Here is a 118453-nt window from a genome sequence, read left to right on the forward strand (position 1 = left end):
CGTTTTTTTATTGGTCGACTTTTTTTTAATTTTTTTTTTTAATAAAGGTTTAGTTAGATACCAACTAACGCATTTTACCTCATCACATTGCACACTCATGCACAAACACTAACTAGGTCACCTTGGAGTGGGCTCAGCTGGTACGTGCATTTACATGTGTTCGTGTGTACACCCACGAGAGTTGCATTTTGTCCTCTAATGTTCCCCCACTGCGTGCCTGTGGCTCCAGAGAGAGCAGAGTCATTAGGCGGCCTCGAAGTCACCTAGCCCAAACTCAATTATAGTCGACCACAAGTCAGAGATATTTACACTCATGTTTGCGTCTCCAGTCAGGATGCTGTAGCGGCCTCTGTGCAATGATGTCACTGAAATGGAGTTGCAGATGTATAAAACAAGTGCCATAAAAAAGTGCAACGATTGTGAACGCCCGTGAACCTTGTGAACAAACATGGTGGTCCTTGTAGTTGAAAATCCTTGATAAGATCATGGAGGTGCAAAACAAGGACACAGCATATTGCCATTTGTACTTTTTTTTTTTTGCCTCTGTCATCTCTTGCGGGCTAAACATGCAAGTCAAAGTTGAAGGTTTATTTCAACAATTAATGCATGGGAATGGCTGTAGAAGGACCTTTTAATTACTGCTGACAGCTTGAAAAGAGACCTATTGTGCTTTTTTTTTCACCATTTAAAACAGCTACCATAGGTCTCATGAGATAACTGAGAATGCTTTCATCAGAATACACCCTAAGATGAAGAATGATGGGTTCCCTCCCAATGTTACAGAATCACTATGTATTTATCTACATAAAGTACACCCCATATGTTACTGTTACACAAGCTATATTGTTTACTGTTTCCTCTGTAGCATCTATCCATCTTCCATTCTGCTGGAGCCAATCCATGACTTCGGTTGCCGTGCAAGGAACACCTTGGACTGGCCCCCAACCACATAGAAAAACGCCCAATTACAGTACAGGGAGTTTGAATGAACCCAAAATCCATGTTTTTGTAATCAGGGAGAAGCCAGAACCCAGGGATCATATGCAAACTCTTATCAAGAAGGTCGAGAATTTGAACCCGTTAATCAGAACTATTACGAGACGAACTTACTAACCATTATTCCATCTTGCACCCTATCCTCAAAGTATATAATTTATTATCCCACTTTCACTGATTATTGTTGAAAGGGTTGATCAGGGTATCACAAATTATAATTAATTGTCCTTTTTGCTCATTGGTATTCAGGTGGAGCACGTGTATTAAATTGATATTGTGCTGCGTGGGAGAACTTTCACGCATGTACTACGAGTAATGTAGTAGTTTTCACGTATAAAGCCCAGCCTCGCCGTGATTGAATGTGAGAGAGAAAAGGGGGTTGGGTGTCGGAAACGTGTGCACGTCGGCAGCAGGACGCGAGGCTGCGTGCCCCCCACGGTGGCGCGCTTGGAGCGGCCAACCGTCATGGTCGACTCCACGCAAAAGAAAAATGTGCGCGCTTTATGCATCTTTTCCTGCAAAATTTAAGCTTCGTCTGAGACAAACTTAATCAGCGGGAAGATGCCCACGCCTCACCTCAACTCTTCGCCACCCGACCTCAGCCACCGCTCGATGGACGACTCGGCGGTGACGGCGCAAGGGCGCATCCACCTGCTGCTCTTTACATTGTGCGTTACCATCGCCGCGGCCACTTTCGTCGGCGGCGTGTACTCGCTCCTGTCCCTGCTGCAGATGAGAAGGAAAACGTCCCTGAGCCTTATCGTGGCGTCCATGTCCGTGGACGACCTGCTCAGCGTGGTCCCGCTCTCCCTCTTCATCCTCCTGCAGTGGGAGCGGGACGGAGGCTCGCACAGCTTGTGCACCCTCGCCGGGCTACTCTACGTCTTCCAGGGGGTCTCGAGCAACATGAAGGCCTGTCTAATAGCGGGCTACACTTTTTACGTGACCAAGAGGTTCGGGGTTCTGCGTCCCGTCCGGCGGCCCCCCCGAGTGATGTGGGCCATCGCCGGCGTGTGGGCGGTCAGCCTCGCCGTCAGCGTGCTGCCTTTGTGCGGCTGGGGCAGTTTCGCGCAAGCTCCCCTCGGCTGCTTTCCGGAGAGTGAAAGCTTCTACACATTGCTGCTTTTCCTTTTGTATTCACTGTGCTTTTGCGGCTTGCTTTTCTTCTTCCTGCCACTCACCTACCAGCTGCTGTGTTCCGGAGAGCCACAGAGGAGCATGCAGTGCGCGGCATATCTGGACAACGTCCGCTCGCGCTCTCGGGACAGTATGGATAAAAGTTTCGGCGCCTACAACGAACTGAGCCCGAGTTTGTGCGGGACGACGTACGAGCTAAAGGATGGGATAGAGGCGGGCGAGAGGTGCCCGGTGGAAGTCTGCCGGGAGAAGTCGGCGGCTGTGGGGGACTCGCCGGTTGTGTTTGCGCAAAAGCGCTTCTCCATGGTGCTGGCGGTTGTCAGGGTTACTTTGTGGATGCCAATCATGATGAGTAACAACACACGCACCACACAATATGTTTAAACATATTTCAGTATGGTGAATTCAAATGTCCGTTGTGAATGTGCTTGCGTTGGGAAACAAGTGTCAACTGCTTGAACATCGTTGCCTTAAGATACGCGTTTAATGCGTTTCACGCTCGTGCATGTCTAAAATCGCCTTTTCCTTTGAGATGCCGTTAACCAGTTCCGTGCAGTATCAAAAACACACGCGCGCGCACACGCAAACGACCAGCGGAGCAAAATCTGATTGGTTGGACGTTGGCTGTATTGAGAAGGGCATCGATGGCTTCTCCTTGGGTACCCGGATGTTGTTTCGGAAAAATTTGCAGCTGATTTTCTTGCTACTGAAGCTTTTGCAAGAGATTTTTTTTACAGCTGACTTTTTATTTTGACTTATTTTTACATAAGATTTTTTTGGGGTTGAATATTTTTAGTTGATTTTTTTTTGCATATTGAATTTAAATGCTGAAAAAAATGTTAGTATGTTAGGAATTTTAATGCTAAAAAAAATCATCCATCCATGGGGTGGGGGGTGCTGTAACCTATCCCAGCTGTCTTCGGGGTACACTCAGGACTGGTTGGTGGCCAATCGCAGGGCACAAAAAGACGAACAACCATTCGCTCTCACACTCATATCTAGGGGCAATTTAGTGTGTCCAATCAACCTGCCAGCATGTTTTTAGAATGTGGGATGAAACCGGAGTACCCAGAGAAAACCCACGCAGGCACACGGAGAACATGTAAATTGCACACAGGAAAGCCGGAGCCAGAATTGAACCCCGTACCTCTACGCTGTGAGGCCATCGTGCTAACCAGTCGTCCAACGTGCTGCAACACACCTGATCCAAATGATCAGAAATCAGCAAGGTCTTTAGAAGGTAGATAACCATCCATTGAATCAGATGTGTTACAGCAGGGAGATGGAGAAGAGGCAAGACACCAGCCCTTGAAAAACAGGGTTGAAGACAGAATTGAAGATAAAAATGCTTCTCATTTTTTATGCAACCAGCTAATATTTTGCCTTCCTCTGGGAACCTCAATAGAAGAACACGCTCATTATGATGCATGTACTTGTTTCTGTGATACTTTTTGAACATATTTTTCGATTTCAAAGTATTGCCAATACAATGACATCAAAACCCAGGACACTGTTCTGATAAAGAACGTGAGTGTTTCCCTCCACGTTCCTCTGCTTCATCATACGCACGCAAGTTGAATCGGCATCGCCTCGGTTTCCTTAACGTTCATTTCTTCGTCTCTCTTCCTCACAGACTCTGATGTTGGTGCGCCATGCCGCCAATGCGCGCAGCTCGTCCCTAGAGACGCTCGGCTTCTTCCTCACGTTGCTCGCGCCTGCCGTCACGCCGCTCTTCGTGCTGTCAAAGCGCTGGATCCACATGCCGTGCGGCTGCTTCATTAACTGCAACCGTGAGCCCACGCCGGACCCTTCAGGTAGTCGTGAATCAGATCATACCGTATTGACTAATGACTCAAACGGAACAAGTATAAATATTAATAAGCCAACTATTGTATTTCATCCAATCATCGAGTTGATGTTTGCTCTGACTGGTGTGACGTACAACAAATAAGCCGCACACATCAAAAAGTCCTCCGTGAGTCTATTAGCTTAGCTCATTCGGTATTGCACCTGCTAGGAATGCATGAGCAGGAAGAATAGTTATAGTTATAGTTCACTGTTAGCTAATAACAATCTCTACGTTCACAGAACTTAATTCCTGACTGTTTTTTCCCATTACACATCAAGAGATACATTGACAGAGGAATGCTAGTTGGGCACATTTGACGATAACACTCACCAGGATCGATAGTCTTCAAAAAATAAACTCTCCAGGTTCCTTGACTAAAGAACGCCACAGTTTTCGAACTCCATTCTCTCACAGTTTTTAAGGACACAGTTTGGTCTAATCAGAGCCCTTTGTTCTTCAACTCGCATGGAAAAAGTGTCAAAAAGTTCTTTCTCTCGTTAAGATGGGGGACGTCATCTCGCGCTGCGGTGCGTTCTCGGTACATAGGAAATGGCAGTTGCACTAACAAAAATCTCATTAACAGAAAAAAATAACATAATAACAAAATAGTGTCGGGATCACTCCCTCAAATAATTCGTTCTTTTCTCAGTTCATTTGAGCCCTCGAGACCTAAATCAACGTTGCTCATTTTTCACATCTCCGCTATGGCCATGACGGCTGGTGCGCTACACTAAACAGACGGCGTGTATCAACTATCCGAAGGCCAACGTCGGATTGGTGTGCAGAGGCCTTTACACAAACTAACCCAAAACTAGACAAGACTGGTGAAATAATTTCCAAATCTTCTATTCGCAGCAATGAAAAGAAGATTCAAGTTCAACCTTTCCCTCCAAAAAGGCTGCGGGGTGTTCAAGCTGTCCCACGCTCCAACGTCTCATGACAATGCGCCCACCGAGAAGCGAGCCTACCTCAGCCTCTTCAACAGCGATTTCAAATCCAACCGTCTGGATGCGTTGGAGACTGGTGGGCTCTGCGGCTTGGGCCCAAATTTGGCTTTCAGTGAAACACAGCCCGTGGACGACCCCTTTCATTCAGACCTTTTGTTAGAAGATGATGGCATTAGCCGAGAGGCACTGGCTGATTGTCCTCCGCTGCCCCGCGAGAACCACGGAGGTGAGGAGGTCTTCCACGACGTTCCCTCCCGACCTCTTAATCGTCGAGAGAAGGAGCGCCATCTCACAGACACCTCGTCTGTGTTCGAGGGCTCGGAGAGGAGGCTGTCGCATGAAGAGTGCCGAAAAATTGAGCTGACAGATTGGGAGTGGTGCAGGAGCAAATCCGAGCGGACGCAACGACAGGTAAACCACTGCCCACATGCTCTGTTTGTAATTTTGACACCGCAGCACTTCATGAAGCAATTTGTAGCTGTCGTTTTTGCAGTTTATGGCCGGTGAGAATTGATCTCCCACCCCCGACCACTCAATTCTCCATTGCTTTTGTATGCTAGTCAAACAATTGCTGCAAGAGCATGCTATATATCGTCACTATAAAAACGATTGACTGGGAGCGATGAGAGACTCAGGACTGTAAAACTCTTGGCTTTTAAACTCCCCTCATGTGTTTACATTTGGTCTAAAGGGAAATTAAAGCGTTTTATGTCTGTTCACACTTGCCCCGATGTGATTAGCTACGCACATAGCGCACACACTTTTATAGACACAAATGGAGAAACTATCATAAAATCTTTATTTATTCTACTGGCAAGATTTTAAAGTAATGTTTAAGTAGTGGTGCACGGCCCTGAGCTAGGCACCATTCCGGCCTCCTTGTTTATAAAAATTGTCAGACCACGACCCCGTTCCGGGTTCGCAGGCAATTTTTGTCATTTGACCATTTCCAGGTCTGATTAATAAAGTGCAAGAAGAATTTTTCTTTCTTCTGAAACCGAAATGTTTTTCTTCCAGTATATACACAATTGCTTGTTCGCCGTACTATAAAAAAAATATTCTTTAAATATCGTGTTATCTTATCATGAATGAATGAACTTGATTGCACTCTTCCCACTTCTAACTTTTAACATTCTTACTCGACATACGAGAGCGCCACTAAGTTGAACTCACGAAACTAAAGTAAAAAAATAATTGATAATTGAGAGAAAACTGCAACTGAGATCACGTGGTGGCATTTTTAAGGTCTTTTGGTTGCGGAGTTGTGCTCATGTCCTTTACAATAATGGTTAAATTTACATTTTTTTCAAAAGTCCAATTTTCTAGAATAACTGAGAAACTAAGAGGTCTCGAAATGCATTTGTCTGCTTTAGTCTGATAAATAATTGAGCAGCAGTTCTGAGCTGCTTTGTCTATATACACGCCAATCAGAATTTACTTGCAAGATAACAATTGTTTTCTCAACTGCACAGCTGCTCGCCAAGGTCTGTTTGTCGTCGCTGTGTTGGGTGTTATTTTATTTTTTTCTAGTTATGCCTTTAACTGTTTCATCTCGACGTCTCTTAATCTGGGCTAAACCTCAAATTAATTGGTACCAGTCGGGCAATCGAGTGAGATGCTGTCAGCCATCCTTTAGGCAGAAAATGTCAGCCTGTCAGTCAAAAGCAAATCGTCATTGAATGCTGCTCCGCAGAGTTGAGCACAGTTGGGCTCGGATCTATTTATTGACTTCTTCGGGGGGGCTCGTTGGAGCCTGGGTTGTGCACACATGTCTATATTAATTGGATTGAGCCATTGGAGGCTGACGTGTTTTTGTAATTGCGGTTTGCCCGGTACAAGGACGTTGTGAAGGAAGTCAACAACTGGCCTCAGCATGACACCATTTTAACGGTAAAATTTCAGAGTCCAATTGAAATGAGAGTTGGACTCATTAAATGTTTTGAGGGGGTTAAAAAGAGTATTATGAATTCACACACACGGACACACACATTGTATCTCGGCTCCACTTAAATGTCTGAAACATTTTGTCTTAAAAATCATCAGAGGGTGTAAAATTCACGGAGCGTGTATCTGCAGTCTGGCTTTGGCTCACTCTCACTTTGCGTCTCGTTTAAATCGAAGACGCTCTCTGCCGCCTTGTGTGCATGTGACTGGTGCGCCCTAGTTTTTTCCTGTAATTAACTGTCTCTTACTACAAATGCCTGTGTAGACTTCCTCCGCTGATTTGGGCCAGGAGAAAAAAAAAAAAAATCAGATGCTGCATGTTTTTATGTTAAATATTATATTTTGTCCATTCGTGACCTCCTTTCCAATATTTGCCGCATACCCAAGTCGTCGCTGGGTGTATTGTCCACACCTCAAATAGATGCCTCATTTTTAGGTGGTGCCTTTTGGTGGCTGTACAGGGTTCTTCGGTTTACAACAGTCGCAAGGTTACAGACGACACGTGATGTTCGAAGATGTGGCACAAGACGGCTCACTCGGGTACCGGAGTATTTTGCTGTTTTTTTGGATCCGATCCAATCATGCGATTGGAAATCAGGGCCTTTCACGTGATTTTCAGCTGATCAGAATTGGCTGGAAAAGATCGGATTTTTCTAAAGTCAATAAAATTAATTTTTGGGTTATTTGATTTGAACCACAGCTGACTTGCAGCCATCATAAAAGTTACTATGTTGAGATATCTTTGTTGGAATAAATTTTGAAAAAAAATAAATTAAGATAACGCATGCGTTGACGAAATATCGGATTGCGATATGGTGTTGGGAGTTACTTAAAAACAAGTGACTCGCAGTCGTACTTGAATTAAAAAAATAAATCTTATTGGGATACCTAATGCAAACCAGTACGTTTTGCTTTAGATTTTTTTATATACATATATTACCTTGTCTGTATTTAGCACACTAACTCTAGAATATTTTGAAACCTGTGGAAAAAGAAAGAAAATCCTCTGCACTTGAAAGTTATGGCTCCGGAAAAAAAAAATATTTCACGTTTAAAATGGCTTACTTTAACCAGGATCCCACACCATACTGTGGCCAAAGGTTGGACCTGGGTTGGTTTTACACCAGTCGTTTGACTAACTCCTCATTGGCTGGAACCAGCTGCGTCCAATCTAGCTAGCTAGCTAGCTAATTGGGTAGGACCATTTAAAACTGACATCAGATATTGATACTGAGTCATTAGGCACAGAAAAAAAAATAAATATAATTCAAAACAGTACTATTTCATGTCATGGATTTGGAAAAAAATATCAAGGATGTCTGTGGTGTTTGCTGACATAATTCCCCCTAAGGAACTAACAGGTCAAGGAGTGTGTTGGGGGACCTGTTTTACTTTTGTCAACGGCGACATATGTAAAGTCCTTTGCGATAAAACTGCGTCTCCTTTCTTTCGGCATCACACCTGGCCTTTTAGATGCATGTCACTCGTTGCAGATGAGTAAACACGGCGTTGGTGGTATAGTGGTGAGCATAGCTGCCTTCCAAGCAGTTGACCCGGGTTCGATTCCCGGCCAACGCAAGCATTTTGGCTGCCAGGATGGCCGAGTGGTCTAAGGCGCCGCGTTCAGGACCCAGTCTCCCCAGGAGGCCTGGGTTCGAATCTCGAATTTCCCCATTGTGGGACTAATAAAGGCAATATTATTATTAAATAAACGCCCCCGTCAACTATATGGAAGAAATACAGTAAGGCTGCAAAAAAATGGCAAAATGAAAGCGCCTCCCACTCCCCATGGTGAATGCAAAGTAGCTTATTTATCCTGGCGTTCAAGCTGCAGACTCGCAAAGCTCTACATCACCAACAAAGTTTGTGATTCATGTTGTGCCCGGCTGTGTTTTGCTGCTCATTAGCAGGCGAGATGTCATTATCCATCGTCTCTTCTGTGAACTGTCAACCCCTCTGGCCTCCAGCCTCCACAGAGAGAGGCCGGACTTAAAGCTTAAAGACGTCTTTAGCCTCTCAGTGACTTCAGATTCCGTTGCCGACCACATTTGCCACGGCGCACCCTGGGAGGCTTTATTGTGTGTTCACGTGGAGCAAAACTGAAACTCTTTCTGCGAGCACATCCATTCATGTAAATAGATGTTGTTTTACGGTTACAGGATACACAATGAAACGGAAGGACATACTGAATGTGGCGAGACGCTACAAAACCGAAATCGATACACTGCAAACATCATAGAAAATGCTCACATCGATCAGGGCAGCCTCCAGAATGAGTCTCCCGGGTATTCATTTTAGGTAGTCCTTTTATACGCATGAAGGGTTATCTTTTACTTTGTCAGAGTCGTATTTCAGTGAAACGTGCATTTTGATATTTGGAAAGAAAGACGATGAATAATGGCTTCGGATTCGGATCAGGTTGTCTCACACTTGCTGTCATTAATCCAGGGATGTACGGGCATTCACCCGCATTGTGAGGAAGGAACAATACAATACAACTTTATATATACAACGCATTTCACAACAGCTGAAGCTGTAACAAAGCGATTTCCATATGACTTCTATATTGATTTTCTTTTTTAATCTAAAACTGAATTCAAATACTCAGATACTCCGAGATGATCGGGCCTTAGCTGATTTTGATCGCTCAAATTTGGCCAGATTGTCGATATATTTAAAAAAAATAAAATAAATCGATTAAGCTTGACTCCAAAAAATTAGATAGCGAGCTAAAAATTTGCAATTTTGAAGAATTACTTTCACAATATGTTAATCGTGGTGGTAGTTTGCACTCCGTTTGGTGGACCACTGCATTATTTTGTTTACTTTTTGTTCCCAAAGAGGAACAAAATGCTGCGTCTGTTGGCTTGATACACTTGCCTGCATCATATGACACCAACCCGACTTACATTCATTTATCGACAATGCTGGATCACCTTCATCCAAGGCTGCACCCTCAAACGTAATCATTCATGATTTGATCTCTGGCACATCCCTCCTAAATAGATTTATGCCTCGGCGATTCCATCTGTGTGCTCATCACGCTCATGGCGTCTAAGCATTATTTGATTGACTTGACAATGTGCCTTCAGCGTGCAAGTCTCCCTCCCTCGTTCCCCGCTTTTCCCCCACTCATTCACACTGATACAGCGACACTGACAAGGTAATGGAGCCAAGCATTGACATCCTCTTTTGTCTCGAATGTGCGCCATCTCCACAATCATTACAGCTGAGGCTGCGAATGCTTATAATGTAGAGGTTTTAAGACACCCACCACAGTCACCCCCCCCCCCCCCCCTCTGCTGTCTCGTTTGCAAACAGAGTAGCCACGGCTCAGTTATTTAGCCACGGCCTGGGCTGCAATTAAATAATGCCATTATTGGTGTGGTAACAAAGAAGATGGAGACCACGGATGTCGCGCTACAACGCAGGTTTGGTTCATTATGTCAAATCAGAACAGAAACTTAACAACTCGCCAACTGAGTGGATAAAATGGTTACTTTTGCAGCATTCTCACATATATCATTTCATCTTTTTAGAACTAATATTTCGGTTAGGGCAAGCTATTCATTTGAGTTCATTTGTCCGGATGATTATTTCTTTAGTATTTATTTTTATCATTTTTTTTTTCTCTCCATTTTTTTTTTTTTTTGGAAGAGCAGCTTTCCTATTCAATGATTTTCATTTGAGGAGCCTTTTTTGTGGGATGATCCCAGGGTTGTGAGGGTTTTTTTATTGAACATTAAAAACAGAGAGGGGCTTTCCATCCCATTGACGGAACAGTCCGTCCATCAGTCCCAGACAGACGCCCATTTTGGGGACGGAGGACGAGAAGTTTTTTTTTTTTTTTAAAAAAGGACGGGCCTAGCAAGGACGGAAGTGGGGTTTTGTCCATATTTGTAATCGGCTCAACCCGACGCTCATTTTACTGACGAATGACAGGAAAACGCTCAGTCTGCGTGTATAATCCGCAACATCAGACGGAATTTGAAATATCACAAAGCGGCGCTTCAATGCCATCATAGTGAAGCAACACACACACACACACAAAAATTGATCTTGTCTAAATCTGGTTCTCGAGGTCCAGTTGCCTGCATGTTTTGGATGTTTCCCTCCAAATCAGGTTTCTGCAGAGCTTGCTGATGAGCTGATCGTTTGGATCCGGTGTGTTGGAGGACTGAAACATCTAAAACATGTATATAGTGTATAAGTTACGAAGGATGACTAATACTGCACATTGAAATAAAATAATCTCGATGGACTCTTCTTTCAATGTAGAGGTCAACAGCTGGCCTGTCCATCCCACTGTGCGCCTTCCAGGGAACCGTGTCTCTACAAGCCCCCACCGGGAAGACCCTCTCACTGTCCACCTACGAGGTCAGCAGCGATGGACTGAAAATCTCCCCACAAAATTCTAGGAGGGTATGCAAAGGTCTCTTATTTCATAATATATTCAGAATCAGTCAATTCTGTATTCATTCAAGTCATATTTTGTTTCATGTATTTAATGTCTCCTGCTGGCCTACAGGTGGAGGTGTACCGCTCCAAATCAGTGGGCCATGAGCCCACTGCAGAAGAAAAAGCGTCAGGTGGCCAGACGGGCGATGCGAACATCACTGGTGTCAGTATGGGACTGGACATCGGAATGGGCATCGGAACCGCGGTCGGGGACACCAACGTCAAGATCCACCTGGAGGTCCTGGAGATCTGCGACAATGGGGAGGCCATGGACAGTGTCTCCATTGTGTCCAACATCAGCCAGTCGTCCACACACACCCGCTCGCCGTCACTGCGCTATTCGCGTCGGGAAAACCGTTTTGTTTCCTGTGACCTGGGTGAGACGGCCTCCTACTCCCTGCTCATCCCCACCACCGGCAACCCCGAGGCTGAGGCCATCAACATCACGATACCCGACACGGTGGAGGCCCATCGGCAGAACAGTCGCAAACAGACGCAAGGGAGCTCGGGATATCAAGAGGAAATACAACTGCTCAACGAGGCCTATAGAAAACAAGCCGGAGATGGGGAGGACTGAAACGTTCTTATGTCCCGAGACTAGAAAAACATCGGCAAAGGCCAACTGTTATGGTTATGTTATTGTTTTTATTTTATTGCTTCAATTTCCAGTTCGTGACACTTTCACAATTTCTCTGTTCTTAGAAAACGGCAACAATTTTTGCATCATTTATACGTCCAAGCCCTTTTTACAGACACCAGTAAAGCAGCATATTGTGGGTGCGATCAGCTTGAAAAAATGCCGGCTAAAAATCGACTGGCAAACAGTCAAGAATGTCGTCCGTTAGATTGGATTCCAACTCCTGTGCTAGCCTGGACAAGAGAGGCAGTAAAAGGAGTCTGCGGTTTCCGCCATTGTGTTCCGTTCCTATGGTAGCGATTTGTAAGTAGGCCACACTAAAGCGGTGGCGCAGTGATAACTAAAGTGAATGTTTGTATTTAAAACACAGTATATTGTAACTTAATATGTTTGATTGTCATAAAGGGAGAGTATCTGGTACAAATAAAGGAACAACTGGTGTGTAGTTGTTGACATGACTTTTACATTCATTCCTGGTCGCTGCCGAGTACCCATTCGCAATTAGCATTTTCAATTGCTTTTACACAATGGTGGGGTAAATTGGCTCATCAGGCATTTGTCTGTTAAGCAGTAGTGGGCGGTCAAGGCCTTCTCTGCTGGCCTAACATAATCAAGAAATCATGATCATATTCTTTACATTAATGTCATATTATATCCTATTGTTCTATTTTATGGTGAGAGTTTTTATCCAATCAGAATTCAGCAAGCTTGTGTTGCTAGGCAGATTTCACAATAGCAGTTGCACGCACTATTCGTCCGAGGCCTTCAGATACAATCGTGGGAGCGGTTTACAGTTCATAGACAGTTGCGATAGCCAATCAGATCACGAATTGGTTTCAGTGAGCCTTTTCGCTGGCGTTACGTTGAAAGTGATGAACGGGTTTTGTGATTGGATACTCATGAAGGGGCAGCGCTATGCGGAATCAACACACCCGGAAGTCGTAACTGGCGACCGTACGAAAATCTAAAATCTATTCTTGCTTTTTTAAAACCTCAAGGGGAAGAAGGGAAAAGTGTGGATTTAATTGCATTTCTTATTTTTCGTTCAACATGCTTTGCGACTTACATGCAAACGAATGGCATAGAACACAGAAACCTCCCGTCTGTGTTTTGTGCTTGCCAGAGGTCAGAGGTTGAGACAAAGTCGTTTTGATGACGACATTCACTAGATGCAGGCAGAGCTAAATTGAATTGAACATAAGGTCGACGATGTGGTCACGTCTGATCCCACAAACGACCGGGCCGCTGTGGGAGAGGTCAGCTGACCCCAACGTGTGACTCATCCCTGTTTTTTTATTTTTTTATTTCATGTTTCATTACAAAAAGTCGACGTGATCACACGAGCGCAGACCTGATGATTGTAATGTTTTTCGATGTGGCCGCCACAAGTGTCCATACTGCGTAATTGTGTTGCTCACTGCACCGTATTTGTTTTAATCACGCTGTGTTGATCCTTGCTCCTGCTCCACATCCATTATGAATCACACGCTCAGGGTTTTTGCTGTCAAATGAAGAGACGGCGAAACAAAATAAGAAGCGTCAAGGAGAGGTGAGAACTTGTGGAAGAGAGTATGATTTTGATGGTATGTAGCTGCTATTGGGTACGTCATCTTTGCGACAGCCATTTGCAGACTTTGTAATCATCCTTTGGCGATCGCGCCTCATCAGCTGCAACGTTACATCTCCCTGAAGAATGTTATGATTGAAGATTCATTATGAGGAAACTGCCAACGATTCGAATAAACAGAACATTTCGATATCCAGCAATGCCAGGCATGATGTGAGAGAATTACAGTTGAACCGCCGCAATTTTAATGAATGTAAAAGTTGAAAACATGAAGAATCACACCATACTAGTATGTCCTTCGGTCCCTTCTCAGGCGCGATTTGATATAAATCTACATTTATTGATATTATCATGATTAATCCATATTTGAAATTCCTCTCCTCATCCACTCCATGTTCTACGGGGCCAATGGGCATTTGTTTCCATGACGACCAGGGGGCAGAGCTGGGATGTTGTCTATGGTCTGAAGAGTTTTCAGGAAAGAGACACATCCTCATTTGCAGATTGCAGCACTCAATTACATTCGGCAACTGGTGTGCCGCTCTGCCCATGTGGCGCATGCAACGTACAAATCGCCAGACCCAAAATTGAACATGTTTCAGTGTAGTCTGGTGGTCGGACTCAGGCGGTCGCTTGAAAATGGCGGAGCTTCATCAAGTCCAGCTTTCATGTCATTGTGGTGTTATAAAAATTCGCCGCACTTTTACATCACAGTGAAATAAAATTCAGAAATTCTTGCTCACACAGCTCACAAAATATGGGCTTGATTGTTTCACTTCACATGCGCCGGGTGAGCAGGCACTCTAGAGACCAAACTATTTGCATAAAAGCAATCAAACACCTTTTTTTCCATATCTGCCCTCTGCAACTATATTTTAAAAGTGTGAGTGTGATGTGTAGTGCAAGGCGCAGTGCAATCAAAAATGTCGAAAAAGGGAATGCAGCACGGAAAATAAAATGCCCTGGCTTCGACCGGCTTTGTTTCATCCAAGGACTTCCACAACCTCACAGAATCGTCACAAAGAAACCTTCGCATGTTGCAATCTTTAGCCTTTAGCTCAACTGATTCATCCAATACATTGCTAAATATTTATTTTAAAAATTATATATATTTTTCAGCTGAGGCTTTTTATAATTCTGTGGGCCCACAGATCATTTGTATGCACTGCTGATCGCCCCGAGGCAAACAAAGCAAGGTGTGCAGAATCATCAACAGCGAGCAATGTAAAAAAATAAAATAAATAAATAATTCCCCTGCCTCATCACTCACAGTCTTCTCAATTCTCCCTTGTTACTTTTCTCCCACTTGATACCCCGCTCTCTCATTCTGCTTCAGCTCTTAACATATTCCCCCGCTCAGCAGTCAGGTTGGGTTAGTGAATCAGGACTTCCAAGTAACACTGCAAACACATTTGCTGGCTCATGGCAAACACAAATTAGGTTTGTTTTTCCTGAACACATCGCAATATAATGGATGTCCTCAAATAGCGACTTCTACTAGAATAGGTGTCGTGCCTCCAATTAATCAAGAGCTGCGCTGTCCACAAGTTAATAAATAGAGGCCACCTTTTTTTAGGGTTCCACTAATTGGCTGGGATTACTTTTACTCATTGACTGATACGACCATGAGCTCTTTTGATGTCTTTATCGCAACACAGACCAACCCTAGAGCTTACCCTAACCCCAAAACCTGACCCTGGCGACTTGTTTCAATGTCAGAGGCTCTCTTCTAGCGGAGTACTAATAGGTTAAATTAAGAGGTGATGAATGCGGTGCAAGCCATCAGGTTAGATCTTTTTAATTTGTTTACAACCTTAAGGCCAAGACAAAAGGTCATTCCCAGTGCAACAGTGAGCAGTTTGCCCTCCACTTTGCACTGGCAGCACAATCTGGCCGCTGGCTAGCGCTAACAACAATAGATAGCTAGAGGTCACCTTGCTCACTTTTCCCTTAGTACTGTGTCAAGTAGTTATTTTAGTTAATTATCTGTCAGGTGAATATTAGTTCTGTTTATATTTGTTATTTTAGTTAATTATTAATTAAATTATCTATCTATCTATCTATCTATCTATCTATCTATCTATCTATCTATCTATCTATCTATCTATCTATCTATCTATCTATCTATCTATCTATCTATCTATCCGTAAAGTATCATCCGCCCACCCCAACCAACCAACCAATCACAGCCCTTAACGTCATTTTCAAGCATCAGTGCCCGGTGACGTTCAAATGTGCGACACGCCGCATAGAATCAATCGCGTGAATAGCTGATGACAGCTCCTTTATTTCATTAATTGCAAACGACACATTAGGAAGAATAGCTCTATATTTTCTAAACGTCAATGGTGGTAGTTTTTCGTTTTTAATGTAAGTCTCCGTTGCTCGCGTCGAACCGCCTCGCGCCAAGCTAATGCTAATGCTGCTTGCTAACAGTTGTGTTGACAAGTTGTGTCATTTTGTGTTTCTCGCGGCGGTATGAGTTCTAAGTACGGCGGCGGTGGTCGGGGCAGAAGAGGGGGTAGTAGTAGGGGTGGCGGTAGAGGCTATCGTGATGGCAGCAGAGAAAGAGGCGGCCGGGGAGGTGGGAATAGTGGCAGCTTCGACCAAGACAACGCTGGTGGTCGCCATCCATCACATTTGAAGGGCCGAGACATTGGCTTGTGGTATGCAAAATACGGAGCCGTGAGGAAGAAACAGGCAGACCGGAGATCGGTATGTTTAACACACTGCATGCTGTGATTGTCTGGATTTGCGTTAACGTGTAGAACTTGAAACTCTGCTTTCACAAGCACTTTCTGCATTAATGCTCCTGTTTTTTTTTGCCTGTATGTGTGCAGCGGGCAGTAGTCCAGATGGATGAGGCCAGAGAGCAGCACATTATCAAGCTGCTCGACTCGGTCCAGAATGACCAGTCAGCTATGGAGAGACCAAACAGAGATGTGAGAGGCTCTGCTTCTGACAGCTGGCGTGCACCTGCCTTTAAAAGTCGTCACTGGTGAGAAGTTTTGGTGTGATGGCTTTTAGATCTCGTAGTCTCCTCGAAGAAAACGACAGAACACAAGATGCAAGATGTTGACTGTACAATACAAAGTTAAGCAATATATCGAAGGGTGGAATTAAAAAGACTGTGGAACTAGCAAACTAGGCTATAGATGTCTGTTTAAAAAGGTGCCTTGTTGACGCAGGTGCGACTGAACAAATGTGCTTTGTGTAGCTACTTTGATGGCGACATGACTGAAGAGGAAAAGCAGAAGATCAAATTTGAGGAGGAAGAGGAGGACATTGACACAACAAGCAAAAAACGGTAACCACTGCATTCCCTCAGGGGGGCTTTTATTTGCTCAACATTTGATTTAAATGTAGGTGAAGGTATTTAGTTATGTGGTTTCTTAGAATAACCACTCGGGGATCTAGGTAAAATGATGCATAGATAAAGTTAAAAAAAAACAAGACAAGGTTGCTCGATCCTCACTTCTCTTAACGCGATGTGCCATGCTGAAGCTTCCAACACTGCGGTTTTGTGTAGAGACCTCTGCAAGCGAAGATCATCACCCATTTTGCAGAATATTATTTGCAGTTGGCTTGAAAGTCTTGCCATTCTTAACTTAAAATATGTCCACATGGCTACTTCTTTACCTGTTAACAAGGTACTGTATACAGTTTGGAAAGTGGTATTGGTGTCATAGTCCACGACCATAATTTCGATTTTAATCAGTCATCCCTGTATTGTGTGAGTAGCTTGTCGCAGTGCCCTAACTTCATCATGGTCATATTGGCACCATGATTAGAGGAGAACACAATGGGCAGTGGCTTATTTGCATGACTTATGCGTCCCCTCAAAACAGGCGGAGTTCAGTGAGGCTAAAAAGAAAGAAGGTGCTGTAATTCCTCATCGTAGGGGTAATTTAATGAAAGAATGTCAAAGAAAGGGCAGCACAGTGGACTAATTGCCTCACAGTTCGATGATTCTGGGCTTCCTCCGTGTTCTCCCGCTACGCTTGCCTTGTCACAGACATTTTATAATACCTGGTAGTATTTTCAATTGGTGGGGAAAAATGCATAATAGTGATATATCTCTGTCGGTGGATGCTTAATTATACAATGCAATACAACTTAATTTATATAGCACATTTCATAACATAATTGAGGCATGGCGTGTGTATTGGAGCGCAGACTACTATTTACGGATGTGGCATTCAAGGAAAGCGGATGCCAACTGACTTGACTTCCTAATTAACAATGATTAATGACTATACAAGACTTTTTATTTTATTTTTGCCTTTTTTTCCATTAGTTCAATCTCTCAGGCAATTGTTAAAGATGAGATCCCTGACACTTGGGATGATGATGTTGATGATGACGACGGTGACAATGCCCACAACGACCACAATGAAGATGAAGTTAAAGTGGAGCAGCAGCACCTGGAAGGGGATGTAGACTGGGAGAAACTGAGGAGGAAAGACAAAGATCTGGAGTTCTTACTCCTGGAAACAGCCAGAGATGCTTCGCTGGATGAGTCGTTGAAGAGAGATCTGCAGAGTAAGAAATCACACCCAAAGTACAGAGAGATGCTGGTGAGTTTTACCGAGAGTTTGGTGTTTGTCTTAACGCTCTTCAATGCTTAATAATCTATCGTTGTCTTTTTCCCATAGATGTTCAGAGAGAAGTTGCCGTCGTACGGGAGGAAAGAGGTTTGTTTTATGCATTGAGTTGCAAGTTTAATTTGTTCCATGACCGTAGTACTCGTAGCTTAAACTCAAATCTACTTTCCCCGTTGTACTAATCGAAATGCCATTTGTCTGGTTTAGGCGCCACACATAAAAAACCCCCAAACAATTTATAGATAGAATTTTTTAAACACAATGATACATTACAACAAAAGATGATGACATTCAAAAATTCTCCCCTGTCCGAAAAAATCTTACCAAGAATCGTCCGTATTTTTTGGGGGGATTTTCTGTCGATTGTAAAGTTAACAAATACTGAAGGACAAAGTATTGTAAACGTCAAATATTCTGCCTGTAACTCATGTATTTATTGTTATACGCATTAAACGACCAAAACATGTTTTTTATTTTTTTAAATATTTTCTTTTAATTTGTGGAAGGATTAACCAGTTATTGGAATTGTATTCTGCCAACTATCAGAATTGGCTTTGGCCTAAAAAAAACCCATCCAAAAATACGTCAGGCCCTAAAGAATAATACTTCTACTGCTACTGTTAGTGGCTCAGTAAGATGCTGGAATATTAGTCTTTTTTTTTTATCGAGGATAAAGAACATATGCCTGTGAGAATTGTTATATTCAGTCTATGTGTTTCTCTCTTGTTTGTGTTCAGATAGTCATTGCCTCTACAAGCACAATAATGGTGTTTTGTATTTGCGCCATCAGGAATTGGTCCGGCTGATCAACTCCAACCAAGTGCTGGTGGTGAGCGGTGAAACGGGTTGCGGAAAAACCACCCAGGTGACCCAGTTCATCCTGGATGATCACATCAAGCGCGGCATGGGCTCGATGTGCCGCGTGGTTTGCACGCAGCCTCGTCGTATCAGCGCCATTTCGGTATGCCGCTTCCACATTTAGCTCACGTCGTCGCTCGGCTCCACCTTACGCCTAATTTGTCCGTTTGCGCCTCACACAGGTAGCAGAGCGAGTGGCTGCTGAGAGGGCGGAAAAGGTTGGCAGTGGAAATTCGTGTGGTTACCAAATTCGTTTGCAGAGGTAAGTGCATTATTCATTTATTTTTCATTTTCATTTGATTTATTATTCATTTATTTCCACTTTTCGTGTTTGGTGCACTTGAGATAACTAATACAAGAGGATAGAAAAACTCCGCACACAAATGCCAGATATTTATAATGTACAAAATGAGACCTATATGTCTTTTCAATACCTTTTCCGCTATTAATGTGGCGTGTAAGCGATGCAGCTCAGATGAAAAACAACCTGAAATATTTTAGAGAGGGGAACTAAAAAGAAACAACTGGGATAATATGGTTGATCAGCTTTTACTGTTTCTTAAGTTAATTTTGAGTTTTGTATGTAACTGTATTCATATACTCCATGACTCCAAGTATGACGATGTACCAGAATTGCTTCGGGTCGGTACAACTAGCAATGAATCCAAGTGTTCGAAACACGTCTCAGTGCGATGTGCTCATGTTTTGGATTTCATTAGTTTGCGCCGGTGTCACGAATGCTCTGACTGACTATTGGAATTGGATAAGTGTTTGAAATGAAAGCTCCATAAATTGGAGTTGTGCTAGAGACAGCTGATACGTGATATGAAAAGGAGAATGATTAGAGGAGATGAAAGTAACAAAGATGGTAAAGGATATTGAACACCAACTGTCAAAATAATGGAGAAATAATTGAATCAGTCCCCCGTCTCAGACTTTTCTACACATTTAAAGAACAAAATGCCAAACTTTCTTTTTGACTTGTTTGTCTGTCAAGTTTTATTAAAACCTAATTTGGAAAATGCTTTTTTTTTTTTGTCCTCCAGCCAGTTACCAAGGAGACAAGGTTCCATCCTGTACTGTACCACGGGCATTATTCTTCAGTGGCTTCGCTCTGACCCGTGAGTGCCCCTCCCTGCAGCGTTTCTTTTTCGACTATTTCAGTTCCCCGTTCTTCCCTCTATGTCACTTGACTTCATTGATTTGTGCTTGCTGTCAGTACCAGACACATTAATCCGGACTCCCATCCTCTTAGGCAGAGAAAACACACACAAACACGGTTGAGTCATCCACGCCCGCTCGTCCTCGCATCACGAGTCTTCTCGGTCAGAAGCGAGAGTGCCAACTTTTGTTAGCTCATTTGTGCTCGTCCCAAATCTGGCTCGACTTGACCCGTGTGAGTCATTTTAGGACTGTGGGCAGCCTGACAAAAGGCTGCAACTATCATGCCTCATGTTTGCACAGCAGTGCATCCAGATGTTGGCAGAGTAGATTTATACTTTTACTAAATGCAACATGCATAAACATTTTCAACCTGGAAAACCCAATAACTTGACCACAGATGAGCACCTACAGTACCCAACACAGATCGCATCAGTTTGAGTTTAAATCCAAATTTGTACAAGGTGCTGGTTCCAGGTGGTAAATTACGAAACGGTGTACATTTGAAAGCCTGACCTTAATCAGATGAATCCGTTATTTTCTTATCTTCTAAATTAATGCTCACCTGTAACTGTAGTCATCCTAGATGCCATCCTATTTCGACAGGACCGTTTTTGAGTCACCCTTTGACATACATACTCTCTCTTTCTCTTGTTTTCTCTCTCTCTCTCTCTCTCTCTCTCTCACTCTCTTTCTCTCTCTCTCTCTTTCTTTCTCTTGCTCTCTCTCACTCTCTTTCTCTCTCTCTCTCTTTCTTTCTCTTGCTCTCTCTCACTCTCTCTCTCTCTTTCTCTCTCTTTCGCTCTCTCTCTCACACTCTCTTTCTCGCTTGAACGGCATTACAAAATATCATTCCGCTCCTAGTGCAAATATTTGAATTCTATACAAGCGGCAATTGACTCGGTTTGGGACGATTAAAGGGACAGATGAAAACCCACTTCCGGTCTCAACCTCCCTCCGCCGTCCCAAAAATGGCCGTGACTAGCTATGACGGCAATAAGAAAAACTTGCAAAATAAAACTTGTGCATTGTTATTCTTGTCAGGCAGTTATCAAGTATCAGTCACTTGGTTCTGGATGAGATCCACGAGAGAAGCTTGCATTCAGACGTGTTGCTCACCATCGTCAAGGACCTACTCGATGTGCGACACGACCTCAAGGTCATCCTGATGAGCGCCACGCTCAATGCCGAGAAATTCTCCAAGTACTTTGGTATCTGCTTCCTAAATGACAAACCTCATCTTTCATTTTGTTTTGAACTTCTTAAATAATGACGCTCGTTCTGTGTCACGTCCTTTAGACAATTGCCCCATGATCCACATCCCGGGCTTGACGTTCCCAGTGGAGGAGTTCCTCCTTGAGGATGTTGTGGAGATGACGAGGTAGAATATGAAATTTACACGAAGCCGTTACACCTGACCGTTGAACCCGTGTTTTTTTTTTTTTTTTTTTTCACCAGATATAGTCCCAAGAGCCAGGATCGCCGACCCGCTGGGAAAAGAGGCTTCTGGCAGGCGCGCCACTCCAGACCCGAGAAGGAGGAGAAGGAGGCCGAGTACAAGGAGAGCTGGCCTTGTTATGCTCGCACACTCCAAGCCAAGTGGGTTGGCGAATGCTAAATTAGGACGCGTAGCTTTTGTTCCGTTGTTGTTTGGAGATTTGAAGGCAAAGTCAAGTTGACCGTTGCTATTTGCTATTCATTTATCTGTTCACCTTTTATTTTTTTTTTATATCTATTCTCAGCATCTTGAAAACTCATCTCTTCATGCTTTTTGCGTTCTTTCTATAATGCTGTAAGGCAGGGATGTCAAACTCATTTTTGTCACAGGCCACATCATAATTTTGGTTTCGCTTGTGGGACCATTTGAGGAGAGGACTGTGAACCTATTCAAATGTATGATTACTGTTCCGCATATTAAAAAGTCAAATGCGCAAGGCTCAGATTTCAACCTATATCTACCTCAGGGCTCACCTGTTTTCTGAAGCGGAGCTATGATGTGTCGTTATCTGAGCCCTGAGCAACTGTGATGTCATTTTCAGTCGACAAAAGTAACAAAATGGCCGCCCCCTGCGATGGAAAAAAATGTTGCCGCTTAACTCATATTCCACAAACGCAACAATCAGACTTCCATGTTTAGACAAGTGAAGGCACATAGAACATATTATTATAAATATTTTTTGGGGTTGACTTCCCCTTTAAGTCTTCAGTTCACCTAAAAAGAAGCTGAAAAAAAACAATGCCAATTCCACAAAGGAAGGTTGTCGCCAAATTTCCCGCCCTGAACATCAGAGCTGTGTTGTTAAGATTTGTAGTCATCTAACATGCATGTCACGTCCCCCCCCCCAGATACTCTGAGAGCACTATTACTGCTCTTGAGATGCTGGACTGCGATGACAAGATTGACTTGAACCTCATCTTGGCGCTCATCCGTCATATTGTGCTCAACGATGAGGTGAGTTTGCATTAATGCTCTTCCGTAGGTTCGCTTGCACCATATAATCAGGTCAGGCACAAGGAAATCCAAACTGAGCGTCATTATCTTTGCTGAACGCATGTGTGGAGGTTGAGCAGATGGGAGGAACAGCAGGGTTCGCATCCAAGCACACAGTGACAAGTTCAGAGAAAATGACACGACAACTGGGCAGCGGATCAGCGCTAATGAGCGATTGCACAGATGCTCTCCCACTGTATCTTCATTGCATATTATTTTTGTCAATCTCACGTTCCTCATTCTAACCTCCTTTGTTGCTGTCGTCGTGCATATGATTTGGGAGTCGTGCAAAGACTTTTATTTGTTTTGTTGCTTAAGATCTGGCAACCCTGAACAGGCAACCTGGCTGACATTCTGTTGAGGAGATGCAATTATTATTGTTGTTTATTATTTGATCAGTTCTTTGTTGAAGCAGTTCTCTTTCATTTTGTTACTGTCAAAGGGAAATAGTTGATCTGACCTTTTTATTAGAGCTTTCTTGGGCAGTGACGACAAAAGTAAATATTTCGCGTAAACAGCCAGAGGAAAAGGTCAAAACCATCAGCTGTGCAATATCGGAAGAAAAGAAAAGATGACGAGGGAAACCAAGAATTGATTATCATAAGCAATTGGATATCCCATGAGATTCAGTGGTATTGTTTTGACCGTGCAACTAAATTAATCGGCAGGGCTAAGAAGCACAAGTGAGTAACGCAGAGAGACGGAGTCATTATCCGCCCCATAAGAAGCCGTTATATCCGTCAGTCATGGCGACAAAAAGCCGACTGACCACGACGTATGATGGCCAAAAAGGAAAGTGACAGATAGACCGTAACAAAATCGGGAATAGAGGAAGTTGCTCACTGGGCTGAGTGAGTTGTTAATTATGACTGCGCTCCATAATTAGGCACTCGGGCCAATGACGTCCAACCAATAATGGACATTTGGGGGAAGTAGTAAGTCAACATGACAGAGATAACTGTTGTAATTCCTCTATGTGTTCATAAAAAACTCTGTAGACCAATACTAATAATTAGTTGTAATTTAAGCGCAGCGATGGTGGCGGCCAAGAATTTGCTTTTCGCGTTTGCTTCTTTTGAATTATTTTCAACCGGGTGCATTTCTTTCGCTCATCTAAAAGTGATGCTTTGAAATGATGAAAAAACATCAATCACAAAATAGAAATAGCCCCGCTCGAATTGTCTCCCAACACGCCGCTGCAATGAATTTGGCAGCAAATGCAATCTGTGTGATAAGAACCTGGGAGTAAATACGTGTTGTTTTTGACAAAGACCCAGCTGAAGTTCTTCACTTGATCCTAGTTTGGTTTCTATTACGTCATACATCATTGTTTCGTCCAATAGGAAGGAGCCATCTTGGTCTTCCTGCCAGGCTGGGACAACATCAGCAGCCTCAATGATTTGCTGATGGCGCAACAGATGTTCAGATCAGGTAGATGTGCATAGAACACATTCATGTTCGGCTCCAGCGGCTGTGATAGTGGCAAGTTCTTTCACCAAAAAGCGGTGTGCTCAGTAAATTATTTTTTGTTAAACTTAAAACTTGTTGTGGCATTACTGATGCGACGTCAGACTCCAGAAAATTTGCGGCTCAATTTTATTTTCCCATTTTGTATGAGAACCTTACAGCGATCCGCTGGACATAATTCTGATATGACCAGGGTTATTATAGTTTTGGAATTTTTATTATAGTTAGTTTTTATTTCGTTTTATTTTTCATTTATTTATTTAGTTTTAATTAATTTTCGTGGCGGCTTTGTTAGTCTTCATTAGATTTTTTTTTTTTTCAAAAACACTTAGTTGTAGTTAGTTTTAGTATTAGTTTTTGTTTTTCAAGAAACTGGTGTTTTGTGCGCCAGATTAGAAAAACACAAGGGTAACTATTCTATTGTAAAAATTCAACAAAAATTACATTTGAACATTTTGAGAATACAGAGTACAGTTTTACAGTCCACACACTTTGAAGTTCAATAAGTGCAGTGCATCATACCGCTTCTAAAGTTAGATGTATGCATCTCGAGTGGATCTGTGTGTTGAATTCTTGTTGAGTCAATTTAAACCCATTTGTACGGCACACTTTTTTTCATATATAAAACAAAAAAGGAAAGCACTTTTTACCGAGCATTGCATTTCGGGCTGAGTACTGGTGAGCTATTCGACTCAAAAGAGATGCAAACTCGTCTCCTGGGAGCGACGTCATCTGCTAGCTCTTATCTTATTGGCTGCTGCTTGATGACGTCACAGCTGTGTGACACGCATAAAGAGCACGGCAACTCCCGGACAATTGGCCGTGCGGTATTATCAAAATAAATACATTTGAATTCGGCTGCGTTTGTTCGATCGATATCAACACCCCTAGAATACTCGATGCGGCCACGACACACACAGCCGCTCTCTCATAAATGAACTTTGAGCCACCTGCTGTATCATGTAGTAACAGCTCGGCACAGCAGCAACTTGTTTTCTGCCAGTACCAACACTGCCTTGTTTGTGCTTCCTGTTGTTGCAGATCGTTTTGTTATCATCCCGCTGCACTCCCTCATGCCAACGGTTAATCAGACGCTGGTTAGTATTTGCCGCCTCCGTCTCTCTCGACCCCTCCAAAAAACCCCTTCTTGATTTTGCCGGAATCCAATCTCAAACTCATCCTCCTCCTCCCAGGTGTTCAAACGTCCTCCGCCTGGTGTGAGGAAGATTGTGATTGCTACCAATATAGCTGAGACGAGGTATGTGTAAAGTAGCTTACCAGGACAAAAGTTTATTTTTGCTCGAGACTTTTACCAATTTCACTTGTGTATCTGCAAAGCAGTGATTAATGATTACGGACTGTGAACGTGGCTTGAATGGGGCTGCTTAACTTGGAATTTATTCATGAAATTAATGAAGCTGCCCATGTTCTCCATCACTTCTCTAAAAATAGGTACTAAATTCCCCCTAAGGCTCAATTTTATTTTCTACTTGAGCATGATTCCGAGTCAAATCTAAGCATTTTGGAGCCGCTTGCTTTGAAGTAGTTTTCCGTCTGATTTCATTCCATTCCCGCTTTCACTCCCCGCGCCTTGCCTCCTCCCATCTCTCTCAGCATCACCATAGATGATGTGGTATTTGTGATCGATGGAGGCAAGATCAAAGAAACCAACTTCGACACCAACAACAACATCAGCACCATGACGGCCGAGTGGGTGAGCCTGGCCAACGCCAAACAGAGGAAAGGGCGCGCTGGCAGGTGCGTATGTATTTGCCTTTGTTTACTCACCAGGGCCATTTCATTGACGTTAGCGCCACTGTGATTACGCGCCATGCCAATTTTCCTTTTATCATCCCTGTTAGTGTTTCAAAAAGTCACAAATTGAGAATGTGGAACCAGGCCCAAATAAGCACGAGCTGCTTGCTGAGTGCAGTTTCATGCCATTGATTCCCATTTGAGCTTTTTCCTTCTTGCCTGTCGTGTAACTTATTTCCCCTCTCCACTTCGGTCTGCATGCAAATGCATAGAGTGTGTCCGGGAAAGTGCTATCATCTGTACAACGGTCTCCGAGCCAGCCTTCTGGATGCCTACCAATTACCAGAAATCATGAGGACTCCGCTGGAAGAGCTGTGCCTGCAGATCAAGGTCTGTTTGCTGGCAACGGGCGGTCCAATCACAGACGGACAGCTCAAAGCACAAATGTTCGAGGATGCGCTAAGTTGTTTGAAAGGCACATTTTTCAGCAGCGTGACACATTGAGGCCGTGTCCATGTTAACACATTGAAAATTCTATTTTTTTCCCCCTTCTGTGCTTTGGTTCTTATGCCCACAAGTGGACTTCATTTTAATTCGCTGGCCTGTTTCAAGCCACCTGTTGAAGTGCGAATTCGCCGCATGTCGTTTTAGAAGCCCCTTTCACACTGTTGCCCTATATCAGTCCTTCTCAAATAGTGGGGGTGCGCGGTGCGATCCTGAGCGGGTCGCGTGTGACCCTGGGGAACATGCTTTTTTTCCGCTGTACTACAACAAAGTGTAATTGCACATCCACTCCAGTAGTTGGCAGTGGCGCTCTCATTGCCCATTGTGCGCAGCGAGTATTAACTCTTCAGTGTAGGTTTGTTTTGCCACGAAAATGCTGTCATTTATAATTGCGGCGGGGAGTGGTTGGGGCTGGGGGGCTGTGCGAATTGTTTTCTTCTTGCCTCTTTTTTTTTTGCCAGGTGGCTGTTCTATATAAACGTCATGAATATTAAATGGGGTCGTTACGCAAATATAGCATCAGAATCCCATCCCATTTATCTGTCAAACCTGGTATTTTTCCATCTTTTCGCCCAACCTGCTGTGTTAACGTCACCAACATGTTTGACACAGTCGATACAATAATGTTGTTTTTGTGGCTTTTCCTTAATTAAGTCATCTAATCGGCTGAAACGGCCGTGCAGTTTTTGGAGAGCGATTTTCCTTTTACCTTTCTAAATGCACTCAGCACTTTGCAAGGACTTGCTGTTCTCACGGCGCCCTCTGGAGGAGGCGAGGCCATCACCTCTTCAACAATGGATTGCCTTTTATTTCTACCATCCTCTTCGTAAAGCCTCCCAATCCCCTCACTCTCTGCCTCAGCGCATACTAATGGAACACGGAGGCTAAGGTCGCTTCCGTCGAGTGTTTGAACCGGCGCATTTATTGAGTGTGTTTTTAACGTTGCTCCTGAGGTTCAGCTTTGAGGCATTTGAATTCATTTTCAATGTGATGCCAGAAGGTGAGAGCTGGACTTAATGCATCCGTTTACACGCAGAGCAAGAGAAATATAACCAGTGAGTGTTCTATTTATGTCTGCCAGATTTACCGGTGTGTGATGCGTTTTGTACTCTTGTCTAGATATTAAAGCTTGGGGGCATCGCTCACTTCCTGCAGAAAGCTCTGGATCCGCCCACTGAAAAGGCCGTCAATCTGGCAATAAAGAACCTCAAAGACCTGGTAAGAAAGAGCAAAGTCAGAAAGAAAGGGGGAGCTTTGAAACATCGGCAGGAAAAGTTATGTCTCTGGCATGGACGTTTACCAAGGCCAGAGTTGTAAAACACCGTCTTTCTAGCGGGAACTGTTGCAGCTGAAATGTTATCCTTGAACAATATCCTTTTTTTTATAGGGAGGGGAAAAAAGCTGACACTTAAGCTGAGGTTAAAAACACATTTTGGTAAATAAAAATAGTTGAAAACTTCTGCCAGTAAGCACAATTTAAGTAAGCTATTTGCATTTTGGTGGGCTCTATTGTTTTTTTGCGGTAAATAAACAAATCTCTTTAAGTTGTTGCTTTTTACGGCCTTTATGAACCCTTGCTGTTTTTCTGGGATAAAGCCCTAACTCCGTCCCGGTTGTCATGGCAATTAAAATAGTATTCAGCATTGGCCCAAGCAGTAGGAAAAGGGCTGCCTAACACATCTTGTAAATTTTGGCAAAAATTCATACGGCTCATTTGAAAAAAAGTATAAGAGCGAGTAACACCTCGCGGAGTTGAATCTCTCTTTGTGTGTTTCAGAATGCCTTAGACCATTCAGAGAACCTGACGCCGCTGGGTTTCCATCTGGCTCGCCTCCCCGTAGAACCTCACATCGGAAAGCTCATCCTGTTCGGAGCGCTGCTCGGCTGCCTCGATCCCGTACTCACCATGGCCGCCTCCCTCAGCTTCAAAGACCCTTTCTTCATACCCCTGGTCGGTCGTCGACCCTCTCACGTGAAGCAGCAGTGTGTGGTTTGCATGATTACCTCACACTATCCCATGACTTGCTGCTTGCTACTTAGGGAAAAGAGGAGATGGCAGACAAGAGAAGGAAAGTGCTGTCCAGGAACTCCAAAAGTGATCACCTCACTGTGGTCAATGCCTTCGAGGTAGTCAAGCCGAGCTGAGCCGATTCCAACTCCTTTAGCAGTGCGTCATCCACAATTCAAGCACTCTTTGTTTGTCATTCAACGATCGTCAGGGCTGGCAGGAGGCAAAACAGCGTGGTGGTCGGTGTGAGCGGGAGTTCTGCTGGGACAACTTCCTGTCTGCCAACACACTCCAGGTGAAGTCAGTTAAGAAAAAAATCTACTGGATACCTTTTTTTTCTTAAAATAAAAAATAAAACAGTTCTACATTTTATCTTTTGGGTTAGAATTTGTAAACTTTTACAGTATTTTTTTTTTCTCGATTTAATTTTAAAAAGTTGATGATAGTTTTTGTCTATTTTTTGGTGCTATTGCGATATTTGCATGGTGTCACTTTTTAATGACAATAATTAGTTCTTTTAGATATTGGTGTATATTTAATTATTATTGTTAGCATTTTGCAGTGATTCTCAAGATGTGGTATGCAATATATTACTGCCGCTGTTATTTGTTTAGAATTTCTGAGCTTTTTGGAATAATTTATGCAGTGACATTATTTAAATCATTTTTGTTTAATAGCTAGTTAGCGCTGTCTTACTTTTATAATTCACATTTTTTAAATTATTTAGTTTTTTTTTTCTCCATTTTATCCTTTAGAAGACTCGAATATTCAGTCAAAGATTTAAAAAATCTACTTAAAAAGTTTTTTTTCTTATGGCGTCTTTTCTGGATATATCTTTCTTCAAGCTTCTGATTTCTGATTACATTTTCTCGTTCCCTACTTGTGTGTGGACCTCGTTAGCCCGTGTGTACAGTTGGTTTTCATGTCTTTCTTTTTTCATTTAGATGCTGCACAACATGAAGGGCCAGTTTGCTGAACATCTCATGCACGCAGGCTTCGTCAGCAGCAAGGATCCTAAAAACCCCAACTCTAATGTCAACTCAGGTGGATAGATGGGATGGGCTGTCTAATAATAATTTAAATGTTGATGTGTTCAGTTATACATAAATAGGACCTCTTCTATCCTCCATTAGATAACGAGAAGCTGATCAAAGCGGTGATTGTCGCCGGCCTGTATCCGAAAGTAGCCATGATCCGACCATCGCACAGCAAAAAGAGGCCCGGGTGAGCAAACTCATTCATATTAATCTCCATACAAACGCTGATGTTATGAGCTCTTTAAAGTTGTGACACTTTTTTACGTTTGATACAGCATTTAGTAAGCTGTTTATTTCCCGAGCAAAACAAGCCAGTCGGGCCAAGCGCAGATTGTTCCCTGCTGTCAATGCGAGGATTTCGTCAGGCACATGCCGTGCCATTTGGAAGGCGGCCGTTTGAAACGCTCATCAAAGTTATGCTTCCCTCTGAGCCGCGCTGGCAGGAGCTAAAACAAACAAACAAACAAACAAAAAAAACAGACAACTGGTGCAGCAGCATTCGAATGAAAGCCAAAGTTACTCCATGTTTGCTTTTACAAACAACTTGAATCGCACCACTCCATTTGGCTTTGTTTGATAGAAACATGACACTTAAGACTACAAAGTTCTGCCCAAGCCATTTATGTGCAGTGGCATCTCCCGGTGATGGTTAATCGTGGCACCATGTCCCTCCAATGCAAGTGGACTGTAACAGCACAAGAAAGATAACATTTATATAGGTACAAGTTAAACAAATCAAATAAATAGATTGCCTGTTTTACAGCGTCCATAAGGACAAATTTGTTTTATTTTCCAGTGAATGGAACTCACCGCTCTAATAAATAACTTCAGTTTCACCTCAGCTGAGTTTACTGACTTGTCATGTTCTTATAGTTTCTCATAACAACACACAGACTCTGCGTTATCTCATGCAGGGTGAAAGTGTACACCAAGCATGACGGGAAGGTGTGCATCCATCCCAAGTCCGTCAACTATGAGGAGACCAACTTCAACTACACGTGGCTCATCTATCACCTCAAAATGAGAACCAGCAGCGTAAGGAACACTTTTCTCCACTTTTGCTTTTTTTTTTTTCATACAGAACCCAGTGAAGGCGTGATTGACTGTTTTCATACAGATGGTCAATATAGAAAGTCTACACACCCCTGTTGAAATGACAAATGTCAAAAAAATGAAACCAGGATAAATAAATGTTATCATTAATTTGATTAACACTACGCCAATTGTTTTTAGACGAGGCTTGTGCGTGTGTGTGTCGCTACTACTATTGGCGCTGTCTCAGATGGGCAAGTGGTTAAAGGTGGCCAGTTTTAGCCCCAATGAATATTTGATTAAAACACTCCCTTTCAACAGCCTTTCAAACGATCTTATGCTTGAAAGACCACATGCACAGACACCCCCACACACAGACACACACACACACACACACACGATCAGAGAGAGAAGGTTGGCAATGACGTTACGGTGCAGTGATGGTTTCGTCCCTGGCAGGCAGTCATGTTTGTTCGTCACGAGGCCGCTTCCTTTTTTTGTTCTATTTGTCATTGAACTTCCAGGATAAAATGTGCTTCGTGAATGCAGACTGCCACTTAATTAAGCAGCCTTTTTAGGATTTATTTATTACCTGCGCCGAGCAGTACGTCTGAATGTCCTGGCCTTTTTTGTGATAGATTTTCCAAACTCGATTAGAAATGTGGCCTAAAATTTGCGTGTGTACTCGCAGTCCAGTTAGTAAAGGCTTCACGTCTTCTCTTTGTCGCCCGAGTTCCTTTTCTTTTTTTTTCATAAGCAAGTGAAGGCAAGATGACATTTCTTCTTACACGGGCTGACACTTTTCATCCGCCTCTAATGGGCCGCCGTCAGAGGCAAAGTCAGGCTGTATATGTCAAACTTTCTGTGGCTCCTCAGATCTTCCTGTACGACTGCACCGAAGTGTCGCCCTTCTCCCTGCTTTTCTTCGGAGGCGACATCACCATCCAGATGGACGGCGACCAGGAGACCATCGCCGTGGACCAGTGGATCGTCTTCAGGTCGCCGGCGCGCACTGCTCACCTCGTCAAGGTAAGACAGCACACTACGTACAATTACTGTAATTAGCATTTGCCGGTCTCTGTTTTATTTTTAATCCACCACAACAAGCATTTTTAAAACCCGGTAATCTACTGCATGTTGCATTACTTTGGGTGTTTTTCCCTAATATTTCTTAATTGAAATGTATTTTTTTCATTTTCTATTCTCCATGAAAAACAAGGTTCGAGGGCTTGTTCATGGCTTCTTGCAGTTTTCATTTTTATCATCCATCCCCCAGAGTCTAAAACGAGAGCTGGATTTTTTGCTGGAGGATAAGATCCGCAGGCCCTCCCCCGTGGACTGGCAGAATCACCAATCCAAAGACTGCGCCGTCATCACGGCCATCATCGACCTCATCACCACGCAGGAGACGACCACCACAGCGGCGAGTGCCGGGGGTGGCGCCAGAGGCCACGACAGGATGTGGGCCTCCAGAGGACAACACGTCTATTTCAATGACGACGATGATGATGACGACAACTAGCTTGGGATGAGGCCTGAGTGAAAGAAGAGCAGGTTAGTTGGCGTATTTATTAGAAAACCACCAAACCTTTGCTCATTTCTTATAAATTGGACTATAAAAAGCAAAAGTAGGATTTTTGTAACTCAATAGTCACCTCAAACATGTACAGAATTTTCAAAACCATTCATTCAGTGTTTAAATGTTATGACATTATGAAATTAAACTTCTTGGTGCTTGCCAAACTTGAATTGGGTCCTCCCTGGGATCTTAAACTACATAACACGCTACCAAAACATCCACACTTTGTTTCTTTTGGGCATTTGCCTCTTGAAAATCACCGCTTTTCAGGAAATCCAAAAAAATTTCATTTTGCTTTAATTACCAAATATTATAAATAGAATTTGTCATTATTTAAAATGGTGGAACACAGAGCTCGCAAAAAAATTGATTTGGTACCAAACGAGCCTTGATGATGTCATATTTTTTTCCAGTTATTTTTCAACTTGTATCAACGTCCTCATTAATAGTACAAATCAATATATTTGCTTGACACAATGTGAAATTAAGTTGGAAAAAAAATCACTTTTCAAATGACTTGTTGCTTTTGTCAAATGTACTATACGGTCCTTCATAAATCAACAATTTACCACATCTTAAGATAAGCTGCTCAGATCAAATTGTAACATTCTTGCCTGGAATTAAAGTCCTAGTTGTCTTTTTGAAAAAAATGTCACCAGAGCGGTCATAAAACACAAACTCACAATGATATGATCATATCCTTAATAGGTCAACAATTAAGCCTTTATTATTTTTGCTTGATGTGACATACGTACAATCACCGGGCACTTCATTAGGTACACCTGTACAATCGATAAAATCCAGTACAAGGAGCTGTAACAAAATAATCTTTCACAGCATTTACAGTTTAGACGCACTCTCTCATTCAATAGCAAGGCAAAGTGTTTCTGAAATTTTGACGCTGAATAAGCCAAGTTTCTACATTGCAAAAACAGCCTACTTTACATATTTACACATAGTACACAGTTGATTTACAAGTGACTGCAATTCTTACTCCGAAGTAGAAATCTTGGGGCAGTGGCTGCAAATTACTTTTCCGTGGCTAGACCCCCCTGGCTGTGGCAGATGGTCTCGTTAGCGCCTTAAGTGGCGAGAGAGCAGCGTCACACAAGTTCATGCGTCACTAAGAAGGTGTGAGTGTGTTAATGTTGTTGACGTTTGTGTTTATGCATTTTGTGACAAGTGTCTTATTTAAAATAAAAATTAAAAAAATAATCCTCTTTTGACAAGTGATAATTTCCACCTCACGTGCACTGTAGCAATCTTCAATATTACCTCCGTACCAAATGGTCTTTATGGACAAACGTAATGTAACACACCTTCTAACCAATTATTTACTTAACTGCAGATGTGGGAAGTATTTTTGGCGTATGACAAATTAGCGCAGCATCTTGGTGCAAGGGAGCTATGTTGAAGAGAGTTGAAGAACTTTGTTTTGACAAAAGTAGTGTTTTGGCGCCATCTTGTGGTATGATGAAGTAAGTTGGCTAAATTTCAACAAAAGAAGTACTTTAACACCATCTCGGTGCCAACGTCAAGTCATATTTATTTACACAGGCCTTAATCACAGAAAAATGCTCACATGCCAACAGTTGACAAATAATGACATCCCCTGATTTTAATGCCCGTGGGGCAAGGAAACACCCGTAAAAAAAGAATCCCGCTTCCAGTGTGACTAGACAGCGAAGAACTATGGCGACGTAAATTGAGGAGCTTCATTTAGACAAAAGTAGTGCTTTGCCACCACTTGTGGCATCTATTGGCAAATATCAACATCTGGGGAGGACCACTGATCTTTGTCATAATCATTTAGAATGCGTGGTCAGTCTCAAAAAATGATGCATGCATCAGTCAGTGCTGCTGTTTTGCTTAGCAACAGAGTTTAGACATTAGCAGTGGGTGTATTCACAGAGATAATTTCAGTTACTTCAGTTAGTACTACTTCAGTTATTACCTGGGTTTGATGTGCGTATTTGAGGCTGGTGGCGATTGGTTGGAGTGTGGCCAAGCGCCATGGAAAATGGATGGATGGATATTTGACGGAGGCGTTTATTTTTTTTCTGATTTCACCAGGAAGTCATTTAGACAGGGGGGCCTTTGTGGAAAAAATATTGTAGTTCATTTTTTATGTGATGGAGTTGTGGGCATGAGCCCCTATCTTAAAAATCAGCTCAGTAGTGCCGACAGAGTGAATAATTCATCTCCCAAGGCTAGTTTCACTTCGCAACTGTCCACAAAAAAGTCTCAAGAAGTTATTTTAGAGGGTTGTGTTTTCACTCTTTATGTTCTGTGAGTGTAATGGCTTTGTGTCCCGATACGTTTATATATTTTTTTTATAATTTCCTTGAAGGCATTGTGATGCCATTTTTGCAAGGAACTATGAGTTCTTCATAAAATGTCAGCCTTCATATTCATGGTCACCAATGACTGATGTGAAGAATGGTGCAGGCAAAAGTCCGCTATCACCCCTGAAGTCATCGGCGCCCACGTCACACGTTGGTCTCCAGGCCCTGCAGGCGATCCATTCGCTGCATGTTGCGTTCAATGGTGGCCTGACACGTGATTGGCTCGGCACACTCTGCCAGGAACCAGCCACGCTCACCGTCGCGGAGACGCTCGCCCTCGTACCAGCCTGACATATAAACAGAAAGAAACATCAACATACCTTGCTTGATAAAGGGGAGAATGAGTGGAGTGGATGTCTCATTGTTAAGGCTGACCATCGTATCAGACACACAAATGAAAATATCCGCTTATTACCATCTTCCACCGATTGTGAGACAAGCACGACGTCAGCCACTTGTAGCGACAACTCATCCGGCTGCTTGGCCGTGTACGTCCTGATCACTTCCACCTGCATGGCGTCTACAAAAGCAACACCAACTTTTATTCATCAGGAGTCCCTTTCAAAGCCAAATGTGAGAACGGGCGTTTTATTCAGCGGCCACACGGGGGCGCAGTTGTCTTACTGGTTCTATCCTGACTCTTGTCTTTGTTGACGTTGTGGCCCAGGGCGCTGATCCACCGAGCACGCTCATTCCTAAAAGCACACAAAAAGCACTTTGTCAACAGGCAACTGGGCATAACTTTTGGTACACATCGAGACCTGCAACATTTTTGACCCACTTTAACCATCCTTTTGTTTCGTGGGTCATTGTTACCTGTTTGCATTGTTTAATCATGACAAAAAAATCAAAGTTAACCAATTTAAATATATAAAAAATACCAGTAAATTCCGCAGAGAAAGTTTTATCCCAAAATGTATTTTTGTTTGGTTCAAAATCTAAAAAGATTCAAAGACATAAATGTCATTAACATCAAGGCACTGCATGTGTAAACATGAATGTATTGGAAATTGTTTAAAAATGTAATTTGCAATTTTGTAATTTAACATTTGCATATGTACAAATTAAGTTAAAAAAAATCTATAGAGAGAGAGAGAGAGCGTGAGCGGTTTTAAAATTAGAGCTGTAACTACCAATTATTGAAATTAGTCTTATTTTGTCAATTAATTGATGAGTCGGATACATTTCATCCCTATATTCAAAAGCAGGACATTATTTTATACTTTTATTAGGATTAAATTAATTGAGCTTCAGTTACTTTCAACAACATGCCATTTGTCTGTCTGTAACCTACCACTTGAGAATTTGATCCCTGTTTTTCAGAATATGCTGCATTATATAACTAGTCTTTCTAATATTTTGAATAGTTTTACCAGGGACTGCGCACAATAATAAAATGATTAAAAAAAATCCCCTCTGACTGTCATCTTCAAACTGAGCATTATCTTTATCAAAACAGATTTTACTCTAGTCTTAGATGATTCAAGTGTACCTAATCAAGTGTCCAGTGAGTGTGCATGGGGAGCATTGAGAGCGTCAACGGAATGGCCCTCATTGCGTGGATTTAATTGGCTCAACTGACAAGTTCGACAAAAGGCAAAAATCTCAGGAGGCCACTGAGCGACTTGAGCTTTTTTCTCGGTCGTTTGATGCGTGGGAAGAAAACCACACGCGCACACACACACACACACACACGTGGTGGGCGGAGGCACGCAGGTTAGTTTCCACGTAACTTTATCTCAGGTTTTCACCTGTTCCCAAATCCCACTGAGGTGAGGTATAGCATCTAAAGAGTGAGTGGACTTCAAGGGAGGAATGAGCGTGATTGTTTTCTGGGACTGACTCATAAAACATGAAGGAACATGCTGATGGAAATAAAGCTTGAGCTCTCACACATGCGACTCCTGTGAGTCAGCCAGGATTATTGTTTTCCAGTTTGGCCTTTTGATCCCATCTAGGACACATGATGTCTCACATTGCCCACTTTATTGGTCATAGCATGTTGTAAAAACAAAACAAAAACAAAAAAACAAGGCTTTGTACAGCCAGTATTTTTTTTGTTGGGGGGGAGGTATCGCCAATCATGAACTTATCATAAGAGGGACCAATACGTCAATTTAAATGACTTTACAGAGACAATATTCCATGCCCCATGGAAGGAAAGAGGAAAACGTGTGATTTGAAACGTACATTGGCTTCGGAATAAAAAAAAAAGCAGAATTTGAGATTTAGTAATACTGCGGCTCCATTCAATGCTTTGAATTATGGAAAGACTGTCTGTGCGTGCATGTCACATCTTTTTTTGCAATACTTGCTCATACTAGGTACAAATTATTAGTTAGTGCATACTTGGCCAATAAAGATAATTCTGATTTCCATCTGGATGGAAAGTGGCAACACCGATTCGTGTCTCAGAGCGATTTCAGTTTCGATACATAAATCGTTAGAGGCCTTAATCAAATTGTTTCACAATTCAGTATTGCCGTATTCATGGATTAATTTTGGAAACCCATCAGTAAATGTCAATCCGTGTCTTTGAAGCACACCTGGAAATGACCAAAATAACTCTTCAAACCTAAACGGCAGACTTCCTGAATGCCTTGCAGCATGGGGCCTCCAAATTCAAGGTTGCAAAGTGAAAATGGCTCCAGGGACTGAATTTTGACATTTAGCATAGAATCGGATTGTCATAAATGCCCCTTTAGGTGACCCAAACGTTTTGACCTTAGCACCGGCTCCCACCACTCAAGTTGTTATGACAAGATGGCGGCTTTGTGACCCACCCACTTGGCAAAACCTTACGTACCAAACAGGACATCCTAGACGAATCAACAAAAGTGTTGTAAATGGAACAAGATGCAGATAACCAGTGGGGAAAGACAGCTGCTTCTTTAAATCGTGATCGTGACACATGTGCACATTTGCTGTCGGGACACAGCTGAACAAATTGCATTGGGACACGGGATCCACCGTCGTAGCGTATGGATGCGGTGTGTGTGTGTCTGACAGGCGCCTTCATTGGTTTCTGTGGAATGTACATTCCCGAGGAGAATGCGCGTTGCGTTTACATGCAGACAGGTGGATGACCAAACGACGAGAAAATGTGAAGCGTCATAAATCCGTTGTCAGTGGATCTCCTTACACCGCCCGCCCGTCTATGTGCGCTGCGCAGCCTCTTTTGCGGCTAGATGACAGTCTCCTTCCTTCCTCCTTTCTGTTCCCTCCCATCAGCATGTTTGCCTAACCCTCAGAACAGTTCCACAACCCAAAGCAAGGGTCAAAACACATTTTATTTCACTTGACAGAAACATGACTTGTTTCTCCACGTGAAGCGAAACTCCCATATCGGGGCGCGGGGGATGATTCCCATTGGAGAAACTTCTTCTTGGCATTTGAACAAGCATCATTTCATTTTTTTCAAGTTCGGCGGGCCGGATTAAAACGTTTAACGGGCCGCATGTGGCCCCGGGCCGTAGTTTGCCCACGCTTGCTCTAGGATAACCTCACCTGCCTACTAAAATTGATGTCGCAAAGCGAAACCGGCTTCTTAGGCTGAAGTATGGTCCTGTTAACTTATCTTACAAACATAAAAAATTTTATTGCATGTAGTTCACTAGAAGAACCACTCAGTTCTGGTTTGTAATTGTTCACTGGGATGGGATGGAAGTACAGATTTATTTGTAGTGTCAAATGAAACCAAACCTCATTGGAGCCACATGTACTTTTACGCAGATCACACAAAAATTCGACAGGTTCTTCCTCAGCCCGGTCTCCCTTCCCACAAGTGGAAAAATCACAAATGAAAAGCATAACAATCTCATAAGTGGAATCATATGGTGGTGAAAAACAACAAGCGTGCAACGGTAGCGCACGATGTCGTCCTCCGATGCGGCCTATTGCGTAAGCGCCACAGTTGTGTGTTGGACATGCACGTCTGACTAACAACTGTCTTATTTTGCGACACGCTTTTATGCGGGCGGTCTCTGTTCCAGCCGGTAGACGATGAGCTATTCACTGACCGGAGAATGGAGGTCACGCTAACATGTGCACGACACCAAAACAAAAGAGCACAGAGGCTGGAAAACAATAGCAAATCCAATCCGCCAAAAACTGACTCACACTCACACTCAGTGATTGTGTCACTATGTCTCAACAGCAGACAGTTTTTTTTTTTTGTCCCAATGACAGATTTTAGAAACAAATAAAAAAAATAAAATGTTTTCCCCAATGAGCTGGTGCCATCTTGGGGTAATGGGAGACATTGACACCCCAAGTGTGTTACGGGACCTGACCACTCTGTAATTTTGTTTTGGTTGGCGTCATTGCGGAAAATCCTGCAATCCCCACATACACACAAAGATTCGAACAGGGGTGTGTAGACTTTTTCCATCCACTGCATGTATCTATCTATCCAGCCATCCAAGCATCTTCTAATTATCCAGCAATCCGAACACCTAAGAATTTTATCTCTCCATGTCGCTATACCTAATTTCGTGCATTTCCTGTGCCGCAACTACCATCGGGAACTCCGACAACATATTCACAAAACTTAGTTCGGTCTCAGGACCTCGATGATCTTCTATAGTTCGTTCCAATTTAGTTAGACTGACTAATTGGTGACCAGTTTCACGTATCACGTGGGGTTTAGTCACTAACTCGGGAAGAATGGACATCGGAAGAGGAAGCTATTTTCCGACCAAAAACAAAAGATGCCACAGACGGTCAAGACGGGTTGAGGGAGTGAACCACCGTGTGTGCGTGCGTGCATGTGTGAATGGGAATGGCGGGCGTGGGAAATAGCCCGTTGAACAATGGGACGCTGCTATGCAACCACTGTAAGAATGGACTCTTGCCAACGTACGACAGTGCACACACACACACACACACACTGTGACAACCCAACCAAGGCCCCCAAACTCCAAGTTATCAAAGGATGAGGGGGGTTTTCCATCACACCGCACAGTGCACTGAGCGGGCAGTAACCCCTCGTGTAGACATGGCCAACATTTGTCATGCTCATCACAATGCCCCCTCTTTTGTGGGCCCCACACAATTATAAGCACCTCTTCGGTCACGTTGGTTGTCAAACACTCAAAAGCCAACATCAGCAGTCTCTCTCTCTCTCTTCTCTCTCTCTCCCCCTTCCTCTCTCTCTCACTCTCTCGCTCTCTCGCTCCCCCCCCCATTAATTACAAGATATTATTCAAGTCTATACCTTTGACAAGCATCAAATAGTAGTTGAAAAATGTCATTAATCACAATAATTATGGAATTTATATATATATATATATATATATCCTGTAGGAAAAAAAAAAAAAATATATATATATATATATATATATATTTTTTTTTTTTACAGTATTTAGCATCATTTTTCAGTTATGATAGGTATAAATTTTAAATAAAATATCACTTTTGCTTCCTCGACAGTTAGAGATCCAATGAAATGTATTTCCACGATTTCATTGGGGAAAATAAGTTTTTCTGATAACCAGCATCTCGAACTGCTTCACCACACATTCATCAAAAATGTAAACAAAACACTTTTAGCAGGGAATCTTACTAAATTCTCGTGAGAAATAAACTGCAGTGCTCGCACACCAAGTGCAACTGTTCATTCTCAAACGCGGGGCTGGAACAAATAAACGGCGTACGGAGCCAAATATATGACAGATCCCCTTTGTTTATGCGTGTGTTATGTAATCGCTCCAAACAAAAGCTCTTCACTCTATTTACTGTACAAAGATGGAACCGGTGATTCGGGCAAAGCGCTTCCTAACGGAGATAAAACTGTAATCCAAATAAAAGTCATTTTTATTCCGATGTATGCGGTAATGGAATGATTTTAGCAGCATGTCTCTCAGCATATTGTAAACCACTTGGTTGGAAGGCCGTCAACAAAACAATTAACGGGTGCAGCTGGCTCACCTCACGGTATGAGCAAAGACAAAATGACTGAGTGGACTAATAAACTTTATTTCCGAGGTTAGCATGGGGGAGTAAACTGTGAATGCCACGGCGCGACAATGAAAGTGTAACAAAATATCCCTGCGAACCCGAAATGGGCCAAACGAGACGGGAGTGAAAAAGTTGGATTAGTTTCTACAGAAATATGCTTTCAGACTGATTACGAAAAATGCGTAGGACGCTGGATGCTAAAAACTGTCCTTCCACGTGCTGAGACACACCTCTAAGTCACCAAATCACGGCGAGCAAGAAGAGAGAACAGCAGAAGATAATTTAATGAGAAGCGTACTCACAGTAACTCCGTCCCCAAGATCATGGGCACCTTTTCGCCGGAGTGGTTGCTCTGGAAACGCAGTCGGAAGAGGTGGTTGGCGCCGGCTTGCCGTGAGCTCAGCATGCCGGCGGTTCCGCGCACCGGCGACAGGTTGACCTCCTCGGGCTGGCAGGAACCCACCCAGATCTCGTTCCTCAGGGCGTAGTCGATCACAGAGTAGCTCTCCTCGCTGGAGATGAGAAGAGAACGCGATTAACTCTTTCAATGTCAGCTATGTATTAAAAAAAACAAAAACATTCTAAATATTTCAAATTGGAAGTTTTACCCTATTGCAGTTTTCTAAATCGGCATTTTCTCCCAAATCTCCAAAGATTTTTTTCCCTCCCATTCCCATAAAATAAATACATAGATAATTGACGGCAAATGACGTCAATGGCGCTACTAGTTTGGACTCCATTGATGGCATTTCACATTTCAGAGTCAAGAGATGTTCAACCCAAAACTTTGGACTGAGTCTTCAGATCTATAATTTCAAGAGCATGAATGGGAGAATTTGTGAATTCTGAACAGCCAAACATCAAAAACTGGGCTGTAGAAATGATTATCGGTGTTAAGTTTTACACCCATGTTGTCCTGCATCTGTGACGGTTCTGATACTCCGCCTAAGGCAGAAAATTGCCATGTCCACTTTTTCCATGTCGATGCCCAGAATAGCGACACGAAAAAAGGGCGGAAATTCTAGCTGGTTATTTTATTCAACTCCCTCTCACCCAAACATTAAATTAAGCTCAGGTTTCTTCGACCCATAATGTTTTAAACCCCTCCGAGGCCAAAGACGGTCACGTTAATGACGGTCACCCAGAGAGGCTCATAAATCAGCAGCTACATTTTTATGTCACATTTTACAACAGTTGAAATAAAAAAAAAAAACATAACTTGTTTCTTTAACCTGTATTTCCCACAAGTACCTGCCCCTGATTGGAAGCTTTTGTCGGCGAGCGCACACGCTCGGTAGGAAACATCTGGAGCCAATTGTGCAATCTTACATGTGAAGCGTGTTTACGTAGTGCGCCCGAACGGGAGCTTTAGGCGAGCCCACGTGGGTTTTATCAACTCGAGACTGGAACGGCAGCCGAGCTGGCGAAGGGGAAGCGGCGTCACGTGAGCCGACGTGTCCACTAGGTGGCGCGCGCCAAAACAAACAGGAGAGGGTGGAAGTGTCGAAATGCTTCTGCTGTTACACCCTCACTAAAAAAAAAAAAAATGAACTGTCGGGCTGTGGAAGGTCGCGATCGGTCACGGAATCCTCCTGTCACGGTCTGGAGGGTCTCAACAAGCTTTGAGTGTTGCTCAATCGACGCCACCTGTCGAAGAGCACCGCCCACCCATTGTTCGCAAATCAACCTCGCCAAACAAGTTGGGCTTGTACAAAGAGGAGAACAATAACTACATGGAGTCAATATTCGCGTTAAGGTAAGAATTTCGATTGGTTTACTCCCGCCTTCTCAATAATGTACGCACGGATGTCGTCGCAAATGTCCGTCGTTTTCGTTTCCTCCTCGCTCCCAAAGTGCTTTTGTGCAGCGTCTCTGAGCTTCACGATGATTGTGTACCTCTGCTTGTGTATTTTGAGTTACACTTAAACACACGAATGCGTTTCTGTATACGCGCGGTGTCCTTTTCACCGTAGAGGCAGAAAATAACGTGAAAACGCCACGGAGAAATTAATGCATTCAAGTTCGACTCGCTATAAAGTACTTCCTGTACTACAAAGACCAAGATTCCTTGCGGTTAGGGAGAATATCCGCGCGCAACAAAAAGTCATGTCTGTTCAAAGGTTTGCGTAACACAAGATTCAAATTAGAAAATGGCGAGCCCAAATATAACTTTATTAGGGTTTATAAAAACAGATTAGCGCCGTTTTAGACACATTAAAACCCCAAATACTGCAAAAGTTTGGGTTCTAAAAGTTTTATTGATTGCGTTTAAACGTAGTCAATGACAGGCAGAAGGGAGAGGAACCTGATTCGCAAACTGCAACATACTGTCGATAGCAAAACGCAAATCATGACTTTAAATATGTACCGGCATCGGATTTTGAAACACAGATGCCTAAGCAGGTTAAAGCAATTAAAGAGGTTTTTTTTTTTTTTGCCTGTAAAAAAGAAAAGTAAAATAAAGAGGGGAAAAAAAGTAACGTGATGATGATTTCTTCCAATCTGCATATTTGTTTCATTCTTCAAAATTTACTTGGTAGCGATGCACCGTTCCGCATCCAATATGGAGCAGAGGAGAAAGACGACAAAAAAGAAAGGCGAAGAAACAAAAACAAAAAAAAAAAAGCAAATCAATATCCAAATCAAACGCTAACAGACTTCGTCTGTCTTTGATGAAAGCGCGCAAGTGTGTGTAACAAAGTTTGAACAAACATTTCAACGGTAAGCACCAAGATGTCCAGGCACTGTCGCTTTGATTGATGACAAGCGGGATGCTGAGAAGCATTTCCGCGATGTCTTGCTCATCCCGAAATATCGCTCCACACAACTCCAGCGTTTCGTTCTTGTCAATTTTCATGACTGATAGCCCTACAGGTAAAATGTCTGGAATGTCGTTCGCACGGCGGGGGTGGAAGGGATTGGAACACGAGCGCAACCTGCATGCTTGTTTGCTGAGTTTTCCCGTACGTGTGTGTGTGGGTGGAAAAAAAAAAAAAAAAAGTAGTCTTAAACGATTTAAGTGGCTCTAATCCAATACAGTGAAACCTCTGAGATTGAACGTAATTCCTTCTGGAATGCGATTCTACCTCAAGTTTGTTCGGATTTTGAAAACATTGTACCGAGAGGGAATAACGGAAATATAAGTGATGATTTTAAATTGTCTCAACATTTTATATTGATTTATTAACAATTATTAGTTTCTTGTTTTGATTTTCCAGATACGAAAAATGCTTTTCGTTGAACGGTGATGACGTCATTTCTTAGCGAATCGGAACAAAATGGCGGAAGGAGTGACGTCGGATATATTTATTGTTTTGATCAAATCATATTAAATGAAACATATATGATTAATGTGACTGCATTGCCTTCAATTTGTAATGTAAATATAAATATTTGTACTAATGCACCAAGTTAGAGCAAGCAGTTTGTACTAAATGCAGCATTGGTTCCCCTGAAAATGCCTTCCATAAAGTAAAATTGGTACTGCGTAAAATCTTTGTTTGAATCAAAGTGAATTGAAAATGGAATCGATTTTCGAGATTTGAATCGATACCCAGCTCTGATTTCACTGTTGGGAGGACTAGAAAACATGAACGCACTGTGACAATAGGGACTGTTTAAAAGATGCCAGGATTAAATTTTTTTTTTAAAAAAACGTTTGGGTGAGGGGAAGTGGAGATGAGAGAGAACCAGCTGCTGTGGATCCTCGGATGTTATGTAAGTGTTCCCGCAAAGTCTTGCCTGCTGCGTGACAGCCAAATTTGACACAAGGCCTGCTTTCCACTACAGTTTCCCACTTCGCATCCAGGAATCTGTTCACGTCAACAAATAATCAACTTAAGCCGCCGTTCGTCCATGTTGGCTGGTAAAGCGATACATTTATGGATTGAGCAAAAAAAAAAAAAAATCTCGGTAAATAGCAAAGTAGTCATTTTATCTCATGTGAGACATGCTAACCACTTTCTCCATTTTAGGCCCCTCCCCCTGCAAAATTTCAAACACACTGAAAAAAGGTCAAGAACACATTTTTCTGTAAAAAGCTATCATATGGTGGTTGTTTGTAACCCGACAGTACCTCGGCTGACTTTTTGTTTTGATGGGCAGCACACGGCCAAGTGGCGTGACACCGCAGAACAAACCAATATTATAACAGCTTCTCTCGTTCACGCACCCATTTCTCCTTCCAAACGCAAACGCTCTCCTTCATCCAGGTTCCAGTCCCAGAAAAAACTTCATAAGGAATGTTTCTCCCCCCCCCCACGCCCTTCTTGATGATTCTTAGGAATTTTCAGCTCGCCAGTCGGGCGACAATCGATTCCAGGGAGCAAAGTAGTGAGAGTGATCTCGGGGGGGGGGGGGGGGGGGGGGGATGTTTAAGAAGGCAAAACGAAACGCAGCTACACTACACATGCTAATCATTTCCCGGAAGCATTTAGCCTCAAAGTCGGCATGTCGCTAGGCGGCGCAGGTGCGAGCGAGTGTCAAAGCAGATGAGTTACGTTGAACAGCCCGCGCCACGCCGCGCTTACCTCTTCTTCCGGGTGACAATGAGGACATCGTTGAAGAGGAAGAAGTAGACCTGCTGCCGCGACGTCCTCTTGAGGAAGATGCCGTTGTCCTCCACGAAGGCCGTCAGCTCGCCTCGCTTCACCATCCACCGGGATGACGAAACCAGCGGGAAAGGCTGCGGGATGAAACGGGCTCTCCAGTTAGTCGAAGCGTCTGTCTCTCTCTATATTTTTATTTTTATTATTTAATGTTAGCTCATGATACATGTGCGCCTATGCTACCTTGATCTTAAAGTCCAGCTGGGAGTTAATAGTGTACATCATCTCGGTTCTCTCCATGGTACGCGCACCCTCGTTGCATTTCCTTACCACCTGCAGGCACAGACACAGATGTTAAAAAAAACATTATTGCCTAAGAGAAGGTGAAGTTTTCATCATTTCAACCTACAAGGAGCACAAAAATAAATGAAGCGATGGTTGTGAAGTGGTAACATCTACAAAAGTGCAATACTAAAATCAATGTTTTATCACTCGGAATTATGCAATTATACTAAAGTACCTGAACAGAATTAATGTATTGCCTTTTTTTAAATTATATTAAGCCATCCCAATAATGGAAGACATTTCTTTAAAAAAATGAATATGTGTTTATTAAATACTGTAGATCAGGGGTGTCAAACTCATTTTAGATCAGGGGCCACTTGGAGGAAAATTGATTATTAAGTGGACTCGTAAAATTATGATCTCTTGAGAAAAGCAATCTCCGTCAATATGTAATTATGCAGATTAGTAAAAATACACATTTTGTACACAACACAGAATAATATGTACTCACAATCAATCGATACACAAATGCAATGAAGCTCAAATATCCAGTGGCACGAAAAAGTTCCCTTCAAATTATGTGGTTGAATCAATTTATTTTCTCACATTTTCAAATTTTCTCACGGGCCAGATTAAACTCATTTGCGGGCCCGATCCAGCCCGCGGGCCGTATGTTTGACACCCTTGCTGTAGACGTGCTCAATTAATTGTTTGGTATGCCCATCCCTATTTCTCATTATCAATGAGATTGAGGACTTTCTCTGTGAATGTTCTGAACTCCTTTTTTCAAGTGTTTATATAGCGTAATAATAAACAAATTAAATATTTTTTTAACGTCATTTATAAATTCAATTTTAATTTAATTATTTCAATTCATTGGTTTATTATTATTGTATATGAAGTATATAAGTATAATATATAATGAGAATTATGACGTTTCTAAAATAAAAGTGAATAATGGTGTCTGAATTGATGCATTTATAGGAAGAGTCGCGTCACTTAGAAAGCTTTACAATTTGGTACGGATCAAAATAAAAAAATTCTGAGCCTTCATGGAGGTCTCCACTCCTCTGGTTTTCATGAACAGTGTTAGTGATACGACAAAAATGTGGATGGATGTTGTCTACTGTTCACTCACTGACCTTGCTGACGGCATGTAAAGCCTTCTTACATTCTTCATACTGCACCGAGTCTTTCGGGGTCTTCTGGCAAATTGTCTGCAGGAGGCAAACGGCAAACAAAAACCAAAAACAGGATCAGTTCATTGTGCCTATAAAAGCACCAAGCGCCTTATCAATGTTTGATAGCGTGTCGAAACTCAAGCGCAGCTGTGGGAAGAAAGTGAAGTGAAACCAAACTTTCTCAGGATCTCGCGGCCTCCATGTGGACTAAACCCCAGCGACTCTTGGGAGACGCTCACAACATTTTCAAAGCAAACGGCGTGAATGTGGAGCATGAGAAAGGAAGAGGGAGAAAAACATCCATGACGTAAAGTCACCTGAACGGAAAGTTTGTAGTTTGTGACTCAAAGCACACACCCTGCATGCCGTTTGCTGCGTAACCATAATGCCACAACAACAATTACATAAGAGCCAAAGTCCAAAACTCGGGCACACTCACGTCCATGAGCAACGGCAAGCGCGTGACCCTCTGCATGGGCAGGATGAGGAAGGAGATCATGGGGAGGTTCCTGCAGTCCGGGTGGCCCTCAATCCTGCTCAGCACCTCCTTAAAAACTGGATTCTTGGATCTGCGCCATGAGGAGGAGGAGGAGGAACCAAAAAGTAGCTTTAGTCAACCGCCAAGGTCAAAGTGTGAGAGTAGTACATTCTGGGAGGAAAGCCGCGGAAGATAAGATAATACGTGCGGTCACTCACAAGAGCCTCTGCAGGGTTCTCTGCTGGTAGACCTCGTTGGAGCAGTACGTCACGTAAGGATCAAAGTTGGAGTCGGCGTGCTTGCAAACCACGTCGCTGATGCTGTCGATCACAACGTTGTGCTGGTGTTTGGCCTCCAGTTGTTTGAAGAACCTCAAGACAGGACACAGTCACGTTTCCGTTAGTTACTTTTACACGGCCTGGAAAGGTTCCCCGAATCGTCGTCGTGGATATAACGGCACTGACACTAAACGGGGGGGTTGGGAGGGATGAAGTCATCTTGCAAATATTCGGCCTTTGGGGGTAGTATCCGAAGGCAGGATGGTGCTTGCCGACCACCTGAGCTATGCCCTCACCCAATCAATCAACAGCAATGGGGCGGGGAATGCGAGGCTGTTGCCCATCTGCTTCCAGCAGAGGAGCGGAAGATTTTGTTGATTAAAAACTTTTGAGAAGCGGTGAAGTTCACTACGGCAAATAGATTTCTTTTAGTTGTCAATTGCAGTAGAATGACATTTATTAAAATTTTGGCGAAATTTGTTGCCTTTCCTCCCGCTGCTCGCGGGTCCTGCACAAGGACCCAATCAGACAGTGCAGTGGGCGGGCCAATCAGCTTCTGCAGGCAGGGCTACCAGCACAGCAGAGAGAGAGAGTGAAGTGTGCTGCAGTGAGCCAAAATAAACCAGCGTTTAATTTCTCGGCTTTGTTAGTTAAAAAAAAAAAAAAAAAAGAAAGCCCATGCCGATAATCGGCAAAATGCCAAATATCGGCCCCAATAATCGGTCTATCACTAATATGCGTACTGCAGTTGGCTGGTGACCAGTCTAGGGTGAACCCGAGCCAGAATAACCCAGCTGGGTCACTCGGGACCTTAGGATAGGGGCTGTAGAATTTAGATGTTTGGAAGCGATCGAGGAACGCAAGAAAACAAAGCCCAATACCAAAAGTGGAGACTGCAGAGTATTATATTGCCGCGGAACAAATGAAGACACATCAACAGATACCGATAGTTTACCCAAATTATATTGAATCAGTATGCGCTCAGTATCTGCCAGAGCCAACGGGCAACGCAATCGAACTGAGTCAGTACCAAGAAGAAGAAGGGCATTCGCCAGAGGCGTCAAGGGAACATACAGGACATGACAGATGCAGGAGTCCTCGAGGCAGGAAACATCGCTAACACCTTTCACGTGTGAGATCACAGAAGAGGAACTCCACACCTCTTAAAATAGAGACAAGGTCCAACATTAAACACAACAACAGAGGTGGGTATTTTTTTCTTCCCCTTCCTGGGGAGCAGCAGATGGTCTCTTTAACAGCAGGCGACAAAAAAGCACATCATGTTAAGGTGGCAAACAGGAAGGCAACAAACGGCGACTTTGCGAAAAAAGAAAAAAAAAAGATAAAATAAAATATTACTTGTGAGTTGTAGTAGACATTTCTTAAAATTTTGGCAAAGTCTGTCGTAGTGCGTACGACTTGAGGTGAAAAAGCAAACAGGCATCTTACTGCTGATTGGCTGTGACCCATTGCACAAGGAAACAATCATCTTCTGCAGGCAGGGCCACCAGCACAGCAGAGAGCCAAAATAAATCAGCTTTTAATTTATAGTCCTTGAAAATGAAAAAAAGGGCCGATGACGATTATCGGCAAAATGCCAAATATCGGCTCCGATGATTGGCCCGGCCGATAATCGGTCTATCACTACGCAACATCGGCAACATTGACTCCATTTGGATTGGGGATGTGAACTGTACACATTGTGTCAAAGTATTTACAATATGGGAATGCGGCCACAATCTTGATTATTCTGTAAAACAAAGGCAACATTAATTGCTATTCCCACAAAAACCAAATTCCGCTGCTAAGTAAACAGCCCATGGAATTTATCGTAAATGTTCAACCCCTTTGCAAGCCTTACACCCACACAAGTATTTTATTTTGTTTTTTTAAGAATGTCATTAGGGACAACACATTAATAAATTCTCATGTCGTATCCTTGTCAGGAATGGGCGTGAGGGATCACTGGGAAGAGTGTAACAATATTTAAACGACGACTTCATTGTAAGTACATTCCGGCGCCAGGAATCTGAATAGCTACGCTGCTCGTTGTTTGTATCAGTTGTAAGTGTAAATGGGGACGCTTATTTTCACCGATGTTTCCAACTTGGCCGTTTGTAGGATTCTTAGAAGTCTGTTGTCAACCAAACCACAAATGTCTATCGAAATTACGCAATCGGAGGGTTTGTTGAACAAATGCCAACCCAAACGGCAATAAAAATACACTTTTGACTTAATTGACCTTTTTAGTCGGAATCGTTTCTCAGAATCGGTTTCGTGTCGGTCAGCAGAGCACGATCAAGCTGCATGTTGAAAATAAGCCAGGCTGCGAGTGGAAAAACTATGCCAAATGTCGTGGTGTTTAAAGACACACCTCACATGGAAGTGTTGAAGTGCTATTAAATGCGGAATTATCCGGCTCGTTGGCCGAAAGCAAAATACCACAAACTTTTTACGACGCGCACAGGAGTAGCCAAAATAATTAAAAAAAAAAAAAAAAGACAAAAGAAAAACAACACTTTAGTTCTTCTAATCTAATTTGAGTCGACAAGCAAAAACACGTAACGTGGATGTTTTTGTATCTCTTACTTTTGGCTGGCCTCGCAAACGTCGCTGATGTTGGAGAAGAGGTGGTGGTGTTCCGTCTTGGTCATGGCCTCGCTGAGCTCCGTCGAGTTCTTGAACATGCGGATGAGGATCTCCAAGCTGTGGAGGTACGAGTGCTCCGAGGAGATCACCTCAAAGATGGCCTGAAGAGGAGTACGATTTTATTTTTCGTCATGACAGTGTTTCGGATGTCATGTGAGGATAAAAGTAGTGGGACACTTGAGTGTCTCTCAGTCCACCATTGCGAGCAATTTATCAAAATGCAATTATGATTATTACACTGAGTATAGCAAAATTGGCATAATTGTAAAAAAAAAAGATTATATACAGCATGGGTGTCAAACTCAAGGCCCGGGGGCCGGATCTGGCCCGCCACATTATTTTACATGGCCCGCGAAGGCAATTCATGCACGACTTCATGCTTCTTGCTAAAATACCAAAATTGCAAATTGTCGTCAATTTTAAAAACGTTAAAATATTGCAAGAATTTTTTCTTTGTTACCAATCACACTTTTAAAATGAATTGAAAGGTAGCTAAATAAAAATTTTCCTGGATTCTGATTTTAAAAACTAGTTATCCATCAGTTTGTTGTGTATATGTAATAATATGGTGATGATGATTTATATGGGTTGACTGAGCGAAACCAAAACTATGACGTGGTTGCGAGAAAAATGAGTTTGACACCCCTGATGCGAAGCAAGTAAACTCTAATGCACAAGGAGACCACACTCTACATTTATACAGTTGCATTTTTTTTTTCATTTTAGGATAAAAATAAAATTGATTTGTCTTAATATTGTTTCCATTTATACATTAATTTTTGTTTTGCACCCCAAGAATAATCAAACAATAATGTGAATAATTGTAATGACAGTTATAATCGTGATTAATATTTTTTTCAATAATGACTCAACTGAAACGTATACAATTATTTTTTGTCTGTCAATCACAGCAACGTTTCTCAATATTGAACTTTTAGAATGACCACCAACAAATCATTTCATTGGTCGAGCAGCGTTTGAAGAGACTGCCATGTAGCTCGGCATAAATGAGACCTAAAAAAGTCGTATAGCATTGTGTAGCTTTCAATTTGGGGTTCCAAAGTAAATGTAAAATATAAATCAGTACCTCTTGCCTTTTGCGTTCTTCCTGACTCATCCGATCAAACAGCCCGCTTTTCTTGACCTTGGCAAAGAAAACATTTCAGTCAGTTCGACACTTTTTGGCATTTTCAACTTGCTTCACTAGGGGGGGGGTTCTCCTCCGCATTGAGAGCAAGTGTGTGTCGCGATTGCTTCTGTTGTCCCAGCGCACAATGACTGGAGCACTTAACATACCGCGCTCCGCAAGAAGGGGCCAACAAAGTTGTTGTCCAAAGTGGGACAAGAGATCTTCAGAACGCCCATGGCGACGGCTGACACGCTGACGCAAAAACTAACAAATGGCCCGCCGTTCTGTTCATTGAGCTTCATTTGGCGGCGGAATGTAATATGTGCTTGAATACGATCGAAACCAAAGTGATCTTTGGAATGGACTGGGTATGAATTGTGAAGTGAGATTAAGAGTCGGGAGGAAGATGATTATGTCACCAGTAGGGCCCCGGGGCACTTCCTAACTTCAAATTAAACATGCAAGAATGCTCTCAGGGGTGCCCAAGCTCCAAGACGGCTTCTGGAAAGACACCAGGAAGTGATACGGCTTCATCGCTAGTATCTGGCCTAACGCCCAACTGGGAACAAACAAACAAACCCGACATCAAAACAGCAAATACCTCTTGAGGCTTCACCACATAATCTAATTGGCTTCATTCGAAATGTTCATCTTTCATGTCATGTCAACATTAGAGCATACTTTTTTTTTTTAACGATTTGTTGCCTACACAACTTGCACATTCGCGCTCGGATTTGTAGGAATGTGAAGTATTTAGTCAAGGTCATTAGGAGAATGATTTTTTTTTTTTTTGCCTAAATCAATTCTCTAAAAACATACTGATAGACCTTTAAGTTCTTCATCACGCCAAAATCAATTCTCCAAAATATATTTCCATAATGAAACGGGGGATGGAAATAACTAAGGCTGGGTATAAAAAAAATAAATAAATCCAAATCGATTTGAATTGATTTTCCATTTCATAACCTGATATCGATTCGTGAAACCGGATATCGATATTTTTAATAACGTCTTTTTCTCCATAAATTGACATGACGTCACGCGAGATCTTGTCACTACAGAAAAGTAGCGTATCCAAAAAAAATGGCGGAAGCGATGACGTCAGCGCCCACACGCATGAAGGCAGATGTATTTATTGTTTTGATCAGGTCATGTTAAATCAAATGAATGTGATTCATGGCTTCAATTCTTAATGCGAATATGAATATTTTTTTACTGCGCCGAATTACAGCAAAAGGTTTGTACGAATTGCAACATTGTTTCTTCTGAGAATGCCTTCCATATCGAAAGTTAAATTAATACGGCGTGAAATTCTTGATTGAATCGAAAATCAATCAATCGTAAATCGAATCGAATCAGGCCCTCGTCTATCGAATCAAATCAATTTGGGAAGTTTGAATCGATGCCCAGCCTTAAAAATAACGTTGACTGCACGTAATTGATCGTTGGCTGATGAATCCTTGCTCTGCTCATCTGTAATCAGTTTAATCCGACGATGTTGATTCGAATGAGTTACCGTTTAAAAAACGCCAACATGTCCTCATTTCCTCATTTCAAGCTACATCCAAGAAGACCTCCCTTATTGCACACTAGCGTTGAAGCAGGAGTTTAAAAAACAAAATTCAGAGAAACTCTCTCATCTCAAACGACAATGAGTAAATTAAGGAAATTTTTGAGTGCGTCCACCTCTGCCGTGCAAATTTATCTGAAACATCTGCAATAGCACTGCAGGGAGGAGAAAAAACAGCGACAACTGGTCATTCTGGTTCTCGGCTTCTTTGAGTTTTGTATCGTCAAAACAGGACAGTGTCGGCGTCGTACTTGCGCATCGTCCCGATTTCTAAAATAACTTTGTATCCCGGAAGCAAACGATTTAGCGGTCTGGCCGACACGCTTACAGACAAGTTTAAAAAATTGGCGATGATGCTCGTACGGTACGTCATTTCAGATCAGTACAGCATGTTGTTGTCCTTTAATCTCAACTGTTGGCTTTCAATCTATCCTTTCACGTTTTTATCGCATCTCAGCAAGTCAACAAGCCAATGACGATGGCACGGAATAAACAAACGCACTCATCTCTTCCTCGAGTACATTCCCTTCATTCCGATTTCTCATTACGCAACTTGAGCGACCGACCGCACGTCCCTCTAAAGGCAACATTTTATGCATAGCTTCAGTCTGACCAAAATCAAAGGCGCGAGCCAACGCACTGGCATGATATTATGCAGCGCTCCCAAAACTGACTGCCTCCCTTTTTTTTTTTTTTTTTCAAGAAGTGCGCCTGCACTCTTGGCTGAGCGCAGTCACCGACACTCACTGAACTGGATATGACGGCATTCTTGAGAAGGCGCACATTCCAAGTACACTATACCGTCTGTGGCTAAAGAGACAGAACGAGAATGGAAAGGGAAAAAAAAAGAATGAAGTAAGCTTACGACTAATTCATTGTGAGTGTTTGTTGAAAAGGTCGATTTAAGGGTTTGGCAAATACGAGGCATCAAAATGTCGAAGTGCTTTACTTCCCAAGCTTTGTAGTCTGGTGTTAAAAAAAAGGTGAAATGAGATTTTTTTTTTTTCCGGAGTTTAGACAACGTAATTTTGTTCAAATCGTTTCAGTGACAATATAGACTAAGAATTTTGTAGTCCTACATCCTCAAACGCCACAAACTTGACGTCCACCAAAAAAGAAAACTTACGATATGTAACCTCTGCAAAAATGTCTAACGCCAACATCGAGCGCCTGCAACGTCTCACCACAGTAAGCTGGCTCCAAGACGTCCGGATCGGTCTGTATTGCAACACGATGCCGTTATCGACTGGAGCTTCTCTGGAATCGGCGTCCTCGTCCGAATCGTTATGTAACGCCTTCTCCTGATAGTTCTGGTACAGTTCCTCCTCTGAAAGACATTTTTTTGACAAAGTATTGGTGCCTGGAAATGACGATGGCGAGAGAAATGAAATACTAAAAGCGAACTTTCACCTTCGCTGTCGAAGGTCCGTTGAGGGGTCAGGGGGTTCTTCTTGTCAGGAATCTGAAAATAGGAGACGTCACATAAAGTCTGGCACCTGCCCCTGAACTGTCTGTTGACTTCTTTCTGTCGCTGTCTAATCACCGAGCCACTTCTGAGCATCAAATAATAGATGTCCTTATAAGGCTTTGTTCTGATTTCTCGTGTAAGTACTTGATATACGAACTTTGCCCACCCTGATACTTAATGTCCACTTTTTCGGAACACCAAGCATGTTCGTGTTCTTGGTTTGTGTTGTCGCCTGCTAATCTTGATAGCGTTATCTTTATAGAACTTGCTGGGCTTACCTTGCCGCTTCTTGTGCCAGTAGGAGTTGTCGGGCTGTCAGGCTTGGGTGCCCCCGGGCTGTTGAGTTTGAGAATGCAAGGACTGCCCGGGTTGGCCTGAGGAGTGTTATTATCGCGATCTAATCCCTTCACGGCGGTCTGGGCCTCCAGATCGACTCCGGTGACGACAGCCCTTCGGTAGGATGTACTCCTCAGCCCCCTCCGTAGTGTCCCCGGGCTTTCGTTTTCGCCATCCGTCCCTTCGCCGTGCCCCCCTCCCGTGGAAAAGTAGGCCCCCGTTTCCACCATGCTGAGTGTTTTTAAAGTGCGCTTGGGAACATCCAAACCCAGAAACCCTGCCAAGCCTTGGGCTGGCGGCCCGGATGCGGTCGTCTTGCTCTGTCGGCTACCTGAGGCTAAGCCCTTCGGGATGAGCTGCTGGGTTCCCATCTTCAGGGCGGCGGGGCTGTGGGTGCTGAGTACGATGGAGGGAGCGGGTGAGATACACGGGGAAAGGGAAGGGGAGGGGGAGGAAGAAGAAGCATGCCTGGCATCTTGCGAGACGGCGGGTGAGGGTGACAACTGCCTGAGGAGAGGCGGCCGGCTGTCGGTCGGCGAGGAGGAGCGAGGTGTTGGGGGGTCCGACGACGTGAGGGAGGACAGGGAGGGGATGCTCGAGGTGGAGCTGTGAGAAGGAGTCCGTCTGGTAGGAGGATACGGGCTTGGCGGAGACGAGATGGACTGTTCAAGGTGGTTGTTGTTCGGGGGTTGTTGAACGGTTTCGGGTGAGGTTAGGTTGTGATATGATGGGGTCTTCTCTTTCGGCAAGTTGAGGCTAAACACACTTGAAATGAGTGCTTGAGGAGAGCGGACACACTTATCAGGCCAAACTGTTTGTCCATTGCGATTTACTGTGTTGTACTCCCCATTGCTCACTTTGTTGTCCACCGACGCCGATCTGCTGCCGTCTGACTTGAATTTAGACAACGAGAAGCGTCCATTGGAGATATGCCCGATGCTAATACTCCGAACAACTCTGGACTTTTTGGAAGGTTTGTGTAAAACGTGCTTCAGCACCGCCGTGTTCTTGGCACCCTGAGATGTAACCACCAGTTTCTCCGCCGGCTGGCTCAAGGTGAACGCGCACTTTTCCTCCGCAGCAAAGTCCGTCATTATGACTCCGTTAGTGTGGTAACTGCGCGGCCGCGGTTTCCTCGAGTCCGGCGGACTCCTGTGGTTGTCCGTACGGCGCTTCCACAGGGGTATGATGTTGTTGTTGGACAGGTCCACGTCGTTGCCGATATCCATGGTCCTCGGGTGTCCTTCTCGTCTATGTGGGTCACAGCCGGAAGGCCGCAGTGCAAACACCGCCGCCCTGCCGAGAGCCGATCACAACCCTTTGGCCAAACAAAGAAGAACAGCGGTTCAATCGGCAGTGTCCAAATTCCTATAGCTTACTCATTAACCCATGAAACTTGTAACTTAATCACTTCAACTCTAGAACGGGACGGCAACAATATGCTGTTCGAAGACTTTTATAGCTCTTAGGTCAAGGGAAATGTCCTCAATTGCAATTGTAAACAGTTGTCACGCAATACACACTTGTTCATCGTCATTTCTGGGGTACAGTCTCTCCTCAGATTTGGTGTTTTTTATTCCATGACTATAAACATCAGATTACCAAAAACCAAATAACAAAATAAGGCCATAGGGTACAATGTGAAAAGTTTTGACTTGGAGCGGAATGTGCAAACATGTCAACAGAGTGGAACCTTCTCAAAACAGGTACATGAAGTGAATAATCAGCAAGATGGGGTGCATTAGTCGACAATTCGCTGTTAATTCATTCTCGAACCATAATTTTCACATTTGTACCAAAACAAATAGCAATAGTCATCTTTTAACAACTCAGAAGTCAACCCTGAGAAACTGAAAATGCAACACGATACAATGCAGTCATTTCTTTGAAGTAGTCATATTCACCTGAAACAGAAACGTGCAGTCAGTCGACCATGTTCCCCCTAATGCCCCTCCTAAATTCCGAGGACTTAATCCAACATCGTATTGGAACCCACGCACGCACAAAAAGTGCGTGAAAGCGGATTTGGAGGCGAAACAGCGTGGAGTGAGCACAGAAGAGTTCTGTGCAGTGCGCGGCAAAGAGCGCTTCTGAGGCGGGGCGGGTTTCACAGGACGAAGGGGGGAAGGTCCCTCTGGGCCAGGAGGGGGCGGGGCTAAGAGCAGAAAGGAGACACCGCTCGTCCGGTTCTCAAGTGGGGACCCCCAAGTGGGCAGCATCGACCCTCTCACGAGTCTAAAACGGAAGAATCTGGCGATAATTGTATACTTAATACTTATTTTTGTAATTATTTAAAATATTACTATTGTCCGGAATAATCCAATTAAATTGTTAATGGTTAAATTAATTCACAATTATGATAGTAATAATGTAATTAATTACAACTGAAGTGTTTCACTGTGGGAGAATTACCATTAAATATGTTATTTAACTTGACTTGCTGTAAGTGCGGGAGCTGTGACTTGTAGCTGCCGTGCGCCATCGTGTGGCCATTAGCGGAGTTGCAACTAGTACTGACACATGTTGCACTTCCGTACTTAAAGTATTTAAATGTCTATCTGGATATAAAATTATTAATTAAAAATAATGGAATTTGTTTCAAGCAATTTTTCAATTTGCATCATAATTTATCTAGAAAATAATTATCTCTTTTTTCTGTTTATTTTTTTTTTACTTTATGATTTAATGACTGTTCAGTAATTTGGGTGTCATTTGTATTCATATATTTTGTGTATTTTGAACAATATGTATTTCCAATACCCCAACACCTGATGATGAATAACACCAATTACACGCTATTCCCTTGCCTGGACGCGGGTGACCTGGGCCTCCCTCTGGAGCCAGGCCTGGAGGTGAGGCTCAAAGGCAAGCGTCTGGTGGCCAGGCCTGCAACCATGGGGCGGTTTCAGCCCGAAAGGACAACGTGGATCACCCCTGCCAAGGGCTCAGCACCTGTGGGACGGAGCCAAAGTGGGGGACCTTGGCGGTCCAATCCCCAGCTACACAAGCTTGCTCGCGTGAAGTGGAATGTCACCTCTGCTAAATTTTATGACTGCTCGTAGTGCCCTTTTGGCCACCTTTGTGCAATTGAGTACATAAACAAATCCAACGAGTTTCTATCGCTCTTGTCCTGAATTGGGTCACGACTAGTGAACTGGAGCCCATCCTAGGTGGGGAACACCCTGGACTTGTCACCAGCCAATCACAGGGCACAGATAAGCAAACAAACGTTCACACTCCCACAGAGAGCCAAACAAACGTTCACACTCATGATCACACCTCAGGGCAATTAAACCGTTTTCGACGAAACGAACATGGATGGGTTTGATTTGTGGGAGGAAGCTGCAATGGCCAAAACTTCACACAGAAAGGCCAGAGTTGATATTCGAACACCAAATCTAAGAAATGTGAGGTAGATGTGTTGTCTAGTTTCTTGTCTGCAACGAGTAAGGAAAAGTATAACAGATTGATTTTAATTTTTTAATTCTTAAACGAAAACAGAATATAGCACAAGATACAAATCCAAATACGGTTCGTTTATGTGTTTTAGATTCCCGGATGTTGTCGCCGACAGCATTTCTCCTTTTGACCAGGAGATGGCGACAGCGTGACGTGTGGGTGGCGGGGGTTGACCAACGCTTTGGAGATAACATGCATTTTGGTCACATATTCTCCACTACAAAAATATGTAATAAACACGTTTATTATAAATAAATAAATAATTTGTGTGTATGCAATATGTGTTTGTTTGTTTGTGCAGCTCGTTACCAAATTGCGGTCCGCAGAACGGTGATTATTATTATTATTATGTTTTTTTAATTACCTCCTGGTTAAACGAAACTCAAATAAAGAGTCGTTTTTTCCATTTTTTAGCGTTGGTTAATTTCCAAAGTAATATTCAATGGCCAATGGAGACACGGACCATAATTGTTTAACAGAGTGAAATATTTATTAATTTTCCCACTGCTTCCTCTGACATCAGGCACTTCCAATTGTCCAACTGCAATTAAACATAAACCACCAACTTCACCACACTTTGTATGCGGGCTAACAGCAATACCACTTAATGGATCAGCGGAGCTCAAAAGGCTACAAATGAGAGCAGCCATCACGAGTTTTCTTCTTGTTTGGACCATTACAACATGAAAGAAGCAACATAAATCCACAAGAGCTAGGCTGGCCTATTTTGCGGTAAGTGTAAGTAAGTAAAGTAAGCAAGTAATTAAAAAAAAAAAACTACTATATATCATTCAAAATAATTAATTGATGACGTAATGGTCCAATTTTTCAGTTTATTTATAAAACCCGTGTCCACCATTTTTAGCAAGCCAACGGTGACAATTAAGAGGCACACCACACACCTGATCTGTCAACAAACCTGGGTTCTCCACAAAGTGGTAGGAATTTTATTTTTAATTTCGATTCTTTTCCACCTCATTTCGCTATATTTGTCGTCAAACGAGTCATGTCGACCACACAACACATAGCTTGACCACAATGCAGTTTTAATAAATCGTTTAGTTACTAAATATGTTGATCAAAATGTTCTTCGAATGGCAACAAACAAGATGCCAGCAACGCTATCGTGGCTAACGTTAGCAAAAAGCAGACTACCACCCGTTTGCAATTGACAAACATGATTTAAAAAAACAGTTTAACATTCCTTAGTTTTAAAGGTTTGCCATGTGTTCGTAAAGTTACCCCTTTAACGGACTCAATGTTATAAAAGAGTGTGGATAGGCTAGCTAGCTAGCTATGTCGAGGAAAAAAAAACTAGCACCCATCACAGTATGTTCTGCAACTTAGGGTATTTGTAGTGCATGTTGCAAACATCTTTCTCTAAAAAATAGTACTCTTATATTTGATTTAATTTTATAATTAAATAGAATGTAAAAAGAAAAATAAACAGATTGAATTCTGTCACAACTGGTCATATAACTGCTGTAAAATTAATTTAGCATTATGTGTCAGCATTAAGCTATCAGACTTTTGTAAGACAGTTTGGTTAAATACAGAACATCTATTTCCGTTTACGTTTGATTTTACAGTAAACCTCAAATGGGAGAGGAAGAAACGGCTTCAAGCAAGCCATGTATAGTGTTAGGTCACTTGTATTAAAATAAAAGTGTTAACTGGCCAGGAAATTAAATCATTGCACATATAATTATTTTGCAGGTTAAATGGTGCTACCAGAAATTAATAATGAAATGTATGGTCATTCTTTATGAATATCAGGGTTTTTAGAGATGCTAAGGTAAATCGGGATCTTAAATGGCCCAAATGGGATGATTGAGAAACTAGTAAGTGCTTACATGATCAACATAACTGAGAGATGATGATGAGCTGGATGAGTCACTTCAGGTGAACAGATGTTACAACCTCACGTGTAAAGAAAAGTCCAGTCCACCAGAGTTCATTTAAAAATAAACGAAAAACACATGAGACGTTTCACTTTATGCTCCGCTTCACCTTAATCAGGTGCCAGACCAGTTCTCACATTCCAAACACTTGAAGTCTTGCTGTATGTACACAGGAATCAATATTTAGTGGGGATTACCGCACTAGCCTTCGTACTTTTGTGTCTAAGCTGCTTAGCTCCGTTCGGGTTTAACCTCGAGAGTTGTGCGGGACGATCGTTGTCGGACGCAACAACGCCTCAATAGTTTTCTTTGAACATTGAGAAGACTTGTTATTATTGCGTGTTTGTAGTTCTCACCATTTGTTATTTTGCAACTCAGTTTATTAGCACAAAGATCACATTCAGTTGGGACTAGGAATGAACATTTTATACAATACAATACACTACCACGAAAAATAATCGAATTAAATTTATGATTGATGTGTAGTATATATATATATATATATATATATATATATATATATATATATATATATATATATATTTATTTATTTATTTATTTATTTATTCCCTTCTACTACTACTATTTCAGATGCACGCATCACTTCGTGTAGAAATAATAGCTACTATCCCCACAACAGATGCCCAGGCACATAACGCAAAATCTAGTTAACTATTATTGACTGACATACACGTCACTCACCAGGCCAAGCCCCGCCTTATAAAACCACACACATTCTCATTCATTTTTGACTAGAGTCACAATTATGAGGCATCATAGGGCATAACAAATTAACAGCGTAAATAGCACTAAAAGATGATTTTCTCAGAAAATACTTGAGGATAAGTTCCAGAGAAAACAAGACTGGCACATTTCCATCATGTGCACAATACGACTGCTTTTTTCTTCTTGTGGCATTCATTAAAGCCCCACCGCAAAGATGACCTTCTGTAATGCTTTGACTCATTGTCACTCGTCGGGAGTCCTCGCCTCCCCTCTCCTCCGTTGCCACCCGTGCCCGTGTCTCCCGCCCCCACGTCAGCGGAGCGCCGACGACGGCCCGCCCGCTTCTCATTACATATGCATTAGCCATATGTTGCTCAACAACAGCTAATGACTGTAAATGTGTCGGCGGTATGAGCACTGACGATCCCTCTCAATGTACACAAGTGCTTATGGAACCAACACAGGGGGAGTGGGGAGAGGCGGGGGCATCCGTAGAACACGCTCTTGGCACTTGGGCTTGTCGCCATGGTTACGGGGCATCTCACTGGTACTATTTAGATGACCTGTGATTGACTCCACCCCCCTCTTGTGTGTTCTCTATGCCGCTTTGCCCATCCAGGACGATGATGTCATCATATGTGGCGCCTTGCAGCACTGGCGGGTGCGATGGGAGAGATGAACCAGATCACACCTGGATGTCCAAATGCCTTCGATTGGATTGAAATCTGCTTGTGTGGGGATTGTAGAGCTTCATTAAAATACCACTAGAGGGCCACATCACAACAAGTACAAGGTATATTAGTGTTTTTTTTTAACTCCTATTATGACAAATTCAGCTGTTTTGAAATGGGAAAAAAATGAAAATCTAGAAAATAATTTTAAATAACTTCTGCCGCCGCCATTTTATTTATGTTCTTATTTTTATTCTCACTTTCATTATTTACAAACATTCACCGAACTGTCCCTATTACGCTGAAAGTCAAATTGCCCATTTTTAAAGTTGATTTTTTTTTCTTTTGAATTCTTCTGCTGGCCTTATATTTGCTATTTTTTCTGTTTATAATTTCTTTTTGAATTTGCAAAAATTCCCCTAACCTGGCTTAGATGACGTGTTCAAAAATATTTAAGTAAAAATAAAATGGCTGCAACTTGTTTAGCTGGCCTCAATATGATTATTTTCTTATTTTTAGTATGTAAATATATTTTTCTTTTTTTTTTCAATTTAAATTTAATTCTCAAACATTTATATTATGATGCTACACAAGTATGCCAGTTACTTAAATCGCCTGTTCGGAAGTTGACAAGCAAGTGTTATTAGTAAGACGCCTCTGTTTCTCTGATATGACTAAAAAAAATCACTGAGATGAATACATGCAAGTACACACAAAATACCAGGAAAATGTCATCACACACAAATAAAAGCCTTGGCATCTTCATCAGAATTACATCATTGATCATCTTCGTGTGCTAAATCTTCCCCACCGGCAGAGTTCTTGCCCCTGGCGATGCAACAATAGCAGGCTCATTTGCGACCTGCTGGATGTCATTAGGAGTATAATTACACACCTTTGGGGTGTTCTTAAGCTAAGATGCAAGTCTCCAGGTCAACGTCTGTGAAAAAGACAGGCGCATACGCACAGTAAAATTAGCCTGCGGTGCATGACTCACCTGGAGGTGGAAAGTCTGATTTACAGAACAGCACAACATGTGCAGGCCACTTGATTAGGGACACCTGCACAACCTAATGAGCTGTCAGTCAATATCACCATAAAGTGCCTTTGTGAATTTCACAATTTGATAAGCGGCTTAGATAATATAAAAATAGTCACGATTTTCAATGACCAGAACTGAAATTATTCGCAATATTGGAATGTGTTGTGGTCTGGCTCCCACACTTGGAAAAAAACAAAAACAAAAGAACTATACACTGCTTCAGCTTCCTTTGAAGAAACGAACAAAGAATTATGGTACGACTACCCGTCAATTGTTTAGCCTCAGCGCTCCATTTCTTCTGCTACATTTTCATGATGATTTTCATGTTTTTCTGATGAGAACACCAAAGGCACTTAAGTGATATTGACGACTGTCTAAAACTCTCTGCGTTTGCAAAGCTAATCCTGAGTTTTGACTTTATTATTATTGTTTTAGTTTACAGTTTCTACAACATTTTGTCCATATCTTTTCCTGGATCTCATTAGCAAACTAATTAAGTGTCCAATGAGGCTTTGACGCAATGGAGTGAAAGAGGCGGATGCTCATTTGGTGTAAAGATAACATCTGCAAGAACTATTTATACAACAAATGTCTTGAAAAAGACATGCGGCAGGAATGTGTTTTCATTATTTAGAGACTGTGTTTGCGTGTGTGTGTGCGTGTGCGTGTGTGTGAGTGTGCGTGTTTGGAAGGGTGGTGGACAAACAGCAATTTAGACCCGCTGGGCGTAAACCAGAAGACACATCTGTTTTGGTTTTCTCACACACGCATTTGGAACCAGCTGACAGCAGCATCAGGAAACAAACTCTAATAGGACTCATTTACTTCACAACTGCACGACTGGCATCATTGTAGTCGGAGAGAAACGTGGTTGGACAGATGTGAAAAAAATTACAGGCGAGTCCCACCTGCCCCCCTGGCAATGACCCTGCCGCATACTGTACCATAAATTGATATAAATAGGTAATGGAAAAACTGCGACCCCTAGTGTTGTTATTGAGAAACAACAATTTGATATGCCACATAATGTACTCCAGTGACGGGCTGTGCATTTCACACGAAGGCCTTCAGTGAAGTCCTACTCAGTCCCACTTGAATAAATCCCCCTCATCTTGCCATCATTTATGACACCTCGGCTGGATAAATCATAAAATGAAAATGGCCTCGCAAGTGTATCTGCAATTAAATCCACGCTTTTCCCTTCTTCCCATTGTGATTTAAAAGAGCAAGAATAGATTTCCCAGTTACGACTTTCGGGTGTGTTGAGCTCGCATAGCGCTGCCCCCTGAGTATCCAATCACAAGAGGCGTTCATCACCTATGTAAGGCCAGCGAGAATCCTCACTGTAACCAACTTGCGATCTGATTGGCTATTGCAACTGTCTATCAACTGTAAAAGCCCCCTTGAGACACAGAACAGACGACCGCACGATTGTATATGAAGGCCTCGGACGAATAGTGCGTGCTACTGGTATTAGGAAATCTGCCTAGCAACATAAGCTAGCTAAATTCTGATTGGATAAAAATTCTAACCTAAAAATTCAACACTAGGATATAATATGACATCAATGTGAAGAATATGATCATGATTTCTTGATTATGGTAGGCGAGCAAAGAAGGCCTTAAGGCTTTGACCACCTACCACTGCTATACTGTATTATTAGTTTTGGAACCACCGACAACATGGCACAGTTTTCAAGAAAGAAGCAGATTGCCCTGTAGTATAAACAGAGGAAACGGGGCGAGAAATTAAGGTTATTGTTGGCATTGATTGCCCCATTCATTTACTGCGCTTGTGCATTTTGGCGACAGACTTTCTATGCTTTGCTTTTCAGCCACAGTTACGGATGAACTCATTCATGAAAAGTAGTTGCAGTGTGACGATTGTGTGGCGTTTGGCCATGTGACTAGGTATGTGACGGGCCGTAGAATGCTTTCTACAAAAGAAATAATCCAAGACACCAAGCTATTCATTCTGACCACTAGAAGGTTTTATCGAGGAGCACACACGCGTTGTCAGCGGCCCTCGCCGAGTTGTGTTCAAAAGCAAGGTGAAAATGCAAGCATGTCACGCGTCTTGCTGTCCTGTCAGGGTGTCATGGTATGCTCTGAATAGCTCACTCCTCTGTGTTGCCGCTCACTCTTTCCTCCCACACCGCTCAGCTTGCGGATGCAGCGTTCCCGTCTGGGCGGCCCACACTGTCGTTGGAATGACAGCTTTGTCTTCTGACGACGCATGGCAACCCCCCCCCCCCCCATCACGTTTTTTTTTTTGTCTTTTATCTGTATATTCTTTTGTCTTTCATTCCTGCAAAGAGTCACGTATCTTTTCATACAACAATCTTGCCAGGCATGATATACGATGGATGCAGCACGGTACAGTTCAGAGTCCAAGTGGTCATTTTTCTGAGAATGTGCCACTAAAACATTTGCAATAAATCATTCAGGACGCCTCATCTCCAAGAAAACGATGACATCATCAGGATGGCATCACAGGCAAATGTATATTTTTCTCTGCAGCGTGACTAATGCTCTCGTTGACATTTTCAACCGTGTCGCTCGGCAACATGGAGAAGTTAGGTATATGTTTTATTTCCTTGATATTTATGTATCATATATTTTTTCCCATCTAATTCACATATGTTACTTGCTCAATTTAATAGTGCAAAAACAGGAGACTCGAGTGACTAATAGCGTGTCCTTGAAAAAGTTGTGGCTACGTATTTGATTGACGCTGTCAATAGGGATCCCGTAAGATTGTGCTGGTGTACCCCACGCTCGGGTGTTACTGTAGTTGTTGAAATTTCAATGCGTATGGTGGCGGACACAAGGGGGTGTGTTGGCCATGAGTGAACAAAAGGCACCGCAGTATGAGCTCATCCATGAAATAGGTGAGCTCATGTCTTCTGCCTGCTGTTAAAGAGGAAGTCTTAACTATGGTGGCATTGGTCAAAAAGTGCGACATGTCTCGGGAATGCATTGAAATTCTGCAGGTGTACCTGATCTTCACAACAACTTTTCACGCCATACACTTCTGTATACTACTGTTATGTAATGTATTGTAGCTACACTCAAGACTAGATAGATAGAGAATTGCCGCCTATTGAAATGCATTGTGAACAATTAATAAGAATAAAACCCTAATAATGTTGCTGATAGATGAATGGAAAAAGAGAAAGATACATGGAAGGTCAGACAAATAGATTGCCTGATAGATGAAAGGATGGACATTGATGGATAAATGGATAGATATTGTAGATGAATGGATGAACAGATGGAACGTGTGGATGGCCGGATAGTTAAAATACTAAAATACTTGAGCGGACAGCGAATGTAGAGGCTAATGATAGACCAATATGCTTTTTTCCGATACTGTAACCGATTGTTAGTTGTCATGGAGGCCGATAACCGATATTTAAAGCCAGTATTCATTTGTAGAAAATAGGGGGAAAAATTGTGTCAAAAGTTTGCAAAAATGAAAACTCCTAAACTTGACTTAATTTAAATAGGAAATATCCCGGAAATCCTCAAAATGTCAAATATCAGTGCCGATAATCAGCCTGGCCGATAATCGGTCTATCACTAATAGAGGCATGCAGATTAATCGAAAAGTTGTTTTGCAGTGCGAGCAAAGATAACAATGGTGATTGTCAGAGAGCTGTACATGTATTTTTCTTGCTCCTACACGCTGACTCATCCGTCCTCTCTCCGTTACTGTTAGCCATCTTTTCATCTTTTGCTCTCGCTTTCTCTATCTGTGGAGAGCGCATTGGAAGAGAGCCTCCTCGCCCAGACAGATGAGCTGTGACCACCACACAGACTAATGCAACACTTGGCCATGAGCTGGATTTAAAAAATAAATAAATAATAAAATGCGTGAGCAACAAGAGCACAGGGTTCATTTGGGCTGCTGATGCACGGGGAACAAAGCAGGGTGATGGACTCAAACGCAAGCTGCTTGCAGTCATCATCTTTTAAAGCGAAGTAATGGCGGACAAAAAAAATAAAACGGTTGGTCATGTGACTATACCTATATGATGCGATGCATTAGTTCTGCCTTTTGAAATACAAACAGATGCTGACCCTCCATTTGAAAGTACCCTCGGACTGCCGATGCTCATTCATCACAGGTGAAATCGCTTTTCACGCTTGACAAACTGGCCAAATGTGAAAGTCGCACACGCGCTGCTTTAAAAATAAAAGACAATACAACTCTTGAACATCTTGCTAGAAAACAGGTTAGTGTGTTTCTACGACGGGGCCCGTATTGAGCACAACACAATGGTGCCAGCTTGTACAGTCACAGTCCAACTACACTATGGCTTCTCTCCGCTCACGTTTTTTTGTTGTTTCTTTGGGAAGTAGCCCAGACAGCATGGTGAGTTAGTGTTTAGCATGTTCTAACGATCCGGGCTCCAATCTTCGCTGATTGGCTGTAGGTTGACTGTGATGTTCTCTGGCTTCCCAATATTATGCACGCGATATGTGATTGGCTGGCGACCAATCCGGGTGTACTTCCTTGCTCAAGGGTAAATGTGATAAGCTCAAGCTCACCCGACACGCTAATGAAGACCAGCAGCATAGAGGATAAATGGGCAATATGGACGAGGGCAATCATTTGTCTCAAAGGTCAAATGTTTAAAAAAGGCGTGCCGATTTAAAGCACGTCATCGCAACTGTTTCTTGTCAACGGCTAAACTACTACAATGCTATCTTCACGCGAGCTGTGTATACCAAACCTATCTTATCATCAGCAGGCGCATAGATACAAGTGTGTGTATGTAAATGTGTCGGTTTGTACTTGTATGCTCCCTTGAGGTGGACTTAGTGAATTCACATCACAGGAATGCACAGCTGAGTCTAGCTGTTTTTACATCAAAACACCTTCTGTAACGGCTTTTGGTCCAAACTCACTGCAATCGCCCCATGTTGCCACGCGGCTGCTTGCCATTTCAAATTGAGCCACCTGCTGTGAGCCATGCACCAAAATAGCCTTTAAGTGTAGCTTTTGCATTATTAGGTTTTTTTTTTGTCACAGGCTAATGTAGAAAAGGCACAATAATAGTATTGTAGCCATGCAGGAATCTGTAAAAAAAAAAAAATTAAATACACAGCTAACAATTTTGCTTCATTCAACAGGAGACTGAGGGTATAGTCAGCAGCAAAGCGGAGACTGTGGCATACCATATTGAAGTGTCCACAGCTAATGCAGGTAAGCACAATTGCATGTCAAGCCTTGTGAGTGCTCTCCAGTGCAAAAGAAGCTTCTTGGTTCACCGAGAGTGATTTAGATGCGATACTGTGGGATTGCATCATTGCAGCATGGGGAGGGTGGGGGTGGCAAGCTGCCAAAACAGAAAATACCTTATGTACATTTTTACATTCATTTGCACTATAATTTACATTGTTTTATGTAAATGCATAACATATCAAGCTCCCTTGGTGCCCGTTGCAATTCTAATATGTTATTACATAATAACTCTATTATTAAATACATTTCTGACATTGTCAATCAAAAGCAAGTAGTGTCTAAAGACAGAGTTTTGCTAATGTTGTGGCCAGCGAATGCATCCTGACGAGAACATCTCCCATCATGTCCTCCTGGCTAGAACACTTCGCTCTGAGCCGCCTACACTTGGTTCCAGAAATAGGCAAATATTCCGAGGGAAGCATGACAGACGCATTGAAGGAGTCGTGCACCTCGACAAGGCAGTAAACTGCTATTTGTCAGCCACCGTTTAATCACATCACATGTTGAGTGAGAACGTGTGACACCGAATGCTTTCTAAGTGCATTTTCATTCAGCTAAAATTAGCCTAAAAACCTGCAAGAGAGCTTTATATTCCTTTTTTGAAAGCACGGATCGGCGGATCACAAATGGTGCCTTTACACGCGTAATAATGATTGGTTTTGATTGGCAATGTCAGAGAGTATGAATATATGCACAATATTGTTGCCGTCGTACCTTTGTAAGTAATTTTAAAATAATTCTATGATTAATACACATTTTATTTCATTTTAATTGTGTTCTGAGTTTTTTTTGTTGTAAAATTTTAAAGAAAATCTCCAACGTAGATGCACTTCATTCTAAATATTGATTCCATTATTCCAGTAAGGAGATGCGTTAATAACAAAAGCCAAGAGCACATTTACCCACATTGTTTACATAACGATGCCGGTTGTGCGATGTGATATAATATCCACAAAGGGACGGGATACAAGTGCGGCTAGCGCCAATTAAATGGTGGTTTTTCGTGTGGTGTCGTCATGGCGACGGGTCGAGCAGGCCATGTCTGAAGTTTAGCTGCTTTTTAAAACGCCTTCTCTTTTTCCTCTTGTACCATTTTGTTACCTTCAACTGCTGCAATTGCAACCAAAGCAGCTTTGGAGAACCTTTCTATTCCCTCTCGGCAGCTGTGCCCTCGTCCATGTTCGCACAGCAGACACTTGGGCACGAGAGGTGGTGAGGGGGAGGATTGGGACAAAGGGGGGGCGGGGGTTCACCTTCTGCCCCCCAGCCACCAACCCTACACACAACCACCATATTTCTTAAAAAAAAAAGAAGCCCAATATTTCATTGTTTGGATAGAGCGGTTGAAAGAGGAAGTGTGACACTCTTGGATTCCAGTGACCCCCTTTTTTTTTTTTTTTTAAAGTTTCAGTCTGATGCAAGTCTTTGCAGGTCAGACATGCAAAGTGAAGCAATTAGTTGGCCTGTGCCAGCGATTTTGTAACTGAATGTGCCTCCTCTTTTGCCTTTTCTGCACTCGACTGGGGGATCATTCTCGTCATGAGTACCGATTACTGAACGTACTGTTCTGAAAGGCCGCATTTTTGATGCACTTGTATTGGATCTTATTGGCAGATAACGATGTTTTGGCTTAACTGGCACATTTTGAAATATGCATAATGGCAGTGTTTGTAAAATTAAATTAAAAAACAAACACTCTCTCACACACACACACACACACACACCGAGACTGCTGTTTAGTCATATTTCACAATGGCGATATTAATCAGAATGCCGAGTTTAAACTCATGGTGATGCAAAGAACATTTTTGACTTGACTTCCTCTTTGAACAACACAGCTTGCTTGAGTTGTGCACAAGCAGCTTTCGTCTATCTATAGAATTGATTATTCTACCGATAATCCTATCAATTAATCGAGTAAAAATAAATTTTCCATGATGACGCAACAAAGCATGCTTGGGAGTCTTAGATTTTATTTGTATTCTTCTTGGGGTTAAAATATCTTTTTAAATGTTTTAGATGTGAAAGTAGTTCCATTTATTATGACTTCATCTTTTCAAATTAAAACAGGATTTAACTTCTCCGCTGTTATTGAAAAGGGCAATGACTCAGGCAAGTTGTTTGAGTGCCCATATGTGTGTATAGATACAATATACAGTACAATACACGTAGACAAGTGCAGGCTGGTCGGCAGATGCCACATCAACTGAGGAGAAGGAGGAGGAGGAGGAGGAGGAGAAAGACTGGCTGACATGTTAACACAGAGGTTGCATATTGCTGTTACACAACCGCAGACGTGAACGTGCTAACGTGATAATGTAGGTGGGCTCATTACGTGTCTCGTGTGTGTGTGGGGGTGTGTGTGTGTGTGGTGCATGAGTGAGTGAGTGAGTGAGTGTCCTGTGGGGATTTACCTTTGCCCAGCAGGCACCATATGGTCCAAAGTGTAGACTTCCTCAAAACAACACACACACACATTCTGTAAACTGAAAAAAAATGTGCATGAACAACAAATGTAGAGGGAAGAAGGAGAAGCAACAGAAAATAAAATGGAGTAAAATATTCATTACGAAAATGTCCATTCAGGAAGTCGAAGAAAAAGATAACAAGTCACTCCTGACAGGAACTTTGAGAAAAGATGCTTCTTGAACAGCAGGAGGGGGGGGGGGCTGGCCTGTTGGGGGGGTCCACTAAGCCCCTCAAGGTCCATATGGCCAGGAGGCATTCAGCACCCCTGTAACGTGACATGACGAGGCAAGACGCTGATGACTGCATGTGAGCAAGCATCTTGTATTACATGCCAGTTGTGATTTGTGTCCATGTACACAGTCAGCGTGTGTTTGTTGTAAGGAATGTTTGCCGTGTAACCCGCCCTCTCAGAAGCACGAGTCGAGTCTATACATACTCAAAGAGAAAAAGTGTTCTGTCCTCACAATTTGTCATTTTGTCAGCATGCATTTCAGTTCACACGGACAAGAGACGATTTATCGCACTTTTCCCGATTTGCAACTACATGGCACTGAAGTCAAAACTGTGTTAATAGATTCCTAAACTAAAGGAAAAAGTCCCCCTTTTTTTTTAAGAATAAAAACGTAATATTACCCTCACCCACCAAACGCACTCGCATAATTTTAGGTGCGTGAAGTTAAAATTTTCTTATGTAAAATATCAAAATGAGTATTATGTTTATGAGAATCACATTGTGTAATAATACAAGAGGCAAAGGTAAGAAATGTGCAATTATACGACAAACTGCTACAATTCAATGTTAAAAGAAGGTCATTTTACGAGACAGTCATAATCTTGGGAAAATGTCAAAAATTTTACAAGAACTAACCTGAAACCAGAAAAAAACAGGAATACAGTTTTCTTATTCCGATAAAAAAATTTTTTTAATTTTTTGAAAATGTACCATTAAAATTCCATTAAAGTACTTTTAATAAAATAAGAGTGAAAATGACAATTCCTTCATGTAATAATTCAATACTATGAGGATAAAATTGCACAAGAAAAACACAATATTACAAAACTATTGCATTTTTAAAATAAGTTTTACTAGAATAAAGTCACAATATAGAAAAAAAAAATGGTCAGAATAGTCATATTGTTGTATTACGTCAAAACCCATGATTTTACAATAGCAAAGTCAAAAAATCACAAGATACAATTTCCTCACATAAAGTTGTAATTTTTAAAGAAAAAAAAATCATATTTTTATAATAGTTGGAATGTTACACAAAAAGGTCGCCGCTGTACAAGAATCATGAAGTAGTATTACATAAAGTCAGATTTTGATGAAAGTTGAACACAGCCAATTTTTTGTAGTCGCCACAAATGTGATAAAACTCGACTCACAGTCGATTAATCGATGACAAGATTTTTTTTTCAAAAGAGCACAGTGGCCACCAACCTTCATGATACCAAGGATCAGTTACGCGTAAGGACATATTTTGATGGACTAGCGTAAGAACAAGTAAAAACAAATAATTCAAATGTGTTGTATTTGGTAGCGTTATTATCCGTGCATTATTAGACGCAACATTTTGGCGCCAAAGCTGGTTCTGCACTTTGCGCCACTGCCCTAGTTTCTCACCGCCAGTCTCTTGGTCCACTGCCATCGGTATGAATATTTCAAGATTATCAGCGTGTGCGTGTGTGCGTGCTTAGTCGATTTCACACTTCAAACGAGTAGTACTGTAGTTGACTACTCTGACTAGTCGACTAATTGGTTCAAGATTGGCTTTTTTTTTTTTTTAACACCACTGACGTAAACGGAAGAAGGTAAACTATGTTTCTAACCAAGCTGGTCACTTTACCCTATTTTGCTGGTCCATCATGACATTCAAATTTGTCGCCCTCTTCCAGCCTCATTGATATGCTCAGTATTGATATTGTTTTTCTTTTTTTTTTTTAAACCCCGCATGTCCTAATTGGTGCGCAAGTCATTACAGTTGACACTTCACACGTTAAATCAATCAGCTAGGTTCTAATCACACACACGCGAATGGAAAGCAAATCTCAAGGGAGGCATTTGGCGGCTTAGAAATCTGATTTGGTCAACATTTGTCAAATGAATACGGTGCACCAAGTTAACAGGCTAATATCCTTATTTGCTGAGATGATAGATGAGGAGAGCAACGCGTAGAACGGCTAAATGAGGGCAAACCAGATGAAATGGTGATCCTGCCCGGGGCCGACGCAGCTCAAAAGCGTATCTGGGAACGTGAGAAAAATACTACGATGGAATGTTTGTTCAGTGGGGGAAAGATGTCATCTTTGAGAAAGAAAGCAACCACCAATATTTCAGATGTGTGCAGCCACATTAGTATTAAAATAAATATACTACTAATATTTGTGTAATAAATAAGAATCAGAAAAAATAAATAATTTAAAAAATATGTCAATTATTTAAATGTGTTCTGTCTAATCATAACAAATGATAAAAAAACAAATATAATTTAAAACATGAGCGTCCCGCTACTTTTATCCATAACGTGGATCTCTAAAACAAATCGGTTGAAGTGTTCATGTCACCCAAAATGCATGCAGTAAGCAAAAAGGCTCTGGACAACAACAGCTGTTTGATTAAAAAAACATTTTTGAAAACGTGCGGGTACACCCAAAAAAGTGCAGTGCGGCCCAGCGGCACTAATTTGGGTCACGAGGCTGCAGATTCCCAGTGTCACAGGAGACTTCCTCTTCCACCGCTCCCCACAGGATATGAGCAATTTCCTGCGGGCTTTGCCACTTCGAAATTCCCACAAACAGTCAACACTGGGGCATTAAAGATAATATTTGCAATGATAACATATCGTGAAAATAGTTGTTTCATAAATGTCTGCTTTGCCAACAAACAAAGTGTGGATGAACATGCACACATTTCCTTCCAAGCACAATCTTTTGAATGATTTGCTGGTGTGTCGTAATACGGTGCGGTTGAAGAGGATGCAGCACGAGTCGCTTCCGACTGCATGTCAAGGTACTTTGGCTTTGTGGGTGGAGCTGGTGTGTTTCGTTGAGTCTGCTTTGCCACACCAATTGGCATATCTACCAACACAAGCTAAACAAATAGCAGCAAGAAAAGAGAGAGGAGGTTTCCAAAGATGTAGATTTTAATATTTATTAATTATTTATTATTAGATGTTTTTTTTTCCAAGTGTTCTCTTTAAAATATGTACTATATAATCCACACTGTTCTCTCTCTCTCTCTCTCTCTCTCTCTCTCTCTCTCTCTCTCTCTCTCGTTATTCCACTGAATCTAATCAAATCATTCCACTTTTTTCTAACCGTCCTTGAATCGTTTCGCACCCTACTAGTACTTATTGAAAACTGCCCTTAGTAGTAGTACTATTTCAAGTAGTTGTATTTAAATATTATTTTGTGAAACAATACTGCACAGTACAATAACTTCTTATGTGTATATCTAATTAGTTTAGCACTTAATAAAACTTAATCCAAAATTTTAATTTGTTTCATTTGCTAATTAGGGGATTAAAATTTTTCTTGTCATTTCGAGCAAATGTTTGGTCTCCATTGACATGATTGGTCTTTAGAAGTCTCAATAAAATAAAGTACGTTTTTTCATTAAGGAAACGCATTCATTTTTGGCATTTGTTTCTCTGAAGTATTTGCTCTCCCAGTTTCCCAGTTTTATAATTAATCATTTTTTATATGATAATCAACATAACATAATCCACTATGTTTTCATCATGGTGTGAATGAAAACTTTTAAAAAAATTTCAACTCTATCCTAACAGAGAGGTCATTTAAAACAAACCAAAAAAAAAGAAATCCTATGGATTTGTCGTTGCCATCGCGATCTCGGATAACCCTTTCCAATGGTTTTGAATACTCGTGGACCAGCCAAGACACCTCTCATGTGGCATGTTATTGTTCAGAGTTGCGACTGAGAGTAATAAAGACTGGGAGCAATACAAACATTTAAAAAAAAAAAATCATTCTTCCTTGCTGTTGCTTTAAGAGTAAAACAACAATAAAAAGGCCTGTCTGATACCTTAAACATCATAAACATCGTTATGTTAATGGAGCCGCTATGGAAAGCGGGGTGGCTGTTGTTAGAGAATGTAGAGAAGTTAAATAAATTTTACACTGAATTCCACAACCTACTGTTCTACCTTCTAAATTGAGTCAGGAAGAGGTTTCTTTCTTTAGCTCGACATGAAAGGTTTAGCTTTGTTTTGATGCTCCCACCAGCTTTTCTCGGGCCTGCTTGCTGCTCCGGTTACGAAAGCGACGTTGCATAAAATGTGCCCGAGGAACAAAGTTTGATGATGAATCGCAACTCTTGACTGGAGGTGGTGGTCGGGGGTGGGAGGGGGACTGCTGGTTTGGCTTCTGAAGGAAGAAGAGCGCACAGAGATAAGCAAACACACCTCAGCAGCAATATGACAGGCGGTGGAATGCAGGGAAGAAAGGAGGCGATGGGAGATGATGGAAAGAGTAGCAGTACGCGCGGGGGCCGGGGAGGAAGGTCAGGGATGTCGCGGCACGTTAGTCAGAATGCGGGGCAGGGTTGCTGTGGTGACAGCAGGGTACGGACACGGTGGTGGGAAGCGCTCACATGACCCGGCGTCAGGCCTTGGAGGAGGATGCCACAAACCCTCCCCACACTTGAACTGTGATGCTGATGATGGAGTGGAAAAGCAGGAAGACTCGGGGTCAAATGCGATATTTTTCTCGGCAAATACAATGGTCTCATTTATTGACCATGCTTGGAACTTAAAACAAAACAAAAAAAACATAGAAATAGAAAAATCATCTTTTCCCAGTAAAATTAAAGGAAAGGTCATTAATCCATTGGAACTCGCCCCCACCCAAATGTGGAATGGCCGTGCCGCTTTTTGGTGTACACAAAGGTTAGATTTTTGGTAATTAAACGTGTTTAGTCTTCTTTTCTGCCGTTGTGTCATAAACAGCCACAAAACAATCGACGTCCTCCATTGCCGTCTATTTGTTCTTCCTGGGTGGTCTGTGTTACGCTGCTGGGATCGTTGCTATCCAGCAATCGTCATCTCGCCCTAGCAGCTGGAGCTTATCCCAGCTGATTTTGGGCTGACCACACCATTGCCTGGTCAACAGTCAACCAAATAACCCGCCCCTCTTTATAAATTTCTCACAAAATTACTTTCATAAGAGTTCAATTTATACAGAGTGCATCTCACTTTTTCTAGTCAAGCTCAAGCTATTATTCTCAGTTTTAGCTCATGCTAGTGGCCAGCGCTTGTCGGAAACAAAGAAATTGTGATCGGTCACTGAAGACGTCAACCAAACCATCCCAGATGTGAGGATGCTATTCTTCTGTCGTCTGGCCCCAGAAAGCTCCCAGCTATAGTGGTGGAGCCAGAGGTTAGGGGAGCGTGTCTGTCATTATATTCCAGAAGAGCGACTCCCAGAGCAATATCACGCAACGTAGGCCCTCATGCGGCTTCACCCCCACAATCGTGCGCAATTACACAAAAAGCAGAAAGTCGTCTTCTCTCGCTCGAAATGCATGTATGCACTAAAGTGGTTACGTCTGAAGGCAGACCTTGCGCACGACGGTAGTAAATAAACGACAAGGAAATGTTCCAAACCATAAGTCTCGTGGTGAAGGATGAAACCGCACCCAAACCTCAGGAACTCTTGTCAGTCAGTCTGAAGGCTGCACAGTGCTTACGAAAGATTTTAATACGCTAGTCGGGACACTTTTGGAGTGCTTTCACATCAATCGCTCTTTAGTTGTTTTTTTTTTTGTTTCATTTGGACAGGTGTGAAGAGAGCAAACAAATTATGATGCGAACCAAACCAACTTGAGCGCGGTTCCTCACGATCTCCATTCATCTTGACCTTAAACATCTTTGGAGCCGGCTCCTGGTTTTGTTCTTATTGATGCAGCTAGCGGGATGAGGTAACGTGGTCTTGATACGCTGTGATGCTCGGAAATCATTACGATGACATCAACACATAGGACTGTTGACTTAATGACGACGTCTTTTTAGCACGTCTGAACAAGTGTGCGCTTCTGTCGTGCTTTTCAAGTACACTTGATGATTTGCTGCTTTTTGGTAACCTGGTGACTTGTTGAGAAACCGTGGAGTGAAATGGACATTGCATAAAAAAAAACCCGTCAAGAGATTCAGACCAGACAAAGCTCACTAATTGAAACGCCCCTTTGTGATTATACCTTCAGCGCATTCTGCCAAACCAGTCATCATCAAAAATGTGGTAGCGATGTCAGCGAACAAAAGCTACTAATCCACTCAGGGGGAGCCATAAGTCACTGGTCCAGTCTGACTGGATCCTTTGGCCTACTTTGTTTCTTGGTGTTGTGTGATGATCTCCAAATTCACAAGTGCATTTGGCTGCGCAACTGTCTGGATCCAGATTGCAACATATCAGGGATGATTAAATGCTCTGTTGCTTTAGTCTTTCGCAACTTCTGTGGTTCTTTGCAAGATAACGCAGACAACTGGACTATATCAGCGATTTTAAGTGAGACTATGAATCTAATTCACAAGCATAAATAGCAGAGCTCTGCAAAATCAGCGAGTCCCATCCATAATTTTGCCTCCCCTCCCGTTGCTTCACGGCTACCGGCTAAAGACATGTCCAGGCATTACAGTGCACGGAATGTTGGGAATGGGAGGAATTCAGGGGCCTTCCCATCCGCGGCAGAGCAAGCTCAACGAGGGAGGAGGCCGCTCCCTGACTCGCGGGGAAAACGGAGCGACGTTCGGCACATACAGACTGGCCCTTGTCAGGCCGAACAAGTCTCGGCTTCTTTGCGGGAAGTAGTAGAATTCCGAATAGGCAAAACTTTCTCTGGGGAAAAGACAAATTAGATGTCGTGCCATCCATCAGCAACGTGGCAATCAAACACTGCAGTTTATTGTGTGGAAAATATTACAGTACAGTCATACTAAACTGCAATCTTGATGGAATGTTTGTGCAGCAGCACACATGCCGTCATCGAACAACTTTGTTCGGCTGTGCCATCAATTTCCATCCAAAATCTTTTCATTTGTTCACGCCAAGTGTTTACAGTTCTTGACTGCATCCCATTAGAGGAGCCGAAAGGACTTTCTCCTGACTGGACAAAGTCGCTGCGCCATTTAAATGTGCTAAACTCTCATGGGTGGGGAAATGACAAACAGGAAGTGGTTAGTTAACCCTTTGTTGTGGGGATGCACGCGACCAAATTGTGAGTTGGATCAAAATTGTTGTCACAAAAAACGCAGTTAAAAAAAAATATATACTAAATTCAGCATGACCTTACGCAAGAACGCAGCAAATCACACAGGACTAAGACATATCTCCCGAGACTTCGATTCAGTAAGCATGAAACGTTGAAAACAAAACTTCCAAGTTCAAATAATCATGTCTCCATAAGCTGTTTTTTTTTTTATTGTTTTATTTACTGCCTGTCGTCGTCCTCATCTTCATGTGCATGGTCATCACGATGTAGACGTATCGGCGCTGTTACCACACACTTGCCATTTTTTCCATCTTGTGTGTGGTCTCACATTTAAAAATAAATAACTAATTGTTAAAAATGTTAGTCAGGTTCGTCATGAGAAAACACGACTCACGTTGCAGTTGAACGGGAACATCGCAGACCGCGATGCGCAAGCTAAATCCACTCATGTTGTCACTAAAGATTTAACGCAGCTGCAGCAGAGCCATTTTTGTGGGCTTAATTATCGCCATTGAGTAACTTGATAAAGGGAGGCTAATACAGTTAAGAGGAATGCCAGAGAGCTACAGCGAAGGAGACAAGAAAAAAAGTGCAAGCTCGTACACAACAGAGCCTCCGAAATAGCACCCTGGCGCTCGGCGAGCCGAGGCAGCCTGTAATTCAGTGAGGAGTCTATATAGTGATTAAGTCTGGCGTGTAAAAAAAAAAAAAAAAAAATGTATAAACCACCCACTCATGCTGGCAACACTCCAACTCCAGCAGAAAAGCTTGATTTATCCTCATGAGATCAATAAGCAGTTTTAATGCAAAGCTGACAGTCGATGTGTGGTCAAAAGGGCCGACGCCCTCGACGTCACCATCATTGCGGCAGCGAGGTCACGAGGCCATCCCAACCCCCCCTTTAGCCATGGCAACCACATCACGTGACCACCTCCCATGACATTAAAAAAAAAAAAAAGAAAAGAAAAAGCCCCTCCTTGTGATACATAAGTCCGGCAAATCAGGAAGTGAAACCCTCGAGCAGAGATGAAAAGAAGAGTTTGCTGCGCTGCCGTTTTCCACCAAGGGGCAAATTCTTCAGCTATCTCATGTTTACGCCACAGCCTCTTGATGGAAACAGTCAAAAGATGGCGGGGGGGTTAACGTTCACACTGTCTGGCTTATAAGCAGTAATAAACGCTCTTATCAAGCAATAGTTTGAACCAGAGGTCAATTTCAGCCACGCCGCCATGCAATAGAGTCAACCGACCCCAACCGAAAAAAAAAAAAAGACTCCCCCCATTTAACACAGGAGGAGGTTAACAGGTTATTTTACACGTGTCTAATTTCTATACCACTTAGCATTTTTACTATTATAGGCTCCAAGGTCAAACTGTCACCATTATAAAACATTCAATATTTATTATTAGCTTAAAGTTAATTGACTACAATATGTTGAAACCTTATGTGATGATATCCAAGTGTTGCCCAAAAAATAGCCACCTGTGAAACACATCCATTTTAACATTCCTGTCATCTACTTGCGTTAAAAAAAAAAACGAAGTCCTGATATTGTGACCTAAAAACACGTCCACACATTTCAGCAATTGCTGAACTGAACTCTCAATGTGGCACGCTAAGGTTTTTGCGCAATACGCTGACGACTTGCACAATGTCATCCATCCTTCGGTTACGCAAAAAAAGCGAGGTTTGAAACAGATAAAGGGTTAATCTTTTGAGCGAGCCATCGCAAAAACACTCATTTAACTTTGATAAGTGACGACATGTAGATCACGCTTCGCTTTTGGACCAAGTAACACAAAAAAACAGAAGAGAGTGCAAACTGACCATTCTAAAATATGAATGCTCGTACTTCCAAAATTAGTGTAGCATAAAAAGCCAAAAGAAAACCGTTTCAAGGAGGCTGTTCTCAGATTTAGAGTGACTTTAAAAGGCACTTTTGCATTTAACCCTTTTTGGAACGGTGCTCACCGCAGTGGACAGCTATTTAAAAATTTGTCTCTCCTACAATGGAAAATAATCGTGCATGAAAGGCTTAATTTTCAGAGGTTTCAGTCAGCATAATAATGGCGTGCGTCCTCACCTGATAGATGCAGTGATCAGCTCCATGGGCAAAGATGCTGACATAGGACCTCTGCGGGTGCAACACTACCCGTCGTCTCACGTGACTGACATAGATGTAATTCAATACCTGTCTGACTGTGTCAATCCAAATTGAGTGTTATCGGACAGCGTTTTTGATGCAGTTCTTGTATTGGTATTAAATCGCCAGAGGACCACAAATATCACACTAGCAAGAGTGGGCCACTATCAAGGTGGCAATCAATCGGAAACTTCTGTTTTCATGTAGCGGAAAGTTTCAGCAAACGAAAGATTATACCGTTGGTAGCCTTATTTCCTGTTATGTTGCACAAACGACAACCCCGTCATTTACAAGTTGGGGGAGGAAGTATTGTGACTTGTCAGAGCAAAGTCAAAAGCAGCACTGTGATTATGGATTTGCAAACTAGCCTTGCCGTCCGTATGAGATGAACTTGAAAGCAATGGAACTAACCTCTGAATTCAAACACTCATTAAGTTGCACATTTTCTTGGGCAACAGTTATGCCAAAAGGACGAGCTAGGGTCTCGAGCATGGACGTCGGCATACCACGTGGGACTTTGTTAACGCGCATCAGAGGATTAGCTAGGATTCACTCACTTTTCTTTTTGGCAACATTTATTCAAAAAGACAGGCCAACTCCCATTTTACAAAACGGCAGCATGTCGCATAAAACCTCATCACTGTCGTTTTGCTTTTTGTAACACGTTCCTAACGGGCTAGTTTCCGCTGTTAATGGAAGAAGGTGGCACATTTTAGTGAAGGTGCTTTTTGTGAATTATATTTTAATATCTTTTAATGTCCTCAGTTCACGACATAACCCTCATTTATGTGCAATTCGTAATGTGCAAGTCGCTAACCTACTCTTGGGTAAAGTCATAATTACACAAAATATTTGCGCGTGATAAAAAAACTTGTAGGGCAGAATGAAAATCCGGAAGGCTCCAACTATACCAGACACCACATATTCTTACGACATGCAGCAAACTAGTTAATTGTGTGCCGTTCATAACCTGCAAACGTTGTATGCTGAGACCGGCATAAACTGAGGACTGCGTACGGGTTATGTTCTTTTAAAGTCCCTGTCTAGTGAAAATAAATATCACATTTGACACACAACAGAGAAGATTGTCATTAACAAATTTGCCAAATTTGAATTGTTTAAAAAAAAATATTTCTATTTTTATTTTATTTTTTTTATACAAATAGGGAGACTGTCATTTTTGCAAGTGACAAAAAAAAGAGAACAAAAAAGAGCACAGCCTGATGTTTTCTTTTTTTAAAAATGCCATCTGTATTAAAAGTTCTTTTTTCTTTCTTTTTTTTATATATAAAAAACAGACCACCCACAGTCAAAAGGCTGGTCCAAAATTGAACTTACAATCAGGATTAGATTTGTCAACACCATTGTACATTATCATCATCATCATGTCCTAGAAAATTAAACATTGATTGAAGAGGTCTGGAAGTGGTTCGGTGCCATTGGCGTAATGGTTCCAGTACCTGTGCGTTTCAATACTGGACGCAGCGATAAACGGCGTCAACTTACAGGAGGGGAGGGAACAAAAAAAAAAAAGGAGACCCAAACGTACAGAAGAGCACCATTCCTTGTACAGAACACCCGTGTTGCCACGTTGAGGTGTGTTGGCACTCAACGGGAACAGCTGATGTGTGTTGGGATTTGTCAAAATAAAACAAAAGGCACTGGACACGAGGCAGTGATCCTCACGTCAATTCCGCTAAGATCTCCTTGCAATCCCGACAAGAAGAGAGTTGCCACGTTATTCCACCACCAACTTGTTAGACTTTGGAACAAAAAACTAATAAGAACCTCGAAGTTTGTACCCGTCCAGGATTGAGTGCGGTTATTAACAAAATATACTTTCACAGTCTTTCTCTTCCCCAAAATCTCCTTTGAATGTTCACCGTGCCGTTTCCTTGAAGGAGAAATTTGAGTTCCCTGGTGGACACGGACCACGCCACAAAGATTCTCCGACCCAGCAGAATTCCTGAAGAGTGGATGGACCCCTCCCCTCCGCCTCCGTTGCTCCCCTCCTCCTCCTCTTGTTTCCCTGCAGCATTCCTCTTCATTTTTCCTCCGAGGCCAGGCTGAGACGCCAACAAGACACACTTGCTGCAACACACTGTCACAAACAACAAAAACAATAGTCACCAATCAAGCCAGGACCACAAACGAGTCCTGGGATGCGGGCCAAAAACAGGAACTCTGAGAAAATGAAACAAGCCTATGCAGTGTTGTGTCAGAGAACCCACCGCTAACTTTTTAAAAAGCTAATCAAGTTGCGAGAACAACTTGTCTCTCCAGTTCTGCAAACGAGTCAGACACTTCCTCAATCCTATCAGTGAGAAAAAAAACAAACAAAGGGCTGACTCAGTCCAGAAGGTTTCCGGACTACAAGGTAAAGAGGTTGATGAGGAACGGGACCAAAAAGTAACGAGGTCAAGAGGACGTTGTGCTGCCCGTGTGCCACTGAGCAAACCACCGGACTCCTAAAAATCACTCGACACACTTTGTGTATTTGTACATTTAGTCTCATAAATATTGGTTCCAGATACACGGGGTCCTCTGTTTACTGTTTATGACTGAGTTTGGTTTTGACATTAGTGACGTGACCAAAGTGTTTAAATTGGAATGTTCCGTAGTCTATAAATCTACACGAACAAGATTATAAAGGCCTAATTCCACTAAATATTATCGGCCATGAATATGAAATAATCCACAAAAACAGTATAACAAGTATATTGTTAGCTCAACGTGTCTTCTTGTGCCGCATGACGACATAGACGTGTGCTACTGAGCAAACTACTTTACCGCATGCCATCTTGAACTTCAAAACTTGTCATTACCGTCGTAAACCGAGGACCGCCTGTTTTGCCCCAATTAGTGGTGGACATGTTAACAATTGATTTACTCAACATGAGACTGTCACTGTTCTGCTGTTTTTCCTGTATCTGTTGTTTGTGTTTTAAATTGTGAGCTAATTTCCCGCTAATTTTTATTTCACCATATGGAAAGCTTTTTTTTTTTTTTTTACAGCTCCAGCTGTTGTAAAATGCGCTCTCTAAATAAAGTTGTATTTTATTGTATTGTATTGATTTAATTGATTGGTTGGAACATGAGTCTCAAGAAGTTTGCCATCCATTTAAGGAAGACAACGTGACATCAGCTGTGACTAATGGGTTGCTTTGAAAAAGTATATCCAATGCTCCCGACATATACCGTTTCAACATCATGAAGAGCGCCCAATAAACTAGTTTGCTCTGGGCCTTAAGAATCTGTGGTCATGTGACACAAGACGGCACACTCATTTACCAACATACTAATTGTTTTTCATATGACTGTTTTGTATTTGTGGCCTAGAAGTGGTTTTCATAGAAATATTTGCAGTAATTATGACTTTACTATTGTGTTCATTTTGTTAAACTCGGTTAGCGATAGACAATGTGCTGTTCCGGTTTATAAAACATTTGTGTTATGTTGCCAGCATGGGAAGGGAATTTTTTCTTAAACAGGGGAGCCCCTATTATGTATATTAAATTCGACGTGTAGCTTACATTAAGGCAGTGGCTATTTTTCTGTGACCGGCAACTCTCCAGCTAGCATTATTTTGCAGGTTTTTTTTTTTTAACCGCGATTACAGTAGGTTGGCCGTGAATATGTTAATTTAGCGTGATGTGTAGGCTTTCACATTAACTGGCTCACGATTCCAACTGCGGCCGCTAGGGCAATGTCAGTCTAGTAATTCGGTGTTTCCTAATCATAAACTTACCTCAACTTTTTTCCATTTTTTTGTATCGGTTAAACACCTTAGCTTTTCTTAATTCTAACGCCTACCATTTTTTTTTTTAGATTAATTTGACCTCTTTTTATAATTAACCATCTACTTACCCTTACCATAACATTTTATTTTTGTGGGGCCGATTCATTTTGCCAATTATTTTCGTTTCACAAGCTGCATCAAAATTGGTCAAATGCAGAACTGCTCAATTCTTCAATGAATACGTGAAACAAAACAGCTCAACTTGCGACTGGCTGCAAGAAATTGTAAACAGTAAAAATAAAAGTTTAAAAAGAAAATAAAAATGTAAGATTATGGTATTTGAGCCTATTACGCGTTGGTATAAAGCATCACCTTCAGGGCGACCGCTCTACTCACTACGCCCCGTGCTGGCACACTTCCACCGGGGCAGAATTTGTACTTCACGGCAAAATAATGCTATGTGGCGAATCGCCAGTCACTGCGAAACGACCACTGCGTTACATTTAATACTGAACAGTCAGTCACTACTTAAGTCAACGTGTATAATCCCTAGAGTGTTGTTTTCACAGTAATTCTGTTAGTTTTGACCATTTTCATTGGTCAATGGGGCATTTATAATTGAGCCTCTGCAACTCTGCCTAGCAACAAGTTGTCACAGGACCAGGAAAAGCACAATTCTGTTGAACTAGCTAGCTCCATTTTTGTAAAGCTTTGTTGAATATGTGAACAATGACATTGGAAGACAAGTAATTAAGAATGTGGTGGTTTCTGCCCTGGCCCCCGCCCCACCCTTCTACAAACTTTTCATTTAAATTTGTCAAGTCATTTGAATACTATGTGGCTACCAAACAAACAAAGAGCGATACAAAGCATCAGCTCGACTTTGGGAGTGTGAGATAAATAGTTTTAAAAGTCATGCTTACAAAAGGCGTAACAGTCAACAAGACTTACCATTGCAAAATAAAAAAAGCGAGCAAGGAGACGAAGTTTCCTTTACAGGATGACACAAGACGAACAGCACTGGTCGTCGCCATTTGGCGTGGACGCATAGTTCATCTGGCGGACTATCTCGGCGAATAGCTCGTCCACAGAGGTCTTGTTCTTGGCCGAGGTCTCCATGAAGGGACAGTTCCATTCGTCCGCCAGCGCTTTGCCCTCGCCCGACGACACCTCCCGTTCCCCCTCCAGGTCCACTTTGTTGCCCACCAGGATCATGGGCACTCTCTCGTACCGTTTCACCCGAATGATCTGGTCCCGCATGGGCCTGATGTCCTGGAAGCTCTGCTGGTTGACCAGGCTGTAGACCAAAATGAAGCCCTGGCCGTTTTTGATGTACAAGTCTCGCATGGAGGCGAACTGCTCGGTACCGGCCGTGTCCAGGATCTCCAGCACGGATGGCGAGGAGTCCACCTCGATCTCCTTCCGGTAGAAATCCTCTATCGTGGGGTCGTACTTTTCGATGAAGGACCCCGTCACAAACTGGACGGTCAGCGCAGATTTGCCGACGCCTCCGGAGCCGAGGACCACCACTTTGTACTCCCTCATGGTTCCCCGAGAGAGCAGCCTCGCTTCCTCGCCGCCAGCAGTTGAATTCGGACGGAGGGGGCTCTCAAATGGCTGGGTTACGGGGCGTAGCTGCCAAACTAGCGCCGCTCGAGGTGTGTGTACGTGTGGGGGGTAAACACGGTAGTTCCCGAGCCACACTCAGCGATGGTGTTGTGACATGTCGAGTCAGCGCTAACACAACCCGGCCTATTCTTGGACTAGCTCCCCTCTCTTCTTCACTGTTCGCTCAAGTAGGCACACCGCGCCCCCCTCACTTTGGTACAGCCAAGTTTAGTCAACACGGCGGTGACTTCCTGTTACGGCCTTTCAAAATAAAAGCATAGTATGTCTAAAGCTGATAGATCACCATTGCGCTGATATTACAATTTGCGGCGCCGCGCTCGAGAACTTTATCTAACTTTAGCCAAGGCGCCGTGCTTCCTGCCCACGCAAGCGTGCGTCTGACGTCACGCAAAGCGAACACTTGCTGGCTTTTAAAGGCATAGGACCCACTTACCTCACAAGACCTGCTGGTGCTGCTGCTGCCCCACCTTGAAGTTTCGACATGGCTGATCCCCGGGCTTACTACCGCTTGACTCACAGCATTCTTTTGCCCTGCGTGCTGTCTGTCATGTGATGCACTTAACAAACTTGTGAGATTCAAAACAACTACAAAAAAACCCCCTAAAGCCATAGACCATGTAGCTCCCAAGGACGACATGTGTAGCCCGCGATCTTATAAAAAAATCCCTCATCAGTGATCGTTTGAAAATGTTAATATTTGCAGTGATATATAGATATATAAAGTGTAGCATATTGACATTTACTGTATCTGTTTCCTACCATGTTCTATCATTCCATCATTTATTGCCAGAACTCACGAATGTGACCAGTGTCTTCACATATTTATCATTAATTATTAACATATAATTCAAAGTAATTACAGCAAATTTGCTATTTCAGAAGTGTGTATGCAACTGGTAGCCTTTCACATGAATTAGTCCCAAAGAAGTAGCTCTCGCTTTCAGAAATATTAGTGACCTCTGCCATCAACCAAAGTTCAAAAGACATGGGTGTTGTTATTTCACTTTTTATAGGCCAAGTCACTCATTCAACAAATTTCTCACACACGCCTACAAAAATTCCATTCGAACCACAGGGTCAAGTGACCATCACCACCCTCATTACCGCAATGTGCGACACAGCAGGCTTTGTTTCCGTCATCTAATAAAAACATACAAACGTACATGATCCAACACGGCCGTCATCTTCATTTCTTTTGCTCACTGAAATGGGAAATATGGGCGGTAAAATCAATACCAGAACCGAGTTGCCTCACGGAAGTTTATTCATCTATTTTTTTCGCAATCAACTGTCGTCACATGTTCGCATTCGGTAAAGTGGTTGCGAAACAGCCTCACATGTTTCTGATCAATGTGTTTCAAAGCCCAGCTGCCATGACTTCATCACCTCAGGAGAAGGCTGCTGGATCAATAGCATTTTAATTTGCCCACTAATCAACAGCAGGGCACACACGCACAGATAAAAACACACACGCATGCTCACACGTAGACTCATCAACACACATCAGCCTGAATCATGAGTGTTAGTCACCAAGGCTCCGAGGTGGTTCACGCACATTTCCAAAGAACTCCCGTGCACAAGCACAACCATTGACATTGACAACTTGTGGGTCCAACATTTGGAGCGGCCCGAGGCGAATGAGACCCCCGTGATGTGAATTGGTCATGATCGCATGGCCCTGTCAGGTGGAGGTGGCGCTCATTTTCACGCCACTCCGAGAACTAGACGGACTCAGCCGCCTAATCGGGCAGCGGCGTTCTAACACCACTGTGCCGAATGCTCAACAACGTGACGAGATGAAAGAATTGCGTGATGGCGACGTGTGACTTTTCACACACTTGTTGCACTGGTCACTTCAAACTGCAAATGCACAGTAAAATACTTGATCCTAACATTTAGGAACCTTGTTTGACTATTATAACAATATTCTGTTTGACTTTTTCTTTCAATTATTTACTTAGTTTGAGTCCAATTTAACAGCTCAAGTGCACAAACATGTAGAGGCCAATGCCACACACACACACGCACACACACGCGGACGTGTGCACATACAAACACAGTAAGAATGTGTGTGTTGGTCAGGAAGAAAACATTGTGTCATTAAATACTTTCTTTACTGCCATAACTCAGCATCACAGTTCCTCGCAGTTTTTTTTATACCCTTGGCTGACCCGCATTTATATCTCATATCACCTCCAGCATGTTGTAATTGAAAATTGAAGTACACTGGCCTTGTATGATCCCCCCACAGAAGGTGAACGTTTTCAGAAGAAGACAAGGCGATACATAAGAGATACAACAGACGCTTTCTTTTAATCCTCACTGTCGGCCCTGTGAGAGTGACGGTAGACTAATTAAAATGTCTGAAACAACCGGGCTAATTAATTAAGGGGATTAGTCGCCTCCCTCGTCCCGCCGGTTGCGAGAGGCCTTTCAAACAGTGTTTTTGGCTCTGCCATTTCAGTGGCACAGATAGTCTCTGTGTGTGTGTGTGTGCGTGGGGGTGCGTGTGTGTGTGTGTGTTATTGTGTAGTGTTTGTAGCCTTCCCGATTCTAAATTAATTACTCCATTTTCGTTTGTGTTTGCACTCAGCCTCGGAGGCAGTGCTCGTGTGTGTTTTTGATTTATGATTTATTCAGACGGCCATTTATCATTCCTGTACAGAAATACACTGACATTTTGTGTAAATACAAAAAATAAATTCCCCAGTCACATTTTGTCATGTGGTTTTGCAGTCGTTAGAACCCTGTAATTGTGGCCAGAATGTGAGCAACAACATATTTAATAATTTGCCTTTTTTTGGTCAAACACTAACTAACTAACTAACTAACGATCAAGCTAGCTATCTCGCTATATAGCTATCTAGCTATCTTGATATCTTTCTATCTTGTCAGTCAGTTCATTGTTCCATACGATCTTGTGATGTGCCCTTTCAGCCATGAATCTGCTATTGTGGTAAGAATGAGAATGCTACAAGGATGCATTGCAAGAAATGTTGCAACTTCAATTATTTAAATGACTAACAAGAGCAGCTTTGGAGGTGCTTCACCGTTCTGAGGTCCTGGGGTCGGGTCTCAGTTCTGATTTTCTCCAGATCCAATATCCTCCTCCAACATTCCAAAAGCATGAATGTTAGATTCACACAAGACTCTTAATTGTGCATGAATGTGCAATGTGATTGGCTTGTGACCAGTCCAGGGTGTACCCTGCCTCTTCATCTGGCATAGGCTGCAGATCAACTGCCGTTTTTTCTTGCAAGCCGAATGCGACCAGGTGCTATAAAAAAATTGATAGATGGGTGACTAATGGAAAAAACATGGAGTTAACTTGCAGTGTCCTGATTGACTTTTAGGACCTTGTTGATAGAAGCTAGGATACCAGAACCCCCTTCACAATGGCTAACACTCTTGAGCAGAATTCTGCAACTGGGGTTGTGTCCAGCAGGAGGCAGCAGACTGCCATTCAACCATGCACGTGCGCTCAGACGTTGGAATGTGTGTGATAATTCACATTGTAGGAGAGCACAGTCGCTGGATGATAAGAAGACACAGCATCTTTCATTGGGTCCACAATAGCAGCTTTCAGACATTATGTGGCCCACATTAATAAGGCCTACAGTCCACTGCAGTGAAGGGGGTCATAGATAAAGGGCCAAATGTCGTTGGAGACACGATTCCTTCATTGTTGAAGTTCTATCTATCTATCTATCTATCTGACTATCTGACTATGGTTAAATACCTGCCGCTACTAATCTGCCGGAATAGTCAAACACTAGCTAGCGGTTAAATGACTACAAAAGTAGCAAACTGACTGACTGCTTTCAACCTACAGACTAAAAAATATTCATCTTAAAAAAAATGCTCCAGGAAGAACAGGATGGAAACCAAAAAAAATCATTCTGGTCTTTTATTTTATTTATTTATTTATTTATTTATTATTAGCAAGGAAATCCTTATTTTTGTTTCTCAGTTTTATGCATCATTGTTTTCATTTAGCTTGCCTTCCACCATATTAACAAAACTTCAAAGTGTTTTCGCTTGCAGTGCTGACACAACACCAAAGGGATGGTGCATTTTGCATTTTGGGGGGAATGGCTATTTTTGAGAGAAAGGAATTTAGTTTTGACTCATGAGTAAACTGTTTTGGGGGAGATCTTAGATTTTTCAGGTCATCAATGGTGTTCTGCAAAACCATTCAGATTATTTTTGGCATTATTTTGGCTCTAAATGAAGGAGAAAGAGATCTGGTATGAGTCGCGTATATGTGAACAGTTTAGGAAGAGATATAAGCTTTTGCTGATGAGCTGTATTACATAGAACTGTAAAACTAAACCAATGGAAGCTAAACCAATAAACAAAAACTAATTGCACTCTTGTTGGAGTTGTTCAAACATGAGTGTCGACTTGCCCTTGAAAGTAGCATCTCAGATGTTTTAAGATCTCGACAAGAGCCAGCAGTTTTCTCACCCTTGCAGACATGCACCCGATCGATACCTCCTTGATTGGTGACTTGATGTGCGCTGGGTAAGACGAGACAACAAGCCGGCAGGCTGAGGGGGGAAAAAAAGTGCTTGGTCACTGTCAAGGAGCAACAGCTAAGTTTAGCGGGGAATCCAGGACAACTGGATCGACTTTCACACACAGCGACACTTAAGTAAAAGACCATCGAGAGTACACAAACACGTTAAAATTAGGAAATCACAGGCATTTAAAATTCACAGGAAATGTCTTGGGATATTGGTACAATTTGGAAGTCAACCACAATTGCCTGGAAAAAAAATATAAAGTCAAACAAAACAAGCGACTTCAAACCACAATGTGACGTCACCACCTCGTGAGACTTCAGCTGAGTGTCAAAATTATTAACCCGTTTTTTTCTTTTCGCTTTAGTGGTACTGCCATGAAGTGATGGCAAGGGATAAAAATCTCATCCCAACCATGGCTGACTAACGAACGAGCCAAAGAATGAACTAACTCGGTTTATTGTCATCAGTCTCTATTTTGCTAACTTAGTGACTATGAGTCATTTGTGAAATCACTGCGTGTAATTGGGCACGTCTAAACAAACTAACAAACAAATATTTCCACTCACATTCAGACCTAAGAAAAATTTAAAGTCTTCAGTGGACTGAGCTTGCATGTTTTAAGAATGCGGGAGGGGGCCAGAATTTTTGCAGAAAACATGCTTTTTTTTTTTTTTTTTTTCCCCAAATGAGTTCAGTAATCTATTCCCGCCTCTGTAGCCGCAGCTGATGAGAGATATCGATCCGGCCTGCTATGTAATTCTAAAAGCCAAATAAAAAGGTAATCAGCAAAGAACGTATCCATTTATTTACGTCTCACCCTCTGAGTGATTATCAAATTTTTACTCCACAGTAAATGGCTCAGGCTAAAAAGCTGAACAATTTAGGGTTGTACATCTGTCTAGTGTACTTGCTTCTGATTGGGTCTTGTTTTGGCAAAGTTCCTAGTTGGTGCTGGTTCAAGTATAAGGCCCGAATAAACCAAAAATGGCTGACTTTGTGTTCATTCTCCAGCATAGGCATAGTCTTTTTTTTCTTCTGTCCTTTCATGATAGACATGTCCGCCAAATCTCATTTGGATCGATGAAACTGGTCATGGGGGTCTCGATTGAGTGGATTTTAGGAGGTCTTGTTTATAGTACCACTAAAATACATAGATTCTCACCAGGATACACTCAATTGCCATAATTGAGGAGTTTTCGGACATGTTGAGACCTCAATCAGGCAATCCTGCTAAAAAAAAAATTTTAAATAAATGTGCTGGTCTTGAATGGATACCATCAAGAACACACGGAGAAAACTGCATTTTCAGTTAGGACCTTTGATGGGAGTATTTTTATTTGTTTTATTTATTTATTTTTACAGGGAACTCATTTTTTCTACAATATAGCTCTTGGACACTTTACAACTGTACCTCAGTTTGGGCCCCAACGATGTACAAAATACAAAATGTGATGGTGGAGCCCAATAATAAGCCCCTTGAGGTACATTAGTGTAAGATATATATCTTGAGAAATGGACTTTGATCGTCCCCATAAGTCATACACAGTTCACTTCGACGAGAATCGACTCAGTAAGACACACTTGCTTTACAAACTAAAAAGACAATATTAGAAAAAGCTCAAGTCTGTGTGTTTACTCCATCACCCTCTCGAAACACACACATACACACACACACACACACACATTGGAATTAATGAGACGAGACGGGGAGGATAATAGAAGGTAAACATTCAGGTTGTAGCGAATGGTGAAGAGGCAGCCGAGTTGGCGAGAGGAGAAATGACGGTCAAAGGGGAAGATATTGGCTGGAAACGCACTCCACTTCCTCAGGTCTTTCTATTCCACGCATTCATATGCAACATTGAAGTTGCTACACAGTGGTACCTTGAGATAGAAATGTAATTTGTTCCCTGAAATTTACAGTCAAAGTAAACCCCGAACTAGGAAAATTGAACCTTGTAAATTTACAACTCCAACCGAAAGTCACATTAACAACATTCCTGTTATACACAAACAGTGCGGCAACACATTTAGACTAACAGTACTCCGTAATATATTATTTAGCCTCTGGGAGGAGCTGAGACGTCTTTAGCTGCTCAATGTCAATTCAGTGATGAAAAGTTGAATTCAGGGCCGCCCCTTCGTCCTTAAGGGGCCCCATTTTGTACGAGGGGATACATAGCGACATCGTCGATGTAGCGAGCTTTGCACGTCATGCATGAACGCTCCGACAAGTGCTTTGTGCGCGTTCCAAACTCTTATCATCTGAAACAAAATGGATACATCTCCTTTTGCATGCATCTTTACGCAGATAAGATGTTATAAATGTCTGTTTACAGAGGGAATGATGCATTAAAACGATTGAAGGAGCAAGGAGATCGCAAAACGTGAACATTTCCTCAGTTTTCCGCCTCGCTAATGTCTTCCTTGGGAGATTCGCAGCTTGAAACACACCAAAATAAACAGCAACAGCAGGAGATAAGAAAAACAACAGTGGAGAGTCAGCTGCTAAGCATGCGAGGTGTCATGGTTCATGAATACACTTGTGAAAACACACAGAGCAGCTGGATAGATAGTTTGGGTAGATCATTCATACTCGCAGGTCACAGCAGGAGGGCGGAGGCGGTAATTTAATAGAAAGACAGCAGCGTCTTTTGAGATCATGAATTTTGACACATGCTTACACGTGATGATTTTGCTCAGTGCGGCTACACTTGAACTTTGACCCTGATTATTAATATTGCATTTAGCCGAAATTTAGACCGCAAAACAGCATGACCTCATTGAGAGAGTTCAGCTTTATATTCAGAAAATTATGTTGGCATATATTATTGCGCTATATGGTACAATAATTCCTTATGTGGCAGGTAGCAGAAGTGAAGGAGATATTACAATGCGGGAGGACGGTTGTCATTTTCATTCTCGGGACATCGTAGGTCCGCATATCCACAGAAAGTCAACATCAGGCTTATAGTTGTCATTGTTAAATTTATGAGTGCTTTTGCAAGACATACTAGGCAATGCTGGCTTGTGGCTGGCAGCGATGCAAAAAAATTATTTAAACGCGCAACGTGGTTAAAGTCGGCATTCATCAACAATGTTTGAGCGTGCTTATTAAATATTCGCCAAGCAGCCTGCATGCTGTGGCGGTTTGCTAAACGCAAACAGAAAGTTTTCATGAGTGCAATGAGAGCTGAATGGGTTGTATCGAGAAAAGAATCACAGTCAACGAATGGATGACTCATTAAAGCACACAATGGAACAAAGTCGCCATCGTGCTTCAAAAATAAGTAGCAGTAGATGTTTAATTGTCTTAATCCTGCGCAGAAGTTTTGTGTTTCTCCTAACACACACAGATCGTGACCTCTGAGACGCTTGACCAAACGCGGCAAGCAAGCGAGAATAAGTGAATCAGTGAGCGTGAAAATATAAGCCCGAGCTGAACTTTTACTACTCTACTCAGTTTGCAGGCAATGTTTTGAGTAACATAATGAAGTTAATCACTTTAGATTTTTACTTGTTGCTTGTGTTCCCACAAATTGACTGAAGCAGGGCTCCCCCAGCGCACCTGACTATTTGATGACAGAGTGTAGACCAACAAAAAGCAGGTCTAAGTTGTGGCACAGGTGAGGGTGTGTTTTGGTGAATTTGATTTTGCGCTCAGCTGATATGCGTGGATATCTTTGTGTTTCTTTTGTAAATATGACAACAGCATGCTTTGAACATTCTGAATCACGAGAGAAATACATATTCATCATCTTTATTATATTTATCACCTGGGGTGTGGCACAGGTATGTGGAGGGGAGTGTCACGCACGGACACAATCGGGGGGTGGAAGGCGGTGTCCACTTCCCAGTGGTGAGCTGGGATTGCCCTGGCCAAATTTATATCACATCCGGTTTTCTAGAGATTTTTAATTTTTTCAGAATTTTATCATGCATTGTAATTTGTATTTATGATGTTTCAGAATAAAATTCCACACATTGCGGAACCTAACATTTAATTCATAAATATTACTAAATATATTACTGTGTTTGTTTTCGTATTATTATGAAACCCAAATGTGCTGGAGAAAACTTTTACTTGCCTCTCTGATTAAAATAAATAAATAAATAAAATAATAGACCAGTTTATCCTGAATAGTCACCAACCAGCGAGTATATTTCTGCTTCTGCAATGCCAAAGTCTGTGCGCAACTCCCCTGCAATGAATTTGCCACTGAGTGGAGTTGCTTTTCAATGGCCAGGAAGTAAATTGTCTGTGTTCACTCCAACATGCGCGCAAACACACTCATCGATGAAATACCAAGAGAAAGAAAACTCCATTAGTCGGCTAGACTTGCGCTGCACACGCAAATAGAGCAGTTAGAACACGCAAAGATTGATCTCCTCAGCACGTGTGAGCGCTCTCACAAATGTTTTATAAAAATCATTGTGTGTACCCACCTGTGAGTATTTTTTTATCCGTCGCTTGCATTGGAATTCGTGCCTGATTTTGTACGAGTCTGTCGCACTGTAGTCTACGCAACGACACACTGCACCATTGGTTACAATCTGCCCGTGCGTAAACGCTGATATTACGAGATTTATCATCTCAGCAGCAGCGCAGTCCGGAGAATGACGATCCTGGCTATTCGGGTAGAAACCATCAGCGGGAGGAAGGCCATCGCACATCACACGCTCATTGCTCAAACAGTCGGGCTGCAGTCACAACGTAGCACTTCGACTTGGGAGCAAATATTACTTCTTTAAACTGTGCGTGCTCGTGGCCTCGTGGCGTTTGTGTGTAAATCAATGCCATTTAGAGTATGGGAAAAAAATAAATCACATTTGATGTTAAATGACCTGGAATTTCAATTAGGTACTCTAGCGAAATTGAATGCAAGAGATTTATAAATAATAAAAACAATTCCATGGAGAAAAACACGTGGATTTTGTACGCTTGTCCAAATATACAAAGACCTTCTTGGTTCTCCATATCTTAACTCAATGTTCTCGTATCACTCCGCATTGTATTGTCAAGCACTTAACTTTGGAGTCAGCCAGTCGTTTCTCAAACATCTCCAGTTTGTTCAAAATGTTCAGCCGTTCACCTCTTAACTGCCACACGGGACCACATAACTGCTGAATTCTGCTATTGCTTTTCAAATCATGGAATGGTCTTGACAGTCTGCTCCTTGAGGCATCGTAGCACCAAATTGCCTCTTTCCGTATCCGTATTGGATGATATTGCATCACATCATCTCCCTGTCCTGTGTGGCACGATATGGTATCGCATTGTGTTGAATCCTACAATAGCGCGTTGCACCGTACCATATCTTTACCTTGTTGTATAGAGATGTGAAAACGTCATCCAATGAAGTGGTGCAGATGTAAAGTGTATATATTTATATGCCGCGTTCATCTTACGTTCTCTCTGCACTCCCTCACCTCTCCCTAAGCCAACAAGCGTATTTGCTTTCACCTTAGCTCTCGGCTTCTTGACTCACACCTCCCTTATCTCAGAACCCCCCCTCCTCCGCAACTCCTCTTCTCCTCCCTCCTCCACAACTTTTTTTTTTTTTTGCATTTAACCCCAGCTGATCTCAAAGGTACAAGTCCTACCTTGCAGTGCTTATCAGGCTTCAACACCCACTCAAACGTCACGTTAGTCTGTTTGCCATACGCCGTCGTCTGTTCACGACATCGTTTAACCATCTTCCAGCTGTGCCTCCAGGGGGACATTTAAGTTCCATACTTGGTTTTCTTTTATTATTTATGCGTAGACACAATAAATACAAAAAGATTCAAGTGTTGGAAGTGCCACACCATGAGCTGGCAGGGGTCCAGCTTACATTGCAGCGCTCGGAAGCAAATGAACCACGCCCTAAAAATATGCAGTTCCGTCTTAAACCTGACACTTTTTTGGTCCTTACAGACTGAGCTACTGGCTGCCTACCAGTGTGACTTGAAACTGTTGTAATACGCGAATGTCCGTCTACGCTCCAAGTCTGACCTTTAAAGCTGATGCAGAGCGGCACTACAATGCGGCAAGAACATCAGCGGGAAGTCAAGACGGTGCCTGATTCGTGCCGTTGCTATACGGAAGAATGCAGTTAGGTCAGCCGCAGAACGGCAATGTTACAAATATTACCTTATCTCATTTGCCGTTTGTTGCCAGGGAGCATTCATGAGTTCGTGCAGGATTGTTAACCCCCGTCCTTCCCATTTGTACCCGCACTGCTGTCAACATGATGGAAGTGTCTAAGTCAAAAGTGAACTCTCAACATACGGCCCCAAATATATTCAGCTCACTGGGCTGATGCTGTGGAGGGTAACGGACCCAGCGGGCATCTGGTGGACACTCGATAGCATCGCTCCGGTGGTGCGGCCATATGCCGTTCATCATTCTGGCACCCTTATTGTGGACAGCGTGACAATGTGGATGTTCATATTGAATGACAAAATGATGGATGGATTGCTTTTTTTTTTTTTTTTTGCTCGCGGCTCGGAATGAGAGGTTTTTATTTATGTATTTATTTGAAATGGGACTAGTTTGAAATGGGACTAGTTCTCGTTGAATTATGGTAAAATAGTCACACTCAAAAAAAGACCCTAGAAAAAGATGTGCCTCGATTTTGCATAAAATCATTATGAATGTACCAATACACGAATACCCCACTGGACTTTGTGGAGCCAATATTTTTTTTCAGTATGGTGGCCATCGTGACTCAGTAAAAAACAAGTTTTAGTCGGTATTAGTTAACTTTTCGTTGCATTACTTTTGTCACTTGTATCCCATTCACTGATTTGCTTGCTAACAGCCGATGAGAGAGGACAATTGTTGCCGATGGCATTTTGCATACTGCTGATCGTCCGTTCCTTCATTCAAATCGCATCTAAGAAGCTGTGTCACCACAATCTCTTCATTCTCCTCAATTCTAAACATTGCTTTCTCCTGCTTTTTTCCACTGCTGATTATTAATGAATGAAAAAAAATTGAACGTTTTATTTCTGGTTTGGTAGTTATATTGTATCGGAACATAATATTCTGTGGCTCTTGAGAGATCAGTTAAAGTGACCTAAAATGGTTGGCAATGAAGTGCTAACTCTGTTTTGAAAATGGCTCGCGGTGAATGAGTCAACGACATGGCCTCATACTGTTTTGAATCCGACTACATTGCATTATATCACATCACGATTATACAATAAAACAAGGGAAAGCCATGAAAAAATATTACAAAGTTGTTGAAAGTGAAGGACGAGAAACGGTTATATTAATGTTCAGAATCACTGTTCTGGACACACTCAATGACTCACACCGTCTGAGTCATTGACTGTCAGTGAGGTGTGAGATATGCCAAGCTGGCAAACGTCTTCTACAGTAAATGCGTCCCAAAAAAAAAATTTTTTTTTAAAAAGTCCATGATTGTCATCTACATGGGAACTCAATGTTGGCGTATTGTGCGGTGGCGTGCATGAATTCCATCGTGTAACCGCGAGTTGTGGCATCCACCACAGGAAATGCAGGATGTTGTTTGTGTGGTTCCCACAGTTGCGTTTCCCCGCTTTGGCCCGCTCACAAAAAGCGAACGCTGCCACCCTGTTGTCACGGCTACAACAATAACAACAAGACCCGGGCACACCGATCCAAATGCAGTTTTATCACAAAACTGTCATGAACTTGCACTGACCAGTGGACTCAATCAAACCAAAAACAACCCCCAAAAAAGTTTGAAATTAGAATTTTTTTTTTTTAAACTAAGAAAATTGCACTGAATAAAAACACAGTCACATTTGCTGTCCTTATAACCCGCAAGCACGGAAATATCTGAAATAAACACGACAATACCTTAACGTGTTGTCCTTCCTTGTTCATGTGTGAGGTTAATGATTCATTAAAAACACCGAATGATAGTGTCCTTCCACTGCAAGGAAGCCAATGTGAATTGAAGGTGGCTGGATGTATTCAAGTGCGCTCCCCTGAAGCGTCCTCGTATCTCAAATGTTTGCTGATATCGCAAGACAAAACAAAGAAAATCAATCAATCAAAATCCCTCAAAAAAACAAAAAAAAACCACACCCAGCGCTTATGAACTGCAAGCTTATAGCCTCAAATCTACGTCAGGGGTGTCAAACTCAAATACACAGTGCGCCGAAAAGTAAAACTTGAACAAAGTCGCGGGCCAGCATTTAATTTTTTTTAAAAACAATATAAATGCTATTTTATTTATTGCAAATTTTTATTTTAAATGGTTTTAATAATGCAGTACAATGTTTAATTTTTAAAATTACAATTATTGTTTTGAATGTTACTATTATAAAAAATGTAAAATGGCATAGTAGTCATTTGGTATAGCCTCACGGGCCTAATATAATTACACTGCGGGCCAAATTTGGCCCACGTGCCGCAGTTTGACACCTATGCTTTACGTCAACAAAAACATCTTACACTGCAAAACCATCCACGCATTTTATCGTCCTGTCCTGTTTAGCGTCCTGCGCAGCTGCAACTTATCCCAGCTAATTTGGGACCTTCCTCGGTCCCCAGTCGTGTGGCCCCCGGGCCGTAGTTTGCCCACGCCTGGTCTAAAGCTTTAGGAATGAAGCTGTACAATTAATATGCTAATGAACACACCGCATGGGCACAAAGACTCTCGTTTGGAGTTTCACTGCAGACAGGTGGCTTCGGCTATGACGGACGTGTTTGTGCCCCCATCTGCCCTAAACATGATCGCATCTTAAATGTCGTCACTGTCCCCAACTTTACTCGGTGTCCTTAGTGTCACACTACACTCCGTGTGTCAAGAGTTTGATTTCACATTTGGCGCAAGCGTACCTTCCTGTCATTAATCAAAGAGCAACACACAAGCAAAGACATAAATCTGCTGGATTTAAGGACGGCTGTCAACGCTTAACTTTAGTTAGGACAAAAGAAGCAACAAAACAGCGAGAAAAAAGGGTTTCATCACCTTCAGGCACCCAAGCGAGGAGGAGATCGAAAGCTTGTTTTTTATACACACGCCAAGCAGGGAGATTGGTGCCCAAAGTCATGTGTGGCCCCCCCCAAGGATCCTGGCCAACACCGCCCCCTCCCTCGTTGCAACAAACACAAAAGATGTCTTGGGATAAGCTCAAGGAAAGAAGTGCTGCTCATTTATTCCTCCCCTCATTCCGTTGCGTCCTCTTGGCAATGTTGAAATAGAAAGTCAACAACCCTGCAGGACGAGGAGGACGATGATAAAGAGGAGGAGGCGCCTGAAAAGTCGACAGAGATGACTTTTTTAAATTATTGATAAAGTCACAGCAAAATAATAGACGTGACAAAAAGTCAGCGACTCAGTTTAATCAATAAACCAATCCTTCAGCTGCCAAATTTCCCCAACATCTTCATTTTTCATCTGAGCAGTTTCCAATTTGATTTCCATCAACTGTGGTAAACTGCAAAAAAAAAAAACACTTGGCATTGAATGCATCAATCCCAAAAAGACACTAACAAACACCAACAATGAGAATATCTTGTGCGTTATTTACTTTTTGGATGGAGTAAAGGAGAAAAATGTTATCCGCAAGAGACTGAGGGCCGATTGAGTCGAGACTGTGGAGTACAAGACTGCACGCTAATATGTTGAACACATTCGTCAGCATGTAAATTTTGGGGTATGCTAAGGAGGAAAAAAAGTATCTGAGAGAAGATTGAACACAGAAATAATAGTCAGCTTTATTTGATGAGGATTTTGGAATGAGCCGACAGACTATTCCACCTAATCTATTTATACAACTTCTTTATCGACTGTACAGTCGACTCCCGCCATTTACAAATTCATGTGTAATTGACACCCATTGAAATGCATTTAAAAAAACATTTAACCCCCAAAATATTCAATACATGGAAAATATGTGTTGAGCGTCGCAGGGGCAACAAATCTTATTTTGTGTATCCAATCAATGAGGTCATTGATTAATTGGCAAATAATGACATTACAACTGCTGCTGATCAGATTTCGTTTCTCTTTTTGTTATTACTAGCTGTGTATATTTACACATTTTCCTATTTACTTTTTTTAATCCCATTTTTTAAATTATTTTAAAACATTTTTTTATGTTCTGGATTTTTGGGGTCCCCCCCCCCATATCATCTCCTCCCTGTGTGTCATGCTAATCGCATATTAAAATTTTGTGAGCAATGTTCCATGCATTTTTTTTAAACATTTTCCAATGCATTTCATTGGATGTCAATGATACGCAAATTTTCACTAACTGCTGACTGGGTCCGGTACCTATCCCCCACAAATCACGGGGCCCATAAAAATAAATTCATCTGGCAGGTTACTGAGGGCAGGAAGTTGCAGCAAAAGGAGACTGTGGAGCTCACTAACAAACATTCAAACAGAACAAGTTTACTTTTTGGTAAAAGGAAAATGAAGGAGAATTAAAAAAAAAAATCTAAGAAGTTACATTTTATCTAAAGTGCAGCCAAGTGGAGACTGCAGAGTACACAACTGCAGTGTCCAGCACTAAAGTCCTTTCTAGCCATGTAGCCACAAATACAAAAACGATTACTTAACTAATGTGCGACAGTGGCAGTGCTTTACATCACCAAGTTCCCACAACTAATGGAAAACCATCGTGGAAAGTCGTGACAGCACCGTGCAGTATAAAAGGGACAAGAAGGCCATCAACCACCTTTCAACGTATCGCGTCAACTTCCAATTAGGAGTTGATGGCCCATGCAGTGTCGAGGTGTCTTCAAGTGGCTCGCTTTTAAAACACGTTTATTTTACATGTTGCAATAAACAGTTAGTCAAGTTTTAGTGACAGTATTTGCTACAAGACTCCACACGCGCACATTAAACAACATCCTGTACAGTGGAAAGAACATTCGTTGCGGTGTGCTTTACACACAATACTGTTGGTATTTAACTTTGTGTTTTGTCGTTGTCGTCTGTGCAGGTTAACAAGATGGTGGCCACACAGCTGTTTCAACCTCGTCGCTGTCAAGCTGCCAAAGCGGTCCACCGCAGGGAGGAGGAGGAGGAGAGGGGGAGGCACAAACCCCCTCTCCATGCCCCCCCCACACTTGTTCAGTGTAGTGCATTTCAAACTCCATTACGGTGAGTGTATTCACTGGACATTTCATTAGGCACACCGTCGAATGAGATCCAATACAAGAGCGGCATGATCAACACACCAATATCTCGGGATGACAAAGTGGAGCGCAGCTCGTGTATTGACAGTCATTAGGTGTACCTAATGCTGTGTCCAGTCAGTAGATAAAGTCCTTCGAAGTCGATTACGGCCACTCCCCCCGACTGCTTAACAACCATCGATGCAGCCTACGCTCGGTGACTGCGGAGTGCAGGTTCCAATCTTTTTAATCTCTTTTACTCCTCAGCAAATTCAAGAGAGAAACCTTTTAGTTCCAGGTATGAGCTCAACGACTGTCTCTCATGGGGATAATGGAAAAGCTAAAATATTAGACACAACTGGACAATCTCATGAGAGGTAGTGGAAATTCTGCCTTTACAAGGATGGTGATGCTTTTGATTGACACGCTTTTTGTAAACGTCCATTAAGTCATTTTCTGTATCTCCTATACCTTTCTTAATTATTACAGAAAGGGCTATGACTACTAATCATAACATATACACTGAAAAATACAAGAAGCATAAATACTTTCATCATATATTATAACTGGATGTGCATCACAGAACACATGAAATGGAGCATTGATATCTTTGTAAAGGCACTTTTTGCTTTGCGTCTCAATAGATTGCGTAGGTGTACCTAATATAATGCCCGTTGTATGTCACGTAAAACAGCACACGTGCACAACAACACAGCACCGGAGTGTAACCATACGGACAATTATCACAGGGTAAAAATGGCCTCTGGGGTCCGCACAGTGCTTCCTTTATCCAACATCGTAGCTTCACATCCGCCGCTCGCCGTTCTCCACGTACTCCGCCAGACTGTTGAGTGCCGTCTCGTCGCTTTTGGACTGCAGCGCATTGTCCCCCTTCTTGGAGGTCTTCTTGGTGGCCCGTGACAGCTTCCTCCTGAACGTGTCACCAGCCAGGAAGTAGAGGATGGGGTCCACGCAGCTGTTGAGGCTCGCCAGGCCGCGGGTCACCTGGTAGGTGGCGTAGACACGGTTGTTAAAGTCACACATGGCCGGGCTCTGGAAGTACAGGCGAGCCCGCATGTTCAGGTTCTTCATAACATGGAAAGGAAGGTAGGAGACGGCGAAGACGGCCAGGACGATGATGACCAGGTGGATGGATTTCTGCCGCAGGGGCGCGTTGTTCATGTTGTTGCAGATCAGGGCTTTGACGATCATGCCGTAGCAACAAAAGATGATGATGAACGGGATGCAGAAGCCGAAGACGGTCAACGTCATGCTGTAGATGAAGTAACCGGGCAGCTCATCCTCGGTGGTGGTGTCGTAGCAGGTAGTGGCGTTGCGCTTGGAGCCCGTCCGCGAGTAGTAGAGGATGGGCGAGATGGCGAGGACCACCACGGCCCACACGAGCGCGCTGGTGATGACGGCGTTCTTTTTCTTGAGGCGGCCCAGGGACTTGAGCGGGTGCACCACGCCCGTGTAGCGGTGCACGCTGATGCACGTGAGGAACAGAATGCTGCCGTACAAGTTGACATGGAAGATGAAGCGCTGCAGCCGGCACAGCACGTCGCCGAAGATCCAGTCGGTCTTGTTGAAGTAGTAGAAGATGAGGAAGGGCAGCGAGAGCACGTAACAGAAGTCGGCCAGCGCCAGGTTGAACATGTAGACGGAGATGCTGCTCCACGGCCGCATGTGGCACACGAACATCCAGATGGCCAGGCTGTTGCCCACCAGGCCCGTGATGAACACCATGATGTAGACGGTGGGCAGGTAGTAGAACTGGAAGCCCGTCTTGGTGAGCGAGCATCCTCGCGAGTGGTTGTGCAGCTCGCTCACGTTCAACAGGGAGCTCAGGTTGAGGTCAGAGGTCATGGTGTCCGTCAGGGGCAGGGGCTTGACCTTTGACTGGAGACAATCAAAGAAAACATTAAGGGAACAGACATTTTACAGACAAATTGTCTTGGACATCAATTCTTTGATAGGGGAAAAAAAGCGAGACCAGCGGTCACCAACTCTGATCCTCGAGGGCCCCGATCTTAAATGTTTCCGATATCACCCTCCTCCAACACTTTTGATTCAAATCATTCGGATCATTATCAGGCTTCTGCAGAGATTACCGAAGAGCTGACCATTTGAATAAGGTGCTTTAGAGGAGGGAAACATCTAAAACATGCAGGTAGGGGCTCTTGAGGACCAGAGTCTGTTCTACAACTTAATCGAAAGGGATGTATAGAAACTCAATTTTTTCCGTTCTTAACGGTCACTGCCTCAATTCATTTTTGGATTGTGATTTTTTAATTTTTTTTTTCGGGGGGAGGGTGACTGTTCTGAACTCCTTTCTCTATGCCAGTTTGCTTGGATCGAGCCAAACTTCACATAGCTGTCGTCATGTCGTGCCAAGCAGTGCAGTGTATTTTTCATCCTCCGTCGCCTCAAAACACAATCAATCCATCCCACACACTATTCGGTTTGAGGTCAGTTAAATGTGAAAACCACACAGCATCCAACGAATCACCCAATGTACGAGACATGCTACCAATGACAGAGAACAATAGCTTCCTTTATTAATTTTACTCATGAAGGAGAGACATTTTATCAGACAAAAACAGACTGTAGCAGCAAAAATATAGCATGACAGCATTAACTTGAGGATTTTCTCACCAATAATTGAACAGCATTGGTTGGTCAACAGCAGTGCCTGCTCTGATCTGAGTTTGCCAAATGAGTGTTGAGCCGAGTCGGTACCGCATCGATTGATCGCCCATCAATCACATTCACACTTCAGACTAAGGTGATTTTAAATGACTTACTCCTAACGTAGATACCAATTTGACACAAAACAACGGCCGAGCTGAGATCCAAACCCTGATTCTTTTTGCTGTGACACAATCGTGTTAATGACTTCATCTACTTTTGTTTCCCCAAAGGGCCACGGAACACTGAGTGATGCGGCGGAACTCCACTCAACACGTCTGCTTCAAGATTTCACGATTGGCCTACTCACTGCCTCTGATAGCCAATCAAAATGCACCGAAGCCTTCTTACAGGTGAAAGATCCATTTGTGCATTATAACCGAGCGAGACAGGTTGCAAAACCATAACAATACAGTATGAACAGTACACACGTTGTGTTTTACAACAATATTTAACCATATTCATAATTTCATTTGTACCTGTTGATGAACGACTAACGCTTACTCGTCATCGTATTAACGAGCCAACGTTGGACTCCAGGGTGTTATTTTGCTTTTGGTCCCATATATACTGACCAGCTTTCTAGTGCTCGCTAACCTGTGAGAGTTCCTCTCTCGGGTCCGAGTTTGTCGCTGTGATGGGTCATTAGAAGCCAACAGCGGAGTAACGGCAGAGGTCTTGATCCCCTGCCGAGATGAGCTTCATTGACCGTACTGGCTAATTAAATCCCATACAAACCCTTCTCGGTGTCCCGCTCAAAGGAGCGCGCTTTCATACGACATGTACACTCCCAACATACAGATGTCACATTCTGAGACATAACTGTCCTCTGTTACAATACACAGAAGAGGATGCTATGATTTGTTCTGACTCGAATCCAATCGCCTGACACACTGGGAACATTTCCAGCACCCATTTTCTGGTGGTTGTTCAAGGGCACGGGCACCTTCTTGAACCTGGAACCTTTTTTGCATGAAGTACGAACCCCATGATCATGTTGACATTCTTGCCTATTACTGCATCATCATAGTGTCATCCAATTTAGTCGTATGACTGTAAATGGATTTTACACGATTCCGTCGCAATAATTAGCCGCATGCATTTCTTGCATTCACGTGCAGAAGTAGTTGCACACAAACTTCACATTTGCGGATCACGCACAAAAACACACACTGGATCACACACGTAGACGTAGTGTACTCACCACTCAGCTCCACTTGTAGTCCACATTCCTATTCCCACTCGGGAGATTATTAAAAAGAGCGAGGCTGAGTCAGGTGCCTCTGGTCGGTCCGCTCGGGCGCTTGGAAAAGTTGCGCACTTTCGACCTTGCATGAGCTGACGCACTGAGGCAGTGTGTGTGTATGTGCATGCGTGCGAAAGTCGGTTACGTAGAAGGGCGGGCGGCGGTTGTGCGAGGAAGTGAAAGGTGGCCAGCAGCGAGACGGCGGCGGTGGAGGGACGGACGGAGCAATAGAAAGAAAGAGACAGCTGCAGGCGTTGGCATGAATGAGCTGCGGGAAGAGCGAGCGAGAGAGCGAGTGAGGGGAGGTGCACAAGAGCCACAAAAACCACTCACAGGCTTCCCAGACCGCCTCCTCCACCTCCCTCCTCCTGTTACTGAACTCTAGCCCATGAAATAAGTAAGAGATTATTGGATGATCCCTCATAATAATAATAACCCATTTGTCGGATACCTACAAATCATTTTTAGAACACGACAGTGTGGGTTGCAATGCTTTTTGGGGTTAGAAAACAGACTTTAAAAACAAAAAAATGTAATTAGGACATGGAATATGGAGAGGTGCGTTGGGTCACAACATTAGGTACAGTACAGCTGTGCCATTGAATGAGAGCCAATAGAAGGACTGTGTCAAATTGTGCCTGGACAAAGATGTGAATGCTCTTCCCCTGAACTAATCTTTTGAATTGTCGTCCATTTAAATTTAATGTAGTAGATAAATGGTTCATGAACATTTTACACCAAGTATCACCTAATAAAAAACTTTATACTCCCCAACGTTAAAATACAGTTGCTCATTTGGCCTAAGTCAGGTGTAACCATTGATCACATGCAGACCTGTTCTAAAAGTAGCTCACCAGTGAAGTTATCATTTGAAAATGGTAATATTTGCAGATTTGTAGAAATAAATTGCTGCATGTATATCTGTTTAGTTATTGTTGATAATTGTTGTGAGAAATGATGTGCATCATTGGTGTTTGCATAAATATCATTTATTATTAACAGATCAAATTCAAGGTTCCATTAATTTAATTGGGAAATATGAATTAGACATTCATTTGAAAACATTTGCAAATCGTGCACGCATACAAGGATAAAAGACAACAACAAAACTCACAACAACGGAAAAAAATAAAATTACAAAAATTACAAACACATTCAAGTCACATACGAAACCAAAACACATGACAGCAGTAAAACTCACATAAACTTGACATTTGTATTCATTTTAAACTAAATCTTTATTAATTGCTCAATTTGGATGATTTCATTGTTTTTGCATTTTTAATAGAGTAAGATATCTAATTTGTTTGTAGTCATTAAGAGTAATCAGAGTAAAAAAGACAAAATTGTAAATTGTTTTGATGGACACGGTCATTCTGCAAGTATTTTGCACAATTGAAATGACATAGCTTTTACATTTTCCGATCATCTACTCCACATGAAGTCGGAGCATAATTATCTTTATCCAGTCAGTATTTTTTTGGACGTCTTTTGTCATTGTTCTCATCAGATTGTGCAGGTACCCAATGTTTTGTATGCATCGGAGGACAGGGCCGAATTGTTCTCTTGTCTAAAATAATCCTCCGCCGACGTGAGGAGAGGCCAAAAGGGCAGCGGACTATAAATAAAAGCAACAAGCTCATCCGGACTGTCACTTGTGTCTCCTGCACGACAAGACAACACAATGCGAGAGAGAACAAATGGCGCTTGGCATCGAGCGAGAATGCGAGCCAAAAGGTTAAGCTAATCACATTGTGACGCCAAACAGCTCAAAGGAGAGCCAAGACTGTAGCAATAATCTAATATGGCTTATTGCTGAAATGCCCATAAAGACACAAGAGCCCGACCGATTAATCGGCCGGACGTCATTAGCTCTTTTAAAATCTGCAAGAATTGATTGATTTATTTTTTTTTCCAAGGGCACGCTAACGTCGCTAAGTGGACCCTCTGAGTATGAGGCTGTCTTATTAATATAACGGATGTCAGTTTGAGACATTTAGGTTAGAGTTGCTTGTTAGCGTCGAATAAATGAAATAAAACAAACATTACACTTCATCACGTCTCCTCAGTGGACACTCACAATGGTTATTTGTGGTTGTATAAATCTTGTGGAATTTGGGCTGAAAATATCACGCCAGCTTTTTTAGAAGGGCTTTTGTATGAAGACTGGTTATTACAACATGTTTTATATATATTTTTTTGTTATTAGGCAGCATGGTGCCCTCGTGGTCAACGCATCTACCTAACAGTCAAGGGCTTCCATGTTTGAATCTCTGCTCACACCTTTGGTGTGTGGAGATTTGCAAAATTTCCTGGACCCCCAGCACCCTGGCCACCACCTATTCCAGCTCCTCCCCTCAGGTAGGCGCCATTGAACCACGCACATCAAAAGCAGCCGACGTTCAAACAGCTACTTCCTTCTTGTCATTAACTCCCTAAACAGCTGACTCCAACTCTATCGTGGCATTTTGCAAATGTTTGCCAATTTCTAGAGATGCTAGTTTACTTCCAAAATTGTCTTGTAGCAAACGTAAAGGCTCTGTGATCGTGACATCTATAATCTAAGCGACTTTAAAGCTCTTCTCTTCTGTAGCAGTTCAACAGCAAAGAAAGGAAAATGTGTATTTTCGGTGGTGCACGGGGAAGCAAATGAAATGGAATTGCTAAAGTGTTTATGCATACACTTGGTAATTACCAATAGGCGTGCTCACACATACACTCAGCACCAGGCAGCTGGTACGGGCGCAGTGACGAATGCAAAGCAGCGCATGTTCCATTTGCTGCGGGTTCCGACCTGTATTTTTTTACAAGCCGCTCCACTGGCTCCATTGACACCCCAATCAGCATCACCAAACACACTTTCCCCGCTTGTGTCATTTTCATTAGGCGGGATCCAAATTCACGGGTCCGGTAATGCTGACCTTAGTCGGCTGGAGCATCCTCCTGCTTCATTGGGGAAATCAACATGAATGCGTTGCATTAATCCAGTTTGTGGCAATGTTATTCATAGCTTGTGCATTGGTTTGCCCCCCCGCCCTTCTTCGATTACGTATTTGTCTGATGGAATTTCCATTTACAGTCATTCCATAAATTCTGATTTGGACGCTTACTCCCTGCTCCAACAACACCAGCAACACACCAGACAGGCTGGATACTATTGATCTGCTCCCCAATTCCCACCCGATCTTCTTCCAGGTTCTCCTTCCCACGAGAATCCACATTCCGGACGGCCGCTGAGCTCAGCTGGCTTGAATTTCGGTGCGATAGCCTGTTCTATTCTCCATTTGCATTTTCTCCATTACACTCTCTTTGATTATTATTTTACCACGCTGTTGAGGTCCTCAGGTGTTCCCAAACCAGCTGGGAGACGTACTGTACTCTCTCCAATTTATCCTCCTTCATCCATGGGGCCTCTGGTGGGTTGTTCCTGGAACACTTCACCAGGAAGACGTCCTAACCAGATGCCCGAGCCACCTCATCTCGGCCCTCGCTAGAGGAAAAAAAAAAGTTTTTATGGGGCCTATCTCAGCTATCTTCGGGCAGTAGGCAGACTACACCCTGGACTGGTTTGCATCCAAGGCAGCGATATCCTCGGGTGGTCTGCAAAGCAAAAAAAACAACAAAAAAGTTCTTCTAAGTTTCCTATGGGGGATGGAGAAAGAAAATTCCCGGAAAAAATTGGAAAATACCCAAAAGTGATATTATTCGGCCAGGAACCAGGGGTTGCCCAAGCATATTTCGGGGGTGACCAGTTCCCATGCTCCTCCTGCCCCCAGCTCCGCCAGTGCTTGTTATAAACTTTTCGTTCCAAATTTAACCAAACGGCGGTGTGTGTGATTATTCTAACCTGGCAGCCGCTTGCTGCAGTCCAATCGATGGACGTGTGAATGTCAGCGGAGTTTTGCTGAGGAGCAACGAGGAGGTCATCATGTCCACCCAGTGCAAATGTCACTGTGATGGAGTTGTCACATCCGCAGGGCTTACGTTTGTTATTACCAAAGCATCATCGCACAGATCCGGTGTGAGCTGCTATTGACTGCAGCCGAATACATATTTCATCCTGTGGTGATATTTCATCTTTCTGTGATAAAAGTGAAAGAAATCTATTAATAGCACTTCAAAACATTGTAATTAATGGCCAGTTTGTTTCCCCCTTGTTTATTTCCCATTCTAAATGGTTGCCCTCGCCTCTAACCTCTTCAAGCCAAATGGACATTTTTGTTGCTGTGTCCCCCTAACAAGCGGCCCACACAATTTGCTGTATGTTTATTGCGGCAGTAAACAAACAGTTATCACAGAGAGTCGAGCGACATTCATACTCGCTTGCATCATTTTCTCAGTAATACCCAATGAGAACAGAGACCAGTCAAGAATATCAGCTTACTTGAAGCATGAATGATGATAAGGTAATTCGAGCTAGCTTCTGAAACGGTGGTTCTTCAACTTATTACACCGACTAACACCTCAACAAGTATTTGGCGCGCCAAGTAACACCATTAAATCAGTAGCTTAAGTAGTCATCAAAACCGAGGCGGCGGTTTTATTACTGAAAAGCATACTGGCACCTCTATACAGGGCCCAATATAAATTTATAATCCTGACAAAATAATGATGACACTCGGTAATAAACGTATTATTACACCTATATTTCATTTACAATCCATTAGTGGCAACAATAAGTGTATTTTTTCAGGAAACTTTTCAGTAAAGTAGACGTTACACAAAGAAAGGTGTAGTGAGGAAAGAAAGTGAATGAGAAGTTCGGTTAAATTGGGTTTGGGTTTACACTGCAATATTGTTTTGAAAGTACTGAAGCTTCAGCTCAACAGGAAATGCTCACTTGTAGTGATCAGTCTGCCTGGGTTACTTTCCAACTTTGCAAGCACAAACATCAGTGCGTATTGAAGCTGGCGTATCTTTTCGCCGGCTCGTTGGGATACATCCTGCTCCAGGTGGCGCAGTCACCCATTCCAAAAGCATAAATTCTGTGAACACTTCTCCCTGATGTGGTCTTTTTGAGACGTTGTTATCCAGAACACCACGGGAGCATGTGTTAAAACTACTTTCCAAAGCCCGCCAAAACACCCCCCACCCCCATTGGTGTCATTGTTCCCCGTGCATATTTAGACCGCAGTGACAATGGCTAGACGAAAGTCACTCAAGTGGCAATTAAGAAAGCCAACACTCTAATGGAGCGTGGTTATGGAGTCAATTTAATGAAGTGGGTTAATAGAGGTAAGCACTTTGACACATATAGTAATGGCGGCACTGACGGCTTAACTGCTGAAAATGAACTAACAGTCTACACCGGCTAATTACACGGCTGTCATCAGACGTCTGCTGCTGTAAAGCTGTGAGTCAAAAACTATAAAAAAAAAAAATAATTCAAGATAGAAAGGCCGAATAATAATAGCATGAATGTGTAAAATGAAGGCGAGTCATTCGTCTGACGTATATAAAGGCTGCTTTACGGTGACGTCCTCTCCAGAGTGGATGTTTTCATGCGCCAAATGTGGCAAAGTGTGTGGCTAGGCAGATGTGGAGGATTGCACGGGGAAGTCTAATGGAGCGTTCGACGGCATCATTTGTTGGCCCGTGGATGCCTTTAGAGGAGACGCTGAGTGCAAATCGGCGGCGGGAGTCGCGCGGCTAATGGCTCGCATTAGCGCTTTTGTTGGTGCCTTTTGGTTGACTTAATGCTGACTCATGAGCGCAAAGAGCAAACAGGATGTACAGGATGCTTTCCCAGCAGAGCTTCGTGCAGACGCTATTCAATTTTAACACAATAGTTGCAGCATCACTTCCATGATATTCCGCTGGAAGTATTCATTTATCAATTTGTTCATTTTGTGGTCGGAATCATGTAGACGTGCAAGCCCAATTATTGGGCTCTTTGTTGCTGGGGAAAATTTGTTTGAATGCTTAATTGCTGATGTTATACCAATCCTGGGGCATGATAATAGATTCATCGCTAATAATTTAATTTTGATTGTTACTATGTTGTACACTGCAGCGGTGCACAATACCACTGTGGCAATGCTAAGCTGCTCACTGGCCTGGCGACAAAAAGTTCAGAACATTCTCCCATCACATTAAAAATAAAACGCAAGCAATAACAATGAACAGTGGTCAGCATCCCAATTTTAACCAGAGATTAAAATTTATGTGTCCCCAGAATGCGGTTTCACACTGCCATTTTAGCAACCGTTATGACGGTAATATGTCAATTAAAAGGTTATTTTTGATATATTTATCGTGTCAAGTCGTTATCAGAACCTGTTGTGCTTGAAAATTCACGTGATGACGTCGCTGAAGAACCACTCAAAATGATGTGATTTGGTCTTCCCAAAATTGGATCATGGCGAGCGCCCTCAATTAGTTTTTGGCCTAATCGACGATCATGCAAAAGCTAATGCTATAAGCGTCACGCATCTCAAGGGTATCACCAATGAGATGGAATTCTTGTAGGAGGGGCCCCAGTAAGCTTCAAGTGGGCTATTTCCCACTTCCTGGCCAGTCTGGAATGCATGATTAGCATAAGTGCTTTAAGGGCATGCCATGATATCATTTCCGCCTCAATGCTTTTCAAGTCAATATTTAAGCTGAGAATAAAACGGTAACAGCTCGTTCATACTAAAATAGTCTCATGCTTTCATCACTGCTAAACATACACACACACACCCCCCCACACCCCCGCACCCCCACACACACACACACATTCATCCATTGTCTCCATTTATCAGCAACCGCATGAATCTTTGTTTCCAGCCGCTGCAAACTATAGTGCCTTTTTGACAGTGTCAATCAAAATTGAGCATTAGGATTTTTTTAAAGCCTTTTTTTTCCGCCCATCTCTTGTGGTTCGTGAGTGTATTTCGCTGCTTTGAATCTGCAGTGAATGACGACACACAGTGAGGTTCATGGCTGTTTAGAAATTGTCAGTATTAGACCTAATCGGTCCAAATTTGCAGTTAAATTAAGTGGCTCCCATTAAAAACTATCCATCCATTATCTGTACCGCTTCTCATCACAAGGGTCGTTGTGGGGGGGGGGGGTGCCAGAGCCTATCCCAGCTATCTTCGGGTAGTAAGTGGGGGACACCCTGAACTGGTTGACAGCCAATCACAGGGCACACATAGACGAACAACCATCCACGCTCACACTCATCCCTCGGGGCAATTTAGAGTGTTCAATCAGCCTGCCATGCATGTTTTTGGAATGTGGGAGGAAACCGGAGAACCCGGAGGAAACATGCAAACTCCACACAGGTATTTCCTGGGCAGTGAAGCAATTGCAACTGGAATATTTTGGTTGTCAAACGATATTTCACCTCTCATCAGAGCTCAGGTTGATTTATTGCGTTGATCAATTAAAATGTCGATTCGTAGCCTAGTTTTGATTTTAAAGTCTGATATGGTTTCCACGTTGGGCTTTTATTTGGAGCAAAATGATTGAATGCACCGGCTGCAGCTGCTGCTTCATTTCCCTCACAATCAGGCCAGCTTTTTTTTTTTTTTTTTGTCTTACTGAATTAAGTACACAATAAGAAGATGGACAAGTCTATTGGCAAGGGAGAGGGTAAAGATAAAATAAGATAAAGATGTCCTTTATTAGTCCCACAATGGGGAAATTTGAAGTGTTACAGCAGCAAAGATATAGAAGGGTGGGATAGTTAAGACTATTTAAGCATCTTTCTTTGTGGTGTAAAGTGTAAGACTAAAAGAATCAAAGTAAACTTTACTAATACGTTTTTATGAGACATTTTTTGACAAATTGCCCATGTTTGTCAAATGGTCCTCTGCCTTTGTGAGGCATAGTAGTTTCTGCCTCACCTAGTACTTTAATCCGAGATTTAATGCACTCTGCAAATAAGTAAAACAAACATTACATACATTCGCCTGTCTATGAAAAATTCTATCGCATATTAAAAGCATCTTAAAGTATTATATAGGAGACGTGAATAGGCGCGAACATGTGAAATCTGAGGTGAGTCTGGTTGCCTGCTGCCTCCTCTCGCCCCTTAACAGGAAATACCGGTACACATATTCACCTGTTTCACCATCAAATGTCATCATTGGACTCAAAAAGAAAATAAAGATAAATCACAAAGAACTAAAATAGAAAAGAATGTTATTTAACTATAATATGACAATTTCTTATTTTTAATGAGCGTCTGCCTTCCCTGGCCTCACCTCCATTACTGAACAATGTGAACATGAACTTCCTGTCTGTGAAAGTTAATAAAAATAGCTCAAATCCACTTCCACCTAATGCATTTAAAAAATGCAGGAACAAAGGCACACAATAAGCTTCAAACTGACTTTGTCCAACTTTTCCCATCAGGGGAACAAGACGCCGTAAAATGAGAGAACTTCCAGAGTGGAAATGGGAAGACTGGCGTGCATTTTATGAGCCATTTATCACCCACAAATAAATAAAGTGATTCAATTCACACGCCGGCAGTGTGACGATGTGTCTGAACATGCTAAGGATCGCACCGCGGTGATACACGACCCTGCTAACAAGAAAGAAAATGGAAATAAGATATGAATGGGTGACAGGTTGAAATGGAAATTGCAAGTTAGAACGTGTTCATTTGCTTGCTTACTCTAAGTACTTATCACAAAAGTAAAAACCATCTCAATTTTGTTTTTGTTTTTTTTTTAGTTTTAGTTTTAATATTGTGAACACTTCTGCGCTCTGCATTTCAGTTACGTATGGTCATTATATACATCGCTAACACTTTTGTCATTTTGAGGATTTAGCTGTACTCTAAAGTAGCCCATTTCAAGCTAAAATGTGCGTGAAAACATATTCAGTAGATCCACAAAGAAAATCAAAAAATCTCATAAATACATTGAACTCATTTTGGTTTGAAGCATTTCCTTTGGTACGTCTCATCCGTGAAAGCGATGGTGGATATTCCAAAATAGTTCCAGCAAAGTTCCTGAAACCCAAGCTAAACTCCGCCTTTACATTTTAACGAGTCTCAAAGGGCTTAACAAGCCACCTCTGCAAGGTCAGAGCTTGACCAAATATTTTTACTTGACAAAGGATCAACTCTTAAGAACCACATAGGTGCCCCCAACTGAATATAATTTTGGGTCCAGGCGGTCTTTTGGTGGCCATTTCCAGTGTTCCTTCAAACCTGTCCCTCGATTTTTTTTTTGTCCTACTGCCACAAAATTTTAAGCACAAGTACTTGACAAATTGAGAAAAACATCAGTTTTTATTATTTATTGCGTATTGGCGGTGCGTGGCAAGCAAGTTTGATGCTTCTCCATAAAACACGGGGCTCTCAATAAGGCAGCTCCACAAATTGAGGTCTCGTGCGGTGTGATCTGTCCTCTCTTGGCAGAAACGTACACCTATAAAAAAAGAAAATGCTGGGATTTCCTTCAAACTTTAACTCTTGAGTCATGCGTCTGCTGTGCAACTTCGATTGTCGCCCATGAGAGCAAGAGACACCTAAAGGCCGCATTTGTCACTCGTCGTCATTTTCCGTCAGCGGTTAATGAATTTCAACAGACTGAAGGTTGTTCAGTTGGTCATTGTCAGCCTTTACTCCAATCAATGCCACCGTATACTCAAAGGCAGTCCCAGGTGGATGCCTGCGAAAATTAAACATCAGACGTGTGTCGTCGAGAGGAGCTCGCAAATAGCCGTCACATGTCGCTTATCAATATGGTGCAGCGTGACGGGCCGGAGTGAGATGGAAATAAAGGCTCAGGAGGGAGGAGGACTTGAAAGGGGGGACGCACACAGAGAGAAAAGAGAGGGCGCTTTTGAGGGGGGAGGCAAAGGTTGAATGACTAAAAGAGGAACAGGAACAAGGATGAGAAGAAAGGCAGAGCATGGCAGAAGAGATGAAAAAAAAAAACGGAGAGGAAGCAGCGGCGCGTTACATCTGGCGGGGAGAAATGAGAGCGCCAAGAAGCAAACAATCTCTTTCTTGTTGTTGGAGCAGAGCAGAGGAGGCAACAGTGCACCACGGGAGCTCACAGATGAAGACTTCCGACTGAATAGCAGCAGAAACAATAAAATGCATGTCGAGCATGAATGCTTGGACATTTTACGGGAGCTTTTTATGCCACAAGAAAGGCCTTTAGAAAAGAACGTTGACACTTGGGAGTAAAAAAAATTAAAATAGAGCTGTGATGATAAACTACACAGCTTGTTCTCTCCTGAGGTGCACAGATAAAAACCCCGAGGACTTCTGAAAGTACGCCAGCACAATTAGATACGCGACACTAATTCACTGGAGCCCGTTAGAAACGTCGTTGCACTAAATTAGATTTGTGTAAAAAATAATGGCAATGAATAGGAAGGCCCGACCGATTATTCCACGAATGCAACACTAATCAGAATGCCGTGTTTCAACTTGTGGGCCTGTTAGAACATAATATTGTGTTTTAGGTTGACTTATACTTTAGGTTCTGGAAGCTAATAGAGCATGGGTGGGCAAACCTTTTGATTGGCGGGCCACAATGGGTTCTAAAATTTGACAGAGGGGCCGCCGGGTGGGGCGCAGACGGATGGAGTGTTTTGGTAACCTCACGTCATCTGAGAAAAAAAATGAAAGTAAACAAACGCATTACAACAAAATATCTGTCATTGACACCCCACAGTATTTAGAAAATAAAACATTAACAAGGTTTATTCATTTAATTATTTTCAAGTTTGGCGGGCCTGATTAAAACATTTAACGGGCCACATGTGGCCCCCGGGCCGTAGTTTGCCCACACCTGTAATAGGCTCATCAGAAAGTGAGTGATTCACTAGTTAACATATAGTGCGAATGAGTGAATGTAAAATAATAAATAATTGATTTTACGTGCTTATTGTACAATTGTTCGTTATTGTACAGAAGGAAAATTATGTACTTCCTCATTCCAATTCCTTAGTCCTCTCACGAACATGTTAATTTTTTTGCTGGGTGCCCCTCCACACGCAGTGAGGCATTCTGAGTATTCATTAAATTGCTGATTTTAATCCTCCCAATTAGCACACGCCTACTTTGCTGTTAATTCGGAACCAAAGAAGCAAGACACGAACTTCCTCATGCTGAATCTGTCGCCTCTTTCACACAGAAAAAAAAAGAAAATCGGGCAAATTTGGAACATTGAGTCGTGATAGGAGACCCAACAGTTTCATTGTTGCAAAACTCACCAGTCAGTTAATATCTTGCCTTCAATATCTTTCGGTCTTCGTTTCCTCTGAATCATTTGTCCTCGGCGTCATTAAACCAGAGCCAAGCAGAAAAGATTATTGAACTCTGTGTCTCATCCGGTTGAGTGAGAATTGAAGTCCTTGTAAATTTATGGCATGGCTAAGTGACAAGTTAATGTCGGAAATCTGCATGTTTAAATTAGACAGGATTTTGTGCATGTTGGTGGGAACGTGCCCGCAGGCTGAGGCGCCATCCCAGCAGGAAATGACAAACAAATGACACTCGCTACTTTGAAATGAAATTCAGCTCAGTTTCTGACCGCACGCACACTTTCAGTCTCTTATCAAGAGAGGAAATGTTTGGATTTAAAGAGAAAGCAAAAATAATAATCCGCCCCTCGGTTTGATAGCTATCGCCCGAAAGGAAAATCATAATTGCTTTTTCTTGTTTGGCGACAAAGATTGAAAGTACATATTGATTTTTTATTTTTATTTATTTATTTTTTTATGTGAGGTGATGATTAACTGAGCTTAGCTTGGATATTAAAAATATGTAACGTCATTTTTGTGGCTCAGAAAAGTCCAGTGACTTTGACTTTGTCTGCAGTGCGTTAGGCTAGTGTTTCCCAACTATTATTGAGCCAACACTTATCTCAGGGCACATAACCAAAAGTAAAAAAAAAAAATGATCACAATTAGTATATAATCGAGGCAAATGGTCATATCAACAGGGTGAATATCAATAAAGTAGAACATCGTATAAGAAACTATTTCAGTAGGTCGGTTCAAAATCCGATATCCGCATACTTGTAGTAGCTAAAATACTTGTTCGGAAATTTCCTGACTATTTCTGTATCAAAAATAATTTCCATTGTTTCTTATGGAATATTGTAATTTGCTGTGTTGGCGAATTTCATCAGCTCTATCCTGTCGTCGTCAAATGAATCGAATGAAATATTTCTCTCACTGATTCTCAAAAGTTGTCATGGTGTGTTTGTTTGCATTCTCTTTGATTACTGACCTTGAATTTTGCCTCACTTTTTTTTTTTTTTTTTTAAATATCTCGCTGTGTGTTTCCAACCCAATCCATTTATTAAACTGTTTTTGGAACCGTTTTTTATTTATTTATTTATTTATTTTTTTTTTTTTTGCTTTTACGTTGCATCTTGGACTCACTCCTTCACTTTTTAATTTGAACTACTGAAAAGACTGTATATGGAATTTTCCACATTGTTCTAATTTAACGAGAGGCACTATATATGCAAGAAAAACAATTTCAACTGTGCTGCATTGTCGATGTCAAAAACGAACACATCTTTATCTGTTAGCTCACATTGTTTGCCTCTTGATTCTCCGCGGCGGCTCCACGGGATCTTTGACCGTTCCCGGCATCCTCTTGCTGCACCGCAACAATCCCACACAGACAAGTTAACCAACCCACAATGGAGGCTCTAGCTCCCAAGCGTTGTATATTTCCAGACTTCCTGCCAGTGCGTGAATGGCATCCGTTCATGCGCGGGGGCACAGCTGCACCCTGGCTGCCCTCTTGACGTGACCTTTATTGTATTGTGACAGTTCCGGATGACGGACTGACGCTGACTTCTTCTTCTTCTTGCTCTTTCTAAGCATCCAGATGTTTTACAACTCAATATTTGCTTTCTGAATACAGTTGGAAATCACGCTGGGGGTTTATTATTACCCGAGATTCACTTGTGTTAATTGTGGATTGTGTGGCTAAATAAATAATTAGTCATCATCAGTTTCGGGCTTTTCCATTTTCAAAACTTAGCAAAGTGTTCATCATAGTCAGAATTTTGTTTGACCGAATCGTTCAATCGCTGTTCTTTCGGAATGGGATTAGTCCTTTCCACAATCGCCACAGCAGTTTTCCATTCAGTTCAAGCACAGCATTTAAAATCCTGAATATGCTTTGTAAGCCCCCTGACTTGGTTCTGTGGTATAGTGGATGTCTCCCAACTTGAAGGTTGTCGGGTCAACCCTTGTGTGCATGTTGAAATTTCCTTGAGCAAGACGCTGAACTCTCAATTTCTCTTCTAAATCTTTGGGCAACATATAGTGGAGATAAAGCGCCCTATAAGTATATTCCAATGACCATCTACCAGAATTCCAACGCTAATTTGTTGGCCAAAAAGTACAGTTCTGGCTCATCACCAGAAGAACACTGGTGCCAAAATTTTGAAACAGCCGTCAGTGTTTGCACAAAACATGCCGGCTACTGCTAGAAAGGAAAAGCAATAATAAAACATTTGAAATGGATTTGGGTTAACCGGGCCCTTTAAATTGTGTGGTGTGTGTCTGCTGACTTCCATGAGTTCCTCCTACAACATGAATTTGAATATGATTGGTCAATTCTGAACAGTCACTTTTCCAGTTCCGAAAACAGCAATGTTGTCGTGTTTTTTTTTTTTTAAAGTCGTCTTTGAAAACAATATACTAAAAAATAATTCAATTGAGATGTACCGATTTGGTCAAATTAAATGTGGAACAAGTTTTGAAATGACAAAAAGCTGACTTTTGAACATGGGGTGTGTAGACTTTCTACATCCCCTTACCTTTCATAAAGGAATCACCTTTATTATTTCTAGCTATGCAGTGTAACATCATTTTCACTTCCAATTTTAATTCATTTTGTGATTGTTTTTACTCACCACTAGAGGTTGCGCTGTACCAGACCAAGCCTGGTATTGGTCATTGCCGTTCTTATCAGTGTTCATAAGTGTGGTTGTGGTGAGTGGTGGTGCTGCATCACCAGTTTTTGCTTTCGTAACCGTTTGAGATACCTTATTCAGGTATTGGATATATGATATTGGATCGTGTCCATCTCACTTAAGGATGGCAGGCCGCTTGTCGTCCGTTCGAGGCTTGGTGTGACATTCTGGATCAATACCGCTCCTTTCTCAGGAGATGTGAATTGAAATGCTGCTGCTCTCGCTGCGCTCTTCCATCTGCTGCAAACACACTCACTGTAATCAGATGCAGACTCCCCGGAAAATTGGCCAAGCGATGACTCAGCAAGGACTTCAGGATGCTGCGTCTGAAATGAATAGTTTAATAAGTTGCCAGGTGTGACGTGCCGCAATCAAACCGTGTGACGTCACACAGTCAGTCAGGAGTCAGGTGGTCATTTTTGGCTTATTTTTATAATGGCTGTTTTACCTTATGGCTTTAATAATCAATTAGTTACAAA

At 42.4% G+C, this 118453-nt stretch overlaps 5 protein-coding genes, 1 long non-coding RNA gene and 1 other non-coding gene across 13 annotated transcripts; 4 read left to right on the top strand and 3 right to left on the bottom strand.

Moving 5' to 3' along the window:
* Positions 1 to 1075: 1075 nt before the first annotated feature.
* LOC148333212 (putative G protein-coupled receptor 149) lies at positions 1076 to 12413 on the top strand. Its single transcript, XM_088301548.1, has 5 exons — positions 1076 to 2480; positions 3766 to 3947; positions 4838 to 5340; positions 11152 to 11295; positions 11402 to 12413. The coding sequence occupies exons 1-5, from the start codon at positions 1558 to 1560 to the stop codon at positions 11906 to 11908; spliced, it is 2259 nt and encodes a 752-aa protein (XP_088157674.1). The 5' UTR covers positions 1076 to 1557; the 3' UTR covers positions 11909 to 12413.
* On the top strand, positions 8380 to 8451 carry trnag-ucc (transfer RNA glycine (anticodon UCC)). Its single transcript has one exon. It is a non-coding gene; the product is annotated as a tRNA-Gly (tRNA).
* A 3318-nt stretch (positions 12414 to 15731) lies between the features above and the next one.
* On the top strand, positions 15732 to 57992 carry dhx36 (DEAH (Asp-Glu-Ala-His) box polypeptide 36). Of its 5 annotated transcripts, none has more exons than XM_088301366.1 (27): positions 15732 to 16250; positions 16376 to 16533; positions 16753 to 16842; positions 17833 to 18112; positions 18191 to 18229; positions 18930 to 19100; positions 19180 to 19259; positions 20044 to 20118; positions 21203 to 21369; positions 21458 to 21539; positions 21617 to 21757; positions 22505 to 22610; positions 23993 to 24080; positions 25158 to 25213; positions 25310 to 25374; positions 25731 to 25874; positions 26144 to 26261; positions 27495 to 27593; positions 28153 to 28326; positions 28416 to 28502; positions 28595 to 28678; positions 29328 to 29427; positions 29517 to 29607; positions 30335 to 30455; positions 31329 to 31481; positions 31729 to 32006; positions 57806 to 57992. In XM_088301366.1, exons 1-26 carry the CDS (start codon positions 16014 to 16016, stop codon positions 31972 to 31974), a joined length of 3252 nt encoding a protein of 1083 aa, XP_088157492.1. In that variant the 5' UTR covers positions 15732 to 16013; the 3' UTR covers positions 31975 to 32006; positions 57806 to 57992. The 5 variants fall into 5 exon arrangements, with proteins under 5 accessions (XP_088157492.1, XP_088157489.1, XP_088157490.1 ...); XM_088301363.1 differs by lacking the exon at positions 57806 to 57992 and adding an exon at positions 49732 to 50750; XM_088301364.1 differs by lacking the exon at positions 57806 to 57992 and adding an exon at positions 49050 to 49066.
* On the bottom strand, positions 32720 to 56342 carry LOC148333215 (rho guanine nucleotide exchange factor 26-like). 3 transcript variants are annotated; one of them, XM_088301369.1, is made up of 16 exons: positions 56160 to 56342; positions 54198 to 55573; positions 53862 to 53913; positions 53636 to 53778; positions 50840 to 50896; positions 49693 to 49853; positions 47044 to 47196; positions 46787 to 46916; positions 46309 to 46383; positions 45125 to 45214; positions 44934 to 45018; positions 44864 to 44882; positions 40637 to 40846; positions 35001 to 35071; positions 34792 to 34896; positions 32720 to 34663 (listed from the first exon to the last, which is right to left on the bottom strand). In XM_088301369.1, the coding sequence occupies exons 2-16, from the start codon at positions 55482 to 55484 to the stop codon at positions 34521 to 34523; spliced, it is 2781 nt and encodes a 926-aa protein (XP_088157495.1). In that variant the 5' UTR covers positions 55485 to 55573; positions 56160 to 56342; the 3' UTR covers positions 32720 to 34520. The 3 variants fall into 3 exon arrangements, with proteins under 3 accessions (XP_088157495.1, XP_088157494.1, XP_088157493.1); XM_088301368.1 differs by having other exon boundaries at positions 44864 to 45018; positions 54198 to 55551; XM_088301367.1 differs by having other exon boundaries at positions 44864 to 45018.
* Positions 57993 to 58306: 314 nt separating the features above from the next.
* Positions 58307 to 61129, top strand: LOC148333216 (uncharacterized). Its single transcript, XR_015844300.1, has 3 exons — positions 58307 to 58446; positions 58580 to 58652; positions 60961 to 61129. It is a non-coding gene; the product is annotated as an uncharacterized LOC148333216 (long non-coding RNA).
* An 18569-nt stretch (positions 61130 to 79698) lies between these two features.
* On the bottom strand, positions 79699 to 84874 carry LOC148333217 (ras-related protein Rap-2b). Its single transcript, XM_088300631.1, has 2 exons — positions 83832 to 84874; positions 79699 to 81242 (listed from the first exon to the last, which is right to left on the bottom strand). Exon 1 carries the CDS (start codon positions 84423 to 84425, stop codon positions 83874 to 83876), a length of 552 nt encoding a protein of 183 aa, XP_088156757.1. The 5' UTR covers positions 84426 to 84874; the 3' UTR covers positions 79699 to 81242; positions 83832 to 83873.
* Positions 84875 to 98837: 13963 nt separating this feature from the next.
* p2ry1 (purinergic receptor P2Y1) lies at positions 98838 to 104326 on the bottom strand. Its single transcript, XM_088300377.1, has 2 exons — positions 104035 to 104326; positions 98838 to 102041 (listed from the first exon to the last, which is right to left on the bottom strand). Exon 2 carries the CDS (start codon positions 102006 to 102008, stop codon positions 100947 to 100949), a length of 1062 nt encoding a protein of 353 aa, XP_088156503.1. The 5' UTR covers positions 102009 to 102041; positions 104035 to 104326; the 3' UTR covers positions 98838 to 100946.
* Positions 104327 to 118453: the final 14127 nt, after the last annotated feature.

Source organism: Idiotropiscis lumnitzeri, chromosome 7, assembly GCF_059441095.1.
Source record: "Idiotropiscis lumnitzeri isolate Australia: NSW breed Sydney's pygmy pipehorse chromosome 7, RoL_Ilum_1.0, whole genome shotgun sequence".
Taxonomy (NCBI): domain Eukaryota; kingdom Metazoa; phylum Chordata; class Actinopteri; order Syngnathiformes; family Syngnathidae; genus Idiotropiscis; species Idiotropiscis lumnitzeri.

Coding starts and splice junctions, on each gene's coding strand:
- LOC148333212 (XM_088301548.1), top strand. CDS start 1,558: ATGCCCACGCCTCACCTCAACTCTTCGCCACCCGACCTCAGCCACCGC. Junction 2,481..3,765: donor ACTTTGTGGATGCCAATCAT/GATGAGTAACAA, acceptor CTCTTCCTCACA/GACTCTGATGTTGGTGCGCC. Junction 3,948..4,837: donor GCCCACGCCGGACCCTTCAG/GTAGTCGTGAAT, acceptor TTCTATTCGCAG/CAATGAAAAGAAGATTCAAG.
- dhx36 (XM_088301366.1), top strand. CDS start 16,014: ATGAGTTCTAAGTACGGCGGCGGTGGTCGGGGCAGAAGAGGGGGTAGT. Junction 22,611..23,992: donor ATATTGTGCTCAACGATGAG/GTGAGTTTGCAT, acceptor TTCGTCCAATAG/GAAGGAGCCATCTTGGTCTT. Junction 28,327..28,415: donor ACCCTTTCTTCATACCCCTG/GTCGGTCGTCGA, acceptor CTTGCTACTTAG/GGAAAAGAGGAGATGGCAGA.
- LOC148333215 (XM_088301368.1), bottom strand. CDS start 55,484: ATGGATATCGGCAACGACGTGGACCTGTCCAACAACAACATCATACCC. Junction 53,914..54,197: donor CTGGCACAAGAAGCGGCAAG/GTAAGCCCAGCA, acceptor TCCTATTTTCAG/ATTCCTGACAAGAAGAACCC. Junction 45,019..45,124: donor AGCTGGACTTTAAGATCAAG/GTAGCATAGGCG, acceptor TTCATCCCGCAG/CCTTTCCCGCTGGTTTCGTC.
- LOC148333217 (XM_088300631.1), bottom strand. CDS start 84,425: ATGAGGGAGTACAAAGTGGTGGTCCTCGGCTCCGGAGGCGTCGGCAAA.
- p2ry1 (XM_088300377.1), bottom strand. CDS start 102,008: ATGACCTCTGACCTCAACCTGAGCTCCCTGTTGAACGTGAGCGAGCTG.